The sequence below is a fragment of the Elgaria multicarinata genome, chromosome 3 (genome assembly GCF_023053635.1).
Source record: "Elgaria multicarinata webbii isolate HBS135686 ecotype San Diego chromosome 3, rElgMul1.1.pri, whole genome shotgun sequence".
Lineage (NCBI taxonomy): Eukaryota > Metazoa > Chordata > Lepidosauria > Squamata > Anguidae > Elgaria > Elgaria multicarinata.
In genome coordinates, this window is record NC_086173.1 from 29,342,069 (window position 1) to 29,482,801 (window position 140,733).

General features: G+C 46.0%; 5 protein-coding genes across 6 annotated transcripts; 1 reads left to right on the forward strand and 4 right to left on the reverse strand.

Annotated features, from left to right (window-relative positions):
- Positions 1-6,912: 6,912 nt before the first annotated feature.
- RND1 (Rho family GTPase 1) lies at positions 6,913-15,616 on the reverse strand. Its single transcript, XM_063123134.1, has 5 exons — positions 15,426-15,616; positions 14,168-14,255; positions 12,148-12,257; positions 8,802-8,936; positions 6,913-7,269 (listed from the first exon to the last, which is right to left on the reverse strand). The coding sequence occupies exons 1-5, from the start codon at positions 15,543-15,545 to the stop codon at positions 7,024-7,026; spliced, it is 699 nt and encodes a 232-aa protein (XP_062979204.1). The 5' UTR covers positions 15,546-15,616; the 3' UTR covers positions 6,913-7,023.
- A 23,748-nt stretch (positions 15,617-39,364) lies between these two features.
- CCDC65 (coiled-coil domain containing 65) lies at positions 39,365-50,869 on the forward strand. Its single transcript, XM_063123135.1, has 9 exons — positions 39,365-39,427; positions 39,791-39,930; positions 42,101-42,268; positions 43,114-43,283; positions 43,391-43,529; positions 43,741-43,938; positions 46,960-47,178; positions 49,525-49,677; positions 50,411-50,869. The coding sequence occupies exons 2-9, from the start codon at positions 39,799-39,801 to the stop codon at positions 50,723-50,725; spliced, it is 1,494 nt and encodes a 497-aa protein (XP_062979205.1). The 5' UTR covers positions 39,365-39,427; positions 39,791-39,798; the 3' UTR covers positions 50,726-50,869.
- A 1,088-nt stretch (positions 50,870-51,957) lies between these two features.
- FKBP11 (FKBP prolyl isomerase 11) lies at positions 51,958-59,423 on the reverse strand. Its single transcript, XM_063119784.1, has 6 exons — positions 59,207-59,423; positions 58,657-58,722; positions 56,563-56,650; positions 56,201-56,234; positions 53,979-54,049; positions 51,958-52,197 (listed from the first exon to the last, which is right to left on the reverse strand). Exons 1-6 carry the CDS (start codon positions 59,357-59,359, stop codon positions 51,980-51,982), a joined length of 630 nt encoding a protein of 209 aa, XP_062975854.1. The 5' UTR covers positions 59,360-59,423; the 3' UTR covers positions 51,958-51,979.
- An 18,048-nt stretch (positions 59,424-77,471) lies between these two features.
- On the reverse strand, positions 77,472-91,666 carry ARF3 (ADP ribosylation factor 3). Of its 2 annotated transcripts, none has more exons than XM_063119786.1 (5): positions 91,580-91,666; positions 86,283-86,493; positions 83,901-84,011; positions 82,534-82,658; positions 77,472-79,255 (listed from the first exon to the last, which is right to left on the reverse strand). In XM_063119786.1, exons 2-5 carry the CDS (start codon positions 86,428-86,430, stop codon positions 79,094-79,096), a joined length of 546 nt encoding a protein of 181 aa, XP_062975856.1. In that variant the 5' UTR covers positions 86,431-86,493; positions 91,580-91,666; the 3' UTR covers positions 77,472-79,093. The 2 variants fall into 2 exon arrangements, with proteins under 2 accessions (XP_062975856.1, XP_062975855.1); XM_063119785.1 differs by lacking the exon at positions 91,580-91,666 and adding an exon at positions 91,451-91,486.
- Positions 91,667-103,762: 12,096 nt separating this feature from the next.
- WNT10B (Wnt family member 10B) lies at positions 103,763-119,841 on the reverse strand. The gene is made up of 5 exons (XM_063123136.1): positions 119,768-119,841; positions 117,899-118,063; positions 113,605-113,867; positions 106,779-107,131; positions 103,763-104,757 (listed from the first exon to the last, which is right to left on the reverse strand). The coding sequence occupies exons 2-5, from the start codon at positions 117,961-117,963 to the stop codon at positions 104,299-104,301; spliced, it is 1,140 nt and encodes a 379-aa protein (XP_062979206.1). The 5' UTR covers positions 117,964-118,063; positions 119,768-119,841; the 3' UTR covers positions 103,763-104,298.
- Between the last annotated feature and the right edge of the window lie 20,892 nt (positions 119,842-140,733).

The window sequence follows — 140,733 nt, forward strand, 5'->3', positions numbered from 1 at the left end:
GTGCAGAAAGGGGCAACCAAAATGATCAAGAAGCTGGAGCAAGTCCCCTATCAGGAAATATTATAATGTATGGAGCTCTTTAGGTTAGAGAGAGAGAGAGAGAAAAGAGGAGTACAGGGGGACACCATAGAGGTGAATCAAATTTGGCATGGTGTGGAGACAGTGGGTAGGGAACAGTTTTTTTCCTCACTCATTATACTAGAACACAGGGTCATCCCATAAAGAGGAATGATGGAAGGAAGCACTTCTTCATATAGTGCATACTCAAAACTGTGGGATTCATTACCTCAAGATATAGTGATGGTTGCCAACTTGGACAGCTTTAAAAAGAGAATGAGAGGAAGTCATGGAGGATCCAGTATCAGACACAGAATGTCTGTAAGCACCCGTTGCTGGGAAACATGAGCGAGAGGGTGTTATTGCATTCATGGCCTGCTTATGTGCTTCCCATAAGCATCTGGGTGGCTACTGTAAGAACTGGATGGTGGACTAGCTAGATTCTTATGTTCCTATGCATTGTCTAACGATGGCTCACTAGTCAAGCAGAGTTTTTTTCCATCACTTGTTTCCTGAGGTCTATCTATATGTCTTCAAAACCTCATGGTGGTTGCGAATTGGCGCTGCATCGGTTATACAATGCAGCTGTTGCTTCACAGCCACCACAGGGCTTTCCCCCGAAGTTGCGCATTAGAAAAGTCAGGGACTTACCCGGACTTTTCCCATTGAAGAGAGGTCACCACAGCGCTTTCACCATGTGACCTCACTCTGGTGTTAAGCAGGGGACGTTCCAGGGCAGATGGAGACCGGTGATTGGTCGCTGGAAGCCGGGCAGGGGACAGGCCCGGCAAGCTGAATGGCTGCTGGAAAGTCTGCGCTGCCTCCTGCAATCTAGATTACTCCCCACCGCACAGCAGCAAAGCCATGGGGTTTAGTGGCAAAGCGGCAGCAATGTGGTGTTGTGTGGAGGCAGGGCTCTGATCCTTTTAACTGGAGAGATAGCAGGGACTGAACCTTCTGCATACAAACCATGTGCTCTGCTGCAGAGCTAAGCCCCTCCATTTGTATATGTGAAAGGAGGGTTGCATTTTGCCAGTCACTACAGCTGAGGTGGGATTGCAAAGCATCTCAGAGACACAGTGCACTATTGTGGAATCCCACTTACAAAGGGCGAAGCTACCCAGTATTAGAGAGGAAGACACGTTTTTGCCCTCCCCACAACTGTTACCAGTACAGTACTTTCCTTTCCTCCATAGGTATGACTGGGTTCACACAACACGTGCTAACCCACACTCAGTGGTTGAGTGTGGGTGGCTTGTTCAACCATGGGTTGGCGTGTGAACTCAGGACATTTTCTGCAAGGTGGCACAGAAATCTGTGCAGAGTGGCTTATTTTTTCTTGAACAAGCCACTTTGAACAAGCCCGTTGAGCTGTTCAGGGTGGTTAGCAAGCCACCCTGCAGAAAATGCCGATTTCAGACAACACACTAACCCATAGTTGAAGAACCAATGGTTCAAAACAACCCACGCTCAACCATTAAATGGGGGTTAGTGTGTTGTGTGAACCCAGGCATTCCTTTATATATGAGCAAAGGGGTGAACCTTGTGACAGTGTTCAAACCAATGTTCACAGGTAGATTGCCTAAAGGTGCAAACCTATGCATGTTTGAACAGAAAAAAGCTAAGCTGGCTGGGGCATGCTGGGAGTTGTAGGACCTTTTTGTGTCTAACCATGCATGGGATTGCACCTTTGATGAAATTAATATGCCACATCCCGACTATCCTTAATTTTAGCCAGATTATACTCCGGCCCCACTTCCTAAAAATAAAACCTAAGGCAGTTCCCACGGCCTCTCCCTTGAACACTGAGGGAAACCAACCCTGATCCCCATTCCCCATTAACTAGTGCAAAATATGGCAGCCAGGTTGGTCACCAGTACATCTAGGGTTGACAATATTACACCAGGTTTAAAATTACTTCACTAGCTGCCAATTAGTTTCCAGGCAAAGTATAAAGTCTTGGTTATTACCTTTAAAGCCCTACATGGTTTGGGTCCAGGTTACCTGTGTGATCGCTTTCTCCCATACAATCCGCCCCTCAGGTCCTCTGGAAAGAATTTACTTCAGCCAGCGAAAACTAGATTAACAACTGTTACCCAGAGGACCTTCTCTTCTGCCACTCCCAGACAGTGAAATGGCCTGCCAGGAGAGATCCACCAACCCAACAGTCTTTCTGAATATAAAAAAGCAATACAGACTGATCTCCAACGGCAGGCGTACCCAGTCAAATGTTAAGATGTCTGGCTGTTATTTTAATAATGTATTAGCTTTTATATGTTTTAATCAGTTTTATGTATTTTATAATATTTTTGTATTCTATGTTGTTCCCTGCCTCGATCCAGAGGGAGAGGTGGGTAAGAAATAAATTTATTATTATTAAACTCTAGTGCAGCCACTATGACTCAAGATGTACATTTGCATAGCCCCACCCTTCCATCTGCTTAGCCACATTCTGGGTTCTTTTTCTTGGTCATACTAGTATGGAATCAAATGTTAATAAGAGTGAGATGGAATATTGAAAAATGTTGTTTGAGATTCATACACTGTCAAGGAACCATCTCTTGCCTAGGCTCCTTGGTAGAACCATAGGTAGCAGCTGCCAGCTTTTTATATTACTTTCTCCTCACATTTGCAGCATTGTCTATACTTTCAACTCATAGAGTAAGCACAAGTCAAGAAGGTACTCCAAAGAGCTCATACTCTTGTCAGTCAGGCGTTTCTGCCTTAGCTACCGAGCAGTGCTGCCCCAAACAATTCGCTGCCTGAGGAAAAGGACAAGATGGTGCCTCCCTTCCCATTTCATATTGGGAGTACTGTCGCCCCCTCTTCAACATTAGTAACAGGACCATATCTTCCACTGCTCCATTGGATTACGGGGTGCAAGGCAGTCCACATGTCATGTGCACACACAGCTGTGCCCTCCAGGGCTTTGCTGCAGGTTTCCAGATCTTTCTATTTGCCACCCTGAAGTGGCCACCTCCCTCTACCTAATGGTAGGGCTGGCAACAGAAGTCACTTCATCGACCAGTCCCTAAGGCAGGAAAGGGGCACAGCCATGGATGTTGTTACTATGAGTCCTTTTTCCATGACGTAGTTTTAGTTTCTGCAAACCCAGCCGCCAGCCACGCAAGAATGAGCAGGCCGGATGTGATAGAGGGTAAAGTCCAGCACAACACGCATAGTACTGCCTGGCTACAGGGGTGGGGTGCAAATCTCACTTCCTTTCCCTTTTCGCCCCCTCTTAGGGGAAGATCTGTGCCAGCCCTGCCCAAGGGGATACTTGTGGCTTCTTCAACTCTAGGATTACAAGAAATCCCCTCTACCTAACAGAATCCAATTGTTACCAAACCTTTTGATTCAACTACCTAGAAAGCCAGCTTCTTAAAACCTGATCTAAATGAATAAAATATGTAAATATTAAGCAAGTAATGATTTCATCAAATGAAGCACATTTTTTATTTACTAGACACAACAAGCTTATTCAAGTGTACCTCTGTTAGTTAGGTAATCTGTCCTAATTGCAGATTAAGTGTGCTAGCACAAATAAAAGGAAAAATGGACCCAGGTGAGCAGGTAGGGAAATTTGAAAGCAGGCTCAGAGCTTTGGGGAGAAAATAAGTGTAAAAGTGTGATCCAAGCTCCCTTTAAACAGACATCAGCTGGCGGGAGTTTATTTCCACTGTCATAAGGACTAGGACACTCCCACCTTTTTATTAGGAAAACTGACATTCAGAGGAGTCTGGTAGGGCTCACAGTTACAATGCCAGCACAGCCATGCAGTAACACTGAGATTACAAAGTATAGGTGTGACACTGCCTGTAAAATAGCTACCCTCACACATCAAGCAGTCCAAGTTATATTCAAACAGGATTACATAGTTGCCAGGTTTCAGAGACGACTTTCAGGGAAGGAGCCAACTCCTGGTTCGGGCCATAGAGTAGCTGGAGCATCATTTGACTCAGTCTTCCCCAACCAAGGGCCTTCGGGATGTTTTGGACTACAAGACCCACCAGCCCCAACCAACATAGCCAATGATCAGAGATAATAGGAATTGCAGTCCAAAACATACAGAGGACCCCAAGTTAGAGAAGGATGGACTACTTCTCTTGCCCAAAGGTCTCCATCCTATGTGAAACTGTAAGAGTATTAAACTTCTATACTACATTTTGCTAACATAATTCAGACATGGCAAAAGCAGGCTGAATTCAGGGCTAGCTCATGATAACATCTCTTGCAGTATAGGTTAACTATTGAAGAAAAATGCTGATATAACCAGGAGAGAAGTGCCAGGTCTTCCCTGCATACCAAGCTGGTGGCTTAGCTATGTAGAGCCACCAGAAGGGACAAGTTGCACCTTTTAGCGTTGTTGTTACATCAAGCTCTCTGTACAAGCACTGAAGTTAAGACAGACATTGCTATAGTAGTTGATGCTTCGACTTCTGATGCCTATGAAGATAGCAGCAGCTTTGACTTGTTCCTGCATTACTGTGGGACATGTGTTTTGTCTTCCTATACATTAGCTCAGCGTAGATACATTTTCTGCCTAAATGGCATCTTTTCTTTTTTAAAAAAAATCTAATTGCATCCATTGCCTTCTGCAACCTGGTGCCCTCCAAATGTTTTCAACTGCAGCTCCCAGCATTCCTGACTTTTGGCCATGCTGGCTGAGGGTGATGGGAGTTAGAGTCCAAAGCATTCAGAAAGGGGAAGGCTGCTCTAGCCTGTTCTTATTACTAGGCTTTGCCACCAAGTGTTTGTTGGGGGATTTGCCCGTTGCCTGACCAAGAGCAATAGGAGTCAAATTGTTGCTGGAATCTTAGCACCCCGAAACCAGAAGATTAGTAGTGGTAGACAAGCTGCCTTAAATTACAACTGGCTTACCCTTCTTATTCTCCTCTTGTAATTCAATTGTAGCAAAGCACCAGGTGTGTTCTAAGGTGCACTCTCCATTCAAGCAGGGCAAAGAGATAAGATTTGGCCAACTGACTAAACACCCGAAAACATACCCCAGAATCTACTACAATGGACAAGGGCACAGTAGCAGACACACCAATCTGGAAAGGATCCCCTAAAATTAGGAAGCTTGGAAACCACTGTGCTAGTGACACATGCGTATGTATGTACCCTTTGAAGTTTTGGGCCTTGTTGAAAATATTTTTGGTCGCATACAAAGCAGGTGCTAACCTTAACCGAACACTACATGCTTAACCGAACACAAAGAAAGTTAAGGTAATAATGAATTTATTATAGCAAAGTTTTTATATTAAAGTAAAATACAATATATAGCGAGAGAGAATATAAAGAACACTCACAGTGTGCAATATACAAAAGGTTAAAAATACAATATAAAAGTGCTCCAGATGATAGTTGCTCATGGTAGCTGAAACGCTGTTATCCTTGACTTACTACTACAGGGGAGTGACACATTTAATCCTTTATCTTTGGGAATTCCCTAGTCAGCCCCCATTTTTGAAGCTAGTTCCTAGAATGTGGAATAGTGGTTTAATAGGCCATTGAAGAAGACTTCTAGTCGAAACGTGTCTGGCCAAGACCTTCAAAGTTTACGGAACACTTTTATATTGTATTTTTAACCTCTTGTATATTGCACATTGTGAGTGCTCTTTATATTCTTTATATATTTTTAAAAAACATTTTTTGTGTTTTACTTTAATATGAAAACTTCGCTATAAATTCATTATTACCTTAACTTTCTTGGTTTTTTAGAAAATATTTTTTGAACACATAATTGAGCATAGTCATTTGGAGCTTGCCATGAATATCCAGCCACTGAACCTGTCCCAACAGCTGCCATTAACAGGAGAGACAGAGATAGTGTATGGATCGATTGAGACGAGCTGATCTGGCAATATGGCCCTCCAGCTAACATGACCCCATCCACAGCCATAGATGGGTTCTTGGCACACCCTGGGAAACTGGCTCAAGAAGACCTCTCACATTTTGAAGCTGTGTCTTCATCAGTGCTCTACTCCTGCTCTGATGTGAAATGAAGGAAGGCACATGAGACTTTGGAAGATAAGGAATGCTGTGCATCAGGAGGCATTTCCCCCCAGAAACTGAGCAGAGCTTCAATCCCGTCGGGACACTAGCGGTGTGCTAGCCAATTTCTCTCCCATTTCCTCCACTATTGGGAAAGCCCAAGAGGTACCAACAAATAAGAAAGCCCTTTGGACGAGGCTGTTAATCTGCATTATATTTTCATTAATAAATAAGTTTTCTTTTAATAACACTGAACATTTAAGATTCTCCCCCCCCTCATATTTCCTTTCCTTTGCACGCACAAAGAGACAATGTTTATAAAACAGTCACTCTTGCCCTCCCTCCTCACCTTCCCACCCCCACTTACATAGGGAGAAGGAGGAGATGCCCAGACACCTCTGTCCTAGAGGGAGGGAGCGGAAGAAAGGAGAGGGAGGGGAGTATAGGGTCGGGGTGGGGGGAAGGGACAGGGGTCTGCAATCGGCCTGCTTCAGACAGGCAACGAGACAAGCAGCAGATGGAGAAGATGATCAGGGCCAAACGAAGGTATTAACTGTGCATATCGGAAGGGGACAACTCTGTTGAATCCTTCAAATACGTGGAACAGCCGCGGGAGCCACTCTTGTCCATGATGTTGCTACGCCAAGCCCCAAAGGCCTTCCACAGCAGGGCAACCTTCACTCTTGCAGTCCAGCGACATTCCGATTCCCACCCCCCACGTTCCATCCGGAAGCGCGCACTGCAGCTGCATGGAGGGAAGCATTGCGATGCGGAAGGGATGACAGGCCTGCTCAAGCCCGGGAGAGTGGGGCATCGGACCCTTCCGGATTCTCCAGGCCTGGCCCACAGGAACCAACCAGCACTCCCTCCCCCCCACATCCCACCCCGGAAGGGCCAATCGGAGGGCCCGGAGGTCCACAATGGTTCCACCAACACCAACACCCCCTGCTCCCAGAAGTGGGCGGCCCTTCACATGACAGAGCAACTCTTTGCTTTCTCCTTCTTGAAAGTGGAAGAGATGAGCTCAGATCGGCTGGGCAAGCGGAGGAGTCTCTTGGGGAAGCTTCGGGCTGGGCTCTTGGGGGGCTGGGGGCCAGACTTGCTGAGGCAAAGGGATGCAGCTGTCCGGAAGATGCTGTGGACGCTCTTCTCCGAGGTGAAGGCCGAACATTCCAGGTAGGTTTCTGCTCCGAGCTGCTTAGCCACAGCACAGCCCTGTAAAGGGTCAGAGAGAAGATCTAAGAACTGCCCTGTTGGCACTGGTCCAACCACGGCACAGGACAAGCGTTCCAGACAGGAAGTGCTCCTTAGGAAGCGGAGAACCAAAACATCAAGGGCAAGGATAAGCACCCCAGCGCCCTCCAGGTGTTTTGGCTTACGATTCCCAGAACTCCTGACCATTGACCATACTAGCTGGGGCTGATGGGACTTGCAGCCCCAAACACCTGGAGGGCACCAGATTGCTTGCCTCTGCACTAAAGGCTCTTTCAGCACAGCCAAACACTACAGGCCTCATGGCACGGCCTTTGGTGGCAACAGAGGAATAAGCATGTAGAGTAAGGGTTTGGATGGCACATTCCCATGCCAATGCTCTGCCATGGCGAGAATGAACTGTTCTCCTAAATCCTCCAAGAGTTGAGACCAAGTCAAGTGACCTCCACCCCACCCACTCTCTGTGAAATGGCAGATTTCTTGCTGTCCATCTGAGCCTGCTAAACATTCCCTACGACTCAGAACAGGTTACGTGACTGTTACCTCGTAGAGAAGGGAGCAGTGGCCAGAAGTTGGGATGCAGCCCAGTTAAGAAGACTAACATGGTCTCTGCACAGCAGAGTTGTTTAACCCACAGTGATGGTGCAAACTGGCTCAATGGGTCCTAACTGTTTCAGCTCAACCTGCCACCCCCGCAAACATTCTTCTGATCTCATTCCTGGACTATGCTTTCCCCTTCCCCAGGGATCTCCCTCATGCTTCTGGTTGAACACTAAAGTAACAAGAAACTTTGTGGCAGCTGACCTGTATTTCAGCTGCAATTGTGCATTATGCACTGGCTGCGGGTTTGTTATACATCTAAGGCACAATTGCCCATGTGAGATGCGCACTATTTCTGCAGCACCAGTTTGGCCACAATAGCCCAGTAAAGGGAGCATGTTCATCACTCATCCCAGGACAGCTCCAACAATACCTGAATGCACAAGATGGCAATGTTCTATGGGTGCATATAAGTCTAGCAAATCCAGAATTCCCAACATAGTTCAGCTATCCAAAAATGTCTTTCATCAAGGCCAATTTATCAGCAGGAATGAGCCTTTGCTGAGAGTTTGGGGAGTGGGGCTAACGCTTGTTAGGTATAAATCCACTGGATTTAAAGAGGTTGTTGAAGCTGGAATATTATGCAAGCGGAGTATTATTCTAACCTTGTGACTTTGAAAGCAAGTCGTACAATAGAATTGTTTTGGAAGGATATAATCAGAGAACCTTTATGTTTTATACAGTGCTGATTTCAGCTTGAAAAGAAGTATTTTATGGATTTAACAGCACACTTATATACGAGGGTTTGTATTATATTTTGCCTTTAAAAATCTGAGCTCCAAGAGGAAATTTGGGATTTAACAGTTCATGCCATCACAATCACAGGTACAAGGGATCCCTGAAACAGGAGATTAACTGGAGATATCAGAAGGGGGTTCAGACCTGGAGGAAGAATCTCAGGACAGATTAGAGGCCCAGACCATGGATGGGCTTACCTGTTCATAAGAGACAGGGGCTTGCTTTTGGTGGGACAGCTCCATCAGGGTGCTGAGGTCAGTGCGCAGGTCTATCTTGCAGCCAATAAGCAATACACGGGTGCTAGGACAGTAATCCAAGATTTCCGTCTTCCACTGCAACAGAAGGAAACATAATGGAGGCAAGTTGAACCCCACATGTTCCAAGCCTCCAAGCATATATCACATGTTGAGAAGTTGCCAGGCCACCATAATACATACTATATACCATTGACTTTCTAGGCTCCATTAAGAAGTTGCAGCACAAATGGAAGAAATACAAACTTGGCAACACGACTGCATCCTTTATACCACCACTACGTTAGGTGTGTGGGGGGGGGGGGTTGTTTGCTTTTAATACGTTAGTAGTTCTATATGAAAAATTCAGTCTTGTCAATTCCACAGAAACACTAGATGCACCAGGAATCATAGAATAGCAGATTTGGAAGGGGCCTATAAGGCCATCAAGTCCAACCCCCTGCTCAATGCAGGAATCCACCTTAAAGCATACCTGACAGATGGTTGCCAGCTGCATCTTGAACACCTCTAGTGTGGGAGAGCCCACAACCCCCCTAGGGAACTGGTTCCATTGTCGTACTGCTCTAATAGTCAGGAAGTTTTTCCTGATGTCCAGCTGGAATCTGGCTTCCTGTAACTTGAGCCCATTATTCCGTGTCCTGCACTCTGGGAGGATAGAGAAGAGATCCTGGCCCTCCTCTGTGTGACAACCTTTTAAGTATTTGAAGAGTGCTATCATGTCTCCCCTCAATCTCTTCTTCTCCAGGCTAAACATGCCCAGCTGTTTTAGTCTCTCTTCATAGGGCTTTGTTTCCAGACCCCTGATCATCCTAGTTGCCCTCCTCTGAACACGTTCCAGCTTGTCTGCATCCTTCTTGAAGTGTGGTGCCCAGAACTGGACGCAATACTCAAGATGTGGCCTAACCAGGGCCAAATAGAGGGCAACCAGTACGCGATTTGGAAGCTTTACTTCTATTAATGCATCCCAAAATAGTGTTTGCTTTTTTTGCAGCCACATCACACTGTTGGCTCATATTCAGCTTGTGATCTACAACAATTCCAAGATCCTTCTCGTTTATAGTATTGCTGAGCCAAGTATCCCCCATCTTGTAACTGTGCATTTGGTTTCTATTTCCTAGTATTGCTTAGCCAAGAAACCTCTATAGCCTCTTTACCCTTAACAACTCTAATCCTGAGCCTAGTTAACAGATGACAAGAAGGATTCTTTTGCAAAAATAAGAATGGGGAGGTCTTCTCATATGTTGGAACACAAGGACCAATCATGGCCTAGAGGCAGATTTCAATTGCTACTAGGAGGATAATATCTTCACAGGTAATTTGGCTTAGTGTTATTTGCTTAGCCATACCTTAGAGCAGACATATTTAATGAGACTTAAAGAGCTTGATCTAGGGTCTGCCTTCCGCAAAAGGAAGGGACATTCTACAAGAAAAAGGGCTCTGTTTACAGAAGGTCCCTCCACCTGATTTGGGGGATCCTCCCTATACACACAGCTCACCCCAGGTCCCTTGACTTTCTGCGTAGCATTTTCAGCAAGTTGGAAGGACTGCATTGGGAAGAAGGGGACAGGGAAGTCCATTTCCACCAGTGCACTTGATCCAGTAAAAATCTGGATCCAACCCAAAGTCGTTGGGTTGGATCCAGTCTTCTCCTGAACCTGATAGGCAGAGGGCTCTGGTTATGAAAAGTTGACCTGCAGCTACTAATAAAGGACCAGCTGACACTACCTTCAGCACTAGCTATCACCCTGTGTACCTCCAAGTGATTCATTCGGGTTTCCCAGAATGAAGGCTGAGAAGCCATCGCATACCCCTTCGGCAATGGTCTTCTCGAGATTTGTGCATCTGGTTCTTGCTTTTTGAAATGTTTGTCCCATCCTACACCAAAGAATCCATTCAGCTTTAGCCATGGGTTTCTTTCCCTGGGCTCACAATTAATGTGACTTCTACAGGGCTGTTTACATTGCCATTTCAGCGCAGAAGCACTCCAGGGGATGCTAGCTTAAAAAAGTTTCCACATCAATTTAGAATGACAGGGATGCTCAAGTCCTGCATGGACTATGAAAACAGACTTTTCTAAATACAAGGCTCAAACTAGGAAGCATTTATTGGACAATGCCCAATGTTGTGCAATGGAACTTTCTGATTATTGATTTGTATTATTTTATCAATATCAACATAATCAATCAGGTTGATGCTGCCGAATCTTTTATCAATGGAGGATTGATTGGAGATTTGGAAAGGAAGCGGGGTAAGACAAGCAGTGTCCATTTCTATAGTTTGGATAGCTCCTAGAAATATTAGGTGCCATAATAATCACTGGAAGCCTTTAATAGTAGGCAGGACGTGCATTTGTTTAGGTAGCTCTCTGTGAGGGAGTAGTAACTAGATGATTGTGCAATTCACTTTCAGCTCCGGTGGAAACAGAAGATGAGACAAAGCATTCGTCTTGTGTTTCAGATGCTTTCAGTACAATTCCTGGGGCACGGCTGGATTTTATGTCCTCCAAAACTATTATTCCACAATTCACTAAGGCAGTCTTGGAGGCTACTCTTCTGGGGGTCAGAGGTGAGAGGAGAAACAAATAGTGTTTTGCAGCACAAACAGACCTCTTGGTCAAGCACCAAAATAAAGTTGATAATTCCCCCACCACACACACACAGACACAGTATTGCTAGCAGCGATGTACGTTTATATACAACAAAGAGGGAATGTAACAAATTGTAACATGAAGTGTGGAATCTCACTCTTAAAACCTGAGGACACGTTCCTCCTGTGTGACATACCCCAACAAAAATTTGTTAGGGTCACCAGGGACCAGATAAAAATAGACCAGGGTGGGGGGACAGCAACTACCCCATGAGAGACAAGCTGGCTATTTTGGCCCAAAAGATTATGTGGCACTACACATTTGATGCTGCAGTCTTAGTTAAATCACTGGATGCTCAGGAACTGGAGATCTGATAAGAAGTAGGCACGCCTTCCATGTACATAATGGGTCACTGATCCTTTATTAAGGAGAGCCTTTGTTTTCCCTTTACTCATGTAGCCTTGTCTTTAGCGCTGAGGTGTGGCCCTCCAGCTGTGTTTACACTACAAACTCCCACCATCCCTAACTGGCATAGCTAATGGTGAGGCATGATAGGAGTTGCAGTCCAACAACAGCTGGAAGGCCACACATGCCCCAGCCCTGTCTTTCTCTGTCAGGCCATGGACTGACGAATCTGGCCAGAAAAAGTTCAGGCCTTATGACAAAGGGGGCAGGAAAAGGCGGCAAATGCACAGGCCTCACCTTCTTCAGCGCACTGTCCATGGTCTCTGGGCGGCTGACATCAAAGCAGAGCAGGACGGCATCGGAGTCACTGTAGCACAGGGGGCGCACATTGTCGTAGTAGGGGGAGCCTGCAAGAAGTAGATGGGGGAGGTTGTGAAGCGGCTCAAGAGACCCCCCCCCCCCGTTCACCAAAGATCAAAGGAAGTAGGAAGCATCCAGCTTTCACAGCCTAAGATAAAGCTGCCCTGCTTTAGGATTAATTAGGCCCACCGCAGGCTTTTGTCTGCACGCATGTGCTTGGTTCTGTACACTCCCAAAGGATAGTGAAGGTAAAATCCTTTGATGGTTTCCCCCAAAGCTGCCCCTGTCACCATGGCATTCTTCAGGGCTCTGCCTACTCACCCTCTTCTATTTTAATATTCAGTCTGCCCGGGAAATAGCTTCATTCTGGTTTATATAACCAAGGCCATTTCCACACCCTCACCCCATACAAGCAATGTGGAGAAAAGGAAGCGTTTGTGTAGGGATCCCCACATTTCAGCGATTTTTGGAGAGGGGGGGGGAGGGAAATGCAACATACGGGGAGGAATGGGGGTTGCTTAGCAACATTTCTCTCACCGGCAAGCAGAAGAGAAAAATGGGTTGCCTATGTGCAAGGGATGTTATGCATGCAAGAGGAGGGGGAGCGATGGTGCATAGATGCATGGGGGTGGAAGAAGAGGAATAGGATCACAAAGCCTCCCCCCCCCGCATCAGAAACAGCAGCATCCAAAATGCTTCTGCAGCCCAGACACTGCGTGCCTAGAATAGCAAGCAGCCCCTGGCTCCCTGTACCAGCACAATCTCCATGGCAACAAGGGGGATCGAAGTAGCCAGGACCCCTACCTCCAGCCCCCTTCAAAAGAGGGGATGTGGCAGCAACAGGAGCGGCTGCCGCCCCTTCCCCAGTTGCTAGGGAAACTCCACTGCACCCCTCCAAGCACACAATACTTTTAAGAGCCCCTTATTGTGACGGGCCATTTCCCCCTCCTGATTTCTCTACCACAGCCCACTGAGCCCCCAGACCCAGGATCTCTCCTCCCCCCACGTGCACACAATGGGCAAGCCCCCACTCCCCCTCCACATTCCAGAAGAGAAATGAAGGAATGGAATCAAAACCGAGCAGGGGAAGGCATGCGTTCGGCCCCAGAGGCTTGACTGGAAATGTGGGAAGAAACAGGGGTGTGAGGGAATTGCAAAGGGAGGGGGAAGAAGAGAAGAAAAATGCTGCATTTTTTTTTTTACTTCAGCCCTTGGGGACTAGAGGCTCTCACTCTAACTGGGGCTGAGGAAGAAACAGCTTTCCCATCTGGAATGGCACAGGTGTTCTGTTCTTAAACCCCAGAGTCGCCTTTTAGGGCAGCTGCCCCAAGGAACCGGTGGGGGGGGGGCAGGATGCCAATTCTGATGGCTCAAAAATCTCTGCCTTCCGCACTCCGTTCATGTATCCAGCCCACCTCTCCCAACTGCTCCCTTGGAGGAGCCATCGGTTCTGCATACTAATGCTAGATGTCCCCCTTTCTCCCCCCTCCAGCTCAGGACTGCACCACAGCACAAAACACATCCTTCTCCCCACGACCTACGCTCCTCCAAACCAAAACCCACTTGCCTCCAAACTATTGGTCCTGGCTAGCCAGATCTTCTCCTGCTCCTTGCTAGATCTAGGTGGGTGGAAAGGGATTTAATTCACACCCACCTGCATTATATTCTCCCATACACCAAACCTAAGATAGATCAAGAGGTCTTCTCCCTCCACACCTCCACAGTGGAAACAGACAAGGCTATCAAGATGTCTTCCCCTCACCACACACACCGAGCCATTAAGAAATCCTCCTTTCATCATCTCCATGGGCTCATAACATCTATGCATTGCCACTCAGCTAGCTAGTAGGTTCTACAAGTTACTCCTCTACACAGTCTGCTTCACTGCAGCACAGTGGGTGGGTGTAGGCTGGTCCTTCACAGGGGCCAAGTCCAGAAGGGTAGAGAGATGGCTCACCAGAGGTGTCCCATAGACTGAGCTCCACCCGTTGCTCCTCTGTCTCCAGGCACGCTGTGTAGTTCTCGAAAACTGTGGGCACATAAGTCTGGAACGGAGAGAAGATGCAGAAGAGTCATCAGGTAGAACTTTCGTAAGTGGAGGGCGCAGGGGGTTGGTGGAGCTATCAAGCACAGTCTGCCAGGGGGGCATCTGGCCACTGTGTGAACATAGTGATGGACTATATGGACCCTTGGCCTGATCCATCATGGCTCTTATGTTCTTATCAGCATCAAAGGAGGCGGGGGACACCCACTACTCCCAAATAAAGATGATGGTGAGGGGGTAGCATCTGATGAAAGTCAGTACACAACCTGGGACTATCATCAGAAGCTGGCTAACAGAAACAGCTTAGTGCACAGTTCTGCACATCAAGCCAATTCCATAGGGGCAGGCGGTGGGGACAGAAGATTTCATCATGCAGAACAATAGGTGACACTATCCTTCCCCAGCCTAGTGTTCTCCAGATGTGTTGGGACTACAAGCTCCATAATCCCCATCCAGAGCTACCAATGAGCCATGCTGGCTGGGATCATGGGAGCTGAAGTCCAGCAGATCTAGAGAGCTAGGAAAGGCTGGATAAAACCACAGCAATCCACATAAACCTCTTAAAAATGGCCAGCCCAGCCATGCAAAGCCCTACAGATCGAGGATCAAGGGCGATAAAGCATCTGGGCACGAGACAGAAACTGCGAAGGTTTGGGCGCACTGGGGAACATGGGAGCGCTAAAGAATGGCATGGAGGCACGTGATGCCCTGACATGGTTAAAGCCAAGTAGGTCTTCGCCTGAGCGCTGCCTGGAGCAGCCTCCCACAACAGATATGTTGGACTGCAATTCCCATCGCCCTCACTCATACTGGCTGTAAACGATAGATAGGGCTTGCAGTCGAATACATCTAGAGGGCTCCAGCCTTCCCCCTCGGTGTGTTGGACTGCAATTCCCATCACCCCCACTCATACTGGCTGTAAACGATAAGATAGGGCTTGCAGTCGAACACACCTGGAGGGCGCCAGGTTTGGGGGAAGGCTGATCTAAACACACTGTAGGAGACAAGTTCACCGTGAAAGGAAGACGAGGAGCATGCATATTATGGGATACACGCGAGAATGCAATGTCGAGAGAGCCAAGCCAACGCAGGGGACGCAAAAGAGGCCGCAGCAATCCAGCTCCCTCCCGCCATCGAAGCGACGCGCTGACCCCGATTGAGTCCGGCTTACCTCCGGGTAGCAGTCCTTGGCCAACACTTGCAACATGGCAGTCTTCCCACAATGGACATCCCCCACCAGAACTAGCTTGCATCGGGCCACCACTGGCTGAGGAGTTCTCCTCTCCCTCATGGCGTCGTGTAGTGTGGCTCAATGCAGCACCAAGCTCTTGCAGCAAAATAATCCCAAGCGGCTTCTGCTCACGGCGCCCGCTATCTGGCTGGCTCACGCGCTCCTTCTCCCCCGCAGGCGAAAAATTCGGGCAAAAGGGAGGGGGTAGGCTTAATAGATGACGTAGCAAGCCAATGAAAAGCGGAGGCGGGATTCCCTGCAACCAATCAGAAAACAAGCAGGACTCCAGCCCGGTGACCAGCGACAGAGTAGGGTCGCTGAGTCAGAGTTTCTTCCTCGCCTCCTTTCTCACCTTAAAGATACATTCCGATGCGCGGCTGGAATGATTTCTCACTTTTCATGCTGAAGTTATTATTATTTTTTTAAAGTGGGGGTGAGGGAAGCGTGCGGGCCGACTAAACTATGAATAACTTAAACTTGAAGTCTTAAAGAGACCTGCTCGTGTTTGTTTTTCCATGGGGTGTATAAAGTTGGAGCAGCCTAAAAGATTAGAGAATTGTTGGGGAATTTTTTTAAATAATAATAATAATAAGTGACTAAGCCTATTGGGTCAATGCCCAAGCAGTGTTGTTATTTCAGTGTGCAACGTAAGAGGAAGTGGCCAGCATCCTCCCAGGTATAGTTCCTCAGGAACAAAGCTGAATGAGTTTGTGGTTGAAATTCTCAGCTTTCAATCTGTACAGTGTCAAATGTTCATAAATCCAGAAGTCACAACATCTAAATTTCATTTGATTTTTGAAATAGAAATCTTAAGTGAGTGAACTTAGGGCTCAAACAATTCAGAAATCAAGTTTCAAATGCAGATTTTGATATTCGAAAATCGATATTAGTGTAATATCTTTATTAGGCTAAAAAATGTGCACGCTTTCAAGATCTCCAGATGTCTTCATCAAGCAGGATGTTACAAAAAGCAGGGGTGGGGGGAAGGGAGAGCTAGAGCTGACCTGATTTTTAAGTAGTAGTACTTGCACGATTATAATCTTGAGATAGAAGGAGAGATGTGATGATTTCATCTGGAGACTGTGTTACATTGACCTGGTATACAAGTCAAACCGTGAGTGAAGGGGGATCAAGTGAGATGCTTTTCACTGCCCAATAATTCCCACTGCACAAACACATGGGCGGAGAAGCAGCTGTAAGCAAATGTGATTTCCCCCTGTGTTCTGACGCTTAGTGCTGAGTCCTGGAGTGCTTGGTCATTTTTATGGAGTGCAATCCTGTCTAGGACTAATTGCAAACCTCTAATTTACAGTGTTCTTTCTCCTTGTTTATTCTCCTTATTTTGTTTTACTCAAAATGTATGCAAAATTTCATTTTAGCCCTGTAAAAATCACACAGGAAAATGGTGCCCTCTGTAGGAAATACATAGAAATATCTGAGTGGCACATGCTTTAAAGTCAAGTCCTGGCTTGTCCAGTTGGCTGCTGTGGTTAAAGTACACCAGTGTCTGAGGCAAACCAAACTATGCATCAGTTTTCTACTGAAGCAAAAACTGACATGTGGAACCAGACCCGGCGCCATGCTCTTGATTCAGATTGGGCCTTGTTGTACCAGTTTCCTGTTGAAAATCACTCCTCCCGGTGCTGCTTATCCCTGAAGATATTGTTTTAAAAAGCATGTATAACATAACATGTAATTTGAGAGACATAGTAGCTGTTCCCAGTCAACAAAACATTCAAGCCCACAAATCCACATATATAGTGTTAGTCCTACTTAGAGTACACCCATTGAAATACTCTACATAGAACTAAAATTAGATACAAACTCTGTGGCAAAGGTGAACAAGATCAATATTTCATATATAAAGAGTGGCTTCCTCTACTCTTTGTTTATGAGACCACTGTGAAGCAATTAGGATTCATCCAGGACATTTTGCTGTGTGAGCTAAAAGAGTAAATGCCTCTCTCCCTTACTCAAGACTCCTAACATTCAAGGGCCAGCTAAGTTCTTTTTGCAGCTGAGGTAAAAAAAATATCTCTCAAGCACCTCTTGCCTCCCCTGACAGAAAACATGCAAACAATAATAAATTGACTAACAATATGTTGCTCTTTTATGACACAGAAAATCAGCCCAAAACGGTCACCTCACTCTGCATAATACTAGGGCCGGCCAGCCCTGGAAGCAGTCCAAAGTCCTTCAGGAGGCTTTCAGCTAATCAGTGAGTAATATCCCAACTCTATCCATTGTCAAGGAAAGTCTGAGCTGGACAGCATGGTGATGAATGGCCAAAGTACAGCAGTACATTGTGGTCATGTGTAGTGGTGTAGTAGAGGGGGAATACAGGGGAGGGCAGCTCTAGGACATTTTTCTGAGCAGGAGTGATGATTTCATCTGCCGGAACACCAGAGTAAGTGATGGACTCCCCCTTTTCTGGCAAGGGAATGAGGTGATAACAAGGCTTTCAAATTTTACTATTGTTTGTGACAGATTAGCATACAGGAAGTCAGAGAAAGAGGGACATAATTAGAGGCTGGTTCTTTCTTTCATTCCCTTTGATGAAGTTCTTACTTTAGTTTAAACGGTAGCCCTTCTTTGCAACTTTGTTCTCGTTTCTGATTAAAATCTAATGTTGCATTTCAGCTGGGCAGTTATCCTTTCTTTAAGCTCAGTGACCAGATTCACACAATTGACATGGATTGTCATAGTTTATTCAGGCCCTGGCCATGCCTTGTTGTGTCATGAGAACTCAGCAAGAGTGGGTTGTTGGTGTGGTTAACAAAATACCCACAACCCTAAAAGAGCCCATGGGTTCTAGATGGTTTGTTATTCACTTTTGTAAACCGCCCAGAGAGCTTCGGCTATGGAGCGGTATATAAATGTAATAAATAAATAAATAATCATGCTAACAACCTATCCTCACCATGTTCACACAACATGATAACCCATAGTGGCTTAGTGTGACATGCAAACAGGCCAAGTTTGTTTTACAGGTTGAACCAATGCAGTCAGAAGTAAATACCCCGGAGTTCAATGGAACGTAGGATATTTCTACATGAGGTTTTTCTTGTGCACTTGTGATTTGCTCACTCATGGTAGTTTGTGGGTCCTTTAGATGATGTCATCATCCTTCAGGGCATCTTCTGCTCTTTGTAACCATTATTGCATTTTTTTTTCATAATGAAGAAAGTTTAGTCTTTTATCTCTATCCTGTGATATCCTGCCACAGAAGCCTCATGAAAATGAGCAATTCCGCTATATCTCAGCACCATCTAGTGGCTATATAATGAAACATATAGAACTTGCCCAGAAAGAAAGCCACATGACAAGCTGATCTCAATTCCGAAAGGCATCCGGAAGCGGAAGCCCCAGTAAGGATGCGGAATTTTAGCCTTGTGTAGAAATGCTTCTACCCTCAAGTAAACTATGCACAGGACTAAAGTCATGCTGATCTTAATAAATTGGGCATTATGCTATGTACTGCTGCTCTTTGGTGTCATGATGAGCTCCTGCACTTCAAAGTATACACCACTAATTGTGTCTGTCATCAGCCCAACAGGGCCTACTCCATTGCTTTGAAGTAGAGAAGGGGGTAAGGAGAATGTTTCACCCTTCCCCTACCTGCTACTTTCACCTTGAAACTTCCCTACCTAATCCCACTCCAGTGTAGAATTCCAGACCCATGTTTGTGAGGTAAACATAAATTTGGAATAATGGGGAGAAAGGCAGTTGTGGAGGGGGGTGACGAATGAGTGGCAAGTTTAGTAGTCTCTAGTTTGCACTGCAGTGGGTGCAGCTTGAAGATCTGTCCCCTGCACCAGACCATTAGCCAACAACAACAGTGCTAAGGGTCACTGTTAGATGGAACTTTGCTCTGAGCACTTTTGCCTAAGGAAGAACCTCATATATTTTGCAAGCATGCAATTTCTCTATGTTTCTCATTCCGTGACATCAATCCAGAGAAGGTAACTCAGCTGGCCAGGGATGGTCAGTGTTGAACAATAAGACTGATCAGAACCCAGAATGGGCGTCTGCCTCCAATGTAGGTGGGTTATACCCATCCTGTTCCCCGAAGGACTCTAAGAAGAATGCTGACTTCTTCTTGCAACTTGGTAACTTGTCTAGACTACAAATAGTCATTGAACTAAACTGAGTTTTGAAGTCCAGGGAGGGCTCTTTGTCACAGTTTTTGACTCAATGGCCCTAATGCCATTACTGTTTAGAAGCTGCTGGGGTGGATTTCTCACATTGCTTAATGCAGCGGTTCTCAACCTGTGGGTCGCGACCCCTTTGGGGGGTCGAATGACCCTTTCACAGGGGTCACCTAAGACCATCAGAAAACACATATTTCATTTGTTTGTAATTAGAAATAAATATTTCACAATATATAATTACATATTGTTTTTGTGATTAATCACTATGCTTTAATTATGTTCAATTTGTAACAATGAAAATACATCCTGCATATCAGATATTTACATTACGATTCATAACAGTAGCAAAATTACAGTTATGAAGTAGCAACGAAAATAATTTTATGGTTGGGGGTCACCACAACATGAGGAACTGTATTAAAGGGTCACGGCATTAGGAAGGTTGGGAACCACTGGCTTAATGTTTGTGAACTCACCAAATATCTCTGTTATCTTTGATTTATTTCTAATGAGTTATTTTTACAATCCTGTGTCTCCACAGAAAGGAATAGAGCAAAAGGTTCTTTGGGTTCATATTTGCTTAAATGGCGCATTTTTTGAGCCATGGGCTGTCACTAATTCAACTGAGTAATTACAAGCATCTGGCAGCAACAATGTCACTTGTTTTTGCAAGCCTTCTTGCAGGAGGAAGGTAGGACAAATGCTTTCATCTACCCCAGTGTACCCAATACTGGAGCCCTTGGAGGCTTGCTGTGAAGAGTTTGCAAAACACTTTGAAGGACCAAAAAACCCACCTTCATGCTGACTTGAATGCCACAATTGATGAATAGAGTGAGGCAATCTCTGTATTGTATAGAGTGATGAATAGAGTGAGGCAATACAATAAACGATAAAATACATAAACTGAATTCAAACATAATATACATTGTAAAAACATCTTAAAAACATCCTAAAACATTATAAAAACATCTTAAAATTCCACTGGATAGGTCTGCCAGAAGAGATCAGTCTTTATAGCTTTCTTGAATGCTAGTAGACTGTTAAGTTGATGAGTCTCCTCCGGTAGGCCATTCCACAGGCTGGGAGCAGCAGAAAAGTTCCTCTAGGTAACAGTTGATACTGATGACAGATGATAGTCAATGCATTCCCAAGTTGTCTTGTTGTTTACTGATGTTTTATTTGTTAAAAAAAATCAATAAAAAGGGAAAAAAGAAAAGAAAATGCCACTGTTGATGCAGTGTCTGTTGAGATGTCCAATGCATTGCCTTGTCTTGTTTTGTAGAGTCAGTTTCAATTTTTTGAAGCCTGGGCACCACATGCTCTATTGATGTTTGCCCATCATGGCTTCTTTGAGATAGCAGCGATGGATTGGCCAGAATAGAGAGTGGTGATGGAGTGGTCCCCACAGGCTTGAAGGAGGCAGTGATGTGACCACGCCTCTCTGGATCCAGAGATTTATACTATCCTGTATACCCCATTTTTGAGCAGGGTGCTCGAGAGGGTGATGGCGATCCAGCTTCAGGCATTTTTGGACAAAACTGATTACCCTGATTCATTCCAGTTTGAATAATTCAGGACTGAGTTTGGGACAGAATTGGCACTGATCACCCTGAAGGATGATGACCTTCGAGAGAGGGATGGGGGAAGTGCCACCCTGTTACTACTTCTTCTTGATCTCTCAGTGGATTTTGATACCATTGATCACAGTATCCTCCTGGACTGTCTCCATGAGAGTTGAGGGCCGGTTCCAGAGAATAACATTGGGTGGTTGTGGCTCGCCCCCTAGCAGTTGAACTGGGAGATGCCACAGGGCACCATTTTGTCCCCAGTACTGTTCAACATCTACATGAAGATGTGGGAGTGGTCATGGTGAGATTTGGGGCTCTTATTTCTCTGTAACATTTGAGTAAGGAGAAGCCATGCACATTCTGAGTTAGCAGCTTGGTAGAGTTAGTGGCTAGTCCAAGCTTCACAGCTGAATGTGGAACTGAACCCAGATCTCCTGGGCCCAAATCAAACAGTCTACTCCAAGTTACTCCAGCTTGGTGCTCCCTCTATATGTGTTGGGCTATGACTACAATTCCCATCACCACCCAGATAACATGATAGGGTTGAGGATGATGGGAATTGTATTCAAAAACACGTAGAGGGCATTAGGTTGCAGAAGGCTGGTCTACTCACTGTACATCGTACGCCGCCCTGAGATCCTAGTGATATAGGGCGGGATACAAATGTTTTAAATGAATAAATACACTAGAGAGTCAAAATATGAACATGCATCAAAAGAATACTTGGGTCAAATTTGATTAGTGAATTTTAAGAAAAGCGGGGATACGGATGGATGGCGCCTTTGGTTCCTTGGCTGAGCTATAGGCACACAGGATGTTACACAGTGATCCCCTAATCCTGCAGTAAAATAGTTGCTCCTGAGGTGACACAGCCAGACAGCAATGTCTCAGGCACTTCCAGAATGTGCAACTGAGGAATAGCTAAACAGCAGTGGGCGTGATCCTCCCCTGAACCTCCTGCCCATGGTGTGTGCACAGGGCTAAAGGCAAAGGCTCTGGGTGCAGTAAGACAGCAAAGGCAAGAAAGTCCTGCAGCTGTCAGTGAAGGGTCTCATCCAGTCTCAGGGGCAGAGTATAGGTGTAAGCTTCCACACCACACCATACCATAAGTGTGCCAGGCAGTGCAAGCCATGGCAAATGAGGACTCTGCGCACCTTCCAATTGGCCACCCAGCAGCCTGCCATGCCTCTCCATTCATGCACAGAGCTACTCAACTGAATAGCATGTAAAAGTTCTGAATGGCCGCCATCCTACTGTTCCAACATTGGGCTAAAGCTATATGCCAAGTATGTGTGAGGATCACTGACAAGCCACTGTCACCAAACCGTAACTAAGGGAGTAGGAGGTGAAGGTGCACTCAAGGGGCAGCAGCAGCAGCACATAGTATGGTCCTAAATCACTGTATTTTGGGGGGTCAGACCAAGCTATTGTACCCATCCCTCTCCATCCCTCTGTAGCATCCCAAATGTTAACAGGCTGTTCTTGGATTCCCCCCTCAATTGCAGCTTGGCAGCAGGAAGTGTTGTAGTGTCACCCAACATGCCCTGTGTTAGTCACAGGCCTGTGCCCAATGGCTGACCTGGGTTTCTTGCCCTGTACAGGAAAGGCAACCTTTCAAACAACGGTTTCTGTAATAACTTGTGTCATATTGACATGCAGCCTATTCTGAGGATAAAGAAGCAAAGATCCACTCACACGTGGCTTGTGCTTGGGACAAGACTGCTTCAAGGTTTCTTGTGATGAATAGGTTGTGTGAATTATCTGCCACAAAGCTAGATAGTGCATTACGTATTTGACTGTCCCTTGTATACAGATATAAGAAAAAGTTATTTGGAGCCACCTTTTTTTTTTATTAAGAAAGTGAAATTCAGGGGTGTTAAGGAAAAACTGATTTATTTTTTACATTCAACCAACCCATATGTGATACAAAGGGTTGCAGTATTTGCAGCAAAAACTAATAGATGTACAGCAAAGTTTTTAGATACTATTTGTGTGAGTTGTTATAAAGATTCAGAGATATAAATGAAATGTCATTGAGAAGTAATTAAAGGTTTCTGTATGTCTGCTGTGCTCCCATTTTACCATCATTTCAGTAATGTATGTTATTTATTTGATAGCTCTGTAACTTTAACTCTATGTAATTTTAACCAAATGTAGTATAGTAAAATGTCAAGTTTGTATGTGTTGCAATGATCTGTGGATTGAGCAATAAATGTATTGTTGTTGGTTGCTTGTGATGAATAGGTTGTGTGAATGATCTGCCACAAAGCTAGATTGCGATCCTACACACTAGCGTTCGACTGGGATGCCACGGAAAAGGGCACTGTATGCTTGTCTACCTACAAGGTAGGTTAGCCACCATTTTTTCAGATGGAAACTCTATCCAAAGGCTGCAGCATCAACTGCTGCAGTGTAGATAACTATCACCAATAGTTAGGGGAACTTGTGAAGCAGCCTTCAATGCAAGATGAAGAGTTGCTGACAGAACAAAACAAAGACAAAGATGTCTTGGGGGACATACGAAAGCTATTACAGATCACAGCCAGATGCCCTGCTTAAATTGTGGCATCGGAACACAAGAGAGGAACACACACATAAAAATGCAACATTTTTAGAAGTACAATACACATGATAAGATACACAAAAATGTAAAGTCAAACAATACTCTTAAAGCGTATAACTGTTATGTACAATATGCAAGATAATTCAATACTTTTTGAGAGTTAAACCCCCCCCCCACTACTCAGAATGGACACCATACCTTGGATCCTAAAATAAGCTAACCCTGTAGTTACCCATGAAAAGCCTATGGGGGATGACAACTCCTGAACCATGTGTTATGGGGTGCCAGGGGCTGCTGGGAGGAGAAAGGGAGTGGAAATGTTCCTTCTGTAAACTTATCTAAGGGCAAAATCCTATGCATAGAAATGCTGGGAGTTGTAGGAGTTTTTTCGGTCTAAACAGGCATAGGATTGTACCCTAAGTTAACTTATCTCAAGACCCAAGTCAATACATGTTTGTGTCACTGTACACACCATTATGGATTGAATATATCCGTCCATCCATCCAGCTTCTCTGGTAGCCCATATACACAGTGGTATGTCGCTGATCTCCCATGTTCCACAGAACCTTATGCAAGAATATAGAGTTACTAAGCAAACCAACAATAAAATATCTGTCTGCCACATCGGCATGGTAGAGAGAAAGCTGGAGCAGTTGGATGTGTGCTTAGCAAAACACTATCAAACACACAGAGGCTTTGTCAGGAAAATGCGGCAACTCTCCCAGAAGTCTATTTGAACCTCATTTAGAACAAGTGGGCTCACCACAACTTCAGCCTCTTAGGAAGTGTCACAGATTGATGCCGCTCACAGATGGCGTTGCTAGGGTAGGGCCAGTGGCCCATTTAACTGCTTGATGAGGCAACAATAGAGGCAGTGTCAGTAAGCCCTTTCCGAAAAGTGTTGGTTGCTGAATGTTGATTTTGAGGTTTAATGCTTTGGTTTCTATTTGATCACCCAGTCTTGAGACCCTGTTGAAACAAGCAACTCCCTTTGAGTTTGTTTTGTGTCACTCACTGCCCTCGAAGCATGGAGTCAGCAGCACTGCCCATTGTGAAGTGCCCTTCATTGTGGAGTGGAGAGCGCAGAGGGGAGGTAATGTGAATAGTAATATTCCTGTTCTATTTGTGTGTGGAGGGTGGTGGTGTTGCATTGCATTTTTATTTTATTCTTTTACTTTTTTTGAATCCACCCAGAGAATTTGTTACTGAGCAGCTTTACAACATCTATAATAATAAAAAAAAGAGGGTGCGTGTATCTATCTGTTCATGCCATAGCACCAAGACTGTAAAACCTAGACATCTGAAACTAGGCATGCATACTGGGGGCGGGGGGCTTGGGGTTATTTTGTTTTTAAAATGCTTTAATTAATTTTAATTAATTTCAATGTGTCCATGTGATTAAAGCCAGCAGTAACATCTTCTACCACTAGGAGCCGACTTCCAATCCAGCGCATAGCACTGCACTCTGTACAGTTTGAAGCCAAGGGTGAACCACCCAGGGAGCTTCGGATATTGGGCGGTATAAAAATGCAATAAATAAATAAGGGTTACCCCCCTCCCCCTGCTCAGAGGAATATCGTAGCAGGGGCTGTGCCTATGGGTACCTGCAGGCATGGCTTCACTTAGACGGGGCAGACATAATTTGTCCAATGCTGACAGCTAGATAACTTTGCTTGAAGGCTTTGCCATATGAAACCATGCTGGTTCTATTCATTAGTTATAAATAAATAGTTTAAGGGTGCAATCCTGAATGCTTGCTAGGGACTAAATCATGCTGAAGTTAGTTACAGGGGAGGGATCCTAGCACAGTGGTCCATGCAGAAGGTACCTACAGAAGGTCCTAGATTCAGTTTCTGGCATCTCCAGTTCTGGGAAAGATTTTCTCTGCCTGAGATCCTGGAAAGCTGGTGCCAGTCAGAGACCAGGCTTAGATAGACCAATGATCATACTATATAATCCATCTTCCTATGTTCCTAACTCAATGGGATTTAGGAAAAGGATTGTGCCGTTAATGGATGTAATCTATGGATGTTTGGGCAGGAAAGACAGATGTAAGGATAGCCACCTGTGGATGCTTTGTGGCACCAAATGGAACACCACTGGCCCCCTTCTGCTTTAAAATATATTTTTAAAAGGCAGGTTCCATAGGAAAGAAAGGGGTAATGCACAGCTGGCTACTAAATTTGTATTTCATTTTAGTTTTAATTTATAGCCTGCTTTTCTGTTTTCAAAGCAGCTTAAGTTGTAGAACAATAAAACAGAGCAACCACTAAAAATATTAAAGTGAGAATGAGAACAAATGACAAAACAACCCAGAAAGAGAGGGGTGTAAAACCAGCAACCTTGTAAAACACATGGCAGGTTTGTAGTTCTCCAAAACCTTGAAGGAAGGCAAAGTATAAATAAATTCTGGTTTACTAAAAAAAATTCATTAGAACAAGTCTGATGGATTTCTTTAGGGAGGGAATTTTGACAAAAAGGGGATCAGTATTTGGAAAGCTGTATTTCTAGGGCAAGGCCATTTTACTGCAAAGATCACAGATGTCAATCCTGGCCAACTAGCGCTCCAGGGAATTCCCCGAGGTTCTTCCCATTAAGTGATAGGGGAAGTTCCCCAAATAGCTCATAACTGAAAGTAACTTGGAATAGATCTGTTCTCACAAGGAAGTATGAGATCTTCCGCTTTCCATTCTAGATGCTGATTCAGAACCACAGCCTTCCTGTCATTAAAAACATCAGAGAGAGTTCGCTGCAAATCTGGTTGAGGCTTTGGAGGTGGGAAAGAATGAAAAGATCTTGCTCATCACTTCTCAGGAACTTGAATTTGTGAAGAACCTGCATGACATGGGACGATTAAGGAGACAGAGGCACAGAACTATAACATGGGCCGGACACTATTGCTTTAAAGCGCTTTATAACACTTTTATAGCGCTTTAAAGCAGTTAAAGCGCTTTATAACTGTTATAAAGTGCTTTAAAGCAATAGTGTAGATCCGGCCATGGTTTACTTCATTGCCAAAGGCAATCAGTGGAGAGCAAGTATACAGAAACTTATTTTCTCCATCTTTAGCTCTTGGACCCATTCCCAAGATTAGGAAGAGAAACCAGGTGTTCTGCTGGCTTTCAGGCTCCTTGGTGTAGTGCGAGTCTTCCCCAACCTGGTGCCCTCTAGATGTTCTGAACTACAACTCCCAGGAGTCCTGATAACCTTGGCTATTTTGGCTGGGGCTAATGGGAGTTGAAGTTCAAACATCTGGTGGATACCAGGTTGGGTAAGGCTAATGCAGCCAGAGCCAGCCATCAATCAAATGGTGCCCCAGGTGAAAAGGGTCTTCGGTGTCCCCCGTTCCCCTGCTCAATTGGTTCATCTTTTTAATACATTATTTTGTGTTTCCTTTGCAGGGATGGTTCATTACTGCCATATAATGAGATAATTAATTTACATATCTCAATCTGATCATAATTGCTTTTAGGTACAATTTATTCGTCCAAAGAGCACTCATGATTTATTTATTTTTAGAAGAACGTTAATGCAATGGTAGCCATGCAGGTTAGTGTTGCCATCTGTTTTGCTGATACTCCATTCTGTCACCACCACCAGTTTCCATTTCCATTGGGATTTCTTTTGTTTCCCCGCTAAAGTTCCCCCCCCCACAAAACTTTTTGGGGATGGGGGACTTCTACAAACCTTGGGGTTCTGCATTCCTGCTGATACTTCTGTTTTGTGCATGTGTGTGATGATTTTGGTGACATAAGGATCCACATTCCCCTTACACTCCTGGTATTGGGAAACTCATGGAATGATTAGTTTCCTGGCACTCAAGGTAGTAACCTCAGTTGTTTATCTCTAAATTTGCCCTGGGTTTAGCTCTTGAGAATACCCCCCCCCCATCCATCTTCCAGAAGCAGGACAAGAACTCAATAATCTTGTTTTCCAGGCAAATGTATTCCGTGCCAGAGCTAGGAGGAGAATTTAGAAATCCGGCATCTCGCCCCTTCCTTCCTCTTTATCTGAATGGTTCAGATTCATTTTCTTCCCAGAGCTAAGAACAGAATGTCATAGTCTTAGCTTCCAGGAATATCAGGGTCAAGACACACATTGCATTATTCATGCTTTTTAAAAAGCTTTGCTTAAACTGGCCACTTTTATTCTGAAGCAAAAGCATCTATGGGCTCCAGTCCAGAATGGACTCTTAATCCAGATTTGGAGCATTTCTACATGACACGTGATTACTCACTCATGGTAGTTTGTGGGTCCTTTACAAGAGGTCGTCATCTTCCAGGGCCCCTCCTGCTCTTTGCAACCATTTCCCCAGCTTTTTTAGATTGAGGAAAGTGTAATATTATTTAGAAATGGTGGAATGAGGGTCTCCTGTATTTGTGCAATTCTGCTATATCACTGTGCCATCTAGTGGTTGCATAGTGAAAGGTACAGAAAGGCAGAGAAAGAAAATCCCTGGGGAAAAACGTGTAAAACGGCCAAACTTAATCCCACAAAGAATCCAGAAGCAGAAGGTACAGGTTAAAAGCCTCATGTGGAAAAGCCCTGTGCCAGTTTTCTGCAGAAAATTGCCTCTCCAGCTGCTATTTCATCCCAAAAGTAAACAGTACCTTCAGGGGCAAACAGCAGTGGTGGTGGCAGGGAATTTCCCCCAAAAGTGTACTAGATGTCTCTCCATCACCTTGAAGAAGTCAGTGTGGCAGAACTGTCACCAGTGCCTTCTCTACCTGCTTCTGGGATTAGGCCACTCCTCACAAGGGCTCTTACAACCAATTGCCCTTTGAGCTGGAGAGGAATCCACTGAGGCAATCTGCTTCAGCTCAGGCTGGACCCTCCTTTTCCCCACACAGAGGCCATTAAAACATCACCACCTCTTTAAGTAGCCTATTTTTAGCATCTTAGTTTTGTTAGTCTTGTTGATAGTAATGTAAACAACTCTGAGAGCTTTGTCATCTGAAGAGTGGTTCTAAAATGCTTTAAAATCAGGGTTGGAGCATGCCTGGCCCTCCAGATGTTGTTGGACTGCATCTCCCATCAGCCCCAGCCATCATAGCAATTGTTGAGTGAGCATCAATAGCATCTGGAATGCCACATGTTCCCCACTCCTGCTTAAAATCAAATAAATAACTGAGAAAGCACAACTAGCCCTGACGTTTCTTGGAATTAGGAGAATAGATTTTCAATTTGATGTAACTTCCAGGCAGGCTTAAATCCTGGCATGTATCACCAAAGAGCTTAAGCCTGGATAGGTTTCTTTCAAAATGTCGTGTATGTTGCAATTTCTATGTTGAACATTAGCCAGAGTAGGAACTTCCGTCAGCGAGAAAATTCCCCAGCAGTCCAAAACTTTTGAACTCAGTTCTCACAACGTTTGTGGTTTGGAACAGAAATATAGTCACATTAATAATGGTATGCTTACAAAGATGGATGTGGGGGAGGAAGGAAGAGAGGAATGGCGTTATCCTGACTTTCACAAATCATTTTTCTGATCCTATTCACTTCTATACCCCATTGAAGTAAATAGGGACTAGAAGAGCCTTCGTGTTACACCTGTGTAGCAGCAGCAGATCCTTAATACAACCACAGCACATCCCACCCTCTCACGGTGTCTGCTGGACCCCTCAGAGGTCCTATGGTGAGCTCAGAATTTCAGAAAATAAAATTCACCTCAGGGTGGGCAAACAAATCCAAGATGAGGTTGTTGACTTGGGCTAACAATCATAATATTTTAACAATCTCTTCTTAGCAAATAATTTAAATAAGCCCCAAATTGACAGGAAGAGCTGCTACATAATCCCCTCTGAGAGCTTTTCTATATGAGGCATTTATTGTGTGCTCGTCATTCTGTATGATATAATTTTTTATTATTTTAAAACACATCCAACTTACAAACACACAGTACAAAAGAAAGAAACAAAAAAGAGAGAAAAACATACAAAGAAATAACAAACACAAAACACATAAAAACATACAAAATTAAGAAAGGCTTCCAATTTTCTCCACAGCAAAAATATGTAACCATATCTTCTCATGCTCTATAATTACAAAAAACAAATTTCCCCTCTTTCTTTTATCTTAAAATTTTCTTCTTAATCGTTGAATCCACAGTTGAACAAGTCATTTTGTGTTCATCATTCTGGAAACAAAGTCCTATGAGGAGAGACTGAAAGAACTGGGTATGTTTAGCCTTGAGAAGAGAAGACTGGAGGAGACATGATAGCACTCTTCAAGTACTTGAAAGGTTGTCACACAGACAACCATCCTCCCGGAGTGCAAGACATAAAGTAATGGGCTCAAGTTACAGGAGGCCTGATTTTGGCTGGACATCAGGAAAAACTTCCTGACTGTTAGAGCAGTACAACAATGTCACACTTGAGGTATTCAAGATGCAGCTGGACAGCCATCTGTCAGGTATGCTTTAAGGTGGTTTCCTACATCAAGCAGGGAGTTGGAACTCGATGGCCTTATAGGCCCCTTCCGACTCTACTATTCTATGATTTCCTACTCACAGTTGTATACAGGTTCTTTAGATGACATTGTGACCATCCAGTTTCACTTCTGTTTGTAAGCAGCACTTTTGGTGAGTCATTTTAGGTAGGGTGACCATTTGAAAAGGAGGACAGAGTTCCTGTATCTTTAACAGTTGCATAGAAAAGGGAATTTCAGCAGGTGTCATTTGTATATTTGGAGAACCTGGGGAAATTCCCTCTTCATCACAACAGTTAAAGTGCAGGAGTTATACTAGAGTGACCAGATTTAAAAGAGGGCAGGGCACCTGCAGCTTTAACTGTTGTGATAAAGAGGAAATTTCACCAGGTTCTCCATATATACAAATGACACCTGCTGAAATTTCCTTTTCAATACAACTGTTAAAGATACAGGAGCCCTGTCCTCCTTTTCAAATGGTCACCCTATTTTAGGGCAGGAAAAATGGGCTATTATTTCTGATGGCGGAAAGAAAACACCATTTTTACCTGTGTCTTAGCAATATTCTGCTATAGCACAATACCACCTAGAGGTTATGCAGTGGAAAAGCAGGAAAGGAAATGCTCCACATGTATTGCTCGTATCTCAATTCTGTGACAAAACCAAAAGTAGATGCAGCAGATTAACAGCCTTGAGTGGAAAAGCCCAAGTCTGTTTACTAGTACACCCATAAGACAAGCCTATTTGAAAATAGCTGAGAGATGTTTGCATGTGTAACCTATATGCTCCTGCTGCCCCTATTGATCAGATACCATCTCTATTTTTTTGTTACTTATCTCTGGTAAAACAGCGCCCTTATTTTACTTATTGGGGGAAACATTTGGTCTCTGGAAGTGAAATCGCTGGGTAGGAGAGCAGATGCACATTTAGTTGACTCTTGAGTTGACTCCAGCACACAGCTGGACACAGAAAGTAGTGTGCTGCATCCTTTCCACCCACTTCCCATAACTGCTTATCCTGATAGTAAATGTAGCTGAATGTATTTGGAGTTGCAGCTGTACTATTACCAAAGGCATTAGGAGATTAAGGACGCAATCCTATGCATATTAGACAGGGGGGGAAATCCATACAACTCCCAGCTGGCTGGCTGGGGCATGCTGGGAGTTGTAGGCCTTCCCCCTCCCTTTCTAAATATTCATTTGATTCATTTATTATATTTCGGTACTGCCCCATAGCCGAAGCTTACTGGGTGATTCACAAAACAAGAACAACATTAAAACATTATACAAAGCATTATACAAAGCACAAAAAACATGTATAGGGTTGCGTCTTAACAGTGCAATCCCATGCATGTGATACCCACTTACGTGGCAGTAAGCCCCATTTAACTGAATGGGATCTACGTCTGACTAAATATATCGGATTGCACTGAATATAGAACAACTGAGGCCAAACTAGAGATGGTACCAGCCCTTGATTGTTATTTATATTTAAAAAAACATCAGGTCTAGTTTGCCCACCAAGAGTACTGGAGCTGCAGTGGGGAATTCTTTCCATCAATCTAATGCTAGGCATGCTAGGAGATGGGGGCCGGGGGAGATGGGATTGTGCAACAGAAAAACCATAAGTATGGTGATCAACAGGAAAAGAGCCTGGAGTAGACAAATTCGTTTCCTGATAATGCTTTCCTGGCTTTAGGATCAGATGTGGAAATTCTTTCACTCTAATTATTTCACTCTAATTGTGTAACAGGAGAAATCACCTGGGTTGCCTGGCAAAGTCTGGTGAAAAGGAATGCTTGGATCAGAACCAACCTACTCAGTAGGAGGGGAAATCCTGGCTGTAAAGTTTTCTTTGTTCTGTCATTTTATGTTCTGTCATGTTCAGAGCTAGTTTAAGGGCAAGCAAAGTTGTTAATCAAGAAACTCCCAGTTCAAATCTCACCTCTGCTATGTGGTCTTAAGCAAGCAAATATCTGTTTATTTATTTAAAACATTTATTTAAAACATTTCTTGGCCACCTTTCAGGGCAGAAGCCTTCCAAAGGCAGATTACAGCAATATCTCTCAATCCTTTTTGTAATTTGGGGGTAACAATTATTTGGATAGTCACTTATTTAAAATATTGATATCCCACATTTCCTTATAAAATTTTAATATGGCTCACAATCCCACCCCCAACTAAAATACAGTATAGTGGGTTGGATCCAGTCTTATTCATACTTAGGGCATCTCTTCATTAAAGGAAAAAGCCCACATCCTTATCAACCATTTTTTCCCTTGGGTCTTTCCACATTCACTACAGGTTCCTTTAGTCAGCGACCAACAGCAACCACATGATTTGTAATTGAAAACTTTCCCTCTGGGCAATGCTCTATAAAATTCAATGAAACAACACCATCTAATGGTGGAATTAATCCCATGATTATATTAAATACTGCATTATTTCTGGGTGTTTTTATTTTAAAAAGCAAGCTTACCGAGGAGAAGTGCGGGAGACATCCTGGAGATTGATGGCATCATGTAAAGGACCCGCAAACTTCCATGAGTGGCCTATCATGACCGTGCAATAAATCGCTCATGTAGAGAAGCTTCATCAAAACTAAATACTCTGGATCAAACTGGGACCCATATGGCTGCTTTTTCTCAAAAAGGAAGCTCAGTGAAAACCTGGTTTCAGATTTTGTTGCATCCATGAACTCACTGTGTGCTCAAAGGCCAGTCGCTGTCTCCATACCTCAGCTTCCTCATCTATAAAGTGGGAATATTAAAGAGAATAAATGAGAGAAAAGAATTAAAACACTTTGCACACTATAATCGCTAAAGAAATTTCTATAGAATAGTGTTAAATTAACTACAAAGTGCCATCCATTATGTTCTGGTATTTTGGGATCCTTTCCCAGATGGCCCGTGGAGAGTTCGGAATGGACCGAGCTTTGTGTCCCCTCCAGACCCTAGTTTTCCATTCTCCAGCTCCTTTCGATAGATGAGATCGAAAGGAGCTGTCAAAAGGAGTGAGAGCCAAGAGCCAAGAGAAACGCTGTCTCATGTTTTAAATGGATATTGATTTTTTTATATACTTTTAGTGGTTTTTAAATTTGTATATCTGTTTTTAATGTTCATTGTTTTTAAGTTTTGTAAACTGCCCAGAGAGCTTCAGCTATGGAGTGGTATATAAATGTAATAAATAAAATAATAATAATTTTTAATTATATTTTTCATATGATATATTGTTTTATTAAATATGGTAAAACCATTTTGGGAGGAGGATAATATATCCTGAAAGGACGTTTAAAAATCCTCTTCGTCACAACTGTTAAAGCTTCAGGAGTCCTGCCCTCTTTTGTATCTAGTCAAGTGGGCAGGGCTCCTGCAGCTTTAATTGTTGTGATGAAGAGGGAATTTCACCAGGGGCTGCATGCATACAAATGACACCTGCTGAAATTCCCTTTTAAATACAACTGTTAAAGATACAGGAGCCCTGTCCTCCTTTCCATATGGTCATCATACCTTGTTGTGTACCAGTCTGAACTGTGATGGTCACCAACATGAGAACCCAAAAGGAAGTTAATATGAACTGGGTGGGGGAAAGAGGAGGAAGACAAGATTCAAGATCAAGGAGAGGAAAGGAAGTGATAACTTTGGGTTTCTGCCCAAATTCCTTATTCTGTGTATCAGGATACTTCTAGCTCCATACAAAAGTTGCCAACTTGTGTGTGTGTGTATGTGTGCCATACCATGATGGGAGAAAACCAACAAAGCTGGGAGAAGCTGCACCTATTGAATTTCTCTCCCTGCCGCTCACTTGTTAAAAGACAAAAAAGCTTGCTTCAAAATAAAAGATGACAGTAAAGAATGAGGCCTTTAGCTGATATTTAATTGTTAAAATCATAGCTGGGGAAAAGTTGGTTGGTTGGCTTGGTTGGTCTGAAGATACTGTGAACAGCAGCCTCCACTTATTTACCTCACCAGATTAAGAGGAACTTGTACTGCCACCTTGTGGTATTATTTTATTTTGAAATTATCTGACACTGGAAGTGACTGTGAACAGTGTGAAGGCCTATCTGCACATACATGAAAGTTATATTGTGAGAAGCCCTATATGCTTTGGAAACAAGCCTATCAAGGTCTCCCTCTCCCTTTTGCTTGATGTCTTAAACTCGGGCCTGCACCAATCACATTTGAGGATACCAATATGATTCACTCCACTTGTGTGAAAGAATGATACAGTTTATTGATGGAAAATGGATGCAGATAGAATAAAAGCAAAGAAAGCTTACACGTCCTTAACTCTAAGTTCAGTCACCCCAGTTCCCAGAGAGGAGGTGGACTCCCGCCAATGGGGCTGGTTATCAGAGCAAGTGGTGCACCTTCCCCCTCTCAGTTGAGAACAGGTAACACAGGCCAATTTGCTCAGCATTTTATAAAGCAAGTCTCACTGAGATAGAAAATAATAATAATAATAATAATAATAATAATAATAATAATAATAATAATAATAATACATTTATTTATTACCCGCCTCTCCCTCTGGATCAAGGTGGGGAACAACACCAAATAAAATATAATACATAAAATTAGTTAAAAGAGCATATAAAACCAATACAATATTAAAATAACAATCACAACATCTTAAAATTCTTATGTTTAAAATTCATCTGGATAGGCCTGCCAGAAAAGTATCAGGAAGCACCCTCATGCCACCCCCACCCACCCCACCCCTTTTACCAAGGCCTTTCTCTCTTGGAACAGAGAAAGTAGTGTCTTAACCAGTTGAAAAAGTACTGTCCATGCAGAACTGTGCAAAGCAACTACTGTGCAATGTCTGTTAGTAGCAAAAAAAGCACTAAAATTCTTTGTATGTGAATACAGTTATGCTAAAATCATAAACGTTGCCAGCTGTTTTAGCAAATCAGTGTACTTATGCTGTTAATCACTGCATTACATATTGCAAAGGACTTTGGGTAAATTCATACCTGACTGTCCACCATTCTTCTAAAACCAAATCCAATAACCTTTTGAGCAGGGCAGGAGGAACTCTAGGGTCTGGTTGTGGAAGGGGTGGATTGGTGGAGTTTTTCAGAAGTCTTGGTGGCCCATCACCTCCACATCTTTATTTGAAGTGCATGGATTTCCACCACAAGAAACATTACTGATGGGGGATCCAGGGAACATATATGGGCTTTATTTTTAGTTTCATGGGAAAGTCCTAGCATGCCATTTGGATTAAAGTCACAATCATATATTACAGGGAAATAGGGATTTGATGGACTAATTTTTTTCATTATGTTTGTCCTGTATTTTTAGCAATTAATTATTATACTATATGTACGTTTTGTTCTTTCCATTCTGACTTAACTATAACTAGGGATACAATCCTATTTATGTTTAGACAGAGAAATGTCCTACAATCGCCAGAATTCCCCAGGCTGGCTGAGGAATGCTGAGAGTTGTAGATTTTTTTTAATTTTTTTTTTCTAAACATAAATAGGATTGCACCCTAGATTAATTAAATTAGTTTTACTCCAGGTGTTTGTGAGTCAAAGATCTAATCCGTAATCCATTGTAAACAACATGATAATACATATTGAGATTTAGAAAACGTTAACTTCTTCTATATATGTTGCTCTATGCCCGGGCTGATATTTCAGTTTGTAGCAGTCAGTAATAAATAGCATGATCTATTTGTTTCTCATCTGTCACCTGCGGAAACTCATGCCATAACATATTATTTTGTCCTCCAGCCTAGGCCAGTACATAAAACCACTGTACAAGATTGTGAAGCGTGACAGGCCAAGTATCCTCCCTCAAAATGGCCCATTGATAGGCATTTTGCCATTGTAGCTCCTTCTCTTTTGCCTCTGGATTGGCTATTGCAATCTTTGCCTTTTTGCTAATCAACACAGTTTCCTCTAATTGCCTGCACCTTTGCTCTTCCATCAGGTCACTTAAAAAAAATTAGCCTAACAAACAGCCATTATTATGCCATCCATGTACATGGCAGATCCCTGCCCCAAGGAGCTTACAATCTCAAAATAGACACAAGGGAGAAGGACAACAGAGAAAGGGGAGGGAAATGGAGGCAAAGAATATGTGATTCTTGCAGTTACATGTACTTAGGGTAATTACAGTAAGGTACGTAGACGAGAGAGTAGCACTATATATAAAAGAAATAAATGTTGTTTGTCACATCATAGAGAAGCTATGAAACTCATTGCCTGGGATGGTATGTAGGCCAGTGGTAACATTGTCTTGGGGGACTGGCCCTCAATAATTTTAATCCTGACCTTTCTCCCCCATGTTAACCTATTGCACTCATCCACCTACTCTGTATATTCTGCTGAAATTGAGTTGCTTCTGTGCAGGAATATGTAGAAGATGGCCTGACAGTGACAGGAAAGTCCCAGGCTATTTTTAGACTGCTACTCCCTCAGTAAGGCCAGGCTGTGTCTGGATAGCTAGTGTTGGGTACCAGGCAGGTTCTGTTGTCATGGCAACTGCAGCCATCTCCAAAGAGCCTCCAAAGCAGGATGTTGCTATTATTGGCTTAGGAGAGTATTTCTGCCAAAGATGGGAGTGTTTGTGGTGGGCTACGAATATTGTTAACAGGCTTTGTTTGGCAGTGGGGTTTAATTTCCAACCAAGTTATTGCTCCAGAACTTCCCCACCCCCCAAGCCAAGGCTCAGCCCTAGCAGATATATCAAGTATTTTACCCCTCACCATAGAATAACTAGAACCCAATCCCAAAGGCCTGAGGTTAGAGCCATGGGCTTGTAGGGCTGATGTCCAGGTAGCATCTGAGAACTGTTTGAGCAATGGGGCAATGCTGGTTGCTTTAGATGGATCTTGTTGAATTGCAGTCAGTGGTGCAGCTAGGGTTGGACCTTGGTGTCATAATTGAAGTGAGCTTAACATTTAAGTGAGTTTAAAACTGCACATACTCAGAGTAATTCATTTTTTAATCAGAATTGGCAAACATTTAAACATATCTGGAATTATTTTTTATTCATTTTTATTGTAAAATTTCAGAAAGAAAGGAAAAGAATGGTAGCTACATAATTTTGAACATATCAGTGTCAGGGCATGCATATGGAAGTGTGTGCGTGTAGATTTATCATAATATGGTTTTCTAAGAATTACACATAAACTTCAACAAAAGCAGACCAAATAAGTATCCATTCACATAAGTATCCATTTTACTTATGTAGAAGCAGTTGTAAAGCATGGATCGGTGGTTTCTGTGGGTGAGTGGAGAAATGTTAATTGTGTACTTCACAATTGATGTTAATAAAACCATTGAGTCCAGGATCTACAGTTACTTCGCTGCACCACTAGTTACAGCACCCATTTTATTTATTCATATGTTTGTTTACAACATATCTATCCCTTTTCCCCAAAGCTGCCTCAGTCTAATGTTAAAATCAAAGATTAAAATCACAACAAAGTAACTATCAATTCAAAAGCAGCCGGCAGATTTTGTTGGCATCCCTGTGCCCCTTATGGCTGTTGCAAGAAAAGCACAGAGATGGGACTTGCTTCAGCCTCGGCTGTATTGAGGAGGCCGCCGCTGCACTCTTCGAAACTCCTGCCCCGGGTTCTAATCCTGTACTATCCGCTTTTAGTTCTGCTTAGGCTACAGCGCTTTGAACGCCGTTGGCGTGTTGGACGAATATTTAAAGGCCGTTCTACCGAGTTGCCCCAGCAGAGGGTGCTCTGAGTCTCGGCCGCCTTCGCCGGCTTGCCCGGAAGAGGCTGTTGCTAGGAGACCGAAAGGACTCGGCCTGGAGCAACGAGGGGAAAATAGAGAGGTACGACCGTGGCGGACAGTGTGGGTCGGAGGGGAGGCCGACGCAGGGGAACCAGTAAATCGCTCGTGACGCCGATATGTGAAATTCAAGGGTAGCCGCAATCGATCCCTTGCTGGAAAGATCTTGTCGTCAACCCCCAGGAAGAAGATTTGAAGTGTGTGTCTGCCTGTCTGTCTGTCTATAGGCGTGGTGCCATATCAACACTTCCCAAATCCAGACTGCAGTGTCTATAGAAAGAAGGTGATGGAGGGAGGCTGGGCCCTTGTGCTTGCACCCTTGTGCTTGTCTTTGCAGGCCTCCTGATGGGAAGGAGGTACGTCCAGAGACACAACAGGCAGCCTCCTCTAAGGGTGGATAGTTCTGCTACCTGCAGGAGCGTTGCTTGGCACTTTTAACGATTTGGGGCCCAGACGAATTGGACACAAACCTGAAGGAAATGTGCATATGTTGATTTATGCCCATTTAAGCACATTTAGAAAAGATGACTAGACTTTAAGTTTCACAGGATGCAAAGCCAGCCAATTAATTGCTCAGCCAAATAATTTCCAATGACATAAATTCTTCAATTAATTTGCACCCTGCCCCAGTTCATCCCAAGCCTTGGGAGTGGTTGAACGATGCAATTGCACCTGATGGAGAGATGCCATAGAATTTTTCATCTGAGGCTGAAGCTGTTTGAAAGGGGGCTCATGCAGAGGACGCAGGAGGCAAGCTCTTCTCTGAGTGGGATCTTTGGAATCTCAGACAACTCTAATTATGACATTAATTTCTTTCTCGCTGTACATGAGCAGTTTTGTCATGGCATGCTGTTAGAGAATTAGTGTTTTAGGAACATCTGGCGAGTCTCATACATCTTTGCTGAAGGGAGAAGCCAGGAGAAGATAGTCTGAAAACTGTGGAGGAAATTATTCCCAGAAAGATTCTTCCTAGGAGAGGAGGATAATACATGTCTAAAGGAGGGGAACTTGATCTCCTCCACCTTTTAAGTGGATAAAGACTAGGTGTCTTGAATGGCTGCATGATAGTAAAAATCAGTGTGTGAACAATTACCTGACATAAAAATGCAGTGATAGGGAAAGCTTCACCTGTTGATTTCTACCCTCTGTCCTGCTGTAAAAAGGCACAGAGCCTCAGTCCATAAACAAGGTTAAGTGGCAACTCCAATTTTGAGAATGTGGGTACTCCCAAAAGGACTGCCCAAGGAGACCACCATGTTGTGTGTCACTTGCTATTGATCATTTGCCATTCTAGGTTCATCTGTGGCTTCCTTCTTCCCTTCCAGAAGGTTTCCTGGCAGTTTTCGTCTCATCAGACGTGAACCTTGCAAAGTGGTGGGAAAGCCACCAAGGCTAGCACGTGAGAGAGAGTGGACTGACCCAGATTTGAGGCTTCAGCCAGACGCGAGATCTAAGAATTGCAATAAAGAGGTGAGGAAAGGGAAGGTGGGAAGAAGAGAGACTGGGAGGACCCAAGTTACAATCCCATCTCAGCTCTGAAAGTGGCTTTGGGCCATCCACTATTTTTCAGCCTAACCTACATCACAGGGTTGTTGTGAGGATGAAAGAGGGGACCATGCATGCCTCTGCCTGAGATCCTTGCAGGAAGTGCAGGATAATAACAAATAAGGAACGGGTATAGTGAATGTATTAAAGGAATCTGTGCATTTATGTGTATTAGTGGAAGTGAGATGTAGCTGTTAGAGCTGACTTCCTTTAGCTTAGCATCTAAGTGGTAGAGCTTTGTTAGCTGACTTGGTTCTTCCTCTGTCATAATCCTCTTCACCTTCCTAGGAGCCACCATGCCGAAGAAGAAGGGACGCAAACGGGTGATGCTGACTGAAGAAGAACGGATGCTGCTGATGCAACAGAAGCAGCTGGCTGAGGAGGAAATGATTAAGAAAAAGGAGGATGTGCTGGCCCAGTTCCTGAAGGTACCATTTGTTTGCCTGATCCTAAGGAGCACTGGATTACGAGGAAGATCAGTGGGGTGTTTTGTGCTGTAGGGAGAGGAGTGAAGGGTCAATATAGTGTTGAGCTCTATGCCCTGTACTGTAAGAAGTGTGTGAGGTGGTTTTAAAATATGGGGAGGGGGAAAATCATATTATTAGATATCTAGGCTTGCTCAAAATGAAAAACAATGTAGCAGGGGGCTCTTTACGTTGTAATTTAAGGGAGAATTGTTTATAAATGTGAGGGAACAGGGTGACTCACAGAATCGTGCAGTGGTTTGGACAGTGATGCTGTCTTGAATGTGCTACTTGTGAACATTATGAATGCAAAACAGAAAGCAGGAGAGTAGCATTTTAAAATCAACTTCAGTCTAGTGTGGTAAATCAAGTAAGAGGTTATTATGTAGTCTGTTAGAGTACATTAAGGGGGGGAAATCCGCAGCTTTACTTGGGTTTCTTCTTCTGGAATCTTTCCACATTTGCGACTGGCTTCTTTAGACAATGACCGCTTGGTTTTGAATTGAAAATATCCCCTCTTGACAATGGTATTCTGTTAAATGAAACAGCACCATCTAATGGCAGAATTGTAGTGCTGCGCCAGTTTTATACACTAGGGAAATCCTGTGATAATTTAAATACTGCATTATCTCAATTTTTTAAAAAAGCAAGATTACCGGGGGGAAAGCACAGGTGGCAACCTGGAGGTCAACGGTGCCATGTAAAGGACCCATAAACCTCTGTTGAATGGCCCATCATGTGTGTGCGATAAATCACTCATGTAGAGAAGCTCAATATCTATTTGGCAGAGAAAAATCAAAATTAGGCTAGCCGTTCATAGATAGATGCACTAGACAAAGCAGCGCAGGATACAAAATGCTGCAAACCAATATTTATTGGGAAATCCCAAGGCCTCAGCAAACTTTGAGCTCAACGTTCTTCCTCAGGGGAGTAATTTTTGACAATAGAGTGGATTTTGAATTAGATAGCTCTCTGTATTGCAAAAAAGAAAAAAAAGAAAGAAAAAAAAAGCCTGCTTTGCTGGGAAAGATGTTTGAGCTCAAAAATGTGTTGAAACTTTGGCATCCCCACAATTGGTGTGTGCCATTTTGGGTTCCCTTCCTTCTTTTTATGTAGCGCTGGAACTATTAGTACTGCCCTCTACTGCTGGCTAACGAGCGAGTACAAGGGCAGACATGGAAGGCAAGCAGATGGGTAGGCAGGCAGAAAAATAGAGTGGCAGTCATGGGATTGCAATTGAATAGCTTCCAGTTATAACAAGTTATTCAGCAACAGCAGGCCTTAGAGCGTATACTGGAAGAAGTGGGATGTGGGCCATGGTCACTTGACTCCTTGTCGCAGGAAGATTCTGACCAAAAGGTAAAGTTCCAGTGCAGTTCTTAATGACACTTCTGTTATTAAATTGAATTGCCAGGCATATATGATTGCCAGCACAGAGATTCAGGGATAGAGCAATGAGGGCCATGGCTAATGACAGCTTTCAGTTTAGCATCAGAAACTCAGGTTGTATGTCACACTGGCCTTGATAATATCTCTGAAGTTCTGATCTGAAGTTTCTTCTAACTGCCTTAAAGTACCGACAATTCCTTTGCCCCACCAGCTGGCTTTGTGGTCTAGTGAGTGAGTAAGAAGCTGGCTTGGCGGTGTAGTAAGTAAGTAAGCAAACATTGTTTAAAGTAAAAATGGCTAATAGACTTGGAAGACCTCAGTGGCAGGTATCCCTGAATTAAACAATGACTAATAAATGATCACACAATGTCTTCATGAGCTGTTCCCCGGCCCAACTTGCTTTACAGTTAGGAAGTATTTCCTGATGTCCATTTAAGGGCACATGGCTCATAACAGGATCAGTGCTGTTTCGGTACACACCTGATCACCACAGGAGATGAGCACAGAGTGCTTCAGTTTACTGAGGGATTATTGTAGGACCAGTGTAGATGGTGTGTGGCTGGCAGACAAAGCTTACATTGGGACTTTTCTGTAATGGTTTCATTTTTACATGTACTTCAATTAACAACGCCAAGACACTTTGGTCCTCATTTACTGCTCAATCACTGCCTTTGGCTTATTTGTTGCTTTGTGATGTCTGGATTATGTTGAGATTTCTTGTTTAATGTTATGGTCCATAATATAGGAGAAGCTGGCCAAGGAGGAGCGCAACAGCGTTGTGAACATGCACAAGATCAATCTACAGTGGCGCACTGTGCTCCGTGAAGTCAAGGCCAGGGAGCTACGCAAAGACATAGAAATTCTCAGCCAGACCTTTGAACGTGTGGTGGACTGCAAAGATAGTGTTATTAAGGTAAGCCGTGGCCCCTAAAACCCATGGAAGGAGACTGTGAAACAGTTGGTGTCTCTCTCAGAGACTGGAGAGGGAATTTAATGCCGCTCTTGAGAGTCACTGCTGCTTTATAACATTATACACACACACACACTGGCAAAAGATATAAACAACAACAAAATCTAAAGGAAAATAACAATGGTGTATCTGCATTACAACGAAAAGTAGTTCCCACTTGGTACAGTCATGTATCTCTTGTGCAACATATATTGCCTTTGCTCTTGTTTGTACGTTACTTTGTGAGGGTGTAGCCTTTAAAAGCAAATATATCCTTTGAAAGGTTACACCCTCCCAAAGTAATGTACAAAGATATATGTATGTGTATGAAAAGTAACATACAAACAAGAGCAAAGGCAAGAAAGAAAGATATAATAGCCACATTAACAAGTGAACAGAATACTTTGAGAAGCTGCTCTGAAACACTTAAGCTAATTACTATAATCTTAGTTAAAGGCAGCATTGAAGGAGAAGGTCTTCATAGTTTGCCAGAACATCTTCACTGCGAGTCAGTAGGAAGGGAGTTCCACAGTTCTGGGGCCACCACCAGGAAGGCCCTATCCCTCGTGCACATCAACCTGGCTGATTTTAAGGGTGGGTTCTTGAGGACCTCTGAGACAGGTCTTAAAAGTATGATGAAAATGGTCCTTTAAATAACATGGCCCAGCTCCGGTATATTTAATTTCTAGTGTCAGAATTTATTATTTCAGGTCTTGGAATTCTGGGGTATTTTTCTTACTGAATTCTTTAGCACTCTAAAACAGATTGATCTCTTGCTATGGCCATATGATCTCTCTCTATCCCTCCAGTCCCTTGCTAAGGACCTTGCTGAAGCAGAAGCTCAATACACACATGCCCTGCGCAGCCACTTACACAGCATCGATCAACTGTTGCAACTCCAGCGTTGTCGCCTGGGCTACTTGGAGGAGGATTACCACACTGAGCTACAGGCACTGCAGAAGGAGTTTGATGCAGAGAGGTAAGAAGGAAGAAGGGAAGAATGTCGGGCTGGGAAAGATTCTGGGTCAGCACTTGTGGAAATCTGATTAGTTGGATTTCTGGAACTCTGGTTCCTGTTTCTGCCAGGAAGGTCATCATACAACATCATGATCAGGAGAGCCGCTACATCCAAGATGTACTGCTGGCTATGGAACAGAACTTTGCTGACAGCGAATATGAGGCCAGGCTTGACTTCCAGAGTACAAGAGATGATGTCAAGAACAAGGTGTGAGTTGGGACGTGGGAAGAGAACTTTACATTTGCTAATGAATGGCAGAAATGTACCCCATGTTGTTGTAGACAGTATCCTCAGGAAAATCTTTGTACATACGTTTTATCAATATTACAATCAATATTACAGTTGATTGGCCAACTCCAGAACAGGCAAGGAGGGAATTGGGAGAGTCCTGATCCATGTTCATTTCCCCCCCCCCCAGAACTTGGAGGAGAAGCATTACCTGCGCATGCAGTTGGAGGGTAAAGTGGAGGAGCTATGGAAACGCTTCCAACAGGCCTTGCGTAACTACACAGATGCAACAGAGGATCGTAAGTTTGCCTTTGAAGCACTCAAAATCAGGGATGAGAAGAGCACCAGGGAGATTGAAATGCAGATGAAGAAACTGCAGAAGATGCAGGTGAGTGGTTCCTCTCAGGCATATCTAACAGGGGGTACATTTGGGTTGAAGAGGCTTCTGACACTCCAGGCCTTATTTCTACCTACAATTTATGACATTGCTGAGCTGTCCCTGCAGGAGAGCTGTATTGTTCCAAAACCATAGCATGACTAACCTCTCAGAGCACCCTGGTTCAACCCCCTCCCCATTCACCATCTAGATACCTAACCAGTGGCCTCTTCATACATTTGGCAACCCATATGCAGTGACCTCTAGGAGCATGTAGAATTGCTGCTTGACTCACAGTTTATCTGGGTTCATCTGGATAAAGGAAACACCGCTTTTATATGAGTGGTACATTCATGACGATTACCATGGTAGTGTCTTGAAAAAGGTGTCGTCCATTACCGGAATCAAAGCAGCTGTGGATAAACTTTCCACACGAAGATGCCATTTATATGAACTGATGGCCCCTTTGGGTGGATGGTGGGTAGATCCCAGACAGCCCAGAAGCCTGGTGACAGTGATGTGTGCCACTGGAAGTGATGGAGGAGGGGCATTGAATGCATGATTTGGGTCTGTAAAGTCAAGTGGACAGAATGCGAGGGTTGGAAAGGGGGAAAATCCCATCAGCCCTTGCAGTTATTCAGGATTCTCTTACGCAGATAAACTTACACACACACACACACACACACACACACACCAGATGAATGTGAGAAAATGGGCTCAAGTCCCAAAATATTCGGGAATTAATGAGGGAGCCATGTGCAAGTCATGATGGGTTTTGCCTACACAATCACTTTTTCACAAGGCAGAGGGTCTAGTCTACTACTGTCTTACACAGGATCAAGACATCTTCCTTCACAATAGTGGCTTTTTATGGCAGGGATACCATATTCTCCCCAAATGCAGCAGCAGCAATATTTTGAACTTGTGAAAATGCAATTCTTCCGATCGCGCTCGCTTCTACCTGCACCGCCATGTGGAATAACATTCTGGAAGTTTTTTCCCCAATGGAAACCACCTATCGGTGACTGAATTCGCCTGTGCTCTGTTCTGAATGTTTTCGTTACCTTTTATTTATATTGAATATGAGCTTAAATAATAGGCTGTACAACTGCAGCATGAGGGCAATAATTCAGCTTTTTAAGAATGTACCAATTCCAGTGAGGCAAATCTTCTTGTTTTTACACACGCACCATTTTGTAAAATGTTTATTTCATTTTTTAATGTTTGTTTTAATATTAATATGCTGCTGCAGTGGAGTGCTGTGCTGACTGGGTTATTTTAAAAAAAACATTTATCAGAGCACAGTTGTCTTGAGCCAGACTGCCTCCCTCCCAGCAGGGCTCTTCCCCTCACCCCATCCATGGCTTAGTGCAGATTCAGCATTGCACTGATACCTCTCAAAAGGGATTGTTGCGCTAAGGCAGAAAATGCATTTGGGCGGCGCTGTGCATGATGGTGTGGAAGGGCCCTTTATCTCTGCCTCAAAATTCCACCTGTAAAATGGGAAGAACCGGAGGCAGCCCTACCAGAAGGACAAGGTGAGGCTGCCACCTTGAGAAGTGGATTTTCAGTAGCATAAAGGAGGAAAGACACATGGATTTAATAAATATGACCAAATCCACTGGTCTTCTCGCGCAGCAGTCCATTCATTTCATCAAGGCTCATTCTGGAAAATTTCACTGTGGGTTGGCTCCCATGTTAAGGCGCTACTTAGAGTTTGTCTGAGGCTCATGTGGCGCAGAGCGGTAAAGCAGCAGTTTCTGCAGCTGAAACTCTCCCCACGGCCTGAGTTCGATCCCAGCGGAAGCTGGTTTCAGGCAGCCGGCTCGGGTCGACTCAGCCTTCCATCCTCCCGAGGTCGGTAAAATGAGTACCCAGTTAGCTGGGGGAAAGGTAATAACGGCCGGGGAAGGCAACGGCAAACCACCCCCTCAGTGCTTGCACGAGAGGTTCCTTTCCTAGAGTTTGTCTATAAGCACCAAAATGTCTTGGGCTAACACTGGGCATAATCATTATTATTATTATTATTATTGCTAATTTCTTTCATCCACATCTGTTTTGCCCACACTTCCTTATCTCATGCATCTGTAATTTTCAAACTAACTTCATGGGATACTTTCTTTGTTGCTCTGTTTTGCTGAAGAACTGTTGTGCATCTGCCACAGGAGGATGCTTGCATGTTGGAGAGGATTCTGTGGCACATCCTGTGGCTGTGTGTGTGTGTGTGCTCTCTGTTCAAGTGGGGTGCCAGTCAGGCTGTTCGGCTTTTCAGAGTGAACTGAAGTGTACGCTCTAATACACCCCAAACAACCCTGGTTGAGGCTGCACATTGTAGGTGGGCCAGTAATGGCATGCAAATGGTCTTCTAGGGAAGCTTGTCCACAGGTACTGACTTTCTCATTGATGAGCCCCTATTAGGCTTCCTCCCCTGGAAAGCAGTTTGAAAACCCCAGCCATACATCTATTCCTTACTCCCACCCCCCTCCATTCTTCCAACGTATTCATGTAGGATTCTCTGAACCACCCGCCTCACTTCCCACCTCGCCTCACTGTGGCCACCTTCTATGGCCACAGTTCCTCATCATTTATTTATTTATTATTTATTACATTTATATACTGCCCCATAGCCGAAGCTCTCTGGGCGGTTTACAACATGTAATCATGTAATTACCACTATCCTTCTAGAACAGTGGATTTCACACCTGCAAATCTGCAAGTCAAAATGTCTGTCTTAACTACACCTCCTCCTATGGCTACAACATTCGGTGTTTATAGCAAGGTTGGGGAACGTTTTTTGAATCAAGGGCCATGTTTCCTTGGGAGAAAGTAGTTGGGGTCATAATCCAGCAGTAGGCAGGGCCTGGGCCCATGGTTAGCAGGGCCTGGGTCCATGGTTAGCAGGGCCAGAGCCAGAATGGGCATAGCTGGAGCTAAAACTGGATGGCAACACCCCTTCTCTGTCTCTCTGCTTTCTCTTTATAGCTGCTACAGAGAAACCTCTGTAGCTGAATATCTCCCCTTTATTGTCACCAGGACCTCATTATCGCTCTGAAGAACAAGATTGTGCTTCATGCACGGGAAAGCGAGGAGCAAAATCGGCATGTCCGTGACGAGAAGGAAGTGGTGCTAAAGCAACTGCAGAAGCTCAAGAGCCAAATGAATCGGGCAAGAAGCAAGGCCCGGAACAATCTGGCTAAGCTGTCCAGGGAGAGCAGTGGGACTCTCAAAGTGCTGGAACGCGTGGTGGAGAAGGTAAAATGCCTGGTGGGCATTTCTGAGCATTCATGGCTTGGGACTCTTTTCAAACAGGTCATGAAAGTCAGAAGGGTGGTGGAAAAGAGCATGCCTAAATCTTGCCCTCAGTGATCTCTGGAAGCCTTAGGGGTTCCCAAAATAGAGTCTAGATGGAGCAGGGGTGTTTCAGTTGTGCAGTGCAACTTTGGCATATATAGAAGTAGCATCCAGTTGGCTCCAGGCAAGCCTGTATTAGTGAAGGCCCTCTTTTGGGTGGAGTTCCCCCCTCCTGACCATATCCAGGCTCCTGTTCTTCTGACATTGCCAAAGGATGGAGGAATCAGGTTTTATTTCCCCTGCTTGGAAGCTGCCTTGGTCAGAGCATCTGTCTTCAGTTTCCCATCTTGTGTGCTATGTGTGAGGCTTGTGAACAGTTAAACTTTGGGGAGGTGGCAAATAGTAAATAAGTAAGTGGAGTAGATAAATCATTTTAAGAAGCAGCACCGACTCACTCTCTCAGTGTGTGTGTGTGTGTGTGCGTGTGTGCATCTCACAAGCCTACACATGCACAACGAGAGCAGCAGACCTTGGCCCTTGTCTCCACTTACCACTTCTATCCATGCTGGAACAGAGCAGGGGAGAGAAGAAAAGACGTTGGAACCAGGATCTACCTCTGCCCGATTTTCAGGGATCCCACTCCCCACAGCTCACCCTATTCAGTAGGATCCCCGACCCTCTGTGTAACATTTCAGTATGGTGTAGTGGCTAAGGTGTTGGACTGGGAATTGGGAGATCCAGGTTCTAGACCCCACTCGGCCATGAAAACCCACTGGGTGACTTTGGGCCAGTCACAGACTCTCAGCCCAACCTACCTCACAGGGTTGTTGTTGTGAGGATAAAAATGGAGAGGAGGAGGATTGTGTACACCACCTTGAGTTCCTTGGAGAAAAATATGCAGGATATATAATAAATAAATTTCCAGGAGGCTGGAGGGGCTGCTGTGGGGAAGAGGGGTAGGTGGGGAAGCCCACTTCCGTCAGCCCAGTTGCACACACCTAAACCTGGATCTAACCCAAAGGCAGTAGTAGCAAGGGCATAGTGTGCTGGGGCCAAAGATAGGATGTCCTTGACTGCAGGAAGGGAAAAATATAAAGGCTGGGATTGTTCAATTAGGAGAGAAGGGAATTCTTGTTGGGAGAAACTGTAGGGATGAGGGAGAAGCAACACTGAGGGCCACATCTCCCGGCTCTTGGCTGTACGAAGATTTTTGGCATGTGCATCTTTTTAGACAAAGTGCCTGTTCCATGCTGTTGGATACTGATCCTTGCAATTTCAGATGGCAGGAGAGCAAATCCCTTATCATCTCCTCTTTGCCTTGGAAGAAGGAGTGCTTTTCCAGCCATTACGTGGCAGCAAACCTCTCGCATAGTCTACCCTTGTCAAGGAGATACTGCTGATTCTGGCTCTTGGATGTGATACATCCATTTCCTATGTGTTTGCCACATTCACACATATATTTTAGTTATACATTAAAAAAACCCAACCATAAATCTTAAAATCTCCAGCATGGGAAAGGGCAACCATGTGTACTATTGTGCAAAAAGGGTGCAAGTGTCTTGTTTTGTCATAATGATCTGTTTGGAAGCCACCATGCAGAGCAACCCTCAATTATGTAACTGGCAAAAAAAGAGCCACACAATTTTACTTCTTATGTAGAGATTATTTCAGTGTAGGAAAAAACATAATACACAGCGTCTCTTAAAGGTACAGGCTGGTTGGATAGTGGCACCTCTTTTTCCAGGTGATATAGGGCCTCTTCTGCCCAGACCAGCTACACATTGTTTTGAACTGTCCTGACACAGGTGATGGAAATTCAAAAGCCACAGAGGACGCAGCACATCCCCTGAGAGGCAGCTCTTCCACAAATGCGATCTTGTGCAGTTCAAGGCTCCCTTGTGTATGATAGCTGGAAACTCAAGGTTTATCAATATGGCAAACGTGTATTGTTTTTATAATTTAATTGTCATGGCTTTTCCTAAAGCCGGAGCCCGCAGGCCTCATCTGGCGTGCAACACCTCTGCCAGTCTTCACCCAAGACTTCCTTTCCCAAGCAGGAAGGGGACACCCTGCTCACTGCCTGAGTAGGGAGAGAAGAGTCCCTTGAAAGCCCAGAGTTCTGGGAATTGTAGATTGGTGAAGATGGTGAGAATTCTGTTAAGACGGTCCTAACTCCCACCCTCACAGGACTCCAGTTCCTAGTTTAGGATAGACAGTTGCCGCTGCACAAGCCCCAGCCTTGGAAAATGTACCCTGTGCCAGACCTAGAGGAAGGCCACATCAAACCATTGCTTCCTGTCCCTACAGGCTGAGCTGATCCTGCGCCTGGCTGAAATGTGTCGCAGGTTGGAGTCTGAGGAGGAGAAGGTGCTGCCTTTTTATGCTAGCTCCCTGAGCTGGGATGAACAGAAGTCTGTGGATAAGGTGGCCATGGAGAAACCAGTCGAGCCGCTAGCTCAGGTGAATGTGGAAATGGGTGGGGTGCACATCTGTCTGCTTCGTGGACAAAGAGGAGGATGCTGTTCTCTAGATTCATTGTCTGGATTAATCCCTCTTGGAACATTAGGATTATTCTTTGTCCCTAGGGCTTTGTCAGGTTGGCATTCACTGCTGTTCTCTCCCAGGCAGGATGGTAGGATTGAGGTAAAACTATATGGTGGGGCTGGTGCAAAATGGAAGCTTCTGTCCCAAGGCCAGCAGCAGCAATTGGGAGGGATTTTCATTGAGACCTTGGCCAGTGTGGGAAGTTAACATTCCACATCATAAAGCTGATCTTGTTCAGCCTGACATGCCTGCTATTAACAAAGAAAACCCCACAATTTAATGTGACCTGATTGATTGGCATCATGGGTAATTTGGCCCTTTGATATTAGCTCTTTCTTTGCCTCTGGTTCCCCCCCATAAAAAAAATATGCTTTCCACCTACCCCTTCTGACCAGGCAGACCTGCCTAAAGTGCCCTTCCTCTTTCTGGTATTTGCTCAGCCACAGGAAATTAACTTTGTAACATCTCCGGTGGCTGTTTCGTTCACAAGCGTTTCGTTTAGTCTGCTGAGGACCTGTGCCTTTCACACAACTCCAACCAGGCATTTCTTTCCAGGCAAAGTCCTGCTCGTTCTCCAAAGTACAACTGCAATATAATTCCTTGCAACCAGCCCAGGCTTCTGCATTTTCCATGTTCTTTTCTTTCACAGATGATGCAGGACTACATGGGGCTGGAGCGCTTCTGGCAACGGTACAACAAGGTGAGGCTAGAAGAGCTTTCACTAGAGCGGACTAAAGAGGCCCAGCTCCAGGAAAACCGTAATCTGAGGCACCTGCTCAAGCAGTACCTGGATGGCATCTCTGTGAACGATGAGGTCCTGAGTCAGATCAATCCACTGATGATCGTCAACCAGCACACTGTTATCCCGTCTATGCCCCAGCCTGTGCCCATTACAGAGGCCCGGGTCAAGCGGCCTATCTATAACGTAATTGAGGCGGCACATGAGGTTTCGCATATCCTTTGAGCCAGCACCTTGTGATCTCAGTGTTCTCTTTTGCCCTATTAACAGGCCACTGGGCATAAAGAAGGGCCGAGCCATCCCAGCCAGAGGCCTGAACTGGGCCTTTTGAGAAGGCCGTTCCCCCAGCAAGCTGCCATTAAAGAGTTAAACAGAGCTGAGTGTCTTGGAGCCTTTTCTCTCCTCTGCAATCAAACCCACAGAGAAGCTGGTATATCAGGAACTTGGGTTGTGGTGTATCCACATCCACCAGCAGCCCCCGTGCCTACGTGCAGGCTTCTTTAAAAGACACACACATGAACCCAGCCTTTCGTGGGATGGCTGCTTTGGTGCAAAGGCAATAGGAGAAAACGGGTTTGGAACTTGCTTGGGCTCTGATCAGTTCGTGCACAGTTCCTTTTCCCCTGTCTTCTCTTTCTTTGTTGCATTTGTATTTAATTCTTCTTCCAAGAGTTCAGAGCAGAATATAGGGGAGGGGTGTGTGTGTCAAGCTCATAGTGGAGGCACAGCCCTGAGGACATGAGGTGCACTGAACCCTCCAAAAAGCTGTTGGCAGCCTCATAAGCAGGCACGTGTCCTGTGAACGGTTGTGTTCAGCAGTGGGGCGTCACTGCTGTTCTGTACTACAAGCTAATATATATAGGGTGCCAGAACGCACACAACTACTCGAACCACTAGTGGAGAAGGATGGCACCCTATATAAGTCATTTAAAAACTACTGCCTTCTATTTGTTTCTGTACTACAAGCTTACATCAAATTTATAAGAGTTTAACTTACATAACCTCAACCCTGAAATGTAACTGACATTACACTATGAAATGTCAGTTCATAGTGTAAATGAAGGCTTACAAAAGCCTTCCTGTCCTCTGTTTCAGGCGCGATCTATACTAAAGATGTACACGATTAATGGGAATTCTAAACTTTTTTCAATGGTTAATGAGCAAGTACTGCTCACGATATATTTCCTAGCTGGCCCTCAGTGCTTTACCAGTGACAATCTGCAGAAATAAGCGATCTTGCATTAAAGTACTTGACTTGATTGTTTATGGAAAAGGCATTCAATATAATACCTTCTGTGTATCCTTTCCTGGTGAAATGATTTCCTTGCTGGAGGATGTCCAATCTGCACCTGCCTTCCCTAATCTGTGTGTGTGTGTGTGAGAGAGAGAGAGAGAGAGAGAGAGAGAGTAAAACCGAGCACTTTTCATCCCACAATAGAAGCAGCCACAAAGCCATGTTGAAAAAAATGAGGAACAGCTTTATTTCTTCTTGGCCTTGTTTCTCTTCTCCTCCTTGAGTTTCTTCTTGGACACACGGGGTGCCTGGGCCTTGTGGTAGAGGTGGTAGCCAATAAGCCCCAACAGCCCTGGAACAAGCACAAGGCATAGCAGGGGCAGCACATCGTTGAACAGCTTCTGCCCGTAGCCGGCTCTGGAGAGTCCTAACAGCTCCACCTCGAACTGCAGTACGGCATCCGCTGGAAAGAGGAAGGAGTTCTGTAAAGCAAGGCTGTGGCTGTGGGGAAAGGCGGCTGGTAGGCAAGAAAACAATATTCCAGGACTAGGGCTAGAAGCATCCTCTCCACAGGAAGTCTGGCACGCCAGTATAATTCATCCATGGTAGCTAGACGAGCACAACCAAAGGTTTGTGCCATTGCAGGTACAGCAGTGCTTATGCCAGGCAAGGGAGGCAGAGGCCTCCAGAGCAGTTTCCCTGTTCCAGGCAAACCCACCCTCCAGCCCTTTTATCCAAGGCTGAGGAGCACAGGGCCTCTTACTTCAGCCCCACTCTAGGTGCCAGCAACGCACCCAAATTCCTAACCCAACTGGCCAGAAGTGTCATATTGAGGTGGATGCATTTGCAGCCACATTTTCTCCCTAATGGACACTGAATGCATCCCTTTGGTGCTTCTCTTTTTCTCACCATCCCAATTCCCAGCACAGCTTGCTTCATGTTGCTCTCCTAAATGTTCTCCCACCCATTCAGCACTCTTGCATTTGATTTCTTTTAAAGTGCCATCTTTGCCTGCATTAAATCCACCTAGAAATATGAGCCGTGGGCTCAGCCCAGTAAGCTCTAATGTTCAAGTTCAGCCCTGGAAATTGTGAAGTGATAATAAAGGAGAGTGCTTCTGAGGACATGCAGACTATTTTTTTCTTTCACCATTGACCAAGTGTAGTCATTCTCCACACATCTGAGCTGGCTCTGTCACTCAGCAGGGTGAAATAAGCTGCTTTAGGAGGCACCATGGAAGGGGAGATATAGATCATGGTAGGAATTGATGTCTGAACAACTCCATCAAGACTTTTTAAAGTGTTGGCCCTAGCAGAGGGCATTTCGTCTCCGCTTCAGGTAGGAAAATTTCTTGAGCCGACACTACTTTCAAGCAGGCTTCAGGCCTAGTTCCACTTTCTAGAAATCGACCCCCTGCCTACTTACTTGCTGCCTCATGGTGGACAGGAAATGGGAGAAGCAGATGAAAGGTTCTTAATACTTTTCTTTTTAAAAAAGGGTACTTTTCTTTTTAAAAAGAAAAGATTGTGGTAGAGAAATTCTTTTTAATGATACTGTGCTCCTGACCTACATCTTCCTCATGCAGCCATGCAGCGACATTTGACATCTATTAATGCAAAATCACAATGCAAAATCACCCCACAAATCAGTTTCTTTCTAGAGTCTCCTCTGCTCCTCAACCCCAAATCAGAACAATGTGCCTTCTGAACCACCCTAAGGCAGAAATGTTGAACCTCTTTCAGCCTGAGGGCTGAAGCTCATTTCAGAGAAACCCTTTGGGGCCACGTTCCGGTGGTGGGCGGGGCTGAAGGCAAAAGGGGCAGGGCCAAAATACCCCAAACACCAGCCCTATTTTAGCTTAAACATCTTACTGTTTTATATTGTATGATTTTATTTGTATGCCGCCCTGAAATCCTAGTGATATAGGGCGGGATACAAATGTTTTAAATAAATAAATACTGCCAGTAACTAAGTTTTAGGAGAGGCATTTTAAAATGGGGGGAAATGTATAAAGTCAGGAAATTGCCAAACAAGTAGTGGTCAGGGGAACCCTGGGGTGGGGGCAGATTGGTACCCCAGGAGATCCAAATTTGGCCCCTGGGTCTGATGTTCTGCACCCCTGCCCTAAGACAATAGAAGGAGATGGGCCTGCCTAGAAGAACGCCCCACCCCGGTTCTGTGTTATGCCGTGTCAAGATGTCCTACTGAAAGGTTGCTGAGTAGGCGCTCGTGACCGGATCCTACCTGGGATGGCTGGTGGGGAACCTCGTTTGCCATATGCCAGCTGAGGGGGGATGATGACTCTTCGTTTCTCCCTACCAGAAAAAGAAAAGGATCACATCAGTATTTGAGGACGGGATGTTTGTGCACAAAGTTGTTGACTTCAGTGGGATTTATCAAAGGGAACTGATATTAGGAACCAATAAACCAGGCTCAGAATTATACACTGCAGTTAATCAAGCTATTTTCTGGGCGGGAGGGAACAGGGTTCAGGGAGAGGCCGGACGGAGATGTAAAGAACTTGTTCTTGCTGGATCTCCTAGCTTCATGTTGGTGCTCATGGTTACGTCACTGGAGCGAGGGGCTCTTGAATTTTATCATAGTGAACCTTGCCAAGTGAGAAATGAAGGGTTGGGGTCTCTGAGTGTAATAAGTGACTAGCACATCAGTATTATTTAACTAGGATTAAATAAATAATATAAGGGAAGAAATTGGATTGCATTAAACAAGTATTTTAGGGAAAGATCCCAAATAAGCAAAATCATCCTATATCTATGTATTTCTCCATTAACTCCCAGCAGCAGTGTATATCTACATTAAATATATACATCAGTTTTATACCAGTTTCACTGTCACAACCTCCCCTGCCCCATCCAGGAATCCTGGGAATTGCAGTTTTCTGAACCTGCTGAAAATGTACTAATAGAGAATTGTATTAGAGAACAGTAGCACAGTTCCTGGGAGAAAAGGTAATGGGTTAAATTCAACATCGTGCTAGCAAGTCTGCTAGTGTTACGGGACTTTCTCCCTCACTCTTCCCCGCTGCAGCCCTCTGTGCCCCCTTAAATTTGTTCTGGAGGGTTTCACAGCCCTCCGGTGCAGATTTTGAAAGTGCATGGAGGGCTCTGAGGGGTATAGAGAATCACCCCTCTTCTGGTGGAACTGCTTCTATCAGCAGAATGATAGTGTTGGATCCAACTCAAGGACAATTCAAGTGGTTTAACAGTGCAGTCCTGTACAGGTCTACTCAGAAGCAAGTCTCACTGAATCCAAAGGATTAATCAGTGATAAGTGAGTATAGGATTGGATCCTAAGTCTGTAGCGTATATATATACCCAGAGAGAAACAACGCAAAAATCCTCTGGCCCTGTCTATTGGCCAAAGGACTAAGAGCCACTAGGACTTTGTATGTCCTGCCTCCTAGGAAAAGCATTGCGACCAGATGAAGACTAGCCTAGCTCCGTCCATCAGCCAGAAAATTATTATTATTATTTCCCGCCTTTTTCCCAGTACTGGGACTCAAGGAGGTTTACAAGATTAAAACATGTACAATTAAAACATATAAATATAAGTTACAAAAGTTGAAATAGAATTAAACCTACAGTAAAAGTTATACTTGTTAAAGAAGTTAAAAACTGTAACAGGTTAAAGGGGGGATCCAATACATTAACACAGGTCCAGTACAGTTCCAAACGCCTGTTGAAACAAAAAAGTTTTTGCCTGCCTCTGAAACTGTAGCACGGAGGGAGCCAGCCTACCCTCCCTGGGAAGGGAGTTCCAGAGCCTTGGAGCAGCCACCAAGAAGGCCCTCTCCTGCGTCTCCATCAGGCATGCCTGGGATGTTGGTGGGAGTGAGAGAAAGCCCTCCCCAGAAGATCTCAGAGCACGGATGGGCTCATATGAGAGAATACGGTTTTTCAGATAATCTGGACCTGAGCCGTAGAGGGCTTTATAGGGGATAACCAGCACTTTGAATTGGGCCCAGAAACAGACCAGAAGCCAGTGAAGCTGTTTTAATGGGGAAGGAGCCCCTCACCTGCCTAAAAGTACTCTGCCTCCCAACTGCCAGTTGCCATAGGACTGAAGGGAAGCAGGCCCTGTGGCTTCATCCATCAGTCATGGGACAAAGGGCTGCCAGGTTCTAGGTGGAGTGTGGCCGATTTGTTTCCTATTACTGCAATTTGTTGTAAGCTCTCTTGAGCACCACTCGATTGAAAGGCAGCATATTCATCTATAATAATAATAATAATAATAATAATAATAATAATAATAATAATAATATATTTGTTACAGAATCGAGTCGGAGTACAACACAAATGCAAACATCACAAAATACATATAATTAAAATAAAATAAATGCATCTTTTTCAATGCCAGCTGAAACTAGTGTGGTGCCAAGTTGGGAAATGGCTGGATTCAGAGGTGGTGACCTAGGCTGCAAGCCAAGCACTTTGGAGGTTACTTACCCAACGCACATTTCCAGCAGACTCTGTTCTAAGCCTGAATAAAAGAAACAAAACACACACATGAGAACTCGCTTCCTGCCAATTTAAATGGTAAATCTGTCTAGGCACTATTATTTCAGAGTGCAGGTAGGGGCTGATGTGAGTGCATCTGATTTTTTCAAAATGCAGTTCCCTGCATTTGTCTCTGTTGACATTCATTTTGCTGATAAAAGATGAGATCAAAAGGGTGGGGGAGGGGGAAATGTGACCAAATAGTGACAGATGCTCCTTTGGACAAGGTCCAGGAGAGGAAACAAAATGTTTATGCTCCAACTCTTGTGCATTTCCCTGCGCATATAGTCACACAAATGCCGGAGGTGTACCTGGAATGACTTGTTTTTTGCCCAGCTCCACTTGCAATGGGTCACGGGAAAGCGAGGTATCAATAATGCGTCCATCTTCAAGGCTACCCTGCAATGAAACAACACCATGCATGATGGGTGTGGATTTAGGGCAGAATCCTATGCATGCTAGGCAGGAAAAAGTCCTACAACTGCCCACTGGCTGGGGCATGGTGGAAGTTGTAGGAGTTTTTTCTGTCTAAATATGCGTAGGATTGTGCCTTTATTAACTCCGCTGGTGCCGACAGAGCTGACACAGCTGCTGCTTGCCCTATTCCTAGACTGTAAAAAATAAATCCAGAGGAAGTGCTAAAGCGTGTTGTTCTGAGACAAAGGGAACATCACAGTGCCAAAGTTGAAAAAGGGGGTTGGTGGCAATTTTAGCTGTGAAAATGTAACTTTCCACTATTTTTAAAACAACTACTAACAAGCTGCAAGGAGCAAATACCGTCTTAGGAAAGGCATTCCGGACATCAGGAAAAACTTCCTGACTATTAGAGCAGTACAACAATGGAACCAGTTACCTAGGGAGGTCGTAGGCTCTCCCACACTAGAGGCCTTCAAGAGGCAGCTGGACAACCGGATGCTTTAAGGTGGATTCCTGCATTGAGCAGGGGGTTGGACTCGATGGCATTATAGGCCCCTTCCAACTCTACTATTCTATGATCTGCTAGCACAAGAACAGCCCTGCTGGATCAGACCAAGGGTCCATCTAGTCCAGCATGCTGTTCACACCAGCTGCCCACAGGAAACGCACAAGCAGGACGCGGTGCAACAGCACCGTCCCGCCCATGTTCCCCAGCAACTGGTGTATATAGGCTTACTGCCTTTGATACTGGAGGTAGCACTTAGCCATCAGGAATAGTAGCCATTGATTGCCTTCTCCTCCAAGAATTTATCCAACCCCCTTTTAAAGCCATCCAAATTGGTGGCCATCACCACATCTTGTGGTAGCAAATTCCATAATTTAACTATGCGCTGTGTGAAAAAGTACTTCCTTTTATCTGTCCTGAATCTCCCACCAATCAACTTCATGGAATGACCCCAGGTTCTAGTACTGAGAGGGAGAAAAAGGTCTCCCTATCCACCTTCCCCACACCATGCAAAATTCTGTACGTCCCTGTCTCCCCTGAGCCTCCGTTTCCACAAGCTAAACAATCTCAGCTGATGTGAACTTCCCTCATAGGGGAATTGCTCCAGCCCCTTGATCACTTTAGTTGCCCTTTTCTGCACCTTTTCCCCGCTCTACAATTATCTGCTCTCCCTTCCTCTCTCACACACCTGATGGGATGCTTCTTCTGCAACAATGTCATGCACATGCATCATCTAAAATCGAAGGGGAAAAGCCCCCTGGACCAAAGCATGTTCTAGGCTGCCTGCTAAGTCCACATGGCATCAGCCAAACCTACTGGGCCTCAGCGTCACACCAGATGGCCCGGGAGGATGTCCCTTACTGTAGGGTGATCATATGGAAAGGAGGACAGGGCTCCTGTATCTTTAACAGTTGTCATGAAAAGGTAATTTCAGCAGGGGTCATTTGTATGCATGCAGCACCTGGGGAAATTCCCTCTTCATTACAATACTTAAAGCTGCAGGAGCCCTGCCCTCTTTTGTATCTAGTCAGTCTAGTATAGCTCCTGAAGCTTTAATTGTTGTGATGAAGAGGGAATTTCCCCAGGTGCTGCATGCATACAAATAACACTAGCTGAAATCCCCTCTTCATCACAACTGTTAAAGATACCGGAGCCCTGTCCTCCTTTCTTATGGTCACCCTACCTTACTGCTGCTGCACATCGATGGGGAAGGTGCCAGATGGCTGCTGGTGGTGGCGGAGGCGGGAAGCGGCAACTTCAAAGACACTTGCCCGCCCTTGCTGATCTTTCATTGGGTTCTTGAGTATTTCTGAGCAGCTGGTCTCTACACAGAGCGCAGGACGCGGAAGGGCGGAGACCAGCGAAGCCCCGCCCCGAGCGGCAGGGAAACCCAGCGGGAGGCGGCAATGCTGACGTGTTCGTGCCACTTCTCTTTTCTCCGCTGGCGGCGCGCCCGCCCGCCCCGCTCCCTTACTTGACTTACCGTGTAGTGGATTTGAATGGTGTCGCCTATCGCCGAGCGCTCCGTGCAGCCGTCGGGGGGCGCCACCTGCGAAGATGGGAGAGAGCGAGAGGCGTGGAAGGGGGCAACGCTGCGTACCTCACTCCTCCCGGCTGTGAAACAGGGTGCCGGAGCGTCTGTGGGAGGCTCAGCTGCCGGCCCGCAAGAGCAGCCTTCTCCAACCTGGCGCCCTTCGGGCGTGTTGGACTACAACTCCCAGGATTCCCGAGCATTGGCCATGCTGGTTGGGGCTGATGGGAGCTGACGGCCTAAACAGCAGGAGGGCATCAGGTTGAGGAAGGCTTCCCGAGAGACACGCGTCTGATGGAGGGTTGCCTTTTTTGTGCGTGCACCGCCCCCAGCCCCACCCCACTAGGATTTGATCGTGCATAAGGCTGAGGAAGAAGCCTACTCTCCTCAGCTGCTGTGGGGCAGCAGGATCCCGTTCCCCTTAGCTGTCATCTTGGGCAAGCAGAGAGGCTGCTTAGAGGCGCGCCGTCCAGGTCGCCAGCCCGGCCACGCACACACTCACCAGGGTCTCCAGCTGCAGCGTCTGGAGCGGAGTTTCGCTTTTGCTCTCCTGCGCGGCGTCCTCCTCTTCCTGTGCCCGGCTCCGAGTCCCACAGCCCACGAGGAGTAAGGCGAGGAAGGGAAAGAGCAGGCGGGCCCGGTGCCGAGGGAGCATGGCGACGGAGGCCCCCGCAGGCTGGTGGCAGAGAAAGTACGCGCAACTACGGCCCGGCTTACACCTAAGGCCAGGGGTGCCTCCTGGCGCCGCCCCCTGCTGCCCGCTTCCACGCCCCAGAGGAGGGAGCAAGCAAGGGCCCTCCTAGACCCGAGAGCGAGAGGCGCAGCCTATCAACCTCGGTCCTTGATTCCTTCGCGTGCAGCAGCTTAATCCGGACCGAGGGAGACACACACACACACGTGGTCAGCAACTCTTGCCTTTCGCGGGCACAGCGCCCACAGACAGTATACACGTGGCTAATTTGTGAAGAGAAGAGAAGTTCCACAGCTGAGGAAACTCGGACCGTGAAACTCAGAAGTGTGTAGGCCGGCTGTGGATATTAACCCTTTGCACATGCTCAGAGGCTCCCCCCTTCTTAATGTTGCTTCGCTCAAGTTTCAGAAGTCAGCTCTAGGTCTGAGAGAGAGCTTGTCCTAACGCTGAGCCTCATGTCAAATTAAGCACCATAGTGTTTCCATGCAGGTTGTTTTTGAGGCCCTTTGGCTCGATGATGGATCTTATATTATAAATCATTGTTATTATGGTTGGCACCCCTTGCCATGCTTTCCCCTACTGGCAGGGGACATGCTGCCAAGTGGAGAGGAGCACAAAACACTGCGGCACGAAGAAACAGGAGTGCAAGACACCATTGCCCCCCTCTTCCCCCTTCCCGTCTGCAGGCTGTCTCCACCCACCTTCGCCTCAGTTAGGGTGACCATATGAAAAGGATGACAGGGCTCCTGTATCTTTAACAGTTGTATTGAAAAGGGAATTTCAGCAGGTGGCATTTGTATATATGGGGAACCTGGGGGAATTCGTTCTTCATCGCAACAGTTAAAGCTGCAGGAGCCCGGCACTCTTTTAAATCAGGTCACTCTAGTATAGCTCCTGCACCTTTAACTGCTGCAATGAAGAGGAAATTTCACCAGGTTCCCCATATATACAAATGACACCTGCTGAAATTCCCTTTTCTGTGCAACTGTTAAAGATACAGGAGCCCTGTCCTTTTCATATGGTCACCCTACCTCAGTGCCTCACTCTGAGGGGCCCTTCGTGAGGGTGAGGCATTGACAGGAAGGCGGCCTTGGAGGCTGCCAGCAGCAGAGACAAGTCCCTGGGGCCTGTTCCCTGTTCTCATGAAGGCCCCTTGAAGCAAGGTAATTGGGCTGGGCAGGGTCCCCCAAAAGGCTCCCTCCCCGATGTGTACCATGTACATTGATGGCGCTATATAAATAAATAATACTAAGTACGTGTAATATCATCTGCACACATTCATCCCTGCCTACCTACATCTCTCCTTCTTTCCCTCTGTTGCAGGGGTGTTGAACGTCTTTCAGCCGGAGGGTCCAATTCCATTTCGGACAAGCTCTTGGAGGCCACATTCAAGTAGTAGGCAAGGATGAATGCAAAAGGGTTGGAGACACAATCTCTCTCCCTCTTTCACACACACACTCCAGTATACTGCAGTTTAAAGCTCTTACTGCCTGTAACGGAGGGCTCATCCACATGGGCACCTTGCACCTGGATTGCTTCGGAGTAGCAGCAGGTGATCTACACGACGCAGCCTCTACTTTGATGCAATAATAATAATAATAATATATCTTACCCGCCTCTCCGATTGGATTGAGGCAGGGAACAACAATAAGCATAAAATACATAAAATACTGATTAAAAACATGGTAAACACTGTTTAAAAACATCCTAAAAGCATCCTAAAAACATACTAAAATATCCAAAAATTCTACTGTATAGGGGAAGAGATCAGTCTTGACAGCCTTCTTGAATCCAGGGGCAAAGCCCCAAAGCTCTGCTCTAAAAAAGCTGGGGACTCACCCCCAACTTTTTTATCTTGGAGCAAGGCTCTGCACTTTTGTGGAGCCTTGTTAAGAAAAAAAAAGAAAAGAAATAAAGGGGGTGGGTGGAAATCCCAGTAGGGAGGGAGCACCCCATTCCCACCCCCTTGGTCCCCCCCCCCCCTAGCTGTAAATGCGATTCTTCTCATTTACAGCTTTTTTAAACAACAACAACAACACCCAGTCTGACTTTTTAAAAAACAAATCTACCATTCAAAGAGGAGGTACTGATGCTCCCAGGCACCCCAGGACTGGCGGCATTAGTGCTCACGTGGGCGGGTGCAACAGTGGCGGCGGGAAAGCCCACGTCTGCGCTCCTGGGCCGAGCCTTGGGAGAAACATTTAAACATTTTAGAATGGGGGAAAAAATCACACAAAAGCTGGGTCCTTGGCTGACATGGTGCAACACAGGAAGGGAGGCAACCAGGGGAAATCAGCACTAGACCACAGAACAAGCATTACATAAAAAGTTATGTTTTCTTACAAAATACAGAGAGGTTAGGGAATATATAAATTTGGTACAAAATAGATATGGAGGCTAGACAAACAGAGCATATCTCAGAGCTGCAGCTTATTTGATTAACTCTGTTAAGCAGTGCTGGGCAAGTTGTGGCCCTCCAGGAGGTATGACCTTTAACTCCCATCAACCCTAACCAGCATAGCCAATAGTGAGGGATGGTGGGAGCTGTAGGCCAAAGCAGCTAGAAGTTGCCCACCTCAGAGGAAGGAAACAAGGAATTCACCCACCTGGTGAAACGGGTAGCATTTGCACTGGGAATGAGATCCTTAACACCAAATATGGAGGTGAGAAGGCACTAAGGAAGTTAATGGACACCCCAGAGGCCTAAACGCTAAAGTTTTTGTGGCTCAGGCAAGTGGGTAGCACTGGTAGAAAAGCTTGCAGGTTGGAAAAGTGTGAGATTGGCCTGGTTCACACATTATAATCCTGTGTATGGGTTGAGGATGAGTTGTTGTTGAATTGTTTTCATGCAAATCCTGCACTCTGGTTTAACTATGGGTTGTTAACCACAAACAAACCAGGAAGGGAACCCATGGTTTGTTGTTGGGTTGTGAACTATGGGTTGTTCGTGGTTAACGACCCATAAAGTGTCATCACACGGGGGGAAATGCGTTTCCTTACTGTCGCTTCTCTGCCCACGTGTTTGTCCCTCAGTACTTCCTCTTTTGAATGAGGAAGTAAACAACATGCAACAGTGGACTGTTTTGGTCTCACTGCTTCTCCTGCACACAGCAGGAGATAGTGGCAACTTCCATCTCAAAAAATAAATCAGACTTACTGGGGTGTTTTTTGTGGCATGAAGAAGGCTAGAAGGGGTGAGAGGCACACGGGAAGCAGATGACATCAGGAGATGGACCTGTGAAAATCCATGAGTGCCCAGCAATGAGCGTGCAATAAAATGCTCGTCTGATGGAGCTCCTAACCTGTTGGCTGCATCTCTCCTTCAACCCCTAAGCAGCATAAGACATGTGGAAAGTAGCTTTCTTGGACTCCAGGCAATATATGAAAATAGATAGGCAGGCAGCCCCACACAAACTGCTGGTAGTATAAGCAATGCAAATGCCAACACACACAGCTTACAGTTACAGATGATTTCATGCACAAAACTGCAGAAAAGCTTTAGTTCAGACACATACTTTTACAGGCAGCTCGGCTTTGCCTGCGATTAAAGCTGACGTAGAAAGCAAACATGCCAGCTACAATGTCCTACCAGCAAACTGTTGCCAGATTGTCACCTTGACCATGTCCCAGGAACAGAGTCACTGTGAAAGATAAGGCAACTTCTGGGAGAGGGGACAAAAGATACGCCCCTGGTGTGGTGTTTGGAGGGTCTGCACAAAATGGGGTTGGAGGGGAGGGATCTTTGCCATACATTTCTAGAAAAGAGGAGCTGTAGCTCAAAGGTAGAGCTCATGCTTTCCCTGCAGATGGTCCCAGGTTCAATGCCCTGCATCTCCAGGTAGGGCTAGGAAAGAATCCTGCCTGAATCCCTGGAGAGTCACTGCTGCCAGTCAGTGTCGACAATACTGGGCTAGGTGGACCAAGGCTCAGTACAAGGCAGCTTCCTATGTCCCTAAAGTAAGGACAAGTCTGGATTTTAAAGTGAGCCCAGATGGTAGAAACTGCTGAGATTGCAACTCCCCTATGAGAGAGTTGCAACATTTTGGGCTCGTTAGCTTAGTAACAAAGGTGAATAAGTGGAGGACATAATATAGATAGATCAAATTATGCATTGTGTGGAAAGAGTAGATAGGGATACGTTTTTCTTCTCTCATCATAAAACACAGAGTTATCCCATAAAGCTGATTTGTGGGAGATTCAGGGCAGATAAAAGAAGTACTTCTTCACATAGCACATCATTAAACTTTGATGGAATTTTCTACCCCAAGATATAGTGATGCCCACTAAATTGGATGACTTTAAATTCATGGAAGATAAGGCTATCAATGGCTACTAGTCATGATGGCTGTATCTTGCATCCAGTATCAGAGGCAGTACAATAGCTGCTGGGAAAGGCAAACAATATGTGCTGATTGTGGGCTTCCTGTGGGCATCTCTGGGAACAAAACACTGAACCAGATAGACCTTTGACCTGATCCAGCATGGCTCTTCCTATGTGAGCGTTCAGAAAACAGGGAGTAGTTATTCCGTTCCAAATTGATCCCATGTGAAATATTGCAATCTTGTAAGTTATTACTTTCTGATTCTATTTTTTTATGCTACAGTTCAATGCATAGGAAAGCCCACCACACAGCAGTTAATAAAAAATTTAAAACTGCAATCCTCTGCCCCAGCAATAATAGAATACAAACACAATCAAATACACAATACATAGCTTCTTAGAGCCAGGATTCCTGCCCCCCCTATATAAGAATAGATGTGCTTAAAAGAGGTATTTACACATGGGTACACATGTTAATGTGGAAGTAAGTCACACAGTGTTTAATGGGGTTTACTCCAGATAAAAGTGTATAGGGTTGCAGATCCTAAATTGATGATTAAGAACTGGTTGTTCTTAAATTGATATAGGTTTGTTTTGAAATGTAGAACAGCTCCCTGTCTCATGCCGATCATATCCTTGAGCTTCTTGGAAGAACAATAAATCCAGCAATAAGGACATGGAGCTATAGTTCACTAACCATGAGAAATATCTGTGGGACTCTGTCTCACTGCTCCTTATTTATGGAACCGAACATATTACACGTTAGATCAATTTGCACACCATTTCATTAATTTGTAAGAAATATTTGTTTTATGTATTAGATAGGATTCTGTTTCTGTATAAAATATTGTCACAAATGTTGCATCACTGAGAAAAAACACACACTCAACATTACCAGGTAGTTGGTGGCAGTGTTATTATTGGAGAGGCACTGCAAACAACAGCAAAGTATCTTCACAACATTCCAGAGATTTGGCTTTACACTGCTGCCAACAACAACAACAAGAAGACTAGAATGGATTGTTCCAATTACCATTAATAGAAAGTCAACAATTACAAAAAGTCTAGCCAATTTTCCAATAAGCTGTAGTATGGTACTGCCACCACTATGTGGCAGCAAAACATCAAGGATACTGTCCTCGTTCTTTTCCTGGGAAATGGAATAAGCAATCTTCAGCTAAAAGACTCTGCCAATTCATGTCTGACTTCCAACTGGAGTTTGTCCATCAGTGCTGGAGTGGTTAAATTTAGAAGTACAGGTGCTCATCATCACAGAATGTGTGTGTATATGTAGGTGAGTATGAGCATCCACAAAAAAATCTTCAGCCAGCTGAAATGTAGCCTTTAGCTTTCGATTAGAAATAGAAACCATCTTGCAAAGAAGTTTAGCTATTTAATCTGCTAGAGTGAAGTAGGGGCATTGTCAAAGAAAAGGTTCTACTTCCCTATTTCCCTCACCCTCAGTCTTCCCCTATGCTAATCAGTCATAAACAGTTGCAAAACTTTAAAGCCTTGTTATCACCACTTTCTCTTGCCAGAAAAAGGAGGGTCTTTCAATTACCCTGGTGCTCCTGCAGATGACCTCACCGTTCTTGCCCTGAAAAAGGTCCAGGAGCTGCATTTGCTCATGTTCCTCCTCTATTGCACCACTGGCATCTAGCATAAATTACAACAAGAAATGGACTCATGTGTAGGGTGACCATATGGAAAGGAGGACAAGGCTCCTGTATCTTTTAACAGTTGCATAGAAAAGGGTATTTCAGCAGGTGTCATTTGTATGCATGTTGCACCTGGTGAAATTTCCTCTTCATCACAACAGTTAAAGCTGCAGGAGTTATACTGCAGCTATACTGTGACCAGATTTAAAAGAGGGCAGGGCACCTGCAGCTTTAACTGTTGTGATGAAGAGGACAATTCACCAGGTTCTCCATATATACAAATAACACCTGCTGAAATTCCCTTTTCAATACAGCTGTTAAAGATACAGAAGCCCTGTCCTCCTTTTCATATGGTCACCTCATGTGGTTCCTTCTGCTGTATTATGAGGCTATTTGGTACTGAGGCATTTTACCCTAATGAGAAGTCCTTAAGTACTCTCAAATCACCTTGCTACACAGAGATTAATACACACACACACACACACACACACACACACACGGTGTGTGTGTGTGTGTGTTGGGACTTACCTGTGCTGTAACCCTAACTTTTACTCTTCCAGAAAACCGAGGCCTCTTAACTTCCGGGCTTTCAGTCAATGTCAGCCACTCCAGGTTTCCCTCATTCTAGAAACAGGATAATAGACACTTAAGCTTCCTCACCAGTTCACTGGTCCCACGAGGGATCCTTATTTGAACCCAACCCTCATGCGGTCATGCCTAGGTTGCCAACTGAGGAGAAAAAAGAAAAAAACAGCCTGGGCTGCTCTTGTGCTTTTGACATGTTATGGAGAAACGTGTCAGGAAAGTTTTGCAGAGCAGGCTGCTAAACCTAATCAGTTGGTAATCTCTGCCCGTGAATCTGCTGTCAACAGCACATCCACAGTGGTTTGCTGAAAGTTGGCAACCACAGTGACACCCCTCCCCAAACCTATTTGGATCCATATTTATTTATTACATTTATATCCTGCCTTTTTTCCCTCCAAAGAATTCAAGGCGGTGTACATAATCCTCCTCCTCTCCATTTTATTCTCGCAACAATAACCCTGTGAGCTAGCCACCTTGAGTCGCAGTATTGGGGAAAAGGCGGGACATAAATAAATGTAATAGTGACCTGGAGAGTCTGTGACTGGCCCAACATCACCCAGTAAGCCTCCATGGCCATGTGGGGACTAGAACCTGGATATCCCAGCTCCCAGTCCAACACTCTAAGCACTACACCACACTGGCTCTCAACCACTGAAGAAGCACCATGCAGACTTGTTTTGTGGGAACACCACTTAGGGCACAATCCTATGCCTGTTTAGACAGGAAAAGTGTCCTACAATTCCCAACATTCCCCAGCCAGCACAGCTGGCTGGGGAATGCTGGGAGTTGTAGGACACTTTTCCTGTCTAAACAGGCATAGGATCGTGCCTTTAGCTATTCTCCTGTCTACGTTATGAACCCAAAAGGCCCAGGCTAGGATGGTGCTTAGAGGCAAGACGACGAAGAGGAGCACGGTGGAAACCGTCCCCCCGCCAGGGCAGGCTGGGTGCCCCCGGTGATGGGATAGGCATGTCAGCTATTTCCCCTGCTGGGTTGCTGCCCCCATTGTCATTCCAGGGCTGTGGCTGCATCGACATACCAGCCCTGGTTGCTGTGATGAGACGAAGACGGACTGGCGGCTTTTAATGGGATTATGGGCGCTTCCCCCTCCCCTGCCCAGAGACAATGCAAGATGGATGAGCCCAGGACTGGTGAGAAACAAGAGGCAGGCTCCAGCCCAGGCCGGGGATGGGGGGGGGGGGGGAGAAAGGGCTCCGTCTCTGTGGTGGATGCTCTCTGCTTGTTCCCCTTCCCCTCCAGGATGTCAAAGAGCAGTAGCTTCTCTTGGGGTGCAGCAGGATTGGGGCTTCTGCGGGGAGCTCCATGCGACAGAGCTGGCAGGGATAGGTAGCCAGAGCACCCTAGAGCCCGGGCTTTCAGGTCCCTCTGCTCCAGTCCACAATTTTTGCTAGTTCTATGCATTTATTTTATTTATTTATTACATTTATATTCCGCCTTTTTTCCTCCAAGGAACCCAAGGCGGCGTACATAATCCTCCTCCTCTCCATGTTATCCTCACAACAACAACCCTGTGAGGTAGGTTGGGCTGAGAGTCTGTGACTGGCCCAGAGTCACCCAGTGGGTTTCCATGGCTGAGTGGGGACTAGAACCCAGGTCTCCCGACTCCCAGTCCAACACCTTAGCCACTACACCACACTGGCTCGTGCTGCTGTGCTAGCTGCTGCACAGAATAGGAAGGGTCCAAGTGTATTCTTGAGGATGCTCTGGCGTTTGGACGGACTGTGGGGAGGACGTCCTCTGGGCCCAATCCACACTGCCACCCAGAGGGAGAGAGCCAGGGGAGTGGAGGGAGACGCTCCTCCTCCTTCTCACTTTTGTTGAAGCTCACAGGCTCAGAGAACGTAGGTTGGCAGGCCGTAGCGGTGAGAAGGTGGAGGAAGAGCAGGGTTGGGAGGATCCAGAGTGGGCCTCAGCAAGGGCCCGACGATGCTGACTCCTGATGCCAGTGGCTGCTCTCTTCTGCAGTGGCCAGACTGCCATAGAAGCTCAATAGCAACCATCAGGGGGCACTAGGCGACAGAGCCCTAAAAGCTGTAACAGTTGATGACGCTAGAGAAAAGCACAGACAAGAACTATTTACACACTTAAAGCAAAAAAGTCAAAACGCTACACATGCATGCTGTGAACTAGAGTTCATAATAATAATAATAATAATAATAATAATAATAATAATAATATCTATATTGAAGACAGAAAAGTATAGTTTTTCTCCTAGAATACACTGGCTAAGGGGGTGTCTTTGTGGCCCCACTTTGAGGGCATCACAACTGTGGGGTGGGAATGCTTAATCCCCATGGCAGGAGGGAGTACGGGCTTTCCGGTGGCCATTCAGCTGGCGGAGCCCACCCCCTGCCCTCTGCTCTGCCTTTCCGCACCCCAAGCAACCTACCATGGGCCTTGATCCGCCCTTGGAACGCCCCCAGCATCAACCCGAATCAAGGTCACCACCGGCAGATGGAGGAAATGTGGTGGTGGTGACCTTGGAGCAAAGGAAAAAGTCACGGTAAATCTGCAGCTTTAAAAAATCACAGTTTTGGGGAGAAAGCCCCATGGTTGCTGTGAGTTGGCGGCTGCATCGTATAACCACTGCAGCGCCACTGTGTGGCCACCTCAGGGTAAAAAGGGCGTATAGACAGCCCCGAAGATGGATTGCTTCAGTTTGCTTGCCTTGAAGATAAAGGAGGCGGGGCCAGCCTTAGGCGGGCAAGCTGGCAGTCTTCTGGAGGGCTGAGCTGAGGGGTGTGCGCCAAGATGAGCTAAGGGGGGCGCCAAAGCTGACCACACTGGGTGTGTGTGTGTGCACCAAAGTCACTCCTCACATGGTGCAATTTATCTTAGGGCCAGCCCTGAAAGCAGATCCTGCAAATGACAAACTTAACTTGCATGTCACATTAGTAAGGGATCCTGAGACAGACAGACACAATTACAATCTCACCCTTTCCAATAGGAACATATGAAACTACCTCACAGTAAATTGGCCCATCAGTCCATTTAGTTCTATATTGCCTACCTCCACACTGACTGGCAAGCAGCTCCCCAGTTTCAAGATGGGAATCTTTCCCAGTCCTACCTGGAGATGCCAAGGAATGAACCTGGAATCTCCTGCCTGTGAAGGAGGAGCTCTGCCACTGAAAAAGGCAATGCTCGTTCCCATGACGTCAGAAGAAAAAGGCAAGGCCCGTACCCCTCAGAACAAACCAGGAAGTGATCCCTAAACCTTCCCAGCAGGAGGCAGCAAACACCAGAATAATTCAGCATTGAGAGGCAACAATACACTTCTCTAAACCACAGGAGTCCAAACAAAGCCTGCTTGGAGATTTTTCAGTGGGATGCATGTTTGTGCACAGGCATATGTGTATGCGTTAATTAGATGTAGATCTATCAGGGGAGGCTGGTGGCTCCCATTTCAGCGAGGCCGTGAATCTGCTCTGGGTTTCAGTCAGACCTCGAAAGGAGCTATCCATGGTGCTAAATCCAGTGCAAAATTGGTTAAATTATGCATACTATGCATAATTTTGTCCACCTGTATTATGTCCCCCACTTACCTTGGTCCAAACCTATACCTTGTGTCAAATAATTACGTTCCCATCATGTTAATGCTATAGCATTCTTGTGCATTTATATCTCATAGGACACACAATGACATCTGTTGCATTATTTTGAATAATATGGAATAAAAATCAAGAGATAGCACTATGTGGAATGTGCCCAAACAGATATCAGTGCACTTCAATACCATTATAAAGCAGTAGTGTAGGTCTAGCCCTAGACATAGGACACTTCCTGATACTGAGTCAGATTATTGCCCATCTAAGTCCAGTATTATCGACACTGACTGGCAGAAATGGTTCTCCAGGATTTCAGGCAGGATTCTTTCCAATCTCTACCTAAAGTTGGAAGACCTGAAGACAGAAATGCACGCGCTGGTAACTTCAAGGCTCGACTTCTGCAATGCGCTCTACATAGGGCTACCTTTGTGCCTAGTCCAGAAACTTCAACTAGTTCAAAGTATGGCAGCCAGGCTGGTCACCCTAGGGGTGACCACATTACACTAGTTTTAAAATCTCTTCACTGGCTGCCAATTAGTTTCCGGGCAAAGTATAAAATGTTGGTTATCACCTTTAAAACCCCACATGGTTTGGGTCCAGGCTACCTGCAGGATTGCCTTCTCCCATACAATCCACTCAGGTTCTCTGGGAAGAATTTACTCCAATCAACAAAAACAAGGCTAACAACCATTACCCAGAGGACCTTTTCATCTGCCGCTCCCAGATTGTGGAATGGCCTGCCGGGAGAGATTTGTCAACTTAACAGTCTTCCAGAATTTAAGAAAGCCATAAAGTCTGATCTCTTCTGGCAGGCCTACCCGGTTGAATTTTAAGATGCCTTTTAATAATGTGCTGCTTTTAATAATGTATTTGTTTTAAAAGTTTTAATCAATTATATGTATTTTATGTCTGCATTTGTATTGTACTCCGCCTCGATCCAGAGGGAGAGGCAGGTAACAAATATATTATTATTATTATTATTATTATTATTATTATTATTATTATTACCTGGAGATGCAGGGGGATTGAACCTGGGACCTTCTGCACGCAAAGTAGGTGCTCTACTGCTAAGCTACCACCCATCCCAAGAGCATCCCTGAGCACATGGTCAATCTAGTTTCATCTGTACCTTTTCAACAGTGTCCTTGAGTCTTGTAAGTCTTTGTGGCTCCTAGTTCTCAGAACTCTTGGTAAAAGAGGCTGTTGGAGGTGCTGGAGAAACAGTGATGTGTGGTTTTTTTCCAGTTTCCCAGGCATTTTAGTTTTTTAGTTTCTGTTGGATTGTTTTAAATCTGGTACCGTATTTTCAATATTTACAGTGCTGGTAGCTTCTGTTGGGTTGTTTTTATTTTTTATACTTTAGTTTTAAACTTTTATATTGTATTGTATTCTATCATTTTGTATTTTATGGTTTTAATTGTTGTGAACCACTCAGAGAACTTTTATTGGGCAATATACAGTAGAAATGTCATCCATCCATCCATCCTCTTCACAGTCCTCTTGTTGCCTTACTATACCATTAGCAGCCACAGAGGCATAACCCCCCCTGCCTGGAAATATGGTGCCATGTGCCAAGGCTCAGGGAAAACACATTAATATCCAGAAACAGCCTTTAAGAGATTTATCATATAAACCAATAGAGAACACAATTCTCCAAGTGAAACTATAATGTAGCCAGAATGGAATCATTCACACACAAGAGGGAGATATCAGTAGGCTTGTGGGAACACCAAAATTTGCAGAAGTACGAGAAAATCTTTAGCGGGGGGGGGGGGGGAGAGAAACTAAAGGGAAGAGCCCCAAGCACACCCATGAGGAATGATTAGAGACTGTTTTGAGGTGGGGGAGATGAAATGGAGCATCCTAGGAAAGGGGAAAGCTGGCACCCTGGATATAAGAAGAGATGTGCAGGATTAGACCAAAAGCCTATCTACTCCAGTATTCTGTTTGCAGTGGCCAGACAGCCACTTGGGGCTAGCTCAAGTAGGACATGAGTGCCATAACACCCTCCTTTCCATGTTCTCTTGCAACTGGTATACATAGGCATAGCACCTCAGATATTGGAAGTGGCATATAGCCATAAGGACTAGTAGCCATCAATAACCTTATCCTTCATGAACTTGTCTAATCCCCTTTAAAACATCACTTGATCTGGTGGAAATGAATTCTATCGTTCAACTAAGCCCTGTGTGAAGAAGTACTTCCTTTTTGCTGTCCTGAATCTCCCATAATCCAGCTTTACAGGATGAGCCCAGGGTCTTGTGTTATAAGAGTTTTCCCCCCCCCCCTACCCACTTTCTCCACACCATGCATAATTTTATCCACATATATCATATCCCCCGAATTTTACTTGAAAAGCCGCAAATGCAAACCTTTCCTCATGGTGGGGTTGCTCCAACACTTCCCCTACTCTGCTTGCCCTTTTCTGCATCTTCTCCAGCTCTATAATGCCCTTTTTGAGGAGCAGTGACCGGGACTGTACCTTTCCAGATCTGTGTTATATATTCTAGCTGAGCTTCTATGATGATGGATTTGAGTAACCTCCAAGCATTCTGGAGAGATTTGACACTTTTCTGACTTTCCCTTTCAATTTCCTCTTTAGCAGTTCCCTTGTTTCAGAGACTTTTTCTCTTTTGAAGTCAATTGTGACTGCACTGGACTTCCTTGGCAATTTCCCACAACAGCAGCCACTGCTTCCAATGGGAAAATACTGCCAACATTCATTTGCTGGTCCCTGTCCCATCCAGGCAATGACTAGCCTGAGTCACTTAGCTTCAGCATGCTTGGGCTTTCAGATTCGACCCCTGCAACTGAGAAACACTTGCATGACATGTATGGTCATACTCTTCAAAACTGGGCAACTTATCAGTATTTTAAGATTTTCAACAGCCAGAAATGCACAGATATTGTGATGAGGCAACTGCTCCCTTTAATGGAAGCTTAAGGAATTTTGAAGGAGACTTGTACAGAGAAGAATCCAGAAGCATTCCACACTGTCCTGGCGTTCAAAGTTACATAGACTACAGAAGAGTTGCAATGGAATTCAATGCCTTTAAATTAAAAAGAAAAAAAAAGGAAGAGTCCAGTTGTGGTGTAGTGGCTAGAGTGTTGTATTGGGACTCGGGAGATCCCAGTTCTACTCCCCACTCGGCCATGGAAACCCACCACGTGACTTTGGGCCAGTCACAGACTCTCAGCCCAACCTACCTCACAGGGTTGTTGTGGTGAGGATAAAATGGAGTGGAGGAGGATCATGTCAGCCAATTTAGGTTTCTTGCAAGAGGAAAAAAGGTGAGCTATAAATGGAAAAATAAATAAAATAGGCATCGCCTTCTTGACAGCCCCTTTCAATGAATTCGATAGGTTAAAGGGACATGCCAAGTTCACTTCTTACATTTTAACTGGATGGCCTCTACAGTTGCAACTAGAGATGAGCAGGTGGCATCAAAAACTGCAGCTCTGTCTCACCTGTAACAACTAGCATTTTTTTTTAAAAAAAAGCACAAGACAATGGCTCATGCTTCCCATTCCCCTGTAAACAGCAGCCAACAAAGTGGGACGGGAACATTCAAAGCTCAGTGATGCATCATACGTTATTTACTAGATTTTTACAAGGGAGGTGATGAAAATCGGCTGAGGCGTTGCTTTTGTTGATAGCCACGTGGCACAGTGTAGGTTAGGGGTGGGCAACATGTAGCCCTCCAGATAGGTTCGGCCTACAAGTGCCATCAGCCCTAGCCAGCAGTGAAGGATGATGGGAATTGGGGGACAAGTTTATTATTTATTACATTTATATACCGTTCCATAGCTGAAGCTCTCTGGGTGGTTTACAAAAGTTATAGTGAACATTAAAAACAAATATACAAAACATTTAAAACCATAAAAAGAATAAAAACAACAATATCCATTTAAAACAACTATTCTGGGGCCAGTTAAACTCAGCATATGTTAACTGCCTGGGAGAAAAGTCTAGACCTGGCGCTGAAAAGATAACAATGTTGGTGCCAAGCGAGCCTTGTTGGGGAGCTCATTCCAAAATTGGGGGGCCACCACTGAAAAGGCCCTCTCCCTTGTTGCCATCCTCCGACCTTCCCTCGGAGTAGGATCTTAGATGTTGCCCAGCCCTGATGGACCATGAGAATTACAGAGGACCTACAACAGTAAAAAGAAAAGAAAGACCTTTCTGCTGATAAGAGAGATTTCGGAGGGGTTTCTCATCTCAAAGCGCCTTCAGGAGCAGGTGCAGTAGCATAACTATGCCCCTTTTAGAAACAGGAATCAGCAGGAAATTGCTTGGGTTGAAATGCTCAAGCACTGCAGATAGTTCAACCAATTAAACATAAAGTTGCCCAATCTGGTTTATCAAGCAAATGCAGATCCTACATTGGCCAGAATGTTCATTAACATTACAAATACCTCTCCTCTGCATGAGCAACTGAGATGTCAGCTCTTTTGCTTCCAGAACTATTATGCAGTTGTCGGAAAGGTAGCTTTTGTACAAGAGGGCAAGGGAGTCAAGCCCTTATAGTTCTCAAAGCATAAAATCAGAGATGTAGTGTATGCTAAAGGATGAGACTAAGTTTTGAGAGGAGATGGGAAGTTTCCAGTTTTTTGAGTTTCCTGGCGCTCACCCCACTGCTGTGCCAGGCTGCCAAAGGCCTGGTTTGTTATTTGTTTATTTATTTGTGACATTTATTGGGCGGTATAAAAATGGAATAAATAAATAATAATAATTAAAAAAAATCTCTCAGTGGTTTCCAATATTAAAACACAATATTAAAAACACTTCCAATTACAGTAAAAATAGTAATAACGGAGTGGCATAATTAATTTTACTTACAACCCAGGGAAAGTCAGGGTGAACAAATGCGTTTTCAGGAGGCCAAGTTGTTTTGGGCTTTGTATGACAATGGCATAACCTTATACATGACTCAATAGCTGACAGCCAGTGCAGTTCTTTTAACACAGGTATTATGTGAGCATAGTTAGGTGTCTCTTTGACTAGGTACAGCTTCTGAACCACACACAAGGGCAGCCCCACATAGAGCACATTGCAGTAGTCTACTCATGATCACGCATGGATCACCGTGGTTAGGCTATCCCTATCCAGAAGAGCATAGGTGGTGTACCAACTGAAGTTCACAATGGGCGCTCCAGCTACTGAGACCACCCCCCCTGGGACCACAGTGACAAGGATGGATCCAAGAGCACCCTCAAACTATGGACCTGCTCCTTCAGAGGGATTGCAACCCCATCCAGTACAGGCAAACACCCCAATCCTCAGATCTGGGAACTGCCAACCCATAGAGTCTCTGTCTTATTCAGCTTCAATTTATCGGCCCTCATCCAAGCCATAACTGCATCCAGGCACCACTTTGGAACGTGCACAGCCTCTTCCAATTCAGATGTTACAGAGAAATAGAGCTGGGTGTCATCAGCGTACTGGTGACACTTGGCCCTTTGTTTCCCTTCCTGGGTGTTCCAACACAGGAAGCGAAACGAAGAAGCAGGGTGTGTATGTGACATCAGTGGCTTTCAGCCTGGTGTCAATGAGATCAGTCAGGGCAAACACAGCCCCCCAAAGACAGCTTCCCTACCACCACCAATCTTCCTCTGTAATGTGCAGGTGCAAGGAGGTTTGTTAGGTGCGTTCAATTCTGGCTCTCGCACACTCTAGGATATGCCCCAGAATTCCTTACGATGTCCATAGGGTTCTAGGGTAGACAGATCTCACTGCTCAGTGGTGGAACATACACATATTGCATACGAAGTTCAGTGGTAGGACATATGCTTTGCATTCAACCCCCAGCATCTCCAGTTGGCACAGCAGATGTGTGCCATGGATTTTTCTCCCTGCCAAAGCCCCTGGAGAATCACTGCTAGCCAGAACACACAATACTGGTCTAGGTGGACAGGTAGTGTGACTAGGTATCTGGCATCTCCCTGTGGAAGGGATCTCAGGATAGAAAGCTGGTGATGGACCTCAGGAGTCATGATACTCCCGTTTCTCATGCTTGGGTTGCAATCATTGTTGGGAATTTGGGTACAGGGAATCCAAGCCTTTTAGGTCTACAGATTAAACACAGAGCCATCTCCCTTTTCAGCCATTCTCAATAGGCTCCTTCTCTCCAATCCATCAAAAATGTGAGACAAGGCACTTATGTAGAACAAGGCGGTTTGGGTGTGGGAAGCAGTTTTAGACCCCGGTGTCCTTGATTCTCATTTCGGAGCAGTGAGCGGAACAGAGATCCCAATACGATGCCCTCAGGGTGGGCAGGCCCCCTTCTTGGATTAACAGCTAATGGGATTTAGCTGCTCATCCAATATCCCCCTTCTATACAGGAAGGGAGGGGGCTAAATGCCACTCTGGATCAAAGACACCCCCCCCTCCTCATAGAGAAGCACAGCTCAGTTAAGCTGTTTCTAATTAAAGTCAGTGCCTACATGTCCATCACCACTCCTGAGCTAGCCACAGCAACCCCAGCCAAAAGGGAGGACCTTGTATGCTACCAGAGGCAGGGGAGAAGGGAAGGAAGGGAAGCAGAGGTAAGCAAGGCTTTTAAACACTAGTCATCAGCCAATATGGGGGACTTGAGGGTGTGGGGAGGAGAAAGGAAGGCACAAGTCTCATTTGGGGGTGATGTGTAGGAGCCAGAATCTAAGATCCTAGCCCCATATTTCCACCCATCAAATCTTACAACTCTCTCTTATACAGTGTGCATGTGAGCAATTAAAACTGAACAACCTTTAGGGCACTTTTAATTCCAGGTGTGTGCTGGGAAGAGGGAGCTCCCCTCTCAAGGTGATGTATGTTGTGAACATAAGGAGAGACCTGCTGGATGAGACGAAGGGTCCATCTAGTCCAGCATTCTGTTCACACAGTGGACAACCAGCTGTCAACCAGGAACCCACAAGCAGGACCTGGTGCAACAGCACCCTCCCGTCCATGTTCCCCAGCAACTAGGCTTACTGCCTTGGATCCTGGAAGTAGCACATAGCCATCAGGACTAGTAGCCATGGATAGCCTTCTCCTCCAGGAATTTATCTAGCTCCTTTTAAGGCTATCACTACAACTCGGGTAGCAAATTCCACAGATTAACTATGCCCTGTGTGAAGAAGTACTTCCTTTCAGCAATACTACAAACGAGAAGGATCTTGGAATTATTGTAGATTGCAAGCTGAATATAAGCCAACAGTGCGATATGGCTGCAAGAAAGGCCAGTGCTATTTTGGGCTGCATTAATAGAAGTATAGCTTCCAAATCACGTGAGGTACTGGTTCCTCTCTATTCGGCCCTGGTTAGGCCTCATCTAGAGTATTGCGTCCAGTTCTGGGCTCCACAATTCAAGAAGGACACAGACAAGCTGGAGCGTGTTCAGAGGAGGGCAACCAGGATGATCAGGGGTCTGGAAACAAAGCCCTATGAAGAGAGACTGAAAGAACTGGGCATGTTTGAGGGGAGACATGATAGAACTCTTCAAATACTTAAAAGGCTGTCACACAGAGGAGGGCCAGGATCTCTTCTCGATCCTCCCAGAGTGCAGGACACGGAATAACGGGCTCAAGTTAAAGGAAGCCAGATTCCAGCTGGACATCAGGAAAAACTTCCTGACTGTTAGAGCAGTACGACAATGGAATCAGTTACCTAGGGAGGTTGTGGGCTCTCCCACACTAGAGGCCTTCAAGAGGCAGCTGGACTACCATCTGTCAGGGATGGTTTAGGGTGGATTCCTGCATTGAGCAGGGGGTTGGACTTGATGGCCTTGTAGGCCCCTTCCAACTCTGCTATTCTATGATTCTTTTATCTGTCCTGTTGTGCTCCTGGACTGTTTTATTCTCCTTAACACAGTAACAGAAATAAATAAACCAGTCTTGAGGCAATGTAGTACACAACATGCTTCACTCCCCAAAATACCCCCAAACACCAGACTGGAGCCAGCAGCTACATAAAACAAGTTTAATATCCAATGGGAGTGCTCAGAGGTCATGGTGCGTCCAACTGTTTGGAGGGGGGAGGGGGGCAAGAAAAAACACATATAGGGAGCCACGGCCCAGAGAATGAACAACTCAGGAAGAGGAATGGAAATCACTTTACACCAAGCCAAGGGAGTTGAAGTTGGGGCGGGAGGAGAGAAATAAGAGGAAATACGTAACTGCCAGGATGGGGGAAGGGAACATACAGTACCAACATTGTCCAGAGGCAGGGAGTGACCTGAAAGTTACATGCAATGACCTGGGTTTGACCCTAATACAATCATTAACCCCCAAAATTAAAAAAGAGGGGAGAAATGACTCCCCCCACACTTCCCCTAGCATAGATGAGGAACCTTTCAAGAACTGGAGGGTGTCTGAGGGTGGAAGAGGGAACGAGCTGTCTAAAGGGGCATCATGACGTAGGCAGCAATGAAAAAGCCTTCACCCGTGTGAAGCTCCCGAGGGGAGGGAAGAGCAGATGGGCAGTAACACTGCTGGGATGCCCCTGCATGGGTGCGCACCTCCCCCAGGTGGGAAGAGCAAGCCAGGCAGGGAAAAGCAGGGAGTTACGTCTGCACAGGTCAACGTTTGGCAGCATTGGTCCCAGATCTCCTGCAGCAGCCCAGACCAACACCCGTCCCAGGGGAAGAAAAGAGACAACGGAATCCACGGGTCTCAGGGGAGACGGGTTACTGAGAGCTCCAGCGTCATTTGGTCTGAGAGGGTGGAATGCAAACGGTCCACTTCATCATCATCAGCAGCAGTGAGTCGCTAACCACATAAGTCACTAATGAAATTGTTAGCAGGGTGATGGACAGGGAGGTGAGAAAGACGGGCAGGAAGTTCAGTACTGCTGCAATCTCACTGTTGACAGCAGGGGGTGCTGCCCAATGTAAACAGGACAGAAAGAATACACATTTGGGGGTGGGGACAGAATGATGTAGTACATGCAGGCCCCTGGATCAAGGAGAAAGAGAAAGGGACCTTCTGCTCATCTGAATTCCTGTTCCTCCGTCCCCCCCACCCTTGCATTCACTGGTCTTTGCCTCCCTGCACACAGTGCAGCCACACAGTCCCTTTAACCTCCTGGGTTCCTCCATCCCACCCGCACCCGCACCCACAACACACAAAAGCAAGAAGCAGCTGCCACTGAGTTTTGGTCGCCTCCAGTCAAAGAGAGCCAAATTTCACAGACCACCAATAAATACAAAACTGACCAACAAAAAAAGAAAAGAAAAGGAAAATAGAAAGAAAAAAGAAAGGCCACAAAATCGGCACCCAACCCCCCACTTGCCCCAACCCCTCCCACCACACCCATATATTTTATTATCTCTATATATATATTTATCACACACGCACGCGCACACACAGAGACCGTGCAAAAAATCCTGGCCGAGCCAGAACATGAGAAAGAGGAAACCAAAAGTTAACCCCACCCCACCCCCACAGCAACCGGTGCCGGCAGGGAAAAGCAAACCCAACAGGGGAAAGAAAGGTGGGAACGGGGGAGGGGGTGGGGGAGGAGAGGGGGGGATCAACCCAAAATGGAACCAACAGCGAGGGGCTTTAGCCCGCCACCCTCGTGCTGCACTCATTTCTTGTTCTTCAGCTGGTTGGCCAGCCAATCCAAGCCCTCGTAGAGGCCATCTCCGCTAGTGGCGCAGGTGGCCTGGATGTACCAGTTGCGATGGCGCAGCGAGTGCAAACCCAGCTTGTCCGTGATTTCAGCCGCATTCATGGCGTTGGGGAGGTCCTGCGCAAGGAAGGAGAAGCGAGAAGGAGAGGTTAGGAGGCGCGAGACTGAATGTCCCCTTACGGTGCCCGGTCGTTTCGTTCCTTGGCTAGTCAAGTTGAAAAAGTCGCTTCAGAAACGCGCTCTTGAAATCTGTTAAGTTCCAATGCATGACGCGCCAATGACTCTTCCTGGAAGGCAACCGGCCGCGGAAGCAGTGTTAGATACCACTCTAGCAATCTCATCACGCAACATGACAGCCAAGGAACCTCCATCAAGAAAAGCTATTTTTTTTGCTCAGGACACCATCTAGCTTATCTGGTCCTCGCAGCAAGCAAATCTTTCTTGCCTCAGTCTTTTACTTTTTCTATTAGCTCTTCCTGCACCTGCTAAGAAGGCCTGGGTGCTAAAGAAAAATCCAATCTGTGCACCGAGGAACCTTGCATACCTTTGCTTACTTTGCGTCCTTTATTTTGCTACTTCCATTTATAGAAAAATGAAAGGCACAGAAGCCCTGCCAGGGGGATGCCAGTTCGTGGCTTCTCCTCCTCTTCCTCACCCCCCCATCCTGTTTGAGATTTCACCAAGGATTACCCCAGTGCTGTGTAGGCCCTGCACCAACAAGTAAATATTATGCGCGTGAGCATAGGAATTGCAATAGGAATTATGGCAAATGCCGGCACACTGGTTAAATTGGTCACTTATTGTACTGTACTCTCTGGTTACCTGCCTCTTAAGTGAGGCACATGGGGACCAGGGCTAGGATGTTTTCGGTTTTCAGTTGCAGTAATCCACCTGTTATTATCTTTTCTGTGCCAGGCAAATTATTATTATTATTACTATTATTTATTTATATAGCACCATCAATGTACATGGCAAAGACCTTTTTATTCTCCCATGCTTTAAAAAAACATTTTAAAGGTGTTTATATCACTTCCCCCCCCTTTTTTTAAAGTGCTACTTTCAATTGCATCAATATGCTTCTCATTTTACCCATGAACTACCCTGAAAACTAAAGTTAACAGATAGGATGGAAATGTTTTAAATGTTATTTTGTGTACTTCATGCAGAAATTGTTGCTGCTTTGTGCAATTTATTCTGCTTCTGTTAGCCACTGGGAAGAGCAAGGAGCTATTATATAGGGCATCGACACACCGATTGAAACCTCATTCAGCACCTCTTTTGGCCTCCAAGATGTAACCAAGCCATGTCCACAAACTTTAAAGCATGATTTTACAACCATAAGGGCTAGAAACCTGCTTTAAACACACACAATATGCACAATTTGGGCTTCTTAGAAAACAGAATTCCACATCCAGTACCAGAGTCCACTGCTTTTCTGCATTCCCACAGAATCTGAGCAGATCTCCAACATGGTGCCCGTGGGCACAAGTGTGCCCACAGACACCTCTCTTGATGCCTGCCAGGCTCCCAGCTTAATTTTTATTCTGTTTCTTAAGGTTTATTTCAATTAAAACATTTTTTAAAAAAACTGGGAGGCTACTACACTGCAAAGTATAGTGCTGCCTTCCAGTGCTGTTTTTACTTGGGTTCAAAGAAGAGCTTTTGTGTTTTAGTGCTAAGACTCCACCACCACTTTTCTTTTAGTTTCATCTGTTTACCTCCTGGGAAATGAGTGCTTTGTGACTGGCCAGGCTCACCATGGCAGCCATTTTATGAAAGAGCAAGCACCCCCACAGCAGCCATTTTGTGACAGCACCCATGACACAGAAAATTCAGTTGAGCCCATGGACCCAAAAAGATTAGGGGGCCCTGCATTATCTACACAAGCTTATATTTGCAGCCAAATGAGTGTGGGACTTGGTTTCATCAATGCTGCACCCAATAACAATCCGTCACTTGCACAACATACATAGTCCTGCATATTAAACATGACTCTGTGCTTTAAGAAGTGCATAGCAAGGAGTGTGCAGGGAGGAGGAATATGGGTGGCACAACTGATAATCTTGTTCCGACTACGAAACCTGGCAACTTCCACCAAGCCCTTTGAGATGACCCATGCCCGAGTTTGCACCCAAAGGTCCCAGAGGTTTCTCTACAGCTGCCTCTGCCAACCTGGTGACTTCTAAATGTACTAGCATAAAGACCATGTCACCATGGCCACTAGTAGTCTGACGGCGTTCCTCGACTCTCACTATATCAGTCCTCCAGAAGATGTACGGAGGTTAGTGTCTTTCAACGCAAGCAAGGACTTTTGGCCCTCGCTTCCTCACACCTGTTAGTGATAAACAACACTGGATTCTTCCCCACAGGCCTCAAGCCCACATCCTGCCTCCTTCTGCCACATTTTAAAACTCAAATTTTCACAGGGCTGCTTTTTTTCCCTCCTCACCGCCGCCTCCACCTCCATCCCTGCTGCCAATATGGCCATTCTGAGAGCAGGCTCGACTGGAAAAGCCCAAGGCCCTCCCTCCCTGCCTTCGCATTTTTCTCCCTGCACGCCTGCGTGGTACAGAGCTACGTGGAGCTGTAGCTCCCCAACCACCTCAGGTTCATGGCCAGGGTGCAGAAACTTAAGAACATAAGAAGAGCTGTGCGGGATCAGACCAAGGGTTCATGTAGTCCAGCACTCCGTTCACACAGTGGCCAACCAGCCATCAGCCGAGGACCAACAAAGCAAGACATTTGTGCAACAGCACCCTCCCACCCATGTTCCCCAGCAACTGATGTACATAGGCATTCTGCCTATATATACCAGTTGGCTATTTTATTTATTTATTTATTTTATTTATTGCACTTATATACCGCTCCCATAGTCAGGCCTCTCTGGGCGGTTCACAGAAATTCCATTGAATTTGACTATTAAATAACTTGGCTATTAAAGCTCAAGCTTTGACCTTTTTTTGAACTTTCAAAATGTTCTGCATGTCTACACTGCTCAAGCAACAGTTTAAAACAAATTGAGTGAAATCGGTCTGGTAGATCTCGAGTATTAAGCCTTGCACTACCATATTCTTATGTAAGATTGGACCACAACACTCATCATCCTCAGCCAGCATGGCAGCACCAGGTGGGGACGGCTGCCCTAGAGGATGGGTCAGTACAATTTCACGGCTCCCAACACTGACAAGTCCAGGCTGCCAGCAGGCCAAGATGTCACTATGTGTTCCTCTCCAAACCTCAGTGCCAGAAACATCTAGTCTCCTAACAAAAGCGGCAGGGAGGAAGTTAGAGAAGAAGCAATCTTTCACCAAATTAGCTCAGTCCACCAGGGACTGGCTCCCACACACACTGATCTGCAAGGCTTGGAAACACCCCTTCTCCCACCCTGGGCCAACCTGCTTGTTAGCAAAGACAAGAAGAACAGCGTCTCGCAGTTCATCCTCCGCCAGCATCCGCATCAGCTCCTCACGTGCTTCATTCACTCTCTCCCGATCGTTGCTGTCCACCACAAAGATCAGACCTGAAAGAGAGAAGGTGTTTACACAAGCCTGGAGCAGAGGAAGAATGCATGCAGGGTTTAAAAAGGGGAAAGCAAGCCAAGTATGAGGAGGTAAGACAGTGGAGGTGTCTGGACTGGAATGAGGGGCCTACAAAAGAATGTGGCTGCAGGTGGAGGAACTTTTAAGGATTGCAATGGGCATTCCAGTGTTCAAAAGTTCTAGAAATCTGGAAGGGGAAAAGTGGGGATGCCAACCAATCCCCAACCCCATATCTTCCAAGGGGAGGTGGAAGGAAAAAAGTACCCCATTGGAAACTCACCCCCTTTCTGCTAAAGAAGAGAAGTCTATCGGGGGGGAAACACAGAGCTTCCATTGGAACCATCTGCCAGGCTTTTTTTTGCATGTAAAAAAGTTTGGGGTTGACAGCAGTTGATGTGTTTTCAGTTGATTTGACCTAGTTTTCAAACTTGAGGTGTAGAATTATGTACTGAATGAGTACACCACATTTTAAATGTCCAAGTACATTATCTGGTTGCAGTCCAACAAAAAGAAATGCAAATATGCAGGTTAAACCAAGCCTTCTTGATCTGCCAATTAACCTCCACCCTTCACCAAGAACAACCAGGCAGGATGCTGAGCTCAATGAATGGAAGCCTCATTGACAGTATCTTCTTCAATTTTAACCTAATCCACTTCCATGTTGTTTATGGCCACTGCACAATCTTCAGCAGAGCCGAAGACAGTCACTCCAAAGGGATCCCCGGGGATTTTAGCCACACTGTCTTAGTGACACCCTTGCGATGCTCGGAGGTCACTATGCTTCTATTTGGAATGGAACCTATATCAATTTCAGCAGTGTGGTTTTATCCTGGTTGTGCTTTTTATATTATATTTTGTATTTGTGGTTTTAGATTGTTGGTTGTTTTATTATGCTCTTCATGGTTTTAATTTTTGTGAACCGCCCAGAGAGCTTCGGCTATTGGGCGGTATAAAAATTTAATAAATAAATAAGGACCAACACACACACACACACACACCCCATTACTGGATGAATCAAGGATGCCAAAACTCAGGTGCTGGGTTCCAATCTGGCCCTCCACGGCTCCTCAGATGGCCGTGCTCTGATGGCCCTTGACCTCTGATCGCTTGGTGGTTTCCTGACTTTTGTGCAGTTTTTAACCCATTCTAAAAGGTTGAAATGCCTCTTCTAAGGCTGAGTGACGAGCAGTAAAAGCATAAGGCTAAAATACGCTTTCTCATACCCTGGGTATTCTGGAAATAATGCCGCCACAGGGGCCGTATCTTGTCCTGGCCACCAACATCCCACACGGTGAAGCTGATGTTCTTATACTCAACCGTCTCCACGTTGAAGCCTGAGGAAGAGTGACAGGGTCAGAACCAAGTTTGGCAGAGCAGGGAACTCGACCCTCCCTGTGAGCCAGGAAGAGCCAAGAATCACACAACATAAAGGGACTTTCAAGGGCAGGAATCAGCAGCCAGCTGGTTTTCGCCACTTAAAGACAAACGCACCCACTACTAACATGATTTTGTATCTAGATATAGGTGTGTAAGGCCCTAGGATTTAGCTCCAGGTCTTTTGCTGACAACTGGAATTTTAAAAAAGGGACCTTAGCTACAGGGCTCACCACCAAAATATGCTCCCAAGCGAACATGTTATCGCAGAGAAGTTTTAGTGCATGCTACCCAAATTCACCCCTTTCCGTGTAGAATCCCAGCAACGCATCAACGGTAGGTTTCAAGAGACAACGGGCTCTACAATGACTAACTCTTAAGTATTCTCAGTGATGAATCATCCCTTTCGACATAATTGGGCAAAACTCAGAAGGTGCAATCCGTGAAGCACCACTGCTACACAATCTATTCCTTTCCACAGGGTTCCAGCACAAGCATTACAGGTGAATGGAGGTTGCACAGCAATGGTGCACAGCCAATTGCACCTGTAGTACCACAGGAGTTTCGCAATGTTTTTCCGGTTCCTGAGTATTTACACTTAGGACAATACTTTGTTTCCAAAGTTCCCTTTGCACCTATAAAGTTAACTTGTTTTCTTTTCAACAACAACAACAACAATAATAATAATTTATTTCTTACCCGCCTCCCCAATTGGATTGAGGCGGGGAACAACAGCAAGTATAAAATACATAAAATACTAATTAAAAACATAGTATACACTGTTAAAAAACATCCTAAAAATGTCCTAAAACCATACTAAGGAAAGGAAAGGAACCTCTCGTGCAAGCACTGAGTCATTACTGACTCTTGGAGGGACGCCAGCTTTCGCTGACGTTTTTCTTAGCAGGCCTTATAGCGGGGTGGTTTGCCGTTGCCTTCCCTGGCCGTTATTACCTTTCCCCCAGCTAACTGGGTACTCATTTTACCGACCTCGGAAGGATGGAAGGCTGAGTCGACCTGAGCCGGGTGCCTGAAACCAGCTTCTGCTGGGATCAAACTCAGGCCGTGGGGAGAGTTTCAGCTGCAGAAACTGCTGCTTTACCGCTCTGTGCCACACGAGGCTCAAAAGCATACTAAAAGTATCCTAAAATTCTACTGGATAGCCCTGCTGGAAGAGATCAGTCTTGATAGCTTTCTTGAATGCTAAAAAATTGTCAAGCTGATGAGTCTCCTCCGGCAGGCTACTCCACAGTCTGGGAGCAGCAGAAGAGAAGGTCCTCTGGGTAAACCCAGATCACCCTGTGGTAATCACAGATGACGAGGACATATCAATGGCAGCTAGACACAAGAGAACTCAAATAGAATCTCCAAGTTGAGGAGCAGTGTACCTTTGAATAAGTTGCTGGGAGACAAACAATGGGGAAGATTGTTATCCTCATGCCCTGTTTGTGATCTTCCTGCCAGCCACTGATGAGAGCAGGAATCTGGACCAGATAGACTAGCTTTTCTCAACCTGATGAGCCGGCATGCTGGCTGAGAATTATGGGAGTTGTAGTCCAACGCATCCGCAGGAGACGGCTGAGATAGACCCTTGGGTCTGACCCAGCAGGACTCTTTATGTTCTTACTGCTCAAATGAGCTTTGAAAGAATTGTGTTTATGAGAAATGCAGGTGGGTTGGAGTGACCACCCATTACGGTTTACAGCTTGTCAACCCACTCAGTTCCACGTCTTATCAGGAGCAAGACCTCAGTTACTAGGCAGACCCTGTCCAATATAGCCCCCTCCTAACGCTGGAGATGAACCTTGGAACACCAATAATAATCAAGCTATCGCCGTCGCAGGCAACGTTTTCTGTGCATGTGCATGAGTGCGTGTTAGGTTTCGCTTCTGATCTAGCTGTTCCCAGTTGTGTGAGTCACACTAATTAATCCTGCTGTGTGCCCCATCAGGGAAGGCAAGAGCTAGTACAAACGACAGGGAAATTGCTGTAACATGGACCAGACCACCCACACCGCACCACCCCGGCTTTCTAAGAATCAGGACTAAATCCCAGGCTGAGTAAAGCAGAGGGGACAGAAAAGGGAAGTAGGGGCTTGCTGATATTGCTGACCTGAAGTGACAGTCATATGACCAGTTTCATCATGCAGCCGTCACATGACTGCAATACCACCCTCAAAAAGGAAGGGGTGGGGAAATGCACTCCTCCACGCTTAAGCCTAGGGGCCATACCAATAGTAGGAATGGTGGTGACAATCTCTCCCAATTTGAGCTTGTAGAGGATGGTGGTCTTCCCGGCAGCATCAAGCCCCACCATAAGGATGCGCATCTCCTTCTTGCCTATCAGGCTCTTCAGCAAGTTGCCAAAAATGTTCCCCATGGCTGCAGGTTCAACAACGCAGGACTTAGCTTCTTCTGTCCAGTCGGTGTCAAAGGACAAGTCCTGCGGAGATGGAAAGAGCTATTAATGAGGGCAATATTATTATTTATTAAAAACATTTATATCCCGCCCTATATCATTAAGATCTCAGAGCTGCGTACAGATAAAAAAAAAATGACAGCTCTTCCTCCCAATGGTGTCTTGGGAGGCAAAGCACAACCAGAGAAACAGGTCTGAACTGTCTTGAGACCTGACCATTGAGAACTCATGGGGATTAGCACAAGGGTGGTGAAGCTCTGGCCCTCCAGATGTTGTGACCACTGGCCATACTGTCTGGTGATGGGAGTCTAACAACATCTGGAATGCCACAGGTCCTACAACCTTGTGCTAGCAGAACCCAAAAGACAGTAAGTTTGGCAGAGTATGATGAATTATGCCTCTTCCTATCAGGCCTATGGATTTAAAACTTTTTAGTAGCTAAAGCTGAGTTCACCCATGCAAACACAAGATGCTTGATTGCACCCTGAAATCAGCTTCCATCAGGGGTTCCTCAGGCCCCTTTCTTTTCAGGGCTTCAGGGAAACTCTGAAGATGCACCTGTTTTCCTGTAATGTCTGGGCTGCTAGTTTTAGTAATAAGTTCTGTTTTTCATTGGCAATCTCCATTTTTATGGATTTTTATTAAATATGTTTTTATTTTCATTGTATCCAAATGTGTGTTTTTATCTAGCACGCTGCCTTGAGAGGATTCCACCCTTAAAGGCAGCTGAAAACTAATTTTAAATATATACACAGTCAACTGCCAGTTACTGAGTGTACAATAAACCGATTGAAAGAGCTGTATTTGAGGCAATATGAGGAGATACTGAAGTTCCCTGTCAGGACTCATTCTGTGAGGGCTCATTCACACACTCAAGCTGTTACTTGATATGTGAATCTAGGAGTCCCTTGGGAAACTCTTTCCAATGGAATCTTCTTTCAAGCAGAAGGAAGGTTCGACTGGACTGAAAAAGCCAGACCTTCTGTAAATTAAGCCAGCCTCAAACCCCATAGTTCTTTTTGGCCTGTAATGTTTTCACGCTATTCTGCCTATCCACATAATTTTGTTATTCATGTGTGGTACTGCTACTGCCTGAAAGATAATGCTAACTCTTTTCCACTTCATCAAATCTTCCCTGGCTAGTGGTCATCTGGAAGACATTCTTATTTGCCTCAGGCAAGCAGCCTACTTACAAGCCTCACTATTACTCTGCCTTCTTTTCAATGGTCATTGGAAGATTTATGACCGAGGCTTAAGGAAGCACATTTCTATCTCCTCTCTTAGCTCTACAAAAAGCACTACCCAGTTTCCACACACATCCAAAGCAGGCCTTGTCTTCCATATGCTGTTGGAGTCCAACTCCCATCAGCCTCAGCCAACATGGTCAACAGTCAGTGATGATGGAAACTGGAGTCCCACAACATCTCAAATTCCACACCTTTCCCACCCCTGCCCTAAAGGAGCTTACACTATAACTCTGACACTCGTTGAATACCACCAATACACATCACCAGCAATGGGTGGTAGGAAATTCTCATTAGTAAGAGTGTTATTGTTTCATAAAAGAATTACATAACAAATTGCTACTGTACCGTACCAGCCAAATCTGATGGTCTCAATAATTTTATTCAGGTGACTATCCCTAAGCAACCTCTCTTCTTCTTCTTTCTCACCCACATGTCTATTTGTAAATGGGGGAGGGGATTAAAACCAGAAGTAAACATGAGAAGATGCCAAATTCAATTAATTTAGGGCATCAGAAAGTTTTCAAACATTTTCAGACAACAGCCTTGAAATGCTACAGATCATACACAAACATTAACTATGTTGTGCTTTCAGCATAATACAAGCATAATACAACAGAAACAATTATTTTGTTTGAGCAGGAGTTTCTCATTACTTTAACATTATCTGAACTTCTTAAACATTCAGATAAAGCATAAAAATCCTCAGATTAGTTTTCTGTCCATACCTAATTCCCCCAGTGTTCCTTTCCCTTAAACTTTCCTCCAGAAATGTCTTAAGAGGATCAGGACCTTACAACTCAGAAACGAGTCAATCTAAGCCAGGTGGCTCATGACCCCGTGCAACTGGGAGCCAGCAACTGGCAGTCTCTGGGCCAAAGCTGCCCTCCCCAGTTGCCAATTTAGAAACTAAAGAGGACAGTGGCACAAGGGAATAACAGCTGAGACAATACGCCTTGACCATACTGGTGTGGGATTGAGGCAACGTCCTCAGAAACCATTTTGTGAGGGATATGCAAGGGACCCTACAGCAAAACCAGTTGCTGACCAGGAATTTATAGACTAAAGTGCAAACTTAGCTCAGAAAACTATCATTTGTAATCTAGAGTTCTCAATGTGGTGCCCATGAGCACCAATATACCTGCAGACATCTCTCTTGGTGTTTACCAAAGCTCTCCGTCCCTCCTGATTTTGATTTTATTTCTTAAGATTTTTTTTAATTCCCCCCCCCATTTTTTTACACGGGGATTCTGGCATGCTGCAAAGCCAAGTACATCTCTCCAGGGCCATCTTTATTTGGGTTCAAAATAGTGGTTTTATATTTTGGAGCTCAGACCCCCCTACCTCCGCCTTGTACTTTGCTTCTTGGGCAAGTTAGCCTTCTTTTAGCTTCCATAGAAATGAGTATTTTGTGACCAGCCATGCCAAACATTTTCTGAATGAGAAAGCCCCACCCTGCCATGGCAGCCATTTTGTGAAAGCACCAACAGCACTTTTGCGTTGGTGGCCACAATCCCAGATTTGCCCACCAATCCTAAAAGGTTGGGGACCTGATTCAACATCAACACACATGCATTAGGGAAACAAAGAGGCCTAGATCCTTCCTCCCCCTGCAGTATTGAGTTCAGCCTACAGAACTCTGGCACAAGTGCTGACACAGGCCAGTGGTTTGGTTTCAATAGGATACAACTAAGAAGTTCACTATGGGCTATTAGAAACAGAACCTGGCATTCCCCATTAGGCAGCACCAGCAGGAAGTATGGTGCCCATAAATCTGCTGTCAGTGCAGACGGCATGCATCTCATGGCTGCAGTGCTCAACAAGGTCATCATTGCCCATGCTGGCTGGGAACGATGGGGGTTGCACTCCAACACATCTGGAGGGCATCAAGCTGGGGAAGGCTGACAGGGAGCTTTTATTTCTATGAACCTGTAAGGAAGCAGGCCAGAGGCATTGGCACTTATATACCTAGCTTATTTCCCCCAGATCATGATTCTGTTATTGACCAGGACAAAGTTGGAGGATATGCAGGCTACCCTGCTCTATATAATAACCAATAATGGCTGAGAAGGGGGATAAAAACCTATCAAGCATCCCCTAAACTTCTGGAAGTTAATGACATATGTGGTGGCATCTTGATCCCATCCTATATTCTTCAGTAAATATAGGTGGCTAGTTATGGGTGGGAAAGAATACTGAGCCAGACAGACAATCTGATTGATCCAGCATAGCTACGCCAGAGTGCTATTTGTTTCAAGAAAGGGGCCTACAAGACTACAACTCCCAGAATGCCTTAGCAGGTAGAGGTACGTACTCCAGGAAGATGGGAACCTCGGATGATGTTGCTCTGTTTCCATAAAGATGCAGCCCAGCTTGGAAGAGTACAACGTCTTTACACCTGGTAAGTTGCTTCACCCTGTTCTTATCATCTAAAGTCCACCACCCCAGTAAAAAAAAGTTATATCTAAAGGAAGGACCTGAGATAAGACTCGTGTCTGGATGGGGAATAGTATCATAATCCAGAGCAAGGGTTGGGAGCAGGGTGGGTTTGTCATCACATCGTCAGCAAAGACCTATAAGGGATCCTTTCTCCTGTGTCACAATAATGAAAGGCAAAACGGGGGGGGGGGGGCACGTGCCAGGCACTGCTCGTCACACAGAACATGCCAGGCGAGCCCCATATGGCAGCATTTGTTACTGCTACAGAGCTCAGCCAAAAGCTACATCCAGAGGGTCAACCAGGAGAACTTGAGGAAGTCTTTACGCGTTCCCAATTCCTCTCACCATCCCCCATCCGCACACAAGATATGAATGACTGGCATGTCCCAACTCACTAGGCTCTAGTGCCCTTCCAAAAACCTAGAGGTCTTGAATCCCACCCCCAAATCTCCCTTGGATTTAACTCAGAAGCCTCGAGTGTGGGAAGGCGCTGACACATCGCAGGAGCCCTGTTTAGAATGGCTGCTCCTGTCGCCCCCTTCGGCCGAGGAGCCCGAAGTGTTTCTCCCACACAGCTCCACTCGAGGTTTCCGAGGCCCGCGTTTCAGCTTGCAGGCCTGACTACTACGATATCTCTGCCAGGGATAGGAGCCACTTAAAAAATAATAAATAAAATAATGACATCGTCAGGACTGGAGGACGCTTAACCTGGCCGACACCCTGCGCTCCCCTCGCACAACGCTGCGCAGGGAGCAGCCGCCGAACGCCCGAGGCGAATCCTCTTGCTCCACGCACCCGGCGCCCCCACCCCACCCACCCACGCACCGACCCACCCCAGGAGGACAAATCCGCCCACCCGTAGCGCAGGAACCACCCCCGAGGAGCCACCGCTGCGGCGGCTGCCGGCATCACGGGAACCGGCGCTGGATGCTCGGCCGCCGGGACAGCGCAACAAGGCAGCCAGCCACCCCCACATTGCAACACGCGCGCGCGCTCCCGAGTTCACCCGACGCTCTCCCCCACCTCCCTCCCCCGGCATTGCACAAGCCACGTTCACCCACTCGCGAAAAGATGACACCCCGAAACCGAACGCGCTCACACACACACCACCCTCCCCAGCGCTCCACGGGGCAAAGGCAGGGGCAGCCTCCAAAAGCTTCTCATTCCCTGCTGCAAAAATACAACACGCAGCCTCTCCCCGCTGCCGCAATGCCCCCCCCTCCCCCTGGTCTCAAATTGACCTCCGTGGGAGCCCCGGCCGGCCTGCTTCCCTCCCCGCTACCATTCAACCAACCAACCTCTGTTCCCCTGCAGCGGCGATATTCCCTCCATTCCTCCCACCCCTCTTTCCAGGTCACTTGCTGCTGCTTCTACTGCCGCCGCCGCCACCCCCGCAAGGCGAGCCGGAGCCGGGCCCGAGCACCCACCTGCTCCTGCGCGCGCGCCCCTCCGCCTCCTGCTGCCCAGCTGACTCTGCACTCCGAGTTCTCTTCCAGCCGGAAGCAGCAGCAGCAGCAGCAAGCAGGCAGGCCTGTGGACACGACGTTCTCGCGAGAACTCGCCACCCCCTCACAACGCTGGGGCGGAGGCGTGCGTGTCGCGAGACTTCCCGTACTGTCATTTCCATGGTAGCAGCTGCAGCGATGCATAGGGGGCGGGTGGGGAGGCAGAGAGAGAGGAGGTGATAATGGTGTTGCGATGGAGTGAGTCCTTGAGATGCATTGTCTTTTCCCCTCCCCTTTTTTCTTTTTTGGGTTACAGGTATGGGTGAAGAGGTGAGCTGTTGCATTATTTTTGATATAGTGAAGCGATGCGCAAGGGCTTGGCAACTTAAAACACACGGAAATCTGGCCCTTCTGCTGTCTCTTTAATAGTAGCCTGATAGGTAGAAATTTACAAGATGCAACTTTTCTTAGCATGGAAATGAAGTGATGGGAAAAACTTCAGGGGTGGATAGTGCTATTATATAGTTCAGTCACTAGGTGGTGCTGCACTTAATTGTATCCCCGTGGAGTGGGATTTTCTTGCTCCTATTCTCTTCTTGTTGGAGAGAGATGATGAAGTCCTTGTCTAGCTTATCTTTCCATTGCTTATTTATTTATTTATTTATTTATTACATTTTTATACCGCCCAGTAGCCGAAGCTCTCTGCGTGGTTCACAAAAAGTAAAACCATGAAGAGCATAGTAAAACAACCAACAATCTAAAAACACAAATACAAAATACAATATAAAAAGCATTGCTTGGTGTCAGAAGTTAAGTTTTTAAACCCACAAAACAAAAACTCTCATTCCAATCCTAGAGAAGAATCTCACTCCTGAGGTTATGAACATTTTTATAACTGGCACAGTTCAGTGTAGGAACTACCACATTTAGAGTCCTGGTGTGAGGAAAGAGTATATATCAAAGTTAATGAAGAAAAGACATGGCACACTCCACCAATGGACAAATGGAACACTCAGATCATTATGGGTTGGGTCCAGATTGACCTATACTTGGAGTAGACCCATTGAAACCAACAGGATTTAAGTTGACTAACTTAACTCTGTGATTTCAGTAGGTCTGCTTTGCGTATGACTTAAGTCTTGATCCAACCCATTTTGTTTAACCTGTTGTCAAAGGCGCCATTCCCTTGATCAGAAGGGCACTTGGTACTTGTCAGGGAGCACATTCAATTGCTGATCTTTATTATAATGGGATTTGGCCCCCTCTGTGAGATGTTGCACATTATTCACATCCCCTGCAAGCAATTCTTCTGATAGATGCTTGACTTGGACTGCAATCCTATATCCACTTACCTGAGCATAAGCCTCATTGAGCTCAATAGGATTACGTCTGCATAGACTTGTATAGGATTATCGTTTTAACAAGGTAAGAGTGAATCATGAGGGAGAGGAGAAAAAAAGGGATATCTTCCTTCTACTTTTTATGAACTTTGTCCTTGGCTCATTGAACAGAAGAGGTCTAAGTAGATTGCTTTCTCTCTCCCATTCCTAATATCTTATCTGGTGTGCTGGAATCAGGCACCAGCCACTGTTTTTTTAATAGTCTCTGTCCAGACATTTATGAGCAGTAGTGGAAGCCACTGGTTTAGATTATGGTCCCAGAAATGTGTGCCTGCAGCAGCAGGACATGCAGGTTGCACTTACTAACTAATCAGATAGTTGTTATAGCTAGCTTTGACAGCAATGCTCCAAAGAGGCAGAATCTGAATTCCTTCCTCCCTCCTCTTCACGTCACAGTTTGCCCTTGCAGAATTCAGGCCACTTGCTCCCACTGCAGCAGGCAATAAGATGGAGGGATTAGTCTTGAAGCAATCCGATGGCAGTCTATACAACAATACAGAAGTAATTTATTGGCAAATGAACAAACCCCAATATTTTGGCTATCCTGATCTAAGACTGTACTTTTCAAATATTCCATTTTCCCAATGAAGAAGAACCTGTGGTTTAAAATACACTGGGCTTTGGTCATATAAATAAACATATGTCTGCACCAGTCTGTGGACCTTCTTTTTGCTGTGTTCATTTGGGAGTTTCCCTCTTGCTGGACTACCTTTTAAAGCAAGAACAATATAGCACAAATGCCCTAGCCTTTCTGAAACTGTGAAGATACCCACATCCCATTGACAATGGCCTGCAGTCCAGCCTTTGTGGTGTGCAAGTAACGCACAATTGACTCATGGGCTGGCACAGTTCCCATGTACAAACTGACTTGTGGCTTTTTGCCATTGCAAAACCTTAGGAATAAGCAGGAATAGCAAATAGATCCAATCTAATTAAACATCTTTAACTGAACTCTATTCCACTTGACCCTTGGTGTTCTGTACAACTGAGTTCTATGGCAATTTAATTACTAACAATCCTAGGCATGTCTACTCAGAAGTAAATTCCATTGAGTTCAATGGCGCTTACCCCCAATTTTATTTATTTTATTTTATTATTGTATTTATTTATTACATTTTTATACCTCCCAATAGCCAAAGCTCTCTGGGTGGTTCACAAAAATTGAACCGCAAATCTGAATAGGATTACAGCCCAAGGCCCTATCAACAAACCCAATTTATATTGGTTTTATACTGGTGTAAAGTATGTGGCTTCTGGGAATTGTAGTTTGAAGAGATGCTGAACATTCCAGGTTGCTTCTCTCCTTCATCCAAACTACTATTCCAAGGGCCCTTTGGGAATGACTGTTTGATTTAAGCCTTTATAGGCTATAGCTTGCTTTGTTGCATGAAGTGGTCTGGAAGGAGGACCAATTTAAAGTAATTTGTGTTTTTGTATTTGAGACAGAGAATTTGTTTGTTTGTTTCCAGAGAATTTAAGACAGTTTGAAAAAAAGAGTTGCTGGCATCATTTTGTGTACAATCTTGTTCCACCACTTTCACTGTAGTAAAGGTTTTTTTCCCCAAATGTTTGAGATGAAACAAAAACCTGCAAAACATGTTTGACCAGAGGAGAGAGTGAGACAAAAGGATGTGTGTGTGTGCGTAAGCCATGGGAAGCAATGTCTCTCTGAAAACTACTTTCAGCGCTGTCAGAGGTTCATCATTATTGTACACTCGTTACTGGGCACTCACAGATTTTCGCAGGTCCCTCTCATGACATTGTCTGCCTCCCACCTCTTCTAGCCTTCTTTGCGTGACAAAAAAACACCCCAGTAAGTCCAACTTATTTTTAAAGACAGAAGTTGCCACTATCTCCTGCTAAGTGCAGGAGAAGCAGTGGGATTAAAATGGCCCACTGAATGGGCCACAAGGAAGTAATGAGGGACAAACGCACGGGCGGAGAAGCGACGGAAAGCAAATGCGATTTCCCCCTGTGTGATGATGCTCTCAGAATCTATTGTCAGTCTCCAGCCAGAGTTGCTCTATCTCCAAAGGAGACTAACAGTGGAGTCCTATTCACATTTACTCACTAGGTTAGATGGGGATTACTCCTTAGTAAACATAGATATGCCTAGCAGTGCAATCCTAAGCATATCTACTCCAGTGTAAGCTTCACTGGGTTCAATAGGGATTACTCCCTGGTAGGTGTGTAAGGTGAACTCAGTCGGGCTTACTTCTGAGTCGGCATACTTAGGATTGCACTGTAATTCAATGAAGGAGGCTACCTTTAGCTTCCCACCACTGCAAGCACACCTCAGACCTTCAGCTGGTGGTGAGAGGAAACCAGACCCTAATGACTTTCATATCAAGGCATTCATGAGAAGCCACAGCCCAAGCAACATTCAACCCCAGATACGCCATTGCTGACACACATTTTGGGCGGTTTGGAATAACCTGCCAAATCAAAATCCTACTTGTGCTGACCTACTGTAAGATGTACACAGACACTGTGCTGCTGGATGACATGGATATAAAGTAACAGTTTTTCTTTCTCTTCTCTCTCTCTCACTCACACACACACTGCTACCATGTGCTAAGATGGTTGTTAGAACCACCCTCAGTGTCACACATCTTAATATACCTCTCTTCTCAACTACCCTCTACCACCACCCCACCCTGTCACTCACAGTTGGCTAAATTTTCCAAGTGTTCAAACACAACCACTCCCTGCTGAAGTGCACAGAGAAGCTCATGCGGTGAAGTCATGGCTGTGGGTGGAGACCAAGCTGAGTTCAGCAAGGAGACCTGGCCCAGCCTGACTCACAGCTTGTGGGTCCCTCTTGGGCTGGGACCAGAATGAGGACACTGGCAAATAGTCAAGGATCTCTGCCTTCACATCACAAGAAGCTTTAAGGAGCTCAGCCTCTGTGGTCTTTCATGTCATGCTGCAATGAAAGGTCCATGAGCAGTGTCTGGGATCCCTTAATCCAGGAGTGGGCAACTTGCAGCCCCCAGATGTTGCTGGACTAGAACTTCTGTCATGCCTGACCTTTGGACATGCTGGCTGGGGCTGATGGGAGCTGGAGTACATAATCTGGAGGGCCACAGGTTCCTTATCCCTGTCTTAATTTAATGGCTTAGTCAACAACTACTTTTTTTCCTGCAGCGCTACTGTGAAGCAAAGAAAGGAATGTGCTTCAACACGCACGCACGCACGCACGCACACATGCACACACACACACAATCAAACAATCAAATGATCTGCTACCAAAAACGGCTCCCAGTGACACACTACTTCCTCCACATTTCTTTTATTTTGCCAATTTCAGCTAGTTGGGTTTCCAAAAGAGCACCTTCCCTATCTAGACTTTTTCTCTCTCTCACTCCTCATCGCTTGACTGAACTGGGAAGGCAGGGCATTATTGTGTGGATATATCCCAGTTAGTTCTAAAAATGTGTTCAGACTTGTGTGTGCACACGCTTATGCAGGTGATTCACTATGCAAAATTGCATAGGGTGGCACCATCCATTCCTTACCCCTATCCCCAGATAGTATGACAGGTACAAGTTTTTACCAGATTGGTTGGGTCAGAACTATTATGTTGTTCTCTTTCCAGGAAGATTAGCCAACTCCTCCTTTCTCAGAATCTGATTGTTTTAAATTTGCTCTGTGGTATCTATGAACTAATTCACTTAGATGTCTTTTGTGTGTTAGTTATTTTTCACAAAGGACCTCTTCCTTGGCTCTCTAAGTGCACAAATTGCTGTAAATAGTCTCAAAGCACATCAAAGGAGGGGGAGAAGAGGTCAATTTGAGCCAGGATTTGTCTCCAGAAGCTTCCCCCCCTTTTTTAAATAAAGAAGCGAGTCTGAGCATTTGAAAAGTGCCTTTTCCCTCATCCCTTGTTACTCTCAAGAACAACGCCTGCAATTGTAAACAGGGGGGATCTACACTACTGCTTTTAAAGTGCTTTAAAGCACTTTGAAAACGTTTTGAAACCTGTATATGCAGTGTGTCCTGGGCCCCAACAGTTGTCAAAACTGTTATAAAGCACTTTAAAGCGCTTTAAAGCAGTAGTGTAGATCCCTCCCAGGAGGGCAAAGCTTCCAGACAGGTTTGAGGTCTGCAACCTCTCCTTCCTGATTAACCATCAGAAAAGACATTTGAAGAAAAGGGAGTGCAAATTCACAGAGGCATTTATGGAAGCATTAAAGAGGCATGGCTTTGAAGAATCTTCTGGTACAAAAACATGAGAACGGCCCCATTCAGAAGACACCTTAAACCATGGCTTTAACCACAGTGGTTAAGCCAGAAAGACGGGCTGGGTTTAGAAGACACCTTAAACCATGGCTTTAACCATGGTGAATAATTAAAGCTGTGGTTTAAGGTGTCTTCTGAACAGGGCCAATATGTTCTCACTCAGAGGCGGCCCCGGTACCATGAGGTAAGGTGAGGCGACTGCTGTAAGGGGTAGCAGCATGGAAAGACAAGACAGCTCCTCTGACCCTTAGGGCACAGTCCCTTGAGGAAGTTCTCCTGCTCAACCCTGATTACATGAACAGAGCAGAGTTAATTTTAGAAACTTGGCATAGGACAGAAATGGGGTCATTGGACTGCAAGTGCTGTCATCCCTCACCATAGACTATATGGGCTAGGGCTCATGGGAGCTGCAGTCCAGCAACATCCAGAGGGACACATGTTCTCCATCCCGGCATAAGAGAACTTTCTGGGACTTGTGCCTTCTGTAAATGAATGGGAAGGTGACACCAGGTGGGGTGGGAAATTTGGATTGTCCACCTCAGGCATCCAAATGAGACAGAACCTCATCCCAGCCTTGCAAGTGTAAGGGGCACAAAGGAAGACATTCATTGTTGCTGCCAGGCATTTATCTCTCTCACACACCCCATTTCCCCACTAGCCCTTTCTTCCCTCATTGCACTAGTGGCTACCAGATGAATATAGAGTTCTACCTCCCACCTCCACCCCCTTCTATTCCCGAACATATCCGTGTAGCAGAGATACATTTTAATTTAGGTTTATTGGAAGAATCTCTGAGCCATCTGGAAAGAAACATCATCCTGGGGCTGATTTGAGCTGCAACCCAGCAGTGGCCACGTAGTAAATCAGCCTACGGAGCCGGCTGCAGCCAGCGCCTTTCCCTGGGCTGCGACCAGAGCCAGGGCCTGACAGAAGTCAAGAGGAATTTCCAGAGGTTGTGGTTTGGGCTGGAAGGAGGAGATGTTCTAGCACGGAGACACACACACACACACACACACACACACACACACACACACACACACATTAAGCTAATTGCATATGCACACACACACACTGATCACATATAGTATCACATGCACTTCCCCACACTTACTGAACATTCACTGACATGTGCCTGTTAACTCCTGAGGCAGCCCATCTGGTTGTACTATTGCAGCCAAACTGAAAACTATACTCTTAGGACACATGCGCTTGCACTGACATCAGGCATTCTTGTGGCTTTTACCTGTAATAGTAAGTTGCCATCTGTCCCCACGTTCCTCCAAAAACAAGTTGAGTCCTCTCTCTCTCTCTCTGTCACACACACACACACACACACACACACACACACACACACACACACACACACCCTACTTCTATATCAAGGCAGTCATGAGAAGCCCCAGCTGAAGCAACATTCAGATACACCATTGCTGACACACATTTTGGGTGGTTTGATTTATGCTCAGTCATTTCCAAACTAAGCCTCAAGGAACTCTTTCTACGTTAATGTGTTTGCTGAAGAACTGTTGTGCATTTGGAAAGAATTCTGGGAGCATCCTAAGGTGCACTCTCAGTGCAAACTGGGGCACTGCCCGGGGCAGCCTAGGACCCTGCACAAACTGAGAGCACGTCCAACGTTATGCCTAACCCTCATCCTGGGTTTAGGCACTTCAGTGAAAGATCAATCATGGTTGGCAAGCTATTTTTTAAAGAAACTTGCTGATCTCACCAAAACTCCCAATAAGTTTCCAAGGAAGCCCCAGGGCTCCTAGGCACCTGTTTGAAAACCACTTAGTTAATCCATGGGTCACCAGTTCTTAGCTTTCAATACTAGCACTCAGGCACGAGAGAATAATGGGAGAAGACAGTGTTTCTGAGCCTCTGCAGAGTGCATTTCGTTTTTCACTGGGTAATGACAACCTTCAGCTCTCATACATCTTGGATTCGGGAATTGGGTTCTGGGCCAGAAGACGTGACTCACACAAAAGTTTAAGCTCCAGCACCTCACATTTCAAAACAGATTCTAGCATTATCACCTCCAATCCCTGCTTATGAGTAGATTTTTAGGCACCTATTAAATTTTAACATGCCATAAATCCACTGTTTACACGAATCCATAGGCATTCATGTGACATACACCATTCTTCATCTATAAAGGGCTGTGAATCAAACCTGAGTCATGCCACAACCGAAGGCAACACCAGCAGGACAACATATTTTAAAGTTTTGTTTTGTTAAGGAAAGGAGAAAGACCGATACATAATGGTAACTTTTTAAAAAGGTGGGTCCCATGTTGCAGGTTGGGATTAAAGGCAGAGCCTGGGTCTGAAATGGTTGAAGATTACTGATATACACAGGCAACCCTTTCCACATCAAGATGAATCATCCTTCTCCCAGCACTCTGATATTAAGGCCGGATTCGCATGATTAGTGGGGGAAACTATGCAGTATAGGTTGTTTCCCTGCCCTGGATGCCCCCTCTATTTACTTAATGACCTGCGCTGCGTCACAGTTGCCATGTCATCCTAACCTAAAACCTGGCTTCTAACCCACCCCACCCCCTCTACTACAAGCCATGGATGGCAGGGTGAATTAGAAGCTACCACCGCCCAAAACTGTTGTTTTTTAAATGGAAATCGTTGGTTTTATACTGTTTATGTTTTTGATGGTTTTAAATTTTGTATACTTTTTAATGTTCACTGTTTTTAACTTTTGTAAACTGTCCAGAGAGCTTTGTCTATGGGGCGGTATATAAATGTAATCAATCAATCAATCATGCCATGTGCCAGGTTTGGACGACATGGCAACCTGTGATGCAACACAGGTAATTAAGGAAATGCAGGGCGAGGGAACAATCCATACTGCATCGTTTCCCCCACTCATTATGCAAACCTGGCCAGTGTCACTGCACACACACCACCTGTGCACTAACAGACAGACATTGTTTCTAGCACTAACATGCTCACACTCTAGTTATGACATGCATAATCCTGTAACGTTAGGGTGGCCATATGAAAAGGAGGACAGGGCTCCTGTATCTTGAACAGTTGTATGGAAAGGGGAATTTCAGCAGGTGACTTTTGTATGCATGCGGCACCTGGTGAAATTCCTCCTTCATCACAACAGTTAAAGCGACAGGAGCCCTGCCTTCTTTTGTATCTGATCATGCTAGGCAGGGCTTCTGCAACGTTAACTGTCATGATGAAGGGGGAATTTCACCAGGCGCTGCATGCATACAAATGGTACCTGCTGAAATTCCCTTTTCTAGACAGCTGTTAAAGATACAGGAGCCCTGCCCTCCTTTCCATATGGTCATCCTAGCTTTTTAAAAGAAACATCTATTCTTTTATATTTTGAGTTCCTAAAAATTAAACCATGTTTATTAACCACATTAATGTGACTATGGATTTGAACCTCTGTGCCTATCTGCATGCTCTGTGATGCTACATGTGATGGATACCCAGATATTTTAGATTTTGTAGAATTTTTCGTTTTAGAATTTTTTGGTCTTCATGATAACCATGGGACTGTCCCAACATGCCATCAGCCCAACGCATGTAGCAGGGCATACTCTTGACCTGTTTTTCACAACTGGACATGGAGATGGTTATCTGAAGGTGGGGGACCTCACATCAGTCCCTTTGTCATGGTCAGATCACTGCTTGCTGACTTACAGCAACTTTTTTCCCTCTGTAAGGGTGGGGGACCTATTAAGATGGTCCGCTCCCAGAGACTAATGGATCCAGATGGTTTCCAAAGGACTCTGGGGAGTTTTCCAGCTGGTAAGGCTGGTGCTCCTGTCAAAACCCTGGTTGATCTGTGGAACGCAGAAATGACCCGGGCGGTTGACAGGATTGCTCCTGGGCACCCTCTCCTGAGTAGAGCTCATGCGGCTCCATGGTATACCCCAGAGCTGAGAGCAATGAAACAAAATAGGAGATGGCTTGAGGGCAGATGGAGACAAACTCCTAATGGATACAACCAAACACTGTTAAGTGCCTATGGTAAGGTATATTCAGGGGCAGTGAGGGCAGCAAAAACCCCAATACCTTACCTTACTGCCACTATCAAATCATCAATTTGCCGTGCAGCGGAACTTTTCAGAGTTGTCTGGGGGCTATTACATGCTGGCCCCAAGGACATAGTAGAACCGTCTGAGACCCACTGTAATGAATTTGCTAGGCACTTCCAGAAAAAAATCTTTGGCATCCACCAGGACTTAGACCCCAGTGTTATAGCAGGTGAATCTAGCAAGGTACCCAGAACACAGCCTTGTCTAGTTCTCTTGGATGAGTTTCAGTTGGTGCAGCTCGAGGACGTTGACAAAGTGCTTGGACAGGTTCATGCAACCACCTCTGTATTGGATCCTTGTCCCTCTTGGCTAATAAAAGCTAGCAGGGATGGAACAGCTGGCTGGGCCAAGGAAATGATTAATGCCTCCCTGCGAGAGGGAGTGGTCCTGGGCCGTCTGAAAGAGGCAGCAGTGAGACCACTCCTGAAGAAACCTTCCCTGGACCTGGAAAATCTTAATAACAATAGGCCAGAGGCAAATGTTTCATTCCTGGGCAAGGTCCATGAGCGAGTGGTTGTGGGCCAGCTCCAGACACTCTTGGATGAGACTGATTATCTGGATCCATTTCAGTCGGGTTTCAGGCCAGGTTTTGGCATGGAAATAGCCTTGGTCGCCCTGTATGATGACCTATGTCAGGAGAAAGACAGGGGGAATGTGACTCTGTTGACTCCCCTTGATCTCTCAGTGGCTTTTGATACCATCGACATGGTATCCTTCTGGAATGACTGGCTAAGGTGGGAGTAGGAGGCACTGCATTGCAGTAGTTCCACTCCTACTTGGCTGGTCAGCTCCAGAAGGTGGTGCTTGGGGGACATTGCTCAGCTCTGTGGATTCTCCAGTATGGGGTTCCGTAGAGGTCAGTCTTGTCCCCCATGCTGTTTAACATTTAAAACCATTGGGTGCGGTCATCCAGAGTTTTGGAGTGTATTGTCATCAGTACACTAATGACACACAGCTCTATTTCTCCTTTTCATCTTCATCATGTGAGGCTGTGGATGTGCTGAACTGGTGCCTGGCTACAACAATGGACTGGATGAGGGCTAATAAACTGAAACTCAATCCAGACAAGACTGAGATGCTGCTAGTGGGTGGTTCTTCTGACCGGATAGTGGGTGTTCAACCTGTTCTGGATCGGGTTGCACTCCCCCTGAAGGAGCAGGTTCGTAGCTTGGTTATTCTCCTAGAACCATCTCTGTCACTTGAGGCTCAGGTGGCCTTGGTGGCATGGAGTGCCTTCTACCAACTTCAGTTGGTGGCCCAGCTACGCCCCTATCTGGACAGGGATAACCTAGCTTCAGTTGTCTATGATCTGGTAACCTCCAAATTAAATTACTGCAATGTGCTCTATGTGGGGCTGCCTTTGAAGACGGTTCGGAAGCTGCAGCTTGTGCAAAATGCAGCAGCTAGATTGATAACCGGAACCAGAAGGTTCAAGCATATGAGACCAGCTCTCGCCCGCTTGCATTGACTGCCTGTACATTTTCAAGCCCAATTCAAGGTGCTGGTTTTAATCTATAAAGCCTTACACAGCTTGGGACCACAATACCTGATGGACCGCCTCTCACGACATTAACATACCCAAACACTATGCTCAACATCTAAGGCCCTCCTTTGGATGCCTACTCCGAAGGAAGCTCGGAGGATGGCAACAAGGGAGAGGGCCTTTTCAGTGGTGGCCCCCCAATTATGAAACAATCATCCTGATGAGGCTTGCCTGGCACCAACATTGCTATCTTTTCAGTGCCAGTTCAAGACTTTTCTTTTCTCCCAGGCACTTAACAGCAAATACTGAGTTTTTTAACTGACCCCAGAATAGTTGTTTAAATAGATAGTTTTTTTATGGTTTTAAATTTTGTATATTTGTTTTTAATGTTCACTGTTTTAATTTTTGTAAACCGCCCAGAGAGCTTCAGCTAGGGGGTGGTATATAAATGTAATAAATAATGAAAATAATAATAATAATAAGTGCATGCACGCACACATGTGTGCACATACAGGTTTATGAAACAAATGGACATTGACCAGTGAATGGATCCAGCTAATGTTAATTACTTTTACAAACACAGGTCAATAAAATAGCAAAATAATAAATTAAACTTGCAGTAGAACATCCCAGTGCCATTTTGTGATATTGCTATCTCTTGAAGGTGTGTGTGTGTGTGTGTGAGAGAGCGAGAGAGAGAGAGCGAGAGAGAGAGAGAGCTGCTGTTGCTGTTCCAAACAACTACAACATTTGAAACTTATCCTTTCTTAATGCCTCCTAAGAAGAAGGTCTGACCTTCTTCTACCTGTGGTGTGCACCACACGTATCCCACTTTCCAGCCAACGGTTTAGTGTTGCAAGTCCTTGTTTGCTAGATGCCCCCGCTTCACCCAGTCCTAGCCTGTGTCCTGGAGAATCCAGGATTTTGCCATGAATGTTTTTGTTTTGTTTCTACCCACCCACCCACCTGGTCCTCCCAACAACAGATATTTGAAGAGCAAAACCATTATGGGACATACAGCCTTCAGCATTTGATGCCTACTCCCCTCCCCACTTCTCAATTCCTAGATGGCAGTTCAATCTCAAACTAGACACCAGGCACATGGTAGCTAGCACAACCATGGGAAAACAGGACCGGCGAAGGCTACGGACTTTTCAGGGCACTTCCATTACTGGGCTAGAATGCCATAGGATTCCATCTAATCTAACTGGGCTGTCCAATTCCACTTGGAAGCCCGGTGCCACTTGGCAAGCCAGTCATCCCCGTCATCACACCAAGTCAGCAAGCGCCTTGCATGGCATGTGGCAGAACCACAAAAAACAACAACACGTGGCCCGTAGGAGGCTGTGACCCTTCAGGTGGCATCATCCCTAAACTCCTCTTATCACTTGCTGACCACCGTTGCAGTTGGGCCCTTGCCATGCAGCCCAGCTGGGGCACGTGTGGCCCTTGGGGGACTTGACTCATAGCGCAAGGTCTCTGGAGAGCAGTGCCTTGCCCCTGTTCATTTGCAGACGCTCACCCACTCAGTGGCAGGGCACTCTTCGCACTGCACATGGCAGCACCAGTGGAAGCGGCAGTGGCAACGGTGGGCATGCTCCTCCTGCAACACATTGTGGCCACGGCCACAGCACAGGCTGCCGCAGCCGTCCGGCCGTGCACTGCCTTTGACACATGGGCGGCCATGGGTGCCCGAGGAGCCCAGGCTTGGGTCAGGCTCACAAAAATCAGGTGAGGGTTCATAGAAGATGAGATTCTTGGCTAGGCGAGAACGGTGGAGCCGCGGCCGAAAGGCTCCCGAGTTGCTATTGTGTGGCCGCAGGAGTATGGCGTTGTCCATGCGCTCTTTCAAATTGGAACCCACATGCTGGAAATCAGGCACTGCCAGCCAACATGTCCGGAATTGGCAGCTCCCCGAAGGGCCATGACATTTACACCTTCGCTGGCCCAGCTCTGACACAGCCTGTAAAAAAGGAGAGGAGAGGGAAGTGTTAGCTGCTGAGAAATGCTGGAACTCCCTGCTGCAGGGAATTGTTTACGCAACCCCGTCCTGTTCTTCTTGTTGAGGGCCCCCCAAAAGGAGCACACCTCTCAGGTGAGACACTTGAATTAGGGTGACCATATGAAAAGGAGGACAGGGCTGCTGTATCTTTAACAGTGGTATTGAAAAGGGAATTTCAGCAGGGGTCATTTGTATATATGGCGAACCTGGTGAAATTTCCTCTTCATCACAACAGTTAAAGCTGCAGGTGCCCTGCCCTCTTTTAAGTCTGGTCACTCTAGTATAGCTCCTGCACATTTAACTGTTGTGATGAAGAGGGCATTTCCCCAGGTTCTCCATATATACAAATGACACCTGCTGAAATTCCTTTTTCAAAACAACAGTTAAAGATACAGGAACTCTGTCCTCCTTTTCATACGGTCACCATAGACACTTGGTCACTATTGAGAATCACCCTGTCACTATAAGATGTGCTGATTGGAATCTTCATCTTTCTTCAGAGAATTCGAAGTTGGGTGTATCTTTGGTATGTCTTTCTGAACTCTAAACCCACCTCCCAAAGTAACCTTTCTGCAGCCTAAGAAAAATTGCCAAGCTTTTAAGATATGTACATACTGTGTCCTAAAAGAACTGTGCACACAGCTTTTAGGACATGTGAGGGCCAAGATAAGTGTAGTGTGTCTTTTCTGTGGCAGCCCCTCCCCCCAATTGTGGAGGCTTTTCCCCAGAGAAGTTTGTCTGGCACCAATGTTCTCATCTTTCACCATAGATATGTAGGAAATAGAGTGAGGGTCCTATCTTAGGGTGACCATATGGAAAGGACAGGGCTCCTATATCTTTAACAGTTTTAGAGAAAAGGGAATTTCAGCAGGTGTCATTTGTATGTATTCAGCCCCTGGTGAAATTCACTCTTCATCACAACAGCTAATGCTGCAGGAGCCCTGCCCTCTTGACCAGTTACAAAAGAAGCCAGGGCTCCTGCAGATTTAACTGTTGTGATGAAGACGGAATTCCACCAGGTGCTGCATGCATACAAATGACACCTGCTGAAATTCCCTTTTCTCTACAGCTGTTAAAGATACAGGAGCCCTGTCCTCCTTTCCATATGGTCACCCTACTTAACTTCACCCACAGAAAGTAATGACCAATGGTAGTTTTCACTTTAATATCGGAAGTCCACTGGGTATGTCACTCTACACTTTATCTTATGTCTATGCCAAGATCCTGCACGCTACAGCCCCCTAGTGCCTACAAAGTGTCGATAAGGAGAACAAGAACAAACCTGGGAAGAATACCAAAAGCACAGTCTTCAAACTGAAATTGACTTTACATAAACACACCGGAAAAAAGCCCTCCAGATCTGAATTTTAAGAACATTCCCAATTTTGGATGCTGATATATTTACTGGTTGTTGTTGTGGAAATAGTCTCTAAACATGTCCTCCAAATTTTTGATAATCAAGGCATATAGCTTTCCGTCAGAATTTGAGACATGCTTTGTCTTACAAGCAAAAAGATTTCAAGTTAGAGTGCGTAAGAGTGTGTACTAGCCTCACGTTCTAGATTTATATAGCGCTTACTATATTTTAAAAACATCTGTAAGTGGTGAGGCGAAAGTGCATGCAACGAGGCATATTTTAGGCAGAAGTGTGTACAAAAAGGCATATATTAGGCAGAGTACATACAAGGCAGGCACGTGTACAAGTAGGCATACGTTAGAAGAAATGCATACAAAAAAACATAAATCCATGCAGCCCTTTTAAAAGACTCAAACTGATGCAGAAACGGGACAGAATGAACTGAAGACTAGAAAAATGAGAGACTGGAGAAAATGAAATTGATCTATCCGGCTATCTCCAAAGCATGTATAGATCTGCAAGGATGCAGCCCTGAATGTGACACACACACCCTTTTAGTGACGCCAGCTACTACTGCTCCTGAAATCCCCATGCCCCATAACCCTGCCCCAGAGATGCCTCCTACCTTCCTGCCTACACGGTGGCTGTGCAGTTGCATCCGGGCGTGAGCATCGCGTGGTTTTCCTCGAGGGTCCAAAAAGTGCCGGGCAAATTTCTGGGCATAGTCAAAGTCTGCACTGCAGCCCCCCCACTCCCAGGTGTCCTGGGGACCAGGCTCCCCCCACAGTGAAGACGGCATCGGGGGCAGGCCCTTGCCCCGGCTGAGTGTCTGCAGCTGGCTGAGCTTCAGCTTCTGGTTCTCGTTCCCTTGCCCGGCACAGCCGCAGCTCTGCAGCTCCCCAAGGCTACAAGCTGTGGCCACTGCATGAGTTACCCCAGCTGCCAGCAAGGAGAAGGCAAAGGCGCTTTCCCGGAAGCCTATGGAGACACACACAGAGGAGGGAAGAAGATGAGCTGGAGGTACAGCTGGAGACAGTTCAAATAACCAAGCCAGGATGCGTCTGCAAGAAGGAACAAGTGTCCAGGGTGTCCTCAACGTGAACACACGCTGGTCCAGTCGCTAAGGGACTGACTCATCTCTTGTTTCCCATTGTGATCTCCTGGGAATCCTGAAATCAGGGCCATGTCTCCTCTGCAATAATACAAACACCCCCACACACACCCAAATCAGGGCTAAGGTCACCCATGTTTCAGGTCAAGGATAGAGGTATTCTGCAACTGCTAATATAAATCCAATCGAGCATTTGTGCGCATAGTTGCCTCTGTGTCTGCTATTCACGAGAAGGAGCAACCAGGCATCTATGTTCCTCCCTTAGCCGCTGGAATTCTGCTCAATCTCTCACCGTCTGGCTTCTGCAATTTCATTAGGTATCTCCTACAGAGCACTGACCCTGTTTTCACAGCGCTGATGACTAGGAAGTTCATTTAAAAAAATAAAAATAACCCAAAGACTGAAAGCAGAGAATCACATTCCATCCTTGTACAGTGATGTTACGGTGTATATAGAGCCATGCACAAGATGAGAACATCATCTTAGTAATATCATTGGGCTCTGCCAACATGGAACGTCAGCAACTACCCTATAACGGAAGAGTGCCCTTCCCTGGGCAGAGTGCCAAGGTCCTTGAGTGTTTTTAGGCCATCGTAAAGGATTTCTGATTTGGCTGGGCAAGAGGGTGTATAAGTGTTTTTAGCCATTTAGAAGCTGATGATCGGTTTTTAATACTGAATAATAAAAGTCTGCAAAATATTGTGATCTTTCACAAGCCTTCAGGGTGGGTTGGACACACTTTAATATATCTAATAATTTCAAATTAAATAGGGTGGTGAGTAGACTCTTGAAAGCCACATTCCTAAACAAACTTATATCTATGCCATGGGCTAATTGTCATGGCTTCTACAAAGAACCCATGCAGCATCTCCAGTTTATTGGGTATTTTGTCAATAAGCTCCCCTTCCCCCGACAAAACTACAATTCCCAGGGTTCCCTGAAGAGAGGCAATTACTATTAAGTCAGTGCATGGTATAGATATGATTTTTTTTATAGTTCAATCCTATTTATGTCTACTCAGAAGTAAGCTTTGTTGAGTTCAATGGGAATGTTAAGAGTGCATAGGACTGCAGTCTTAGATCATGACCAGATAAGTGATATTGGTGGTTATGACCAGATAAGTGATATTGGTGGTTTCATAAGGTGCAATCCTACGCATATATAGACAGAAAAAAAGTGCTTCAACTCCCAGCATTCTCCAACCAGCCATGCCAACTAGGGAATGCTGGGAGTTCTAGGACTTATTTCTGTCTAAGCTTCCATAGGTTTCTGCCCTTAATTGTTTATTTTGTAACAAAGATTAGCCCTCTGTCTCATCAGGATACCATCCGGTTTCAGATATCCATCTGTCTCACTTTACATATTTCCTTTGCTTCTTGCTCTGCCAAAGCCCTTGTTATTGATCTGTATTTCCCATCGTTACTCCGTCGGATGCTGCCCCAATTCCTGAGAAACGGGATGAGCCCCACCAAACCCTGACACATCAAGCCACAACTCAGAGCCCAGGTGCTTGGGTTGCAGCTTGCTCCGGCTTTTGCCTGGGGCCTTACTTTGATCTTGGGTTTAAATTTAGAACCAGCTCCTTCAAAGCGATATGAATAAAAGAGATCCTTACGACAAAAGAAAAGAACGAACGGAGCTCTCTGCCAACTTGCCTCCAGGGTCAGGTGTTGGCTACTGTGTATACAACCAGGGAAAGATGCCTGGGGTAGACTCCAGGGGAGAAAGTCAGGCTTGGTGCATGCAAAAAAGGATGGAGGATTGGGGGTGCGGCGGCAGCAGCAGCTTAGCAAGCTCCCCCCCCCCCATAACTTGGGTGCTACCTTCCCCTCCATACACAGGCAAACTGAGCAGGCATAATCACCATTGCCTGCTGTTTCCTGTTGCCAATTGCCTGCCTGCCCCAAGGGGGCGGCTGATCATAGCCGCTGCGGAATAGAGGCAAAGGGCAGCTGGTATTGCTGCTCCGGGAAAGGAAGGCATTCTTAAGACCAACTCAAGCCAGGGAATCAGTTAGCGGGGGAAGATCCCTTTCCCTAGCCTGGCTTGGGCCAAGTCATCTGCTACAAAAAATCCCTACCCTGAGGATTTGTGCCCAAACAGTTATTCCAAGGTCAGGCTTAACAGTAAACTCACCTGAGGGAAAAGTGTTGGGCCCGGGAATGAGCAATCCAGGAGCAGCAGGTAACACCCCCTGTGCAGTGGTGGATGGGGAAGGACCACCGCAGTTGGTGGCGTGGTGCTGCAGTGAGGCGAGTGGGCCTACTAAAGGAGCCCCGGCCTTCTTAGCAGTGCCAAATGTTCACTTTTGGATTGGGGCGGGGGAGGTGGTGGCAGCTAGAGCTCCTTCACCTTGTCAGACAGTGGCAGGAGTTTAGGGGTTAGCCAGAAAGGCTCTGGAATGGCAAACTATACTAACTCCTGGCACCAGCTCTGAGGTAGGTCTTGGGAAACAGGTTATTTATTTATTTCATTTATATCCCGCCTTTTTTCCTCCAAGGAACCCAAGGCGGCATACGTAATCCTCCTCCTCTCCTCCTCCTCTCCATGTTATCCTCACAACAACAACCCTGTGAGGTAGGTTGGGCTGAGTCTCTGGGCCTTGCTAGACCTACCTGATAATCCGGCCAGGAGTCGGGGCGACGACGCGCTGCAACTAGCGCGCACCGTCGCCCTTTTCCACACGTCAAGACACGACTGGGCAAGGGGAAGCCCCGTCGCGTCCGCCATTCCCCCTCCCTTAAAGGGCCATGTGTGCAGGAGCGCACCGCCGGGAAGGTAAGTGGTTTTTTAAAAAATAAAGGGCCATCTGCTCCCCCTGATTCCGCCCCCCCACAATGCCTGATGCCCCCCCGCCCACTCGCTCACCCATCCTCCCCCCGCTTGCCAGGCCCGTGCCCGCTCTTCTCTCCCCGTCCCCCGTCCCCGATGCCCGTGCCCGCTCTTCTCCCCCCCCTCCTGCTGGGTCTGTCTTTCCCCCGGCCCCCATCTCCCCCCCCATGATTCCCCCCCCCCCAGCCCGATGGGCACAGCGGTCCTATGGAGCACTGTGCCCAGTCCGTGGCTTCTCCCAGCTACTCGCAAAGCAAGCAGCCGGGAAAAGCCACGGAAGTCGCTAGACTTTCCGCAGCCCTGGCCTTAAGCGAATCCGCTTATGCCGGTTCAAGCGAGGTCTTAGCCCGGCCTCACCCCGGAATGCACCCCTGGATGCACAGGAGGGAGACCGGGCCTCACACCACGTTAACGCCTCATCTAGCAACGGCCTCTGTGACTGGCCCAAAGTCACCCACTGAGTTTCCATGGCTGAGTAGGGACTAGAAACTGGATCTCACGACTCCCAGTCCAACATCTTAGCCACTACACCACACTGGCTCTCACCAGTTCCTGCCCATCTCTGCCTGCTCTTATTCCTAAGGGGCAGCTATTGTTCATCCTGACCTCAGAATACCTGGCTGGGCATACGTTTTGCCAGGTGGGAGAATTCATAGCACTCAGTTTAGCCCAAGGGTGGGCAACACACACACACACACACACACACACCCCACACAAATACACACACACCACTGCTGCCAAATTTGATACATCAGTGGTAAAAAAAGGCAGATTTATTTATTATATATTTGTTTGTCACATTCATACCCCACCTTTCCTTACATCGTGGAGAACATATGCCTTGTTTGGAAGCAGAATTGTGCTTGAAGAAGTGGTGGGGGGCACCCTCCAACCCCTGGATATTCCCAGCCCTGGTTTAGCCAAAAGTAGCTTAGGAAAAAGTGATCTTCTATGACTACCAATTGCCTTTCTTAATCCAGTACTAGGAAGAATGTCAAGAAAACCAGGGCCAAACCGCTGGATTCACTGGCTGCTTCTAGCTCACATCCACTGTTCAGCCTGTGGCCTCATTGGTGAACAATAAAGACGGCATCTGTTGGTCCGGAAATTAATCCTGTAGCGCAGCGTCCCGCCAAATGTCTGATCGCTGCAGCACCTTTTCTCTCTCTGTCTTCTCGACATTAAAATTGGAGGCACCCTTCACTTTTACAGCCAGGGCACACGTGCATACCCAGAAAACACTGCTAGTGTGTCACAAGAAATGCACAAGGTAAGTAACAAGAGGCTTCTGCAAGCCTGGCGCCCTCAGACCCAGCCAGATCCACCCCTGATGTTTTCTACCTGTCGGTGATCTGGCATATCGCCACGCTTGGAAGGCGTGACTCATGCAGAGCTGCAGAGGGTAGCCCTCCAGAGTGGGAATTCCTGTGTCTCCACACTGAAAGTAACCAGACGATCCAACTGCACCCAGCTCAGAGATGTAACAGAATTGCCCCCAAACAGCAAAAGTGGATGGAAAGAGCCAGTGATGCAGGGGCAACCTCTTCTGTGAGAAGGTACTTTTGGCTACGAACAAGACTCTCATTAGCTAACACATTTATTTCTCGGGGCAATTATTTCATGATACACCGTCTGGGAATTCAACTGCAGCTCCAGCTCCTTGGGCCCTGTCGTCCTTCTTCAACCATTCTGCTTTGTCCTATAACTTGTCAAGTAAAAGAGCCAACTCCTTTGCCTTCCCCTCCATTTTCACATGCAGGGGCACTGCCAAAAGGTGTGTGTGTGTGTGTGATCTTTCCATTAGCATCAATGGAAGGTCTTTTTCTAAGTTTCATTGCCATGTGGAGGTGGGATTCGAGGGTGGTGGGGTCACAGCTCACCCTTCTGTCCCCAACTGTGATCCCTAAACCCCCTGCTCTGCATGGCAGCTAAGCTTAGGGGAAAAACTTCCATTGGAATTAATGGAAATATTTATTCTAAGTGCCAAGAAGGGGGAGCAGTGGGGGGAGGGCACACTGCAGCATGTGGGGAGGGGGTTAAACTTTCCCAACCCAGCTGAAATTGCCCCCTGCATGGCCATTAAGGTTAAAAAAAAAATCCTCCGATTGGCACAAGTGGACACTTTGGGAAATAGATTTGGGACTGGAGATCCATGGGCTGGGCCTAACAACCCCTTGTTCACATGCCAGTTTTAGATTTTGAGGTACCTCTTCAAAAACCCTACATTTTGAGTTTAGTCAATCATGTTCTAAGGCAAAGGGTTACATTGCCAATTCAGTGCTTTACGCCAGATGTGGCTAAACTGGTGTCCTCCACGTGTGTTGAAAGACAACATCCCATCATCCCAGCCAACCATGCTTGCTGGGGATGGGGGGAATTGTAGTCCAACATGGCTAGAGGGGGCCAGGTTGGGAAAGGCTGCTTTATGCAATGATTTTCCTACAATCTGTACATGGAACAGCATCTAAAAGTGGGATAGTTTTTAGTTCAGATGAGAATATAAATTTAAATTATTAAAGCAAATGAGAATATATTTTCCCCCAAACACTGTTCAGTTCTATTTCTAAGGTGCAGAAGCTCACGAACCAAGGGAACGTGATCCCCCAACCCGGTCTTGAGGTTCTCTCTCTCTCTCCCACCTGTAAGCTGCAGCAAAACAGCTGCTCCTTACAAGATACTGCCCTAGCCAATCATTAGCCAGTCCTGTTCTAGTCTCTACTCAGTGCCTGATGATCTGCACGAAAACCTTGCTGAGATGTAGATATATATATATATACACACACACACATACATACACACATGTGCTTTAAAGAGTCACTTAAACAAAAGAGAGGGCTTTGCTACCAAAATTTAGACATGAGGCTTGCAACAAAATGTTGCAGTATATCTACATTCCATCCCCCTGCCAAATCAGGAGGGCTCTTTCTCAGGGTTCCAGCCACCAGCATTCCTTCCTCCAGGATAGATAAGCTAGAAGTCCTCCAGCTGTTTTGGACTACAACTCCTGTCAGACTGATGCTCAGGGATTATGGGAGTTGTAGTCTAAGACATCTGAAGGGCACCACGTTGCCTCCCCTTGCAGAGCTGTTAAGGGCTCAAGGAGACAAAACCAATATCTCTGTTCAGTTTCCCACCTTTCTTTTCCATCATTTTGTGGCTCTAATATTTAACACACACACTGGCCTGTTTGGGGAGGAGGTTGCTGTTCTCCCCCTTTGGGATTTTTTACACACACACACACACACACACACACACACCATTTTTTAAAAACTTCAAACCTCGAGGATTCCCTGAGTATGCTGATACCCCATTTTTGCTTCATTTCTTTCGGCACAGGGCACAAAGTTTGCTATTAGAGGGAGCGAAATGGGGAGGCAACAGGAGGAGGGGAGGGAGGGATGCAGCAAGCCTAGCAAGGGATGGATCAATTTTATTGCCTGTAGACCCCAATCACAGACAAGGAAAGTGTCATTCCCGGGGCCGGCACCCTCCCCAACAACCTCCTCACCTCTCTTCAGAATGGGGCTGTTGAGAAGCACGGTGCCACCACTGCTCAGGTCAGAGCAATCCCAACGCCTCTCTTGCAGCTGGTGCTGGCATTCATGGATGGCAAGGTGGACGCCCTGGAGAGCCGAGGCCGTCGCTTCCGGGCTGCGCGTGCAGAGCCCGAGTTGGCGCCGGCTCAGCCAGGGGAGGGTCATGCATACGGTGTTGGGAGTAAGGACGGGTTCCGCCACCGCCTTTGGCCCTAGGAAGTCATGGCCAAGGATCCTATTTGAGGACACAGGAAGCAAAACGGGACCGTGACTTTGGGAGCAAAGACACAGTAAGAGAAGGTGGCAAAAGTTGACATGCGACCTACCACCTGACCCCAGATCAGGAACGGACAGCAGTGAACAATAGAGTTCAACAGAGTTAAAGACTCTGACTTGAGATCTGGACACTTCTCGGGTAAAATTATACCGGTCCATCAGAACAGGGAATACACCATACTAGTGGTTGCTAGGAAAACAACAACAGCTACAATCGGTTGAAAAACTGGACAATTACAGAACGTATCATGTAACAAATAGCTTGATCCAGCAGGAAACTGCACTGGGGCTCAGATCAATATTTCTTTGCCGGAATAAAGGGTGAGAGAGCACTGAAAGAGGGAGGGGCTTCTGAACCTGGGGAGGGCACCACAAGAAATACTGGGGCATCACCATCTCTGTACCTATCCCCCCACCTTGGCCAAATTTTATAAAACCCTGTCCTTCCCATATACTTTCACCTGCGGGGAGAGGACAACTAGGACTCAGGAGTCCTATGTTTTTCTATCCTCATAGCCCTACTCCCCTCAAAGAGCTGGGCTGAACGCATGTTCTCATACACGTATGCAGGGCTGTACAAAACCCTTGTGGCCGTCCAGCCCAGCTCCACTGCCTGAGGGGGATATCGGTGCACCTGGGTGGCTGAGTTTCCAGGGGGAAATTCCCTGCCTGGCCCCCCACTGGCACTAGATGAAAGCAAGGTTGAAGATCAAAAGCATCACCCTGCGGCTCAGCACCCAAAGAAAGCGGGTGGGGGGCGGTTGGAGGGAAGGGGGATGTTCCCATGACAGAAGAGAGAGCCCCTCCCAGATCTAAAAGCAGGGTGTCTCTCTGGCAACAGAGGGAGGAGCAGGAATAACCCGGGCAGTGGCAGACACAGACATGTTGATGTGGGAAAAGGAAATACAGCCAAGTTTCCTGATGAGAAAGGCCGCCATAGCAACCACCCAAGGGAGATGGGACATCCTCATGGCAATTACATGTACTGGCCTAGCAATTCCTCCATACTGACACAGGGCCCAATTAATTCTATCATCAGCACCACCAGCACCTTGCTGCCCCAAGTAAAGTACCCCAGATTAGCAGCAAGTCTTTTTTGCAACACACCCATGAAAGAACTTTCCAGGAGAAAAAAATCTGTTTTAGGGCCCTCTCACTTGTCCAAACCAGCACCTCAGGGCACATGATAAATCCTCGGGGTGGGTGTGGGGGGAATACTTCTCACACTCCGAATGGAAATATGGGAAAAGAACATGATAGAGTTCTTCTGACCATTGATTCTTCTGACCATTTTGCCAGCTGGAACACGTGTTTGGGGTTCACCATGCACAGAGGAACAATTTTTGATCCCATGAATCAATTCTTCCTTTTTTACCAGCAACCCTATGTCCATTTCCCTGGGTGTAAGCCCCATCAACACAGTGGAATTTACTTCTCAGTTGCAATCCTATAAACATCTGTTTGTGGGTAAGCCCCAGTGAACTCTATGGGGCTTACATATGAGTCATCATGCTTAGGATTGCATTGTGACGTCCTTCTTCAGAGATCTCAGGTTCACTTTACATATTACTGTAGTGGTGTGGCAGCTGTCCCTGCTGGGTTATTCATATGCTACTTTGGGAACATATAAAGCTTCCACTCATGTTACATAACACACCAGTGTCAAGTTACATAACACACCAGTGACATCTCTTTCAAGGAGGCAGGTGCCGCTGGCATCTTATGTAAACATGTGTGTATACATCAGCTTTCCCAAACCTGGTGCCCTCCAGATGTGATGGATCACAACTCCCATAATTCCCAAGCAGCATGGGCATTGGTTAGGAATTATGGGAGAGGCAGACGCACACATCTGGAGGGCACCAGAAAGAGGAAGGGTGATGTATACCTGCTGGTGTGTTTATGTGAAAGCTTATTCATATATACTTCTGATGAAAGTGCAAGCCACAATGAACCAGTTAAGGGCTACAATGCCTTATCCCTTCTTGAAGGTGAGGCATCCCCAAAGCACCTGTCCCCATAAGATGGGGGAAAGCCCATCAGCATGAGCCTCACAGAGGAATGGAATCATACAAGTCCTCATCCCAGGGATATATGTCATTCACCCAGCTAGTATCCAGAAGATAGATCCTCCCCATCTTGTACATAGCCACTTACATGCCTGGTCATCTATGGTGAGTGCAAATTTGCCTGCAAGTGACCAAGTGCACATATAGCTCCCTTATTTTCCCCTTCTAGCCTTAAAGAATGCCTAGTTCCTAAAGGTCAGAAGAGATGCAAAAACAGAACCTCCCACACCACTTCCAAAGCATTATTTAATCCATGAAACACTCTATCAGTCTCTCTTCTAGCCTAAGAACTAGGAAGCTACCTTGCCATTATTCTGACTGGCAGCAGCGCCCTAAGGTCTCAAAGGTCTTTCCCAGGCTTCCTGCCTAACATCCTTCAATTGGAGATGACATGGATTGAGCCTGGGAGGGATCTATAACACATGCAAAGCAGGTGCCCCACAACTGAGCTTTGGGCAGGATCTACGCTACTGCTTTAAAACGGTTTATAACAATAGTGACAACTGTTGGGGCCCAGGACACGCTCCATATGCAGTTTTCAAAATGTTTTCAAAGTGTCATATCCTGCTTGGTGTAGATCTGGCCCTGCTCTACCTTCTCGTCAAGGTTAAAAAGGTTAAACACAAGAGGGAAGGACTCAGGAAAGCACCTGCCTTAGGGATGCACTGTGTTTCTAAGGCAGCTTAGAATTTAATGTCAGCAGCTGCTCATCCCAGTTTCATCCCTGTTCTCTGCCTTTAACACAGAAGCCAGGGGAGGGCCTGTAATATAGGTGAGAGGAACAAACAGTTATGCGAATGCCCCCTGAATTATGGGCAACCCTACTATGACATCTATCTTAGACATATAGGTGTATCAGCCTTAGTGGTGGTTAGCATCTAAAAATACAGAATGCACAACTCTGGCCGAGGATTAAACTGGAGTAACTACCACCTTTGGTTCCATACACCTGGGATGGGTAGACCAAGCTTCCAGGATCTATTCTGTTGTGTTCTTTTTCCTAGATCCCCAATATCCACCAAGTACAAAATACAAGATCCGCCAAGTACAAAATAGTGACTCAGAAAGAGGGATGGATCTAGACTTAGAATTAAGGAACAGGTCACCTCTGAGTGCACCTCAGCCTAGGGGGATGTTTTCAGAGCCAGAACTGAGCTCACAGTCCATTCACACAAAAAGTCATTCCTGGTTTCCTTCCCACACTTTCTTAGTTTCAGTAGCCATGTGTGTGTGTGTGTGTGAGTGTGAATGAATGAATATTATTCCCATTGTTCAAAAGCCAGCAGTCAGAAATCCATGGCGATCAACTGCAACTACCAGTAGGTCCCAATCTACCTTCTGCCCACCCAAATCATTCCTAATCATGAACAATCCCCACTCTACCCATAAGCATGCAGCTGAACCCAGTCAACACCCCACTCCTCAGCCAGCCCGATTCTGAATATGAAAGGGCATATACAATGTGCTGAAAGGCAATTAATTCATCCCAACTCATCTTCAAAAATGTGCCTTAGGAGTCCTGCCTCCCACTTCCCCCAATTGTATCCCTTAGAGACCCACTGATGTCCTGGAAATTCAGGAATCACACTTATGAACATAAACACTCCAGCACGAAAGCAGGGACAGAGGGAGCTCACTGGTCGGAGGCTACAGCTGTACAAGTTGTTCTGAGCACATTGCTGGCTATATGGGGGTGGTGATGTAGTAATGGAGAACCGTGCACAATGCCAACTGGGCAGATAAATGCCCTTCCGCGTCAGGACAGTCATCTGCTGCTAGCACCTCATAATCACAACAGGCCTGCACCATCCCCCCAAGGGGGTAGTGATTGCAAAGGACTGGGTCTTCTTGGGCAGCCCGTTCAGGAAAAGCAGCCTTCCTTCTCCCTGCACACCCCCTCCCCAAATATCTTTTCACTCACCCTCTCCAAAGACACAGGCAGGCAGTAAACAGGCAAGTATTCAGGCGAGGGTTCCTTATAGCCATGCTGAGCTCTGACTGGGGTGTATACTGGGCTGCCCGCTAGTTTGGCTGGATGGCACCCTCTCCCTCATGTCCCTGTCAGGGAGGCACGGGGGTGAACGCTCTGGGGGGAAAAGAGAAAGTTAGGAAATGGGGGGGGGGTGAGGTGGGGAAGCAACTAGATCACCCTTTCCCAAAGGTGGCCTCGTCCGACTGGCCAGTACTCAAAGGATGGTGGGAAACTGTATATAACTGTATTTGAATATTTTTCTGGAAGCTGCCATGAAGACCGCTTATAAATATTTTAAAACAGCCTTCCCCAAACTGCTGTCCTCCTGATGTGTTGGAATGCAGCTCCCATCATTCCCAGCCAGCATGGCTGTTGGCTGGGCTCACTGGGGAAGATGGGACTTGGGGAAGGCTGCTTTAAACAAACAAACGCACTAAGAGCCCCCTTAATGAAATTCACCCAAAAACGCCCCCCGCCCTGCCTAAATTGAGCCAGATTATGGTTTCCCCATAATCTTCTAAAAATGGTGGCCAATAATTCGAGCACTGCTCCTGACTGAAGCTCCCTGAATTCATCAGATTCAAGGCCACGCCATTCCTCCATCAGGCAACACAGGCTAGGTTGGCTGTTGTTGGGAGGAAAAGAGGCACAGCTAGACAGAACCAAAAAGCGCACCCCCCACCCTCCCAGCAATCGCTTCCTACAGCTGGAAATGGAGCCCAGCTCAAAACAAACACACACCATTTAAAGTAGGATTGCCAACTTTTTCCCTGACAGAATTCCTGGGCTGTAACTCCAGGGCGAAAGGCAGAAATTAAACTGGTGCAGTATACTCCATCGTGGAGATGCAGCAACGGGGGAAACCATTATCTGTTGAATTCCTGCCTGTCAAACCGCAGTTAAAGACCAAGGTGCCCTGACGGAAGAGGAATAGCAACGCTACAGTGAACCAGAGCGTCTTCCTGATTCACCTTCCTCCAAGCGCACGGGGCCCCAGCCCCTTTGCACACCTTAAGCCGGAGCAGAGCTCGCCGTCAGCTTCCCTCCCCACGTCCCTTCCCCGAACCCAGGAGCCCGAGCTCCTCAATTACAGCATGGGTCCCGCATGCTCTGCCCTCGGAGCATCTCCCCTTTCCAATCCCCTGCCGGTCCCAAGCCTACCGTCGCAGCCAGCAGGAATCTCTTGTGCCCCCTTCTCCCGTCCCCTGGCTGGTCCCCTTCCTCTCGCCCTCATCTACCTGCCCCTGCTCGCTCTCTCGCTCTCCCTCTGCGCGGCCGCTGAAGCCTCGCCTGGGCGAGGTTTTCCCCTCCCCATCCGGGGGCAGTTGGAGCCGGGAAGCAGCTGTTCAGTTCGGGTGCGGTTCCAGTGCCCACACCCACGGGCGTGGATGCTATCCCGCCGTGGGTCCCACGGGCAGCATTCGGCGCCTCCGTCTGGGCTGTCCAAGCACGCAGCCGGACCCGGGGCCCCACCTTCTCCCACCACGAGGATCTCTCTGCCCTCCTGCTGCCCGCGCGGAGAAGAACCCAGGAGTTCGGCCCACCTCTCACCATCACCGTGGATCCGATCTCCCTGGGGCGATTGGATCCCAGCCTCTTCCTTTCAAGCCGCTACAGATCCACTTCCCTCTGATAAAGAGATAAGAATAGGACATGTGGGGAAATCTTTCTTTCTTTCTCCCACGGTGGACAGTTCCTACTTGCTTGTTTGCTCCTCTCTCTCTCTCTCTCTCTCTCTCTCTCTCACACTCACACACACACACACACACACACACACACACACCGGGGAGGGCGGGGGAGAGGGCACTCTCGTCTAACCTTGATCGGTCGCCTTTTCCTCTCTCAGTCCAAATGATCTGCTCCGGCGCTCCTCCACGCTCGTCCTCAACTTCATTTCTCCACTCCCCCTTTCCTAGGCTTCCTCTGCGGTTCCTCCTGCCTCGGGCGTCCTAGCCCCGCGCCGCGTGGGTCACCCTTTGGCTTTCCCCTCCTTCTTTGCTGGGGGTGGGGGAATCGCGGAGAATCACGGAGGAGGAAGGAGAGATCGGAAGGCCGTGCAGTCCAAGCCACCCGCCGTATCCTCAAAACAAAACCGTGCAGCGCCTCCGCTCCAATTGGACCACAGAGAACAGAACAGGTGCATTTCCCAGCTCCAAACGTTTGGGACTCTGGCCAGCCTTTTTCGGAGACGAGGCCCGGATTCAGGGCCTTCCTAAAGAGGGTTCTATGTGTAGAGACCCTAATACCCTACAATTTATTTATTTATTATATTTATTGCATTTTATACCGCCCAACAGCCGAAGCTACAAGAGGGCGGAACCCCAAGTGTTATGTTTGTGTACGTGAGAACTCTTCCTGCTCCTACCCGACCACAAAGGAGGCACCAGAATAGGGGGTGGGAATCATACCGTATCCCACACATGTAACTCCATGTGCAATTTTGGACTGCTGCAATCCAGGGAGGCTCTTGGAAGAAGGTTGCCTACAGCCTTTCCCTTCTTATCCAACTAGCCCCATGGGTTGAAGAAATAGCATCGATTGGCCTGGAAATGTTGATGTTCCGAACAATTAAAAATATGCCGCTCTGCATATAGCAATGTCAATGCACAGAGTTGCAAAGTGGTGAATCAACCGCTCGGGAGCAGTTGCATTGCAATATGATGAAAGGCTATCTCTTCAATATACATCGCCCATCAGTAGGAAAATTAAGCCGACAAAAAAGAGCCGAACTGGTCCATGGGTAAATCAATCAATCAATCAATCCAAACTTTACAGTTATGAAATACCTTTATTAGGACCAACGAAAATGTCACAAGAGGTATAACCTTTCGAGTTCTCCACAACTCTTCATCAGCAAGATGGTAATCTGCTTTTTTATACCGCCTAGCCCGATGAAGAGTTTTGGAGGACTCAAAAGCTTGCTCAACCTTTGTGGCATTATGATTGGTCCTAATAAAGGTACCGCCTAACTGTGGAGTCGGTGGAAGTTATTAGAAGATCCTCCAAGGAGCAGGTGCCAAAAAGACGGCCTGGTTCTGACAGCCCGTACGGCTGTACTATAACAGCACGATCTTATGCAGAGCCCGCGCGTCAAACTCAGTGCAAGAGCCGGCTGGACGACCGGTGCACTGCCTTGCAGAGAGCAGGCACGCTCGGTTTGCACTGCAACTGCAAGGAGCGTGCACAGCCTGTGAACGTTGGGCAGACGAACTGCGTTGCCCACGTTTTGCCTTCCTTGGTCCGCTCGCGCTGTTTTATGCATTTGTTTTGGAGCACCGGGGTTATAAATACGTCGCAAATGGCGCCAAGCGTGCATAATTGCACGGCTGCGTCGGGGTGACTTTTGCACTTGGGAAGCTGTGCATGCAATTTCGCAAGGTACATGCCATCAGCAATTGGGAGCCAAAGGCGAACTAACCCTCCTCCTTTTCCTCTCCAGCCACGATCAGTGACCGACCCACCACCAGCTCCCACAGATAGGCCTACACACAATCCCGACCACGGGGTGGTGCAGGGAGCAGATGCACCTTGTGTGTGTGTGTGCGCAGAACTTGTCATTTTAGATGGCTCGAGCAACCAATGAAGTAAGAAGACGGGGTGGTGCAGGGAGCAGATGCACCTTGTGTGTGTGTGCAGAACTTGTCATTTTAGATGGCTCGAGCAACCAATGAAGTAAGAAGAGGCGAGCATTTTGTATTCCATTGCAAAGGCTGCGCCGCCCCCAGCGGGCCGATGTTTGGCCTTCGCCCCCGAGCACAGCTGCCTGGCTTCAGCAGCAGCGCTACTTGCTTGCCCCACAGGGCACACTCGGCGTTCCAAATCCCCTGTCCGCTGGATGCCCGCCGCGCTCCAGTCACTGGTGCTCCGCCCCCTCCCCCCGGGCCTCGACCTCGTGCACGGCTCAGCCTTACTCGCTGGCGCGAAGGGAGAGCCGCCCTGCCCAATGCCTCTGATAGACAGGGACTTTCCAGGGCGGGGTCGACTGATCCGCAGGCTTGAGGGGTGGGCTTTGCTTGTGCCCGTTCCCCAGGAGCCGGGACCTTCCCCGCTGCTGCGGAGACTCGGAGCAGGGGCGGAGCAGCGGGAGGCGCTAACAGCGCGCGAGCCAGTTAGACGCAATTGCACCGCTCGCGGCCGCGGTTCCTTCTTCCTCCCCACCCGTTTATCTTGGCTGGAGGGGACGATTATGAATGAGTCAGGCAGAGGGAAAGGTGAGGCGCTGAGGGTGGGACTGAACGACGGACAAGGCGGACTGTCTCCCCCACCCCCGCTCTCTTTCTCGCTCTCTCCTCTGGGGATGGGTAACCGCCAGGCCCAGGCCCGGGTTCTATTTCTGACTTTGGGAGGAAGCGACGGAGGTCTACGTGACAAGGTTAGAAGTAGAATATAACAAGGATGGGAAAGATTTTGGAATTCTTTGTCATGGCTCGGGGAGAGAAGAGTGGAATGCTCTGATCTGGATTGTGGCCCAAACTTATTTTATTTATTTATTGCATTTTTATACCACCCAATAGCCGAAGCTCTCTGGGTGGTTCACAAAAATTAAAATCATTCAAAGTATAAAACAACAGTATAAAAATATGATATAAAATACAATATAAAAGCACAACCAGGATAAAATCAGCAGCAGTGTAGAAATACAAATTTAAAACAGTAAAGTTAAAATTATAGACGGTTAAAATACTGAGAGAATAAAAAGGTCTTCACCTGGCGTCTGAAAGACTATAATGTAGGTGCCAGGCAAACCTCTTTAGGGACCTCATTCCACAGCCGGGGTGCCACAGCAGAGAAGGCCCTCCTCCTGGTAGCCACCTGCCTCACTTCCTTTGGCAGGGGCTCAGGAAGAAAGACCCCTAGGATGACCTTAGGGTCTGGGTAGGTACATATGGGAGGAGGCGTTCCTTCAGATAGCCTGCCCCCAAGCCATTTAGGGCTTTAAATGTTAATACCAGCACTTTGAATCTGGCGGACCTGGACTGGCAGCCAATGAAGCTTGAAGAGGACTGACGTGATGTGATCTTGTTGGCCAGTCCCTGTTAGTAAACATGCTGCCCTGTTTTGTACCAGTTGAAGTTTCTAGACCATATTCAAAGACAGCCCCACGTATAACTCATTGCAGTAATCCAAATGAAAGGTTATGAGAGCATGGATAACTGTAGCTAGGCTATCTCTGTCCAGATAAGGGCGCAGTTGGTATATCAGCCTAAGCTGATAAAAGGTGCTCTTTGCCACTGAGTTCACCTGTGCCTCATGACAGTTCTGGATCCAAGAGCACTCCCAAACTACAAACCCGATCCTTTGGGTGGCGTGCAATCCCGTCTAGAACAGGGTGAACATCACCTAGCTGGACAGGCCAACCACCTGCCAACAGTACCTCCATCTTGTCTGGACTGAGTCTCAGTTTATTGGCCCTCATCCAGTCCATTACCGTGCTCAGGCACTGATTCAGAACAGCCACTGCCTCACCTGGGTTTGATGAAAAGGAGAGGTAGAGCTGGGTGTCATCCGCATATTGATGACACCTCAACCCACATCTCCGGATAACCTCTCCCAGCGCTTTCATGTAAATGTTAAACACCAAACTTGATGTGCTGGTTGCCCCATAGTTTGCCCTTCTGGGGTTGTTTCTTTATGTTTCTTTAACAAATTTCTGGGCGGGAGGTGGGCAGGCAAATTGGAACGTGGCTAGAGGTGTTAACCCTTTCCCTTGGAATCGACCCTCACCTGCTATATTTGCAATGAGAGAAAAGCTGCCTTTGCCTCCTATGGATTATATATAGTGCTAGTCCAATTCATTTCAATAGGTCTTCTCTAGGACTAACATTGGACACAACTCAATGGGAAATTAGGCTATGAGGGAGGGGGAAAGGTTTAAAGCTCTCCCTCATCCACCTACCAGCCATGGTCCCAATCCAAATCAGACCCCCAGTTCTGTCTGTTAAAGAAAATATCAACCAGGCAAGGACAAACTAGAGGGAATCTGTGAGGGCGCTTGCATGCGCCCCCACAACGACTGTGTAGACCGAGGAAGAAGAGACGGAGGAGGAGGCGGAGGAGGAGGAGGCTGGGGAACCGGCCGCGTCCTTGCCGCCGCCGCCGCCTCCCCGCCGGCCTCCTGCTGCCGGGGTAAGAGCCACCCAGGTCGGAGAGCTCGGCGGAAGCTGAGCTCTCCGACCCAGGTGGCTCTTACCCCGGCAGCAGGAGGCCGGCGGGGAGGCGGCGGCAAGGACGCGGCCGGTTCCCCAGCCTCCTCCTCCTCCTCCTCTTCCTCCGTCTCTTCTTCCTCGGTCTATACAGTCGTTCTGGGGGCGCACTGGGGGCGCATGCAAGCGCCCTCACAACGACGTGTAGATTCCCTCCTAGTTTGGCCCTTAGATGGCTTTAAACGGGAAATTCTGGGAAGTATACATCTATCAGTCGGTATTGGCCATGAAAATTATATGGAACCTGACCTCCATGTTAGGAAACAGTATGTAGGCCACTGAAAAATTGTGCCATCAGTGTGCAAGACTAAGAGCTACATCAAATTTTCGCGGGTCCCTCTTACGACGTCTGCCTCCTGCGCACCTCCCACCCTTTCTAGCCTTCGCGCCACAAAAAAACCACCCCAGTAAGTATGACTTCTTTTAAAGCGGAAGTTGCCGCTATCTCCTGCTGTGTGCAGGAGAAGCAGCGGGATCAAAACGGCTCACTGAATGGGCCATGTGCATGTTGTTTATGTTGTAATGAGGGACAAATGTGCAGGTGGAGAAGCTACTTGATTTTCCCCTGTGTGATGACGCTCTTCGTTCTTGAAGACATTACCAAGCAGACAAATTCATTAGATGATGGTTTTACTGTTATGGAGACAAGGAAAGAATGGATATCTGGAATTGTGAATAAGGGTGTGAAATGTCCACGCAGCCTTGACCTGGGCACTTAATTTTTGCAGCTTAATGCGCTATCCAATGCATGCTTAGACAGAAAAAAGTCCTACAGCTCCCAGCATTCCCCAGGCAGCATGGCTGCCTGGGGAATGCTGGGAGTTGTAGGACTTTTTTTCTATCTAAACATGCATAGGATTGTGTCCTTAAAACACTGTTGAGAGTGTTGGAGGATCATCACTACCATACCAAGCCTGAGACAGATGTGATGGGCTAGAGGGAAACAACAGAAGACTTCTGCTTCACTTGCACAAGTTATACATTTCCATTCCATGCTAATTACTCTGGAATTGCCTCCAGGTTGGGACAAAAGCACCAAAGTGTCTGGCAGCACCTTGAAGCCGAACACATTTATTGTGAGCTTTCATGGGGCAGGATCCACTTTGTCATGCAAGCTTAGACCAAAATAAAAGAGCTACTCTTCCTTAAGAGTGCCATCAGGACCTCCATTGCTATCTCTCCATTGCTATAAATTTTACCAGATTTATTTATTTGTCCTGCCTTTTTTCCTCCAGGGAATCCAAGGGGGCAGACATAATCCTCTTCATTTTATCCTCATAACAACAACCCTGTGAGGTAGGTTGGGCTGAGAGTCTGTGACTGGCCTAGAGTCACCCTGTGAGCTTCCATGCCTGAGTGGAGACTAGAACCCAGTTCTCCCAACTCCCAGTCCAACACTCTAGCCACTACACCGCACTGGCTCTGTGGTTGTGGTTTGAATGCATCCACACAATGCTCAACATGAATTAAAGCTCTGGGATAAATCAGGGGCTTCTGAATCTGGGCATCCTTCTCCCACTGAACAGAGAGATGACTTGAGTTGTGGTTCCCAGCACAAAGGATAGGCGGGGAGAAGTGCAAAGCAAACCAGGGAGAGAGAGGCTTGGGGAAGATATGTATGTAGGCAAGCCATCACTGCAGCTGCTGAACATGTATTGAGAGCCAACACTATTTCAAAGCTCTACCATGCATGGTGCAGAAATGAGATCCAGCAAGCTGCATTAATCAAGTTAGACAGTGATGGGCAGGGTTAGTGTCCTGCTTAAAGATCTTATTTGATGAGTTTCCTGGATTTTAATCCTAGGAGTCTCGAAGGTCAAGAGAGATTCTGTGGAGTTTGCTAAATCTGAGAGCCATGGTCTACACATGCAGGAAAAAGAGGTGGTAGAATTCTTAGAAGATAGAATGGACTGTGTCACTATATTTTAGTCAAGGAGTGCTATTTTGAATTATACCAATGTAAAAACAAAAATGCAAGCAAAAAGCTAGCACATGAGGCCAAAGGCTCTACTCTAATCTGCTCCCCACATGCTAGTTTTCCACTTTCAGGGATTTTTTAAAGGTGTGAGTGCATTAAAAATAATAATATCCCCAGCTATGGGCTGAAGAAGTTAAGTCTATTCTTTAACCTACCTCCCATCTCAGTCTGCTGCTTGTTTAGATGAGGCTCCTTACACAGAAAGGGTGATAGACTGAAGTGGTAAGAATTCTGGACTGTTATCACTTCAGAGTAAATCACATGTCATAAACAAATATATTTAATAGCTCATCTATGTGATGAGCTATTTTAGTACATGCAGGGGGGGTATTTTTTTAATTTTAATGTAAGAGGGCATTCAAAAATAACACAGAACGAAGAGGTACAGTCAAGATTTTTACCACCTCTTGTCTGCTACCTCAAACTGCTAGACTATTTTAGCAAGACACTGTTAGGTTTGCCCATATTTATCCAGACAAAAAATCACAACGAAACAGGAACTGTACCTACTGCTGTATATTGAACACCTGAAACCTGGAGCCTATTGCTTTTTCAGAAAAGATGATTGTGTGTCTGTGTGTGCAGTAGGTGCCTCAGCAAATGTTATGTACCTCTATGCCAAAATAGAATCCCTCTCCTGAAATCCTGCCACATAAGAGAATGCCACATCTGCAGAAACAAATACTGTTTTGATTTTCCTGACAGCTTGCTCGTGATCTCTGTGGAGCTTCAGCATTGCACAGTAGACCACTTTCTTTGAACTCCCTTTCCAAACATTATTCTTTAGCAGCACTTTGTCCCTTGTGAGAACAAGGGACAAAGCAAGATGGACTATTGCCTGATGACCTCAGTCCAAGACTGTTCCTTAAACCTTATTCATTTCGTTGTGCAATGAAGTAACTTTCAAGATGTGTTTTACCTATTTATAACATAGGGGGCATAATTGCAGAAGTATTTGCATTTTGTCTAAGCTGTTTACATTAACTTTGCCTGGATTCTATTTGCACCACGGCACCCTGCAATGATGAAAATAGAAAAAAAAACCTCTTTCAGGTTGAGTTGGTTTTTATTCATCTTGTAGACCACACCCCTGCTCCTTTAACCACACCCATTTATCCCAGCCCCTCCTATTTTTTGGGCATACCACATCTTTTAAGAAACAGGAGTTACCAATCATAAATGAAAATGCTTCTCAGTATAGACAAGGTGCTTTTCCCCTCATTGCTGAGCAATTGCAGTTCGTGTCTTTGGTTTGTATTATAGTTTTTAAAGCTGTTTTAATGCTTTTTTATTTGCTTATTGTTTTTATCTTCTGAATGTTTTGAAAAACTATTATTATTATTATTATTATTATTATTATTATTTATTTATTTATATAGCACCATCAATCAGAAAGGCAGTATAGAAATACCACAACATTCCTTCCTTCTTTCCTTTAGAAATGAAGCAGTACCCATATCAACTTTGACAGAATTCTGACAACACAGGCCAAAATTTCCTGCTAAATCCTATAGCTTAAGGTGCTTTGTTCTCCCATATCTGACCATACCTGTTCACTTTCACCACTATATCCATTTCTGCATCCTGATAAGAGAACACTCATGTTTCTTGAAGGAGTGTTCTCTTATGTGGAGGCTATGTTGCCATTTATAATGAATACTGAACCTCAGGTAAAAGAGACTTTGGCCTCAGCTAGACCTACCTGGTCTAGCGTGACAGAGGGGTGAAGATCTCGCAATATTTTTATTGCAAGATCTCCCCCTCCGTTTACATGCGGCGCGACGACCTCATAGGGAGAGGATGTCGTGCCTTCCATTTTGTTTTTGTTTTTTGTTAAAGAGAGCGCACGAATCCTTGTGTGCAAAAGGTAAGTTTTTTAAAAAATAAATAAATAATTTTTCCCGCTTTCCCCACGCCACCCCCAATGGGTGCAGAGCTCCTGAGGAACTCTGCGCCCCATGCACAGCTCCCGGCTCCTTGTGAGTAACCACGAGGAGCCGGGACAAACCACAACGCCCTCATACACATTCTGTGGTGTCGGGATCAGCCCGACACCAATCCCGGGGGCAAGGGAGGGATCATCCCTCCCTGCTACTGGGATTCCCTGTGCGTCATGTGGACGCACAGTGACGATATCGCCCTGTCTAGCTATGGCCTTGGTCTGTAACGCTGAAGCCACATGAATGTGTCAGATGGCCGTCTAATCTTGGCATTGAATGAATGACTTTTGAGGGTGCCCATCAGCTATTGATCCAGGTCACAGTCAAGGCTGTATGTAGTACATTTAACCAAGGGATCACTCCAAAAAGAGTCTCCACTTAAGACAGCCGCCTCACTTGCATCACAGTAGTAAGGCTTCCTCTTGATAGGATTACTGAGGTTGAGTTGCCCATTATGACCCTGGCCCACAACTACCCAGCAGGATTGAAAGGTTTAGACACCCTCCCAGATGATGGGTGGAAAAAGCACCCCTCCCCCACTCTCCCAAATTCCATGTGGCTCAGCAGCTGGAACAGATGTGCCTTAACATGCTACAGGAGTGCAGAATTCCCCTCAGGAGGAGTTAATATTTAATCACCTCAGAAAAAGGCAAGTTTTGCAGAGAGCAGCTGCTGTATTCGGGGAGATGGAGGATTGTCATATTTCAGTCAGCAAAAGCCCCCATGGCACTGAATCAAAATATTTGCCACCCCAGGCTGTAGGAGGTGCTGTGCAGTCTGAGGTGTTTAAGGCAAGCCCATTGATATCATTAAAATGATTAGAACTGTGGAATGGCTTTGATACTGGGAAAAACTAAAGCTATGCATTGATCACCTGACAGAAGCTCTTTGAAGAAAAAAGAGGTGGCTGCCTAAACGTATTGCCCTGAATCAAAATCGTATCCTTCTGCTTGTTTTATTCACTCCCCACCCCAAATCCATAATCCATTACATTCATAAAATAAGAACCAGTGTGGTGTAATGGTTAGAGTGTTGGACTGGGGCTCGGGAGATCCAGGTTCAAGTTCCCACTTATCCATGCAGCTCATTGGGTTACTTTGGGCCAGTCAGACTCTCAGCCTAACCTACCTCACAGGGTTGTAGGATAAAATGGAGAGGAAGATGAGTATCATGCACACCACCTTAGATTCCTTAAAAGAGGGGAAAAGGCAGGATATTCTCTTCACATGATGTTCATGCAACAAACACGTCTAGGGCAGTGGTCTTCAACTGGTTCAACACCTGGGACCACCTCGGATTCCCAACCTGCAATATGGGACCCACTGCCACAATTTTCACCATACCCAATATGGTGGCAACAGCTTTGCTGTGACCCATCTGGACTGATCTCGTAATCCACTTTTCGGTTGCAACTAGGGCTGTGTAGGGACCCCCTGATTCGCCTAGGAGGCCAGTTCAGAGCCTCTGAAGCAGCCCCAATTCGCCTCGGGGTGCTTCAGGGGTTGTCCACCTCGCCTCGGTACCAAAGCTGAGGCGAGATTCGGGCCCTCCGAGGCGACTCGGCCTTTTCTAGGTGCTGGCTGTGCAGCCGGCACCCAGAAAAACCTCCTTTTCCCCGCTTACCTGCTGCTGATGTTGCTGCCACCTCTGACGCATATAAGAAGAACCAGGCTGTGCGTGATTTTAAGATATTGCGGGGGCTCTGAGTGATTAGTACCTCTATGGCCACCTACAGCGATGGCAGCAGGTAAGGCCTAGGGCTGTGCCGCTCACTCTGAAGCAGCCCGAGGCACCCCGAAGCTTCAGAGCCAAACAGCTTCAGGGCACCTCAGTCTGAGCCAGAACCGCCTCGGAACCGAGGTAAAGCGAGGTAAACTGAATCAGCTCGGCTCGGATTTGGGGCCTCGGCCCGAGGTGATACAAACCCTAGTTGCGACCCACCAGTTGAAGACCACTTGTCTAGTGGATACACTGTGTATAAACATGAAGCCTGCTAGAATTCGGAATAATCCCAGCATCAATTTTAAAAAGGGTTGTCACTTCACATTTGCAGAGATACGCTTGAAAATGTGAAGAAGAAATGAGACGAAGGAGGTAAGAAATAAGCCTGTAGCTAGGGTCCCCCCCCGACTCAAAATACCCTGAAGCCACAGTATCACATTTTCTCAAACTCTGAAGCTAAAAGTTTCTTAAAAAAAGAAGATGTGAAGTGCAAATGATGATGCGCTAACAGAAACCAAGTTCTTTTGTGAACTGCCCAGAGAGCTTCAGCTTTTGGGCGGTATAAAAATGAAATAAATAAGTTCTAAACTATGCACAAGGGGAGAATTCAACTGAAGTTCCACATGCAGATCTTGACTTGTATTCCGTGTTAGTCCTACTTAGAGTAGACTAATTGAAATGAATGGGAGTCAAGTTAATCATGGCGCTAAGTGGTACAGCGCACTTGACCAACTTCAGATTCTGCAGTTACTTTGTTCTGCAGGACATATAGATCAGGCCTTTGGATATAATGACCCCCGCCAGCATTGTATCTAGTTCTGTGCTGCTCATTTTGTTGGGAGTTCCTTTTTTCTCTCTGCTATGAAAGTCCATTATTTGCTTGTTACTGGATAACCCTGAGAGTTTAGCAGTGCAGTCCTATATATGTCAACTCAGTCTTACTGTGTTCAGCAGGACGTACTCTCACTAAAATGTTTATGGGATTTCTACTCTTAAGTAGAAAATACATTATTGTTTGCTGCATCAGCGACTTACTGCTGTTGTGTGTAAGGGAGATACATTTAAATCAGAGTCCCCACCTCAAGCGCACGCACGCACTCAGAGGTACCTGTTAAACCTGTGCTTTGTAAAGTGTCACATACATCAAAGCTGGGGAGTTTTTTTCAGCCCGAGGGCCAAATTCCAAACTAAGAAAGGTCTTGGGGGCCACGTTCCTGTGGTGGGTGGGGCCAAAGGCAAAGCGAGCAGGGCAAAATGTGAGCCTCAGCTACTAATTGGAATGCCTGCTGGATGCGGCCACCACCTCCTTGTCTAGCCACTGCTGTCCTCCAATTCTGCTGTGTCCTCTGATGTGATGGTTGTAGTCTGTTTTCTTTGGTCTATCACAGGGGTGCGAAATTCTGACCTGGGGACCAGATCTGGCTTTCCAGGGGTCCCAGTCTGACCCTTTGGGATTCCCCAGAAGCTCACACACTTTCCCATGGCCCCACCCTTTCCCCCCTGACCATCAGTGGTTTAGTGTTCCCCTAGCTTTTGTGCAACCTCCCCCTCCATCCCTTTCTAAAAGGTTGTAATGCCTCACCTAATGCTTAGTTACTGGCAGTAAGAGCTATAAGCTAAAATATGCTGGTGTTCTTGGCCCTTTTGCCTTTGGCCACAGCCCAATCTTGGAATGCAACCCTGAAAGCTTCTTCAAAATGGAATTCAGCACTTGGGCCAAATAAGGTCCAGCACACCAAGTCTGTTGGCTTGTACTGATGATACCAGCCACTCACAATTGTCATTTGTCAACCTGGTCCAAAGCTTTGTAGTAGTAGTAGTAGTAATTCCATTGATTGGAGCTCTAGGCCTCAGAATGTACATAAAGAGAAAAGAAAAAAGAGAGTGCATATATATGCATACACATATCCTAGAGAAATATCCCCCGCCACCCCAAGCCTTTTGCGATTTGGTGCATGTTTTCCTTGCTGCCAAGTCAAGTTTTGCTACCTGGACAGTAGTAAAAATATCAATGCCAGAAAGAGGAACACATATCTGATTTAAGAGGGGTCTGTTTGATAGGGACTGGAGAATAATAGCAAGAAATTTATTCCTAGGATGGTCAATCTGGCACGAAGCTTTGAGAATAACAGCTCACTCCAAAACATGTTGTATTTTTCCTTCAGTTCACTGTTGTTTTGCCATGTATGAGCACTGATTGATTGGAGGTCTCCTTAACCATGATGAGATGACGTCATGGTTAAATTGCATCTCCTGGTCTGTTCTTCTTGCACATATTTACTGTGACCTTGCAACAGGCAGAGGCACCAGCATTCTCTTGAGCACTTTTGCCACCCCTTTTCCCCTCAGCAACTTTGCGCCAAGACTTATCAGAATTCACCTAAGAAACAATTGGTGAAATGGTGCCATCTCTCCCACATGGATTTTCTCAGTTTCCAGAAACCTTGTATATTGCAGTTTAAAGCCTTGTGCCTTATCTTGTGTACTAAAGTAGAATGTGTTAGCAAAGATGTTTATATGGATATTGTAGGGTGACCATATGAAAAGGAGGACAGGGCTCCTATATCTTTAACAGTTGCAGAGAAAAGGGTATTTCAGCTGGTGTCATTTGTATGCGTATAGCACCTGTTGAAATTCCCTCTTCATCACAGTGGTTAAAGCTGCAGGAGCCATGCCCACTTTTGTATGTGGTCACTCTAGTATAGCTCCTGCTGCTTTAACTATTGTGATGAAGAGGGAATTTCACCAGGTGCTGCATGCACACAAATGACACCTGCTGAACTTCCCTTTTTTATGCAACTATTAAAGATACAGGAGCCCTGTCCTCCTTTTCATATGGTCACCCTAGGATATTGGCTTTTACTTTGATTGCATGATCACCTTGGGCAGGATCTACACTACTGCCTTATAACAGTTTATAATGGTATTGACAACTGTTGGGGCTCATGGCACATTCCATATGCCATTTTCATAACACTTTCAACGTGCTATATCCTGCTTGAAGTCGATCTGGAGCTCCATCAGATGAGCGTTTTATTTCACACGTGTTACTGGGCACTCACAGATTTTCGCGGGTCCCTCTCACGATGGTGTGTGCCTCCCACACACCTCCTGCCCCTTCTATCCTTCTTTGCCACTATCGAAGCAACGGGAAGAAAACGGCCCACTGAATGGGCTACGTGCATGTTGTTTACTTCGTCTTTCAAAAGAGGAAGTAATGAGGGACAAATGCGCGGACGGAGAAGCGACAGTAAGCAAACACGATTTCCCCTCCTGTGATGACACTCCTGGCCTCAGTTGTTTCTGTTCAGAAACAGTTGTTCAGTGCAGTTTTAAGGGTCCCCTGCCTCGTGTAGCGCTCCCTTCCTTGTTTCTGGCAGTGGAACCTTAGTATTTAAACAAGAGGCCAGCACATTAAACATCACTTTCTGCCTCAGCGCTTGGGCTTATTTATTCTAAAGTTACCCTGTACGTCGTGCATGCTGCCTTTTCTGGTGCATGAGATGGGGTAAGTGATCAGTGAACATTTTCAGGCCAAAGTAGACCATATGTTTGCTCACCACCACCACCCGTCAGACCTGCTGCAGGGTGGGGGTGGGGCTTAACCCTTTCACTTCAACCCTTTCTTTCTGATCAAATATTCAGTATGCATGTGTGCATACCTCTTGGATACATGATTTCACTTTGTTAAAAAGCTGGGAGACGCTTCTTAGCATCTTGTTCGGCATGAGCTATAAATACATTTCAGTGAATTAATCGTAGGGGATGTTGTGTGGAAAACATACCTGTCAGAGGTGCCATTTGCCACTCATAAGCAGCAATAGCTCCTGGGTTCGGAGATGCAAGCAAAGGGCACCCATTGACTACCCGTCCCTCCTAGCTGTTGTTGATGCCCCCTCCAGAGAGCCAGAAAGAGCACAGGTCTGCTGCTTTTCAGCCATTTGAGGCTGGCTAGTGATGGTGGTAGGGAGTAGGCAGCACCCAACGCATTAGATGATGAGTTGGAAGCAGACGGGAGTTTTCTTACGCTTCAAAAAAATTAAAATGTAATAGGAAAACTGAGCGTCATCACATGGAGAAAAATCGCATTACTGTCGCTTCTTCGCCTCCACATTTGTCCCTCATTACTTCCTCTTCTGCCCAGAGGGGAAAGAGGAAGATAACAATGACCATGTGGCCCATTCAGGGGCTGTTTTAATCCTGCTGCTTATCCTGCACACAGCAGGAGATCGCATCACTTTCCATTTTTTTAAAAAAAATATCGGATTAAAGGGGTCTATTTTGTGCCGGAAAAAGAAGCAGAAGGAGCGGGAGGCGCCCAGGAGGTGGATGTTGTCATCTAAAGGACACATGTACATCCATAAGTGAGCAGTAGTGAGCGAGCGATAAAATGCTTGTCTGATGAACCTCTGGGAGGTGTGGAGTTTGGATGAGAGAACTGCAGGAAGAGAAGGGGTTAAGTGCCCCGTTGCCTCCCCCCTCCACCACTTCTTTGTCCCCAAAGGCTCCCTAAGGAAAACGACATTTCTTCATGGGACGATGGACTATTGCACAGATTTGTAGTTTGGGCTTTTGTCAGACCCAGCGGACACTGTTATATTCTCAGCCCATCAAAGGCATGACGGGGCCCACTATAATATCATATATAATAAATAGCCAGTCCTACAACAGCCCCTGCTGGCCAGACTTGGCACTGAATTCGGGCGTCAGTTTTACTGACCCGGGAAAGTAGCAACAGTTAAAAAGTCTTTATCTCTGTAGTCCCTTTTTATCCCACAATTCCTGGGCTAGGGATTCTAACAATCAAGAGGTTAGCTTTTGCCTTGAAGCAGGGTGGTGGTAGGGTAAGGGGCTTCTTTTCAAATGCAAAGGACGTGATCTTCACTCCACAATTATGATAGGTGTGGGTTAGGGTGTTTTTTTATATACATCAGTGTGGGCAGGATTTTGCATTTACAGAAACAAGGCAGTGCAGGCAGTGGTAATTACCTTTTAAAGCTTAATTACAGTTGGGAGTAGGGATTTGTGGAAAAAGTGAGTTTTGAGGACCAATTTTAAGGGGGAGAAGTGGCCTCACATACATGTTCAGAAAGGGAAAGCCATGCATAAAGGACATCAAGGGAGACTGCATAGCTGCTTGTTACGTTCCTGAACCATTTCTCCAAAAAAGAAAAAAAAAGACTATTGCTATCTGCAATCACACAACCAGTGGCAAGACGATCAGTGGCTAAATGACTCTCTCTTGTAAAGTGAAGTATTTCCTAAGCATTCTTCTAAAGAGACTTGGAATGTGTAGACACCATTAAGATTCCATTGCTTCCCACATTGGGAAAGTCCATAAAGAATGCCTGAACCAAGGCAGGGAGGAGGGGATTATTAAGGCAGTGATTAAAAAAAAGAAAAGGGGGTGGCATTTTGGTTAAAATGGGGCAAAGAATGAGGATGGAAGAAGCAAAGGCCTTAACATACTGGGTTGGATCCGGATTGAGTCATGCTTAGAAGAGACCTACTGAAATCAATAGGACTTAACGTTTACTTAAATGTCATTGATTTCAGTAAGTCTATTCTAAGCATGGCTCAATCTGGATCCAACCTACTGTATGGGCAGTCGTGGAGGAAATCTTAGTTCCATCATCATCATCATCATTATTATTATTATTATTATTATTATTATTATTAATGTCCTACTTATTTTTAAATTGACATCCCCAAGTTTTCTTCTGTGGAGCTTAGAGAAGCTGACATATAAATAGGGTGACCATATGAAAAGGAGGACAGGGCTCCTGTATCTTTAACAGTTGCATAGAAATGGGGATTTCAGCAGGTGTCATTTGTATATATGGGGAACCTGGTGAAATTCTCGCTTCATCACCACAGTTAAAGCTGCAGGAACCCTATCCTATTGACCAGATACAAAAAGGGCAGGGCTCCTGCAGCTTTAACTTTTGAGATGAAAAGGGGATTTCACCAGGTGCTGCATGCATACAAATGACATCTGCTGAAATTCCCTCTTCATCACAACTGTTAAAGATACAAGAGCCCTGTCCTCCTTTTCATATGGTCACCCTAGGTTATTAGGCTTGACATAAACATACTACAGACCATAGGAAAAATGCTCACTCATGTAAACATTCCACGTGGTCCCTACCACATTTAACTGCACTTGTCACAGTTGATTTCCCACCCAAACAGCTCGCAGGTTCAAACCTGCTTATCCTTAGGAGAACTGCATTGTGGACTTTCAGACCATTGTCTGGGTCCCAATTTCTCACCTACTGTATATGACATTGGAGGAAAGCAGGTAACATTTTGGTGTGCATGTGTGTGGGAACATATTCATGGAACTAGTCCTATGAAACTTATTCTGAGTCCTTGGGATAGGGAAGGCTCTAAATCCAAATTCATAAACTGAAGAGCAATGAAGTAAATACATTCAGCTCAGAATGCTAGATTCACTTTAGCCTATAAAGCAGTGGTTCTCAACCTTCCTAATGCCGCGACCCTTTAATACAGTTCCTCATGTTGTGGTGACCCCCCAACCATAAAATTATTTTCGTTCTTCTCTACACGAACCATTGTCATGGGATGGTTTGCTAATGAAAATAATACATAACAATAGCTTTAATAATACAAAAGATGATATGTGACATAGTTCAGTCAATACAGTTTCCTAAGACCATCGGAAATATGTGTTTTCTGATGGTCTTGGGTGACCCCTATGAAAGGGTCATTCGACCCCCAAAGGGGTCCCGACCCACAGGTTGAGAACCGCTGCTATAAAGTTTGGAGCAGCTTTGTAGGTCAGGGAGCTGCATGGGGAAGACAGACTTGCAGTGCAATCTTATGCATGTCTACTCAAAAGTAAGTCCTGTTGAGTTCAGTGGGCTTACTCTCAGGTAAGTGTGTTTAGAATTGATTGTAGACTTACTGTACATTTTCCCCCACCAAAGCGGGGGGGGGGGGGGAAGCATGTTCCAGATTTCTCTGCTTGGTCTCTCCAAATTATACCCCACCTATTCCTCTGATTGTTAGCCAAATCTTACATGCCTCTTTACCTCTACTCAGTGCCAGTCCCTGACTTCTCTGTCTTTCCATCTTCTCCATCTAATGTAGACAGCGAGGCTGCAAGCTTACATACAGTACAGTTAGGTTGCCTGAGTACTGTGGACTTGAGAGCAGCCTGCCTGTATAGCACCTGCCATATTTCTGGCTCTAAATAAATTGCAGACGCTTAGGCTACGAAGGATGGATGGGGTTATTTAGGATGACCATATGAAAAGGAGGACAGGGTTCCTGTATCTTTAACAGTTGAATAATAAAGCGAATTTCAGCAGGTGTCATTTGTATGCATGCTGCAGCTGGTGAAATTCCCTCTTTATCACAACAGCTAAAGATACAAGAACAGTGCCCTCTTTTGTATCTGGTCAAGAGGGCAGGGCTCCTGCAGCTTTAACTGTTGTGACGGGGAGGGAATTTCAACAGGTGCTGCATGCATACAAATGACATCTGCTGAAATTCCCTCTTCATCACAACTGTTAAAGGTACAGGAACCCTGTCCTCTCTTTCATATGGTCACCCTAGGTTATTAGGCTTGACATAAACATACTACAGACCATAGGAAAAATGCTCACTCATGTAAACATTCCACGTGGTCCCTACCACATTTAACTGCACTTGTCACATATACTGGCCCAAATGTATGCAGTATTCATGTGCTGCTCATACGCTAACTCCGCATATATATGAGCTGGCAGGTGCATTTAAACATGATTGGTACTTACTTTTGACTTAAAGATGACTGGGACTTACCCATGACTGCTTACATGGAAAGTGCTTTCCTCATTACCTGCGCCACATAGAAACTGGGCTTTACTAAGGTGTGGTTTATTTATGTTAATAGAAATTGTGCCTTTCTAAAGCCTACTATTTTTGGAATGGCCAATTAATTATCTTTTTCTCCCTTCTTTGAGAAGGATTTGGCTCTCTGTGTGTGTTTGGTTTGGTTTTTTAAAAAGCACCACATAAGCTTTTGGTGGAGTGTTTCTGTGTATTCACTTTTCACCCCACCGAGTGCCAACATTATATACTGGCCTAGTTTTGTAGATTCTCCCCTCCCACTTTTAATTAGGCAAAACCCAACAAGTTTTAAAACAGTATGTTTGGGGAGGGACAGATCCACTAGAACCAGCTCTTAAACCTATGGAATATGGCCAATTTCTAGTTATTTGTTTGTCCTCATTCCATGCACTTGATACAAGTAAATTGCATAGATCACCCACCGACCCACATAATACACACATACTCCAAGGGAGTTTTTGCTGCTGACATTTGTGGAAGCCAGATTTATATCAATTGCTACATAACTGAGGCCTCCCAAACCAGTGGATATCTCGACATTTCAGCCTTATGGAGAAGTGTGAATGAGAACAACTGGGGAGATCTGCAATGAAAAACAGGCAAGCAGGGAAGGATTAAACGATCCTCTCCCGGTCCTTTTTCCATGCAAACACCCACACACCAAGCTGCTGTTCTTTTTTAAAATGGCTGCTGAGCTTTCATGGCATCCACTGACATCTAATGTGAAATTAGCTTCTTAGTGACTCTTAACATTATACATAGTCCAACAGGAACTTCTGAACAAGATCAACTGAAATGAGCAGAAGTTGTGCAAAAGCACAATTGTAGAACTTCCCAGTGGGTCATGCTCCGTATGAGTCCTGTGGCTGCTTTCCTGACCATGGGATATAGCCAGATTCCATTTCTTCCTGATATCTTCCCAGACTTTTTTTGTTGTTGGTCCAGGAGACCTGCATTAGATTCTGCTCATCTATGGTAGCCATGGGCAAGTCACTCTCTCTTAGGGTGACCATATGAAAAGGAGGACAGGGCTCCTATATCTTTAACAGGTGCATAGAAAAGGGAATTTCAGCAGGTGTCATTTGTTTATATGGGGAACCTGGTGAAGTTCCCTCTTCATCACCACAGTTAAAGCTGCAGGAGCTCTACTAGAATGACCAGATTTAAAAGAGGGCAGGGCACCTGCAGCTTTAACTGTGGCGATGAAGAGGAAATTTCACCATGTTCTCCATATACACAGATGACACCTGCTGAAATTCCCTTTTCAATACAACTGTTAAAGATACAGGAGCCCTGTCCTCCTTTTCATATGGTCTCCCTACTCTCTCTTGGTCCCAATTCTCCCTCTATAAATTGGAATATCGTAGAGCAGGTCTGTTGTGTGGATGAATTAAAGATGGATTGTCAAATATGTCGCATTGTAAAACCCCTGGTAGAATGACTGAAGAATAAATATTTGTGAAGCAGGCAAACATTGTGGACTTTGTGCTGACTTGAATTATACCAATTCGGTATAATTCCTGACCAAGAGAGTGGTTGGTAACTTGCTCCACTCTAGAAAACTTGCCCCTGCTGGTTCCAGAAGAGGAACACCCACATCAAGCCATTTATTATCCAAATGGAGACTAGTTAGTGTGCAGAGTGGTGAAGCAAAGTGGATTTACATCTGCTAAAAATGTGGGCCTGAATATGACAAGTTGCCTAGAGCCACACTCCAGATTAGAAGCAGGGCAGGGCAAAGCTGGTAATAGGCCCAGGCCAGATAGGAAATGTAGGCCCCATTTCAAACTGCTCATTAAGTATTTTTTAATCAGTTCTAAATACATATGAACTAGAACAATTTATTAAAAAGGTAATTGCAAGCACTTTTATTGAAGATGTATATAAGACATCACTTCTTCACATTCAGAAATGCTTTACGAGCTTTTCTTTGGGCAAATTCATCATCAACAACAGAAAAATCAAGCAACTTTGCCCAGGGGGACTTGGAGTAGCCCCCCTCAAAATCGTAGGCCCATGCCAACTGACCCCACTGGCTTCCCCTCTGCCCAGCCCTGACTAGAAGCACTTGCCATGTATGTGGGGATGGGGAAAAAAGTGGAATAAATAGACAAGACATGTATATTGGGGTGATGTAGGCTTTGGGCCTTGCTAGATGGCAGGTTAGCCTGGTGCGAGGCCTGGGCTTGTCCCTGTGCGTCCAAATGACGCACAGAGGATCCCGGGCTCAGGCAGGGCTCAAAGCGCCTTGGCCCCGGGCTAACCGGCACCACTTTTTGCCCGATTTTTCCTGCAGTCTGGACATGGTGATGGCGGGAAACGGCAGCTGGGGACATTGGTGGCAGCGGCGGGAGCGCTGCGGCCCATCCGCCGCTTTTCCCGGCTGCTTGCGCATATATGCGGTTGCCGGGGAAAGTGACAGAGCAGTCTACACGCCTGCGGTCTCGGGCTGAGCCCGAGACTGTGGGAAAAACCGGGCCAAAAGTGCCGGTTAGCCCTGGGCCAGGGCAGTTTGAGCCCTGCCTGAGCCCGGGATCCTCTGTGCAAAGTTCATCTGTGCTCTTACTTCTGCGAGGTGTCTTTCAAACGTGCAAGTTGTCCCTTCATGCCGCAACAATCAAGCCGTGTCTTTGCACGCCTGAAGTGAACCAGCCCATATGCACAGAAAGATGAGCAAAATTGTACATGGAAGGAAGATGGGCAGCAGCGATCCCTGGGCCGTTTAAAAAAACGTTTCTCATGGATACTGACCAGCTTTCCTGCAGCCTAGATGTCAGGCAGAAGGAAATGGAAGGGCTTTAGCCGTGACCTACTATAGTCCATACAAGTTGAGCAGAGTTTTGCGCAAAGTGTGTGACCCTGTCTACCCTACGGGGAGGTTGTTGGGTGTATGTCGGGTGTGTGTTTTGTTTGAATGGTTTTAAGGATAACCAGAGCTATTTGGGATGGTTGACAGTGTCAGTCTTTCAGAGGATGGGGAGTGCGCATCTTCTGAGGACCAGGTCCCAGCTCTGCTCATGCTCGCAATTGCCTCCATGCCAGCTTTAAAATGGTTTATAACAGTGGTGACAACTGCTGGGGCCC

Excerpts from the sequence above, each read along its gene's own strand:
- RND1 (XM_063123134.1), bottom strand. The coding sequence starts at position 15,545 with ATGAGGGAGAGGAGAACTCCTCAGCCAGTGGTGGCCCGATGCAAGCTA. Across the intron at positions 12,258-14,167 it reads CAGTCTATGGGACACCTCTG|GCTCCCCCTACTACGACAAT; the intron begins GTGAGCCATCTC and ends TACTTCTTGCAG. Across the intron at positions 7,270-8,801 it reads CCCCTGTCTCTTATGAACAG|GGCTGTGCTGTGGCTAAGCA; the intron begins GTAAGCCCATCC and ends GACCCTTTACAG.
- WNT10B (XM_063123136.1), bottom strand. The coding sequence starts at position 117,963 with ATGGCTATAAGGAACCCTCGCCTGAATACTTGCCTGTTTACTGCCTGC. Across the intron at positions 113,868-117,898 it reads TGCCTGTGTCTTTGGAGAGG|GATCCTTGGCCATGACTTCC; the intron begins GTGAGTGAAAAG and ends GTCCTCAAATAG. Across the intron at positions 107,132-113,604 it reads CAGCCCCATTCTGAAGAGAG|GCTTCCGGGAAAGCGCCTTT; the intron begins GTGAGGAGGTTG and ends GTGTCTCCATAG.
- CCDC65 (XM_063123135.1), top strand. The coding sequence starts at position 39,799 with ATGCCGAAGAAGAAGGGACGCAAACGGGTGATGCTGACTGAAGAAGAA. Across the intron at positions 42,269-43,113 it reads GCAAAGATAGTGTTATTAAG|TCCCTTGCTAAGGACCTTGC; the intron begins GTAAGCCGTGGC and ends CTATCCCTCCAG. Across the intron at positions 43,939-46,959 it reads AGAAACTGCAGAAGATGCAG|GACCTCATTATCGCTCTGAA; the intron begins GTGAGTGGTTCC and ends TATTGTCACCAG.
- FKBP11 (XM_063119784.1), bottom strand. The coding sequence starts at position 59,359 with ATGCTCCCTCGGCACCGGGCCCGCCTGCTCTTTCCCTTCCTCGCCTTA. Across the intron at positions 58,723-59,206 it reads CGCTGCAGCTGGAGACCCTG|GTGGCGCCCCCCGACGGCTG; the intron begins GTGAGTGTGTGC and ends CCATCTTCGCAG. Across the intron at positions 52,198-53,978 it reads TTCCCCACCAGCCATCCCAG|CGGATGCCGTACTGCAGTTC; the intron begins GTAGGATCCGGT and ends TCCTCTTTCCAG.
- ARF3 (XM_063119786.1), bottom strand. The coding sequence starts at position 86,430 with ATGGGGAACATTTTTGGCAACTTGCTGAAGAGCCTGATAGGCAAGAAG. Across the intron at positions 84,012-86,282 it reads CACCACCATTCCTACTATTG|GCTTCAACGTGGAGACGGTT; the intron begins GTATGGCCCCTA and ends ACTCTTCCTCAG. Across the intron at positions 79,256-82,533 it reads TTGTCTTTGCTAACAAGCAG|GACCTCCCCAACGCCATGAA; the intron begins GTTGGCCCAGGG and ends TTCCTTGCGCAG.